This window comes from Stegostoma tigrinum, chromosome 3, assembly GCF_030684315.1.
Source record: "Stegostoma tigrinum isolate sSteTig4 chromosome 3, sSteTig4.hap1, whole genome shotgun sequence".
Classification (NCBI taxonomy): Eukaryota; Metazoa; Chordata; class Chondrichthyes; order Orectolobiformes; family Stegostomatidae; genus Stegostoma; species Stegostoma tigrinum.
Window position 1 is genome coordinate 108,699,382 of NC_081356.1, and position 144,179 is coordinate 108,843,560.

General features: G+C 40.2%; 1 protein-coding gene across 3 annotated transcripts; it reads right to left on the bottom strand.

Annotated features, from left to right (window-relative positions):
• Window positions 1-1,006: 1,006 nt before the first annotated feature.
• Window positions 1,007-90,022, bottom strand: LOC125451215 (homer protein homolog 1-like). Of its 3 annotated transcripts, none has more exons than XM_048528085.2 (9): window positions 89,498-90,021; window positions 52,553-52,709; window positions 43,456-43,587; window positions 41,801-41,893; window positions 39,945-40,087; window positions 35,371-35,527; window positions 28,143-28,253; window positions 25,570-25,650; window positions 1,009-5,036 (listed from the first exon to the last, which is right to left on the bottom strand). In XM_048528085.2, the coding sequence occupies exons 1-9, from the start codon at window positions 89,500-89,502 to the stop codon at window positions 4,848-4,850; spliced, it is 1,068 nt and encodes a 355-aa protein (XP_048384042.1). In that variant the 5' UTR covers window positions 89,503-90,021; the 3' UTR covers window positions 1,009-4,847. The 3 variants fall into 3 exon arrangements, with proteins under 3 accessions (XP_059500807.1, XP_048384042.1, XP_048384043.1); XM_048528086.2 differs by lacking the exon at window positions 1,009-5,036 and adding an exon at window positions 21,864-22,710 and having other exon boundaries at window positions 89,498-90,022; XM_059644824.1 differs by lacking the exon at window positions 52,553-52,709 and having other exon boundaries at window positions 1,007-5,036.
• Between the last annotated feature and the right edge of the window lie 54,157 nt (window positions 90,023-144,179).

Here is a 144,179-nt window from a genome sequence, read left to right on the forward strand (position 1 = left end):
GCATGTAAACAAGCTGTGGTAGGCCATGCTTAGCATTAGTTAGAAGGGCATTTTATTAGGAATTTGTAATGAAGAAATGTAATATAAAACCAAACAATTTGCATGGAAATTTGGGTTTGACCAAGGTTAGCTCAAAAAATGTAAACCCAAGAGAAATCGTTTACTCAATTACATTTGGATTTTGGAAGCACTTTGCTTCGTTGGAAGCACTGAGTCCGCAAAATGTTATTTAGGAGTTTACCATAATTGATCTCAAGTTACAGCAGAAGCCAGATAGTTAGTGCCTTCCCCAAACCAAAAAAAAAACAGACAATTGCAGTGTGTAGTGATCTAGCTCAGTATCGTGAGCAAACTATCTGTTGTATTGCATACATTACCAATCTCATAACCAATACCGTTTCATCACACAGAACTGCCTATGCAAACTTGTCAAAAGACAATTAAAGGAAGAATGAAAGCATAACTGGTTTACTTTGACAAAGCCTATTATGAATGCGGAGATAAGGATGTCAACTGAAAGCACATGAAAATTTCTAATTAATAATAATATTTTTTGCAAAGGTTGTGCTGTCAAATTGGTTATTGGAGATGAAACTCGAGAGTTTCCTTCTCGGTGGAGTAACAACTCACTGGATCAGCATAATAAATTTTGAGGGCTGCTCTCGAAATTCAATTTCTCAGGTTGGTAAGTGATTATTAAAGAAAAACATTCAATAGAAATGGAAGGCCATTTTTGTATTATTAAATGTTACTAAATGTAGATTGGAGACCATAGTGGCAGTTCAAAAAAGCAGCTCACCAGAACAATTGGGTATAGGCAATAAATGCTGGTTTAGCTGGCAGTGCCCACATCCCATGAATGATTCTTTAAAAAATGTGAATTCTATCAAAATTTTATAAGATTTAATTAATTGCAACTCCTTCAAAATTAATACGAAGTCACTTGAAATTTAAGTATCTTCAGAAATGCTTAACCATACTGAGACCATTGTGCTTCATCCTTCATTTTAAACTGAAAAAAATTGTGAATTAATATAAATTAACCAACGGCATTTGGAGTCTGCAATCTTGCAGTTTTTAATACAGTACAAACAGGTTCTTTTGGCACAAGGGCTTACATGGATTCTAAAATCATAAAATCCACCTTAAGACACACCATAAGAATATTACAGTATTGCAATAAATCAATGACTCCATATTTGGAAAGACATTCACATATAAAAAGAATCACTAACAGTTTTTGTAAAAAGGACACTGGGTTTGTCAATTTTGGCACAGCTGTTGACCAGCCACATATTGAGAAATAATACAGTTACACCCAATAGTGGCATAACAACAGAATAGCCTTGAGCATTGACCCACCATACTGTACATGCTCAGATTAGGACAGCTCTGTATTGCACACTATTAGATTTGCACCTATTTATCAACTATAACATTCAAACACAACTGCTCTGTGTCATAATGGGGGGCCTGAAGCTGATGATAAATCAATAGCCAAGTACTTCAAATCCCTATCCACTTACTCTGGTTCAAAGTCAACACCATACAGAATTGTCTAAGCATAACACCATTTAATTCAGAACTTCAACATGCAACTGCTGTTACATTTTGGTAACATAATTAAAAGGATGCTACCAACCTAAGACACAAAATCAAATCAAAGATTATTCATGTGTCTTAAAATACTTTAACTTCACTGCCTTTCAAAAAATACACCCACGCTGCATCTCCAGGAAGTTGCCTTGGTAAGTACAAATTGACTTTTGTGGATCTATAGAAGCGCAGGCATGTCTGTAGTTTAAATCCACTGTTTGATGAGAGTTCACAAAACACTTCTGTATAAAAGAGAAAGGAAATACATGTGCAATGTAATTTAGATTAGACAGGTCAGCAAAGACAGGCATAGCCTTTAATTAGATCTCAGTTTGAACCGCCACTGAACACTTTTCTTCAGGAATCAACTTATTAGAAAAGAAACTCGACTTTGCAGTGTTAACAATATTTCATTGTTTACATCTCAAAATGCTAGGAAAACTCCAGTGGCATTATCTTCTGAAAACCAATTGAAATGGTTCACTTATGTTCAACTATGCTAATTAATGCAGTACTGTTCTTGTTCGCTTATCAGGCAATAGAATGCCCTAACAAATGATAGAACATAAAATTGCAGCTCCTCTTCCCATTTATCAAACCTCTTTCAACTTGTTATACAAAAAGTCTTGCTACACTAGTAAATAGACTGTAATTATTGTAACTGTAAACACAGAATGGCCTCTGTTTTATTAGCATGCAGTATTGGGTCAAGGCTCTGTTATATTTCCTGATCCCAGTGTAACAATAAAGTTTAAAAACATGAAAAACAGATCTGACCCCCAAATTGAGTGAATGAGAGATGACATAGATATCCAAAAAGTCACTAGGGGGCAGATGAATATTTCATTATCCCATTTAAGAACAAGCTTACTATATGAATAATTGTATATAAAGCAATAACATTTTTGTTAATTACGGTTCATATTAGTATAATGACAACAAACTGGAATTGCTCCAACTCTTGTTTTGAAATGAGTGGGTGGTCCAGAAGTGAGAACTTCCATGGATCTGTTATGTGGGCTTTTTATATTCAAAACATTTTGACGTTTATCTCCCACATTCTTTACTCTTAGGAGATTCAACAGCAGTGGAGTTATTTTTCACCTGAAGTGAATGATCATTCAGCAATAATCAACTCCAGGAAGTGCCAAATGTTCATTTCTGTTCTGAACAAAGCTCCTTCTTTGTTGAGCTATATTAAATCACTTAATGGGACTAAGAAAAAAAACAATTTCCAAAAATTACATTTTACATTGTTTTACTGCAATGTTAGGAAATCTATCCTTCAAACTTCTCTTAAATAAACATTCATAATTAAATCTTTGTATATATATTATCTCATTAGCAGGCTCAATCAAGTTCTATTCTAGACTACAATTTTAGCAGAAATTCACATTTTGAAAGTTATATTTTTGCTTCTGTTCACCAGCTTAGTTCTGTGGCTTCTCAACATCAAAGGCCCATCGCACCCTGATAATGATCTCCCACAACCTCTTCCATCAGGCAGAAGATGCAGAAACCTGAACACATGCATAAACAGGTTCAGGAACAGCTTCTTCCTAGCCATTATTAGGCTGATGAGTGGACTCTCTAGCCTCAAATAATGCTGATTTTGTTAACATTGATCTCACCTAGCATACACGCCATGCAATGTAACCTGTATGCCTCTGAGTCTTTTTGATCTGTACATCCTTGCTCAGTATGATCTGCCTGTACTGCTCATAAACAAAGCTTTTCACTGTACTTAGGTACATGTAACAATAAATCAATCAATCATTATTTATCATCATCCTGGTTCTCTTTCTGTTATGGATCATTTGCAATAGAGGCCTCTTCTCTCAATGGTCTATGCCAGCGTAGTCTTAACTAATCTGTCAATTATTGCACATTACTGAATACTGGAAGTTTATAGGTTGTGGTAGAAGGTTAGGTATATATTCTCAGCGAGCTTGATAAACATCCAAAAGTGTAATTCTCCAAGACTACCATATTATTTTAGATCCATTAGTACATTTTTAGTTACTGTTCACATCTCTTACAGCATGTGCAGTAAATAGATTTCTCACTTATAACCTGTTCTTGCTTTTTAAAGTCAACTATTTGTTGGAGCCTTAAGAGAATGACAATTCACAGACCTAATAGCATTGACGCTGAAACAAGAGTTTCATTTTAAAAATGCAAGTTATTCTCCAAGATACAAGAAGCTTCATAAACCTTAACCAAAATGTACTGTTCAAATATACCGTGAAAAATAACCAATTAATCATTGCTTAGGTTTGCTTACAGACCTATAAATTACTTAAGAACACAATAAAATAATACTCTGAATAAAACACATTTCAATAAATTATACATATTTAAAATTATAGTGGCATTCTATTATTGCTGTATAGTACACACTTTAAAAACTGATGTCTGCCCAATATTTCATTTTTGGATTTTCATAAATTTACTTTGAGATGTGTGTATGGTGAGTGCAACAGCACTATTTTGGAAATCACAATACATATGTTTCGTAAATAACAAGGTAGCAGTTATATTAAACTGACATTTTTATTAAATTTAAAGAGACATCATCCCTTTTATCAATCTGCCACACAGTATATCTCAGAATCAAACTGTACACCACACAAACATTTCTAATCCTTGTTAAAGAACTATTTAGTGTTCTTAATAAATTGAAAAATCATTCTTATAAAGAATTTCTTTGGAGCCCATAAATAAATACATCTTTCAGTGCATCACTTTTCACTGTTCTAATAATTTTACAGCAAAAATGAATAAAACTTGGTTGAGATGCAAACAATGTGTGGATGTTACTATTAACAGCCTTTACATAACTTTATAAAGGGATACTGTCTCTTTGATTCAGTAAAATCCATTTGTTTGCAATTAAAAGGCTTTAGTTGTCATATCATAAATCTTTCCATGTTGCCTAGAGCATATTTTGTTGCAGATTCATGAAATAATGGCAGTTTCAAAAACTAAATTTACAAAATTGTTTACCATAGCAATCAACGAGAAGAATGTATATGGGGAAAATGTTCATTTGCAGTTAGCCTTTAGACGTTTGCTCCTCCTTAAGTAATGGGTATAAAACTCTAAATAAAGAGCGCAAAGCAAATCTTTTGTCGATATTGAATGCTACAGGGAGCCAACAATATTCCTTCCACTGTGAAGAAAGATAGATTTCAATCTGGCCTTTATATGTATTGTATTTGGATGACAAAGCTGATGCAGAGGTTCTCATTTTAGCTACCTTCTATTAACTTTGCCAAGTTATCTCGTAATTCTGTTAGTTCAAAAATTTTCCCATCTAGAATTTCTAGAAGTGTTTTTAAGTTATTGCGGAAGACCCCTTGCTCATTCTGATTCTTCTCCAGACGTTGCTCAAAGTCTGCCAATTGCTCCACCAAGTCTCGATTGCGGGTTTCTACTTCCTGTAGAAAGATAAGGATAAAGAAGAATTAATTAGTTCATTCCATGGCGTGTTTACATTCTGAATATTAATAATTGAATGTAAACAGACAACCAGAACTCAAGAAGTTTAAGAATGGGAATAGTGTGACAACCATCATATTTTCGTTATTCTTTCAGTGGTTTCATCAGTCCAGCATTTGTTGCCCATCCCTAACTGCCCTAGAACTGAATGGCTTGGTTGACCATTTCAGAGGGCAGTTAAGAGTCAACCACACTGTGCAGTCACATGTAGTCCAGACTGTGGAAGAGCAGCAGACTTCCTTTCCTAAAGGACATCAGTGAACAACACAGGTTTTTCAACAATCAATGTTGTGGAACATTACTGAGACTTGTCTTTTTTTAAACTCTGGCTTTATAACTCATTTTTTAAAATTCTACATGCTGCCAAGCTGGGATTCAAATCTATTTCACCAAAGCATTATCCAGGGGCCCTGGATTACTAGTCCAGTGATATTAACACCATCTTCTCACAGATCATATTTCTTTGGATGGTCAATCCAAATTAAATCGACATTCCAGACATTCTTTTTCCTAAAGCAAGTGGAATGAACGAAAATTGCCAGGTATCCAACTTAGGTGGGCAAGATGTAAAGTTACATACAATTCATTCATAAATGAGCTACATATATTTAAATGTGTTTTTTTCCCCCGCATATTCTGATTAGAATATATTGGCACCACCAGCTTCATACTGATAATTTTCACAGCTAGGTTATACTGGCTGACTGGAATGTTAAGCCTTACGTAGTAGAAAGTTTGTGAAGATCTGGGGCACTGGAGTTGGGGGTGGGGCTCATAAATGCAACAGATCTACTTCAGAGCCCCCTTTCCCCTCCCCCATTTCTGAAGAAGGGCCCCAACCCAAAACATCAGCTTTCCTGCTCCTCTGATGCTGCCTGGCCTGCTGTGTTCCTTCAGCTCCCCACTGTGTGACCTTTGACTCCAGCACTGACAGTCCTTACTATCCCTGAGATCTACTTCAATGGATGTGAACCCAGACTGTGCAGCCACGGCTGTCTGCAGCAGGGCATGGCTGCATCGACAGACTCAAAAGGGGGAAGGTATACAGTCATAGCACAATTAACACAATTAATTGAGCTAATTGTGACATAAAAGGATTTTTCACATCAACATTCAAATATTCTTACAATTAATAAGGCCAGTACAGATAGTAACTTTTGTAGAGGTATGTAGATAGTTATGAGGAAAGGTCAGTCAGGCTAGGCTTGTACCTGCTGGAGGTTAGAAGAGTAAGGGGTGACTTTACTGTAACATATCAGGCAGCATAGTGACTCAGTGGATAGTGCTGCTGCCTCACAGGGCTCGGGGTGTGGGTTCAATTCTAGCCTTGGTTGACTGTGTGAAGTTTGCACATTCTCCCCGTGTCTGCATGGTGCTCCGGTTTTCTCCCACAGTCCAAAACATGCATGTAAGGTGGATTGGCCACACTAAATTGCCTTGCAGTGCCCAGGAATGTATAAGTTAGATGGGCAAGGTAAATGTGGTGTTGTGAGGATAGGGTGGGATGTTCTTCGGAGGGTCAGTGCAGACTCAATGGGCCAAATGACATCTTTTCACACTATAGGGATTCTCTAAGATTCTGAGCAATCTTGACATGTTGCATATAGAAAGAATGTGGCAGTTGCATGTGCCACAGTAACTTGGGCTCCTTGGAATCAGGAGGGTCAGATGGTTGGATAGCAAATATGGATCAGATTTGTGCTAATACCATGGGGTCTGATTCCCATTCCAGCTGGAGTGGTCTTGTGACTTGCCTTCAGGCAGAGAACTCAAGAAGAATTGTTCTATATTCCCATTGCTCAAAAAGCATTTTACCCCCTTCCAATAAAAATGAACCAAAAGGTTAGTGGTCTACCTATATTTTTAATCGTTATTAAAGATTCATGAAATGTTATGTATCTGCTGCTCCTTGCAAACAAATCAAAAACAAATTGCAAATCACCAAATCTCCCATTCCCAATTATTTGGATCAAAGTATACTTCAAAGTACTCAGGAAATGCATGGCAATCAACAATGGAAATCAATATGTTAGTTTTCACATCTTATAGCATCCTCTGTTTACTTGCAAATATTCCAAAGAATATGAATGGTTTTGGCAGGCATATAGTAGCAATGAGATCTTGGTGCCAGAAGCCAATGAAAATGCCAGCCAATTTTTTGCAATTCTTTTTTAAGTAATCTTTCAATAACTACAAGCCAAATAGCTTTGCACTACAATTTTGCTTGAACCTAATGATAGTCCTCTGCCAAGTTGTGTAGGCATTTGACTACTTCAAAAGAAAAGACACATGACAGAAGCACATAATTGCATTTTAATTTTTGTACTATATTTTGCCTGCTTTGTTTAAAGTTTCTGCTTGTGTGTCATGTATAATTTTATGATTCCATACAGTGCTTAAAGTTTCGTGCTTTGCTTTGTAACTATGCCCCCTGTAGAAATCTAGCAGAAAGTCTGCACAATGTTGGCCTTCCAACACCATTCTGGCTTTTTCCTTTACAATTATTAACAACTATCATCTTTCCTGACTGCTGTAGCAAACTTCTGTATTGACATTTAGTCATAATGCTAAGCACGTGCTCAATGCCCCTTTCAACGTTGTATCATGGATTGCAAACCGTAATCTTTTACTCCCCTCTATATTTTTAGAATGATGCTTCCATTGCTTCAATTTTCATTTCATTTTTATTCATTTGGGGATATGGGTGTCACTGGCTAGGTCAGCATTTATTGCCCTTCAGAAGGTGGTGGTTAAACATCTGGTATTTATTTCAAACAATTTTTCTTAAACTTAGGCTCAGCTACTCTGATGGCCAGAGAGCTGTGGGCAACACATTGGGACCATACAGAATCCCCCAACCACTCAACTCCTTTAATTTATCAGGCCTGACACCCATGACCCCCTACCAGATGCGCACCCGAAAGTCATCCCACACCTCTGTACCTGACAATCCCACACTTAAACCAATGCTTCATCCCACCTTCACTGGCCTAATACCCTCTTCCCCCACCCACTGTCAATATGATCCCTCCACTGCAGACACTCCAATCCCCCTCACACTACCACCTCCCACTGCTGCTCGACATTGACCTGACCACTTCTCTACTCCACACCCACCCCCCAACAAATCCCACAATCTACCTTAAATATTTATTCATTAAGGAGTCACCCTGCCACCCTATCCTACCCTCCTAACCCCTTCACCCATTTGGCACCCTAACCCTTCAATGACTTATTGTCTTGGCTGTCACAGCAGCTATCAAATGTCTGGCTGTATTGCAGGACATTTAAAATCACAGTACGTGGCATAGTGACTTCTGTAAAAATGGGTGTGGTTTCTAGAAAGGTTTTCCTCAGTGCTGGATTTGCTGATGCCTGGAAAGGTCTGCAACAGGAAACCTGTATCCAGGAATCTCCAACTCCAAAGATAAATGGGTAATTTTCAATCTGATCCAGGTCAAATATAGGGTTTTTCACCCCAACCAGAATACCTAGGCTTCAGTGGACAGTAGCCACTTATTCAATTTCATGATGTTTTTCGTGGATTTTGTTGTAGTCGTTTAGGCAGGGTTGACTCAGCTTGAAAAGTAGTTATTGCTTTGCCTTCTGACAGTGAGGTCAATTTTAAAATTCAATGCCTAGTCTAATAACAGATGGAAGTTGGAGACAAAAAAAAAACCACAGATGCTGGAATCCAAGGTAGACAAACAGGAGGCTGGAAGAACACAGCAGGCCAGGCAGCATCTGGAGGAATGGAGCAGTCAATGTTTTGGGTATTACCCTTCTTCAGGACAGACGGAAGGCTGTTCTGAGGTTAGGCCCTGGACCAAGCCAAATGCAAGCTCTACCTAAGGAAAATCTAAGGGGTCAAGCACTGAAGGAAGGGGTAATGACAAAGCAGAACGCAAACTAGTAATATGGGAAGTGAAGGTCAGAGAATGGCAATAAGGTTCAGAGAGAATAAACTTTAGAATACACCAACAGTCAAGACTAGATATTAGAAAAGTAATAAAAAGGGTAAAGCTAAAGGCTCTGTACTCACATACACACACTATTCATAACAAGGTAAACAAACTGAATGTACATCTTGAAGTGAGTAAATTGATTTGGTACTCATGCTTGCATGATGGCAAGAATTGGGGCTTGAAAAAGGGGGATAAATGACATTCAAAAAGAAAAATAAGATAAGTAAAAGGGGGAGAAGTACCACTGTTAATCAAGGATAGCATTGGTGCAATTTAGACTTGGCTGACACAGGAGATCAGGATGTAGAATCAGTTTGGGTGGAGTTAAGGAATAGTAGTAGAAAGAACTAATGGGGCTGGTGTAGAGACTGTCAAACAGTAACCACATTTGAATGATGTATACTGAATATAGGATGCAGTGGTGGTCTTCTTCCAAATTTCTATACACTCTGGAGTAGTTCATATAGATTTGAGGTTGACAAATATAACTCTCTTATTTCAAAAGGGAGAGAAGAAAAACCAGAGCATTACAGACCAGTTAGCTTAACACCAATAGTGAGAAGCTGTTATAAAATATTTTATCCAGAGCATTTGGAAAACATCAATGGGGTTGTACAAAGCCAACATGTGTTTATGAAAAGAAAATCCTGCTTAACAATTCTGAGAATGTGGCGAGTAGAATAGATAAGGGAGAACCAGTGGATGCGGTGCATTTGGATTTGGAGAAAGTTTTTAATAAGGTCCCTCATAATGAGTTAATGATGAAAGTTAAAGCAATTTGGATAGGGGTTACTATATTAGCATTGTCATAGAGATCGACAGCATAGAAAAAGGCTCTTCAGCCCATCACATCCATACCATATCAAAACTACCTAACTATTTTTATCCCAATTTTCTAACATTTGGCCTTAAACGTTGAGGGTTTCAGCCCCTACCACACTAACATTATTTCCTGTCAACAAATTTTCAAAGAGGAAATAAATGTGTTTTATTCCAAGTGGCAGGTAGTGACTCATAAGGTACTACAATCATTAAGGGTTAAGCCCCAGCTGTTCAACACACACTCTCAAAAAATGATCTGGATAATGGAACAATTCCAAGTTTGCTGGTGACACAAAACCAGGCTGATATAGGAGGGGGAGGTCAAGGAGGCTTCAAAGTGATTTCGACAAGTTGAGATAGTAGGCAAACACAGATACACTACTACATAGCTAAATGTGAAGTTATACTTTCTACTTTTCACACTGAAGTTCAAGTGTATTATTTGAATGGGTGATAAAATGGGAAGTGTGGATGTACAAATGGATCTGGGTGTCCTTGTACACCAATGAAAATAGACAGAAAGGTGCAGCAAGCAATCAGGAAAGTGATTGGTATCACAAACGGCCTCCAAAGCAAGCAGATACAAGTTCAAAAGTAAGGATGTCTTACTGCAGTTCTATAGGGCCTGGGGATGTTCTGTGCAGTTTTAATCCCCCTACTTAAAACAAGAGAGGTACAGTGAAGGTTCACTACAGATGATAAAACTGTTATATGAAGGTAGATTGGATTGGCTACAGCTGTAGTCACCAGTGTTTACCAATGAAGAGGGAGGAATCTGTCTGAAATGTGCAACATTGTAACAGGCTGGAAATTTTCCTGATTATGAAGTTTGGAAACAGAGTTCACAGGGTAGACCATTTGGGATTGAAGTGAAGAAAAAAAGTTTTATTCAAAGGAGAGTGAACCGAAAGAACTAACTACCAGTGAAGACTCTGGAAGCCAAGTCACTGAATTATGTTCAAGAAAGAGATCTTTCAGATTTTAAAGACAAAAGGGTGAGGGAAAGCAGGACTATGGCATTGAGACGAATGATCAACCATGAGCATGTTGAATGGCAGAGCAGGCTCGAAGGGCTATATGCTGGAGGAGGTTAATGTTATTAGATTGCTACCTGGAATAGATAGGGTGTCTATGAGGAAAGGTTGGACACACTGGGCTTTTTCCACTTCCACCGTGAGGAGTGACTTGACCGAAGCATACAAGATCCTGAAGAATCTTGATAAAGTGCATGTGGGAAGTGTTTCCTCTAAGTGAGTCCAGAAATGGAAGGACTGTTTAAAAAATAACGGTTACCATTTTAAGGAAGATATGAGAACATTTTTCCCTTCCCAGTTTGAAGTACTTTGGAAATAGGCTGTCTGAAAGCAGTGGAGGTGGGGAGGGGTCATTAAGTTAAGTCCATGCCTAACAAAAATTTAAGTTTATTGAGGATGGATAGAAATGTGAAATTCAGAACAAACAGAACAGTAGGTGAAAAGTTATCGGGGTCAGCAGCAATGTGGTTTTGATGTTACAATCAGCAATTGTTTTGTATTCATTTGTGGGATGTGGGGATCACTGGCTGGCCAGTATTTATTGTCCATCCCTAATTGCCCTTGAGAAGATGGGGGTAAGCTGCCTTCTTGAATCTATTGAAAGGCAGAGCAGGCTTGCGGGTCCGGATTTCACCTCAATTTCACTACCCGTCTCAACAGTTCGAAGGAAGGGTCACGGGACCCGAAACTTTAACTCTGTTTTCTCCTCCACAGATGCTACCAGACTTACTGAGCTTTTCCAGCAACTTTGGTTTTTGGACTGGATTTCTAACTTCTGCTCCTAACTCGTATGGGGTTATACAGTCCTATAATCTCTCTCTTTACAGTCTGTTCAGCTATAGATAAGTAAAATTGGTAGTGGTGTGATGAGAGCAGTAGATAGAGTCTGTGCACTACGTTAGTACTTATCATGGAAACACTAAGAGCTAGGCCTGACTACCCTAGCAGGGGCTGAGATAGTGTAGTTCAAAGCAAGGCCTGAGCATTCAGAAAACATCAGAAAAATCCTAAGGCACTCCTCCACCGATGCAAAATAAAGGAGTGTCAGAATGAGAAAACTTCATTTGAAGAGGAGCATGAAATGAGAAACAAATTTATTGCCATGTTCAATATTAAACTAAATACTTAGTATATTTGGCATTTTGGTCTACATTGTGATTTCAAATAGCTGATTCAATTTCATTTTTGGTATAGCATAAATAAAGAAATGATACGCATAATTTTAATATCCTTTAATGTGTCAGCCATGGCTCAGTTAGTAACACTCCTGCCTCTGACACACACACGTTTCTAGGTTCCAGTCCCAGTCCAGTGCTTTTCAACAAAACCAAATAGTGACACTGAAACGTTCAATGAAATACTGCACTATTAAAGATGCAATTCTCCAGATGACATTAAACTGAAACCTCAGCTGCCCTCTCAAACCATGCTCTGGAAGTGTTACCCCTAAAATCCCCTTTAAATCTTTCCCCTCTCACCTCAAAAATTGCATTTTCACCAAACTCCCTCAAAATATTCAGAATACAGCCTAGATCCTAACATTTTCTTACTTTAAAAGGTAAAGGAGAGTGTTGCATTCCAGATGCGACAAATGGTTAAACTACCGGATTTAAAGCGAAATATACTTTCTTTCGCACTTTAGTGGATGAACAAAGCAGGAATTGGAATAACAACTCTACTGGAAAACTTAATGGAATAATAGATACAGTAACTATTACTAACTAACTGTTCCAATATAATAACATTCCACAAATGCATGCTTGGCAAAAGGCAAATTCAGAAAACATTGCCTGCTGTGGGAGTTGAATGGGAGACAAAGAACTTCAGCTTTTGATTGTAACTGAGACAGGGAAAAAATAGCTTCGCTTCTTCAAGACCCCAACAGCAACTCCTGAAAGCTAAAACTAAAAATCCTGGTTCCGTGGGATTTTGAACACATCCATTCAGACTGCTTCTCCTGTTCCAATTTGTGAGGAAATAAAACCAAAAGCCCCTCAAGCTGTTTACTCTAGTGGTTATGGTAGATTAATCATCACCTTTGCCTTAAAACTTCTCTTCGAAAGAAAAATTGCTAAGAATAACCTAAGTTACAGCATTGACACAATATGCCTCTTGGTTTTGGACTTCCCTACCCTGGGGAAAAGACCTTGGCTATTCACCCTATCTACGCCTCTCATGACTTTATAAACCCCTATAAAAGGTCACCTTCAACCTCCAACGCTAATAATATCCTTCCCTATAGTAGGGTGTCCAGGACTGTATGCCCTACTCCAAATGTGGCCTCTCTAATGTCTTGTATAGCTGCAAGATGAGAACCCTACTCCCATATTCAATGCTCTGGCACAAGTGTGCCAGATACCTTCTTTCAGCATCGTGTCTACCTGTGACGCCACTGTTAAGGAGCGATGTACCTGAATCCCTAGGTCCCTCTGTTTGACAGCATGTCCCAGAGCCCTACCATTAACTGTGTGTCCTGCCCTTTTATGTCTTGACAAAAATGCAACACCTCATTTCTGTAAATTAAAGTCTATCTTCTGTTCCTTGGGCAATTAGCTCACTGGCTTTTTAAAGCTTTGAAATAGACAGAACAAAACTACAATGAGACCCCGTTTCTGGGGCATCTTGTAGAAAACCCTGACAGCTGTTAAGTTCCCCGATTAACTGCATCAAAAGCCCTATAATATGTTGAGTGGACTGGCAGCTGCAATTATATTTGTTGCTACTTTGGGATTAAGCAAGTGTGGAAGGATTTAGTGTGGATGGGTTATGCTTCATCTCTCAATGATTATTCTGCATGGCTCAAGGCTTATCCAACAGCATTTTCCAAACTTACCACTTTTACCACCTAGAAAGACAAGGTCAATAGACGCATGAGCACACTACCATTCATACATTACCCTCCAAGGTGCACAAACTGACTGAGAGCTACACGTTTCTGTCACAGTTTTTGGGTCAAAATCCTGAAATTTCTTTCACCCACACCCCAAAGGCCATTTAGGTTTAAGAAGGAAGATTGTCACCACCTTCTCCAAGACAATTAAGAATGGACAATAAGTGCTAGACTAGCCCATGACCGAATAATAATAAGTGTGGCATGGAGTGAAACCAAAATTTTTTTGGATAAATGCTGAATTGGCATTACTCAATATGTCAGGCTGTCTTGCACAAACTTGAGGATCCTGTCTGTGATCAGCCAGTTACCACAGTACTTTTGAGTCTCGATCTTCAGTCAGTGCTACTCTGATGTTCTAACTACAGTTAGAGTCTCCCAGGCTGACTATTATCACTAACTCTGACATTCACAGCTAGAATATGAGTGCAATCAGGATCATATGATAATGAAATAAGATACTGGTGATATTCTTGCCATGAACTACAAAGTAAAAGATGAGGATGATTGCCTCTGCTCTTTCCCTCTATTACGGAGGCCAAGAAATTAACAGCTTTGATGGCTTTGAGAGCTAATGTTAAACTGCAGTCTAGCTGGTGAAGCACAAGCACTGGAGATAATACTCTACAAAAAGAGATAAGAAAGTAATTTTTAATCTTTATACACTGCATTCTTAGCAATAAAACCCTAATCTGCAGATTAACTCTCCACTGTCAGAATCCGTGCTTTGCAAATCCAAATGACTTAATTTTAATAGCAAGTTTATTATTATGCAGAACTCTAATGATTTACTAGAAATCCTGCAACACTCAAACTTCGTTCAGCACTCTTCCCTTCCCATCCCATCCTATCCTCTTTCCAAAAGAAAACTTGGTCAGGATTTCTGAGATGAAGAGAAATTTCTTCAGTGAGAGTAGTGTAATTTTCTATCACAAAAGAGAAGGAGGCCAAATCGCTATGCTTTCAAGGATTTGGATCTACTTTTTAAGAACAGAGTGAGCAAATGGATATTGGGAGAAACAGGGAACTGATCACATTGAATGGCAAAAGTGGCTCAAAAGACTCCTACCCCAATTTCTTACGTAAAGGGTGAAACGATAAGCTTTTACAACTATTGATGATAACGTGAAATGGCAACCATGAAAACTTTAACTGAATTCAAAGTGCACCAGCCATCTTTGTGGCCCATGAACCACTAATCCAGGAGTATTAGCGTGAGCCTCTTGATAAGCAGGCCATTGTCATTACCATTAAACCATCATCTACTCCCTACTTTGAAATGATACTGGCTCATAAACCAGTGCTACCTCATCTTGCCCAACTTTGTATTTTAAAAATACAGCACTAACTGGCAACTTATCCTCTATTTGAGTAAGCATGGTGCCATTCTGCAATTTAACCCAGGACTTCCTTGACCTGATCAACAGTGATAACAGCGACTTACATAATTTAACTTTTTGAAGTAGGTTTTATCTTCAGGAACAGGCAATAATCTGGCAGAGTAATTTATATGATTGCCCATTACAGAATCTGATTTTCATTCAACTGAAATTGATGGAATGGAATTTTGTAATGAATGGGTGCTTTGGTGTCAGAATAACCTCCAAAATCAAGACAAAAAAAAATACTTGCACCCAAACCTGACAAAATGAGATCAAAATCTTGCAAAATATGTCAGAATTGTGCCTGAAAAGGCACTCACTTGAACATCTCATTGAAATATCTTGAACAAAAGGTGAGATACGTATTGATGCTGAGACAGAAGCCCCAGAATCCAGCACGTGTTTTTTTTTTAAATTTAAAAACTTCTACTTTGTCTTTTAATTCAGTCATGGGACACAGGCATCACTGACTAGGCCAGCATTTATTTCCATTGCCTCTTGCCTTAGAGAAGGCAGTGACAAGCTATTTTCAGACTACCAGATGCATGTGCTATAGGCACAGTTCCAGAGTGTTATGCAGTAACAATAAACGAATGACAACACAAGTTAGAATTAAGTTCGGTTTGGAGGGAAGTGTGTTTGTGTTTCAATGCAGCTATGGTCCTTATCCTTATTGCTATTACAGGTTAGAAGACGCTGTCAAGGGAGCTTTGAACACAGTTGTTGCAGGGTGTCTTGTAGATAGTACAGGTTGCTGTCATTGTGCATCAGCGATGTTAGGAGCGAAACATTAAAGGGGTTACATAGGTTGCTGATAAAACAAGCTGCTTTGTCCAGGGAGGTGACAAACTTCCTGAATAGCAATGTAATGTTGAGAACATGATTTGAATTCCACCAAGGCGGATGGTGAAACTTGAATTTAAAAAAATTCGATCAGAAACAAAGCCTGATGACCGTGTAAATATTGTCAATTATTGTCAAAAACCTATTCATTTCACTAATGTCCTTCATGGAGAAGATCTGACATTGCTCACCTGGTCCAGCCAACAATTCATCTCCAGCCACAGAACTGTGGTGGACTCAGCACTCCTCTGGGCAAGTAGGGACTGGCAATAAATGCTGGCTTAGCCACTGATGCCTATATCCCACAAACAAAAAGAACCACTCTCTTGTGTGTTATTAATGGTGGCCAGGCTTTCAAAAGAGAGATGATGAGTTACACCCTGTAAACACACTGACTACAAACAACAAGTCAGAGGCTGAGTATGTATATGGCTGGTTTCCTGTTCAGTAGCAATCCAAAGCATGTTGACAGTAGGGATTCAGTATTAGTAACAAGAGCAACTGTCAAAAGGGTGAAAGTTAGATTACTCTTGGAGATGATAATTACTTAGCACTGAGGGTAAAAGGTGGCAAGTAACTATTCATGCTATAAGTTGGAATACTGTCCAGGCCTTTCTGCACTTGGACATGGGTTTCAGAAAGAGGAACGGTGAATGGTGCTGAACATAGGCCATTCAATTAACATCCTTGCTTCTGACCTTGTGATATAGGTAAGCTTGTGGATGAAGCAGTTGGAAATTATTTAGTCTCTAACAACAGGTTGAGGAACGCCTGCAGTGACATCCTGGAGCTCAGGTGATTGAGCTTTAACCACAACCACTGTTTGGGTTAGGCATAACTCCAAGAGGAGCTTTTTCTCTTGATTCCCAGTGACAAAGGTTGCTAGGACTCGTTGATGTCTGAGGCAGTCAATTGTACTTTTCCACGAGCTCAGTCCTTTTGTCCATGTTTGGACCAAAAGCGTGATATTGACCTGGCAGAACAAACTGAGCATCAGTTAACTGGTTACTGGCACTTGATAGCAGAGTCAGTCAACAACCATCACTTTGTGAATGAGTGAATAAAAAAAAAATTGAAGGAGTCAGTATCGTAACTCACTGGAACAGCTTGGCTATGATATAGCTAACTCTAGGGCACAAGTCTTTAGTACCATCACTAGAATATGGTCAGGGCCCAATAGCCTTACTCTTCAATATCTTCACCTGTTCCTCCATCACATGGAATGAACTGAATTTGCTGAAGGCTGTGATATTGGGAACCTCTGCCAGAGGGCCCTCAAATTCCTCCAGTTAAAAACATCTACAAATGCTTCAGTCTTGTCTTTAGCATCAATATGCTAGCCTCCCCAATCATTGAGTGGGGATATTTGTGAGGGCTCCTCCTCTAGGGAGTTGCATAATTATGCAGTTGGGAATGGTGGTGGATAGGGTAGGCTTGCAAAGCATAAATTTTACCACTAGTTATGGGATTGTTGCTTACTGCTGGGCATACAAATAGCTTTGTGAAGCTACTACAGAAACTGACATCTCATTTTTAGGAATGCCTGCTGGTTTGCCTGCATTCTGCATTGAATTACGATTACCACTATTGTCAAGCCAAGTGATTAGAGTGGTAAATATGCCAGGCTTCAAGGTTACGAGTGTGTTAGAATTGTATTCTATTACTGCTGATGGCCATCAGCAGAGTTGCTAGATCAAAAGAAGGCACGTTTAAAGCAAAGGTGCGATTTTGCCTCAAGAAAAATGCAGTGGTCTTTCCTATAATTAAGATATTGAATTCAAAATATCCAATATCAAAGCCTTCACAGGGATTCACATTGACATAGCAAAAATATACATTTAGCATCCTTAAGAGTAACCAGTTTAATTATCAATTTGCAACATGTGATTTGGACCAATTACATTCTGCTGTACCCTCCTCCTCCTTTTTCTGCTTTAAGCTGCCTCAATTTAAATAAAAGCAAATTTCTATATCAGTTAGATCAAGATAGCTGTAAATAAATTATTAGCTAACATAAATGAAGATTCTCCCAAAACAGATACATTGGAAGTTAATTCTCCTCTAAAGGACTAGAGGACATTCAGTTCAACAGTCCATGAACATCAATTGAAGCCAATCTTTTGATAAATTGATCTTAAAACAGAAGATCTAAAACAATATCATTCAAGCATGAAGCCACAAATGCACTGAACAAAATCTGGCATTTGTTTAGATGATAAACTTATTTTCTACAATAAGTGAGGAAATGAGACAGAACTTATCAACTTTGGTGCAGATTGATGACAGATGAAGAAACACAAAAATAGTTGTAGCTGTCACTTCTTACCAGAGCTCAGTTCCCCATTTTGATATTTTCTACTCTGATCAACTGCAAGTTATCTATTTAAATCATGAGAAATTATTTAACCTCATTGGAGCCAGAATTTCAAAGGAGTGGCAGTGGCAATCTCAGACTGCCACGCCATTTTGTTTTTTAAAAATGAAGAAAAAGTGCACTCTACATTTTTGACAGCTGTTTCTGACCAGATCGCCCTCAGAAATGCAGAGCCACATTTCATTTGTGACAGCTCTCACAGCACTGAAGTTACAGCCAAAGGCAAATCATGTCCCCTTTACACAGCGGTCAGCTGTTGTATGCTGATACGTAAAGAGATCTAGAATTACAGACAGCCACTTTGACAGCTGCAGCCCAATGGTAACGAATGGGAGTTAACAGGTATGGTTGTGAAATAGGGTACCAGGCAAGAGGGAGGCAAGGTACAGTGCTAAGGATTGGGAAGCCAGTTAGAATGACAGGGTGGGTGGGGGTGGTACTGCAGTGTTGAGGATAGGGGAGGAGATCATTGGGCTGACAGCAATGGTGAGGTGCAAAAATCACTCACATTAAGTTTCCACTCAGTCTCAAAATAATCACGATACTACTGAAGCACCCTGTGGTTTCTTTTTTGAGCATGTCCCAACAGACAGAGATGACAAGGTGTGGAGCTGGATGAATACAGCAGGCCAAGCTGCATCAGAGGACCAGGAAGGCTGACGTTTCGGGCCTAGATCCTCCTTCAGAATTTTCCGAAGGGTCTAGGCCTGAAACGTTAGCTTTCCTGCTCATCTGATGTTGCTTGGCCTGCTGTGTTCATCCAGCTCTACACCTTGTTATCGCAGATTCTCCAGCATCTGCAGTTCCTACTACCCTCAACAAAACACTGATTTTTTGAACACAGTGTACATGGAGATAAAGTTTAAAACCTGTCCAAGGTATAAGCCTTGGTTTGGTTCACAACTGCAAGATTTACAGAACAAAATCAGTAACCAATCAAGTCTAAATATTTTTGTGGCTTCAAGCATGCTTTTATTCTGAATACCATTAAAATAAATACCATATTTTAAAAATACCACTATTTATTACCATGAAAAGTGCAGCGTTCAGATGAGGTACCGAGAGAAACCCTATGTACTACAATGTAGTGATAAGCATTCTTAGAACAAACATCAATTTAAAAACAACTCCATACTAAACGATGTATGAGGTGGAAACCCTTCCTTTTGCTCAATTGAATCAACTTGAATTAGCATCAGCTAAACCCTCCTCAACTAAGTTTATCGCAGTTGCACAACTTTAAATTTTCTTTCAAATTAAGTCTCCAATTTCATGAGCTTACAAATGCATTCTGTGGAATGCCTTCTAAAATTATAGATAATAATGAAGATATTATATAGATTATCATTCTAGTCCACCAATTTAACTTATCCAGTCAATAGAAAAGTCATTAGTACTGTGAAATGCAATCTAGTGTTTGGAGGTCCATGCAGAATACTCCTGGCCTCTCCATTCTTTATGCAAATTAACATTCTTCAAAATGTTCCGATAACCCTTCCTTTCCACTAAGGAAACCAGGCTAATCAGTTTATAATGACTGGATTCAATGTTATCAAATTAAGAAAAATGAAATTAAATTTAGAAGATAAAACTTGGAATCGGCTTAATGATTATGGTCTCCAATTATTTGTATAATTATAAAATAACTTCAGACTAACTGCTCCCTGTCCTCTTACATCCCTCCTAAAACTTCCCAAGTGCTGTCAGTTTAACTTTACTCCATGCTGGAGTGATCCATTAGAAAATGTGAAAATTCTGCTAAGTTTTAATCATAGGAATGTAACTCCGAACCTTCAAATGAAAGGTGGCACCAAGTATAATGAAAAACAAACTGAGTCATAACACATTTAAAGTCTCACTGAAGGTGATTTTTGACAAGGTCCAGGTGTAGGACAAAAAAAACCCCTAAATTTTGTCTTCCACAGCACTAGTGTTAAATCTGCAATGGATGTGACTTTTTCTAAAATAGTAAACACTTGGTCATCATTACTATTCTTTTAAATAGAAGTCCAATATTGAATGATGCACAAATTAATATAGAGCAGTCATTGTTAGAGATATTTTGCTATTGAGCTAACCAATCCCAAGTTATCTAGTGAAGTAATGCAAAAGTTATAGTGATGCCAGTATTGTCAGCACTGTTATAATTACAGTACAGGGACAATTTTTTAGCCTGAAGACTGGGAGGAGCCTCTAAATATTTGAAAATAGAGGACATTAGCATTTGCCTTCAGCATCAATTTTGGAAGTGTCCAAGCACTGACCTTCTACGGTCTAACCCATGATCCTTGGAGACAGGTGAAAGCCCAGCTAAGAATTGAACCCAGAGTTGAGCCATCTTTGCATGATTAGTAGTAATCTTCAATTTTGTCATCACAGGCCACCACAGGTTTTTCAGTGCCCAATATTTCAGAACTGAACATTCAGCTCAATTTCAGACAGGCCACTAGTTTTGCTTTTATCCTCGTGTCAGTTCTTTTCTCTCCCTTCCTCCCCCTCCCTGACTTCCAAAACCGTAGAGACGAATCACATTCGTCTGCTTTGTGCACACTGGCAGTTTGCCAACTTCGTTAAAGGCCTAACCACAGAAATGATTTGCTTTTTTGTTGGAGCCGTTGGACAACAGCACATCCTACGACCCAACTGTCAAACAGGTGCTTCATTTTAACACTGACAAGTGCCTCCCAGAGCTAGTCACATCTCTTTTTTGCCTTTGAAAATAAATTGAGAGGTCCAGTACCACGACAAGTAAATTTTAAAAAAAGTGCTTAGCAGAGTAGTTAAACCTCCTGCACATATTATAAACAGAGGCAGTACAAACATTTCTGATTGCTCACTGATGTAGTTCAAGTATTTTGACAAACCCAAATTCAGCTTCAAGTATGGGAATAAACTTGTGCCAATTGAAGTGGATTTAAAGTCAATTATACAGCCTCTTAAATTGTCAGTGCATAGTGTGTATGGGGATAAATAAGTTACAGCCTAAAAAGCAATTAGAGGGGTCATGATTGATCAACAAGGTGGGAATTAAGAAATACATAACAGAGCATGACAGGTTTAAGAGCACTGAAGTGGGTGATCAAAAAAGTAACAGTGAGAGCATGGTGTCATGAATGCAGGTGTTCACAGACTTTGTCCAGAAGCAGCACAAATTCTACTGGCTACAAATAGCAGCAAGAAACTTGACTGTCTAGAGGGGATTTTTTTTCCCCATTTGCACATAAATCTTCATTACCATAGTTAGGGTATATTTTCTTGTTCCTTTGATTGGGTGTTGGAATCACAGTGTAATGCTTAGGACAGCTAACATCTTTTTCCAGAAGCAAATTACTTGTCCAGAATAAACTCACTAATAAAATTATGTCCATGCCCCAATGCAAAACAAGAGGAAAAACTTCAGGCCACACTGCAGGTTTGTAAATTTTTATTGAAACAGTGCAGAAAGACAGACAATCTCTTCAGAAATTACAGTGAACATCTCATCTGTTGTTTTTCAAGACTTAACTGATTGAAGATCAAGTCTCACATTCTAAAGCTCCTATCACTGAAGGAGGCTTTTTTCTTCTGTACAAAATAGATCCAAATCCAAAGATCATATTAGTTCCCTGTTATGGCCTAAGAAAATAGCTTCAAAGCTTTCTTTCAGAAATCACTAATGTCTTTGTTCTTTGTCAAAATAAAGTATTTTAGCTTTTCTTCTTGGGCCAGAAGCCGCAGAAGCGAATGCTCAGCTGAAAAGGTCACACCAGCTATAAGCCTTGCAGAAAACTAAATTACTCACTCAAATAGACTTATTAAAATCCTCTCATTTCCTAAACGAACATTTTAGAAACCAAATTTAATTAAACATGTTATTCAACAAAATGAACATTTTAACTGTTCTTATTGTGGACTAGATTACATTATTTTCAACATACAATAAGTATTTAACATCATAACTTGCAAAAGTACTTGATGACTTCAATTTTACACTTCTATATCAAAGGCATCTTAAACACATCGCGTGAAGTTCAATCTATCTTGGTTCCAAAATCAATTATTTTTGTTTTAATATCTTGACTGCCCAGTGCTTCATTTTATTGGTAACGGCAAAGGGAAACATCATTGTCCATGAGCAAGTACTTCGGAAAACATCCATTGCAGTTTAAGCGAACCGGAACCCAGCAGAACAGTAGAATCATTTTGCTTGTATTCAGTAGTCAGTTGTGCAATTGACTAAATGAATTTTTTTCCTTGTTTCATATGAAGAATCGACTTTGAACCCGTTCTGCCAGAGGAACACAAGGCTACCTTGTGTAATGTGCTAAATGAAACAAACGTGGTCATATTCCATGTAGAAGTGAAGTGTGCTTTTGTTGTATCAGTCACGGTGCTTTCTTTCCGCATCCATGAGAGTCTTCACTCAGAAAAAGTATGGTCTACGTTGTGACACTGGCTTGGTGTTTTATATCCAGCAATATTCACATCATATTAGAAATTCTGTTCTTGTAACTAGTTTTGGACTGCAGTTGTAAGCAAACCCATTTGGGTCTGACTGTTGTAGTACTTACAATGCAGCAAAGGCTTTGTACGCCTCATATGTTGTGTTTTAAAACAACAAATATTTTAGTGAAGTTTATTAAAGAAGTTCAGAAAAGGGTGCAATTTCTTTCACACAATACAGTTGTTATTGCTGCATACAATCAGAATTCAGATAATTTGTTATCCACTTCTGTTAACAACTTTGAACTCTTCAGTGTTGAAGTCTATCACCAGTTTCCACACTCAATTTTGAGCATTTCTAATCTCAACCTTCAAGCAACTCAAGGTTGGATAAATTACCAAGAACTCCAATGCAAGTAAATACAAACCCGCTCTAGGTGAAGTGGCCGTTTACTGCAAGCAAAATATCTTGTCCAACACAGAATGGGGAGAAACTAAATCCAGCTACAACAGAAGCTTCAAACAACAGGACACTCAGAATATGGAGCTACAAATTATTGAAAATTACTTTGGTTTTAAATGTTAACAGTCCTGCACAAATTTAACATAATTTCACATAAATTTGCCAGACTGAATTATCAAACTTCAAGTCTGTTTTAAACATTTTCGGATAAATATTCTGCCCTTTCAAAAATATGCTAGCTAACTTTTTGTGCAAGTATAGAAGCTACCATATAGCTTTCAGCAGACATGCTGAATAGCTTTGGATCAACATCTCTTGAAGTTTGAGTTATTCGAGTATTAACAGCTTTAATAAGTTACACAATACAAATTAGATTTCAAGATTCTAAACCAAGATCATTAAAATTTTCCTTTTTATGAAACCATCGACAGTTGCCATGTTGCTCTTTGTTTTATACATGATCATTGGAAAATGTACTTTACATTTGCTAGTTTAGTCTACTTTGGTCCAGGATACAGGGCAGGAAATGGAATGTACACAATTTCAGACAACATAAAGCAGAATCTACCTATAGGGTTATTTATTGAAAGAAATACTTCATATTAGCACCATCTGCGTTGGCAATATGTGGTGTGGTGAGGGATGTTTGACAATCAGATTGGTGACCCTTCAAATTGCTTTTCCATTGAAGGTTCTTAAATCTTTAATAGAAAAAAATCCCATTTATTTTGATTATACTTTTATAATGCTTCCAGTAGTAGATTCGAGACTAGATGTTGTCCAAAGTAACATAACAGGCTTGGGTTGACAGCCTCTCGGGCTGTACAGATGGGGTAATGAACAAGGTTCACTTGCTTTTAAGTGAAAAATGCTTTCTTTACAACTCAATGCAGAGCATATATGAGCAAATGGAAGAACATCGATCAGGGAAATTTTTATTTTTAGTTGCAATAAGGATTCGTTCCATTTTGGAAACAAAAGCACCCTTAAAAGAAAGTACAAGTGAAAGTTGCTATAACGAAACAAGCCACAAGAGGACTGAGACACACCTTTATGGAGTTGCATTTCAAGTAATCTATTGCTAGTTGGCACTGAGCAAAAGGATAGAGAAAAATGGTTCAATTGCAATAAGCATCACAACCCAAAATTACAGAAACTAATATTACTCAAAGAGAATGAAAAGCGTAAGGTCTCACAGTAAGTCAGATTCAAAAGAAGGTTAAAAGTTCTTCTGAATTTAACATAGAATTCTGGAACCTGAGGATGGGCCCCGAGTGCTCCTGAATGTTTTTGTGCTATGAATTGCCTGTATTAGTGTTTAACCATCTTCAACTTATAGGCTGCTCTGATTTAACAATAGTTCCATTGGTGTCCAGTGTGCAAAAGACTTGAGAATTTTGGAATATTTACTGGAAACTGAAATTTCAAACTGTCAACCTTATTCAAAAATTCCAAGCCATTAGTACATGCTCTGCCACAAAAGAAATGCCTCATTTCACAGTCACTCACCAGAGCACCTACTACCCTACAGAAAACACAATTGCCTACTCCCAAGTCTGACAAGCATTAGCACCTACTCATGAACAAGGATAAAATGGAGTATCCTAAAACAGCTCCTTGAATGTTGCAAGAACTCAGGAGGCCTAACATTTCAAAATGAATATTCTTGGTCTGCTGGATCCAAAGCATCGGATACAAAAAAAAAGAGAGACAGGTCAAAAATCTACAATTGTGGATTATAAAACAGATGAATGTGCCAAGTTGTGATTCTGCCCACTGCTGCTCCTTCTGCTTCAGTTTGCAAATTCAGACTAACTTACATCACCCTGACAAAATTGCAGCAACTGAAAGGGCAAGAGCTGCCCCTTAGCAAATTATTAAACTTTCTAAGCAATGGATATGTTATTCAATTACCAAAGTAAGTTCACTTTTGCAAAAAGTGCTTCACCCAACTCAATAGATGGCTGTTTATTGAAGAATGGTGTTTGTCATTTAAATCAGGATAAACTTTCTACTCAAGTGTTGCCAATCGACATGCCACCAGAGTTCTTTTGATCCTGAAAACACCATCTTCATAGAATATCACTTCATCATTAACAGAAGGCACTATTTATGGTCTAGAAATTTATATTGAGCAATAAAAAAACCTACAGTCCGGATTGTGCACTCTGACTGTAAAGTTCAAATACAGTAGATGGTAGAAGTCAGGATCTACAGGGATGTAACACATGAATGACCAAGAAATCTGAATGGTGGGGGATCAACTGAAACACTAACCTGTAGTTGCTGTGACAGGGTGTCCCTCTGTGTTTCCAGTTCCTTAGCCCCTACAATATCCTTCTTCAGTCGCTCAATTTCCTAAAAAAAAAGTCAACACTAGTGACCATACCGAACACAGTTAAACCAAGTCAAGATGCTACTAGAGATAATGGGAATTGCAGACGCTGGAGAATCCAAGATAATACAGTGTGAAGCTGGATGAACACAGCAGGCCAAGCAGCATCTCAGGAGCACAAAAGCTGACGTTTCCGGCCTAGACCCTTCATCAAGATGCTACTACTTGCACCACAATTCATTTTTCTTCCACAATGCTTGCAAGAGTAAAAATACTCAAATTTGATCGCCAATGGTAGAAATTAAACAGAATCAAAATTGCAGCAAACAAAAAACCTTGGCAAATCATGCTACTCTTTTGGAGCACAGATTCAGACATTGCATGCAAATGGTATTGAACTCATTATTTTGTTGATACATGCATGCTTTGAACTTCAATGCTGTCCCAATTCCACTTCCTGATTTGGGTGCAATTTTGGGCTGCACAATGGCATTGTAAATAGGAAGAGCTGCAATGCCTTCCTTCAGAATAAGCAGTCTATATTTTGCTTCGGTGGGTCAGATGGATATTGAATGTCATATGGTCTTCTTCAGGGAAGAAAGAATTCCTCCAATGTCATGGTAAACATTTTTTCTGTAATGAGTTTTGGAATTAGAATCAACAAGGCCCAGCTGTTTGCAAAATGGCTGCGTTCATTTCTAGTACAGTGAGCATATTTCAAGTAAATGCTGAAATACATAGTACAGTAGGATTGGAGATGCTTAATTTGTTATAGAAATTTAGCCATCTATTGTTCCATGGAGTATATGCTTTGTAGCAGAACTGTAATTTTACACTTGTAGATTTAAACAGCTTTTGCAAATGTTATTAGAACTGGTTTCACACCTGCTCAGTCAAATAAGCAAATTTGTCTTTTCCCTCATCTTTATTTTTTTAAAAATTGGACCGTGGAACTAAATTGGATTAGGCCATCAACCTCTATTGAAATACACCACATTCATGGAGAAATGACTGCAGTGGTTTGGCACTGTCTTCTGCAGTATGGCTGACCAAGAGACCCTCACTCTAATATGCCTCATGGCAAGTGATTAAGACTTACAGGTTGATAATTAATCTGTTTGGCCAAAATATGCCAACAAGTCCAGCACGAGACTAAGAACCCTGAGCTTCTAGCACAGAGGTAAGGGCACTACCACTTTGATAAAATCTCTGGGACATGAAAGTAATGAATAAATTGTTTACATTTATTCTTAATGTAATTTTATTTTTCTCAAATGAGCAGTGAGGGGGGGAATCCAATTCGCAAGCCATCATTGAGAAATGCAATGTAGAATAAGGTTCTAAATATCTGAACATTCCATTTATGGTTCTTTGAAGAATTTATAGTTATATCAGAAAATTAGGGATCGCTTGGCATAAGACAACAGAATGTAGGAAGAAAATTTCAAAAGCATCAAAAACAGTGTTAATAATATTACCAGAATGTTTTTTTAAGAAGGCAAGGCAAGACGTGTCTCTTTGGACAGGATAATCTTGGGTCAGACACTTCCATCAACAGTTACAGCAATGCTATGAACCGCTCCTCCCCAGTCAAAAAAAATCAATAGAGACCACAAATTTACTAAATTAATACTGTTTTGATCAGCACTGCTGCCTTGACTTCCACAGAATAGTGCTGGTGGATTGCAGGATTATACTAATGTAGTCAGAGTCCATGTTTTAAAATCATTCAGCAATTTGCCACTATCAAGTATAAACAGTCATCATATTGGCATCTTGATATCAAATTTTCGCAAGTAAAGTCATCAGTTTTCTCACTAAACTTTATATATCTTTAGTAAATAATGCCAACTTGACTGTAGAATTCCAAAAACAAAACATACAGGGCAGCATTTTATACATATAAAAATCCAGATCCCTGTGCATACGTTGCAGGAAAGATATTGAGACTATCAGAAATAACACTGATGGATAAGTGTGATTAGGGCTAGCTGCTTGTGGTGCATACACACCAAAATGGACTTGGTGGAACAGAAATTACAAACGGAAATGGAATGAATTCCTTCTAATGGGTTACTGAATCAAAACAAAAAAACAGCAAATTTCCCACACCACACATTACTGATACACGTTAAGTGAAAACTGAATGCCAAATTTAATGTTAGGTGTAAACAGTATTTAAATGCTTTGAACTGTGTTGACAATAACTTGCACTTTAAAGTTACGCAACATGTATATTTACAAGCATATTTGCTTTCTATTTGTTCAACAGTTTTTAAATCATAAGCTTCATGCACACTTTTTGAATTTGTTGTGCTTGTAAAATACTCCAAATAGTCATGACAAGTCATTGGTTCAACATGACAGAACACCATATGACCATACATTTAACTGATCAAGAACCCCTAGCTTTTTGTTTTAAATTTGGATTGAAATTATAATCTTGGACACGTTCCTGATGTTGCAATCAGTGTCAATACAGGATGGGTAGAACATGATGAATTAAGACTCTCACCTCCTCTTTGTCCTTCATTTGTGCCTCTAGTTCTTCTATTTTCCTATTCAGCTCAGTTTTGTGTGTCTTAAGCACATTTGCCTGCCCACTCAGGCATTCAAGTTCAGAAACCTGAACGTAGAAAAAAACATCAAAATCAGAAAGCATAGTTTTGCCTGATAATAAAATGTGAGGCTGGATGAACACAGCAGGCCAAGCAGCATCTCAGGAGCACAAAAGCTGACGTTTTGGGCCTAGACCCTTCATCAGAGAGGGGGATGGGGAGAGGGAACTGGAATAAGTAGGGAGAGAGGGGGAGGCGGACCAAAGGTGGAGAGTAAAGACGATAGGTGGAGAGAGTATAGGTGGGGAGGTAGGGAGGGGATAGGTCAGTCCAGGGAAGACGGACAGGTCAAGGAGGTGGGATGAGGTTAGTAGGTAGCTGGGGGTGCGGCTTGGGGTGGGAGGAAGGGATGGGTGAGAGGAAGAACCGGTTAGGGAGGCAGAGACAGGTTGGACTGGTTTTGGGATGCAGTGGGTTGGGGGGGGGGGGGGGGGGGGGGAGAGCTGGGCTGGTTGTGTGGCGCAGTGGGGGGAGGGGACGAACTGGGCTGGTTTAGGGATGCAGTAGGGGAAGGGGAGATTTTGAAACTGGTGAAGTCCACATTGATACCATTAGGCTGCAGGGTTCCCAGGCGGAATATGAGTTGCTGTTCCTGCAACCTTCGGGTGGCATCATTGTGGCAGTGCAGGAGGCCCATGATGGACATGTCATCTAGAGAATGGGAGGGGGAGTGGAAATGGTTTGCGACTGGGAGGTGCAGTTGTTTGTTGTGAACTGAGCGGAGGTGTTCTGCAAAGCGGTCCCCAAGCCTCCGCTTGGTTTCCCCAATGTAGAGGAAGCCGCACCGGGTACAGTGGATGCAGTATACCACATTAAGCAGAGGTTCACCTGCACATCTGCCAATGTGGAATGTCATCTTGGGGCCTGGGATGGGGGTGAGGGAGGAGGTGTGGGGACAAGTGTAGCATTTCCTGCGGTTGCAGGGGAAGGTGCCGGGTGTGGTGGGGTTGGAGGGCAGTGTGGAGCGAACAAGGGAGTCACGGAGAGAGTGGTCTCTCCGGAAAGCAGACAGGGGAGGGGATGGAAAAATGTCTTGGGTGGTGGGGTCGGATTGTAAATGGCGGAAGTGTCGGAGGATAATTAGTTTTGCCTGATGGAAATTAGTTATTCCAAACAGGTCTTCAATTTTAAGATATGAAATTCCAATAGCTTGAAAAAAATCACTATTCCCATTCTTTAATTTTGTATGATAAATTGGTAAAATGGGCAGTGATGTTGTGAAGAGATGTTAAATCAAGTTATTACTAAATAGTGAAAATAACTTGAGACAAAGATTTACAAATGCTTGAGTTCAACTTCATTTTCTTTAATATTACGCCTTGTGCAAGAACACTATTTCATCTAACTACTTTGTTTTTCTATTTAAATGCTATTCTAGTTAACTAGGACTGTGCAACTATAAGAACAGAAAGTGGTTAAGTGAGTTCTCATTCATTACTTTAGAAAAACCTTTAAAACACAAGGGGGCAGACCAAAACCAAATTGAAAACCAGACCAATTCAAGCTTCATTTCTTGTTCCTTTCATCTTTCTTAGCCCAGAAACTAGTCATTAGGAAGAGTTTGATCCAAAGTGACATTAATCATATAATTTAAATACTTGTGCTATCTACACACTATGAGATTAGCTGGTGCAAATTCAAAGCTTTGCTAATGGAAACATGAGCAGGAATTAATAGCAAAGCTAAGCTTGTTTCAGAGATGGTAGAAACTGCGGATGCTGGAGAATCTTGAGGAAACCAGGTGCAGAACTGGATGAACACAGACCAAGCAGCATCAGAGGAGCAGAAAAGCTGACGTTTTAGGCCTAAACACTACTTCAGAAAATCTGAAGGGGTTCTAGGTCTGAAACGTCAGCTTTCCTGCTCCTCTGATGCTGCTTGGCCTGCTGTGTACATCCAGCTCTGCACCTTGATATCTCTTAGCAAAACTAAGCTCTTCAGCTTATGGCATGAAGTGATCATTACACTTTAAAACACTAGAGGAATATCACTTATTTATAGTATGATGTGTTCAATACAGTTGACAAATCAATCCCCCTGATACAGGCTTGCTACCTCAGATGTTACAATGGTCAAAAGTGTATTAAGTTCCTCATTCTTTCAGAACTTCTGACTCCGATCTGGCCATAAAAGTTTGTGTAATTCTTATGCCCAGTACTATTAAATTTTTATGATCATCTTTGCGATAAGTAATTGAAGTTCTGTTAATATTTGTTTAAAATATTTAAACATAGATATAGGCATTGTTGGCCAGACATGTTTTCAATTTAGTTAGTCTGCCCATCCATAATTACTCAGGACAGTTTAGTCTGGTGGGTCTGAAGTTGAAAGTCAGCAAACAAGACTGCAAGGAGGGCAGTTTCCTGCCCCAGAAAAGATAGCGAACTAGATGGGCTTTTCATCGAAAACAGTTCCAGTCACTTGTAGCCCCTTAGCTCCAGATTTTTACTGAAATCAAGTTAGATAATCTGCAAACGGCAGAATTAGAACCCGAGTCCCCACATTTGGGTCTCTGAACCAATGACCCACACTTCTGCATGGCTGTGTCTTAACATTCCAGTCTAAACGCAAGATCAATAATGATTCTATTTCTACATAACTTATGCTAGCTTTTAAAGTTATGCTTACAGCTTACTTTTGGTTCAGCAACAAAAAAATCCACACAAGTACAAAACATTTTGTCCCCAGCTGCCAGCTACAGGGGCCAAATGTGCATTTGAATAAGGGGCTAGCCAAATATTCCAGTAATTTTAGTGAGCAAAGTTATAATGAACGTGAGTGCATACTTCACATTTGAGATGGTGGATTGATGGCTACCTTTGAAATACAAAATACAAAACACAGCCAAATCAACATTTTTATAATAACATTACACATATTAATATAACACTATAGCTTCACAACAGCAATAAAAAGACATCTTCAAACAATAGACCAGAGCTCAGGAAAGTTCTTTCCCCCCTAACTGAAAACTTGACAAATAGGACATTACCTATGGAACAACGCTGCTGTGGAATAGTTACCTTTTTCTATCTTGCACATCCATTCAAGTCAACCTTTTCAAAAATATGTGCACTAATGTTAAATTTTCACTTTCAGCAAGTGTTTGGACATAATCTCCCACTTTCCTAGCTTAGGAAAGCAAGTTATAATTATGTATTGTATTTTCCAGTAGACGGCTCTGTACTCTTCCAAGGACCAGCTTATCATTAGAGATAGTGTGTTGACAGCAGTACAAGATATCTAATTTGCTACCTAACCTTATAGAATTTCTTTTTTTAAAAACGAGAAACATTACTGGAACAAGTCTGGATCTCAACTTTCCTTCTTTGTACGACTGCATGTCAAATCCTTATAATAGCATTGTTGCCCGGTAGCTTGGCATTACTGGAAGAAAAGCTATTTTTTTGGCCCAAATGTACAATATGTAGCTGCTGCTTGAATTTTTTTTAAATCAAGCACACTAGCTTTTCTATATGCTTCAATATCAACTGGAAGATTTATGTACGGGAGACATGATTTGCATGGTCCTTCCATCTAATTGCAATAAGTGATCAATTCTCCATTAATTATTTTAAAAATTGATTCTTAAAGCCTCAAGTGATATGAAATTGCACAATGGTGTCATCCTAATCTGAAACCTATTGAGTCATCATGTTGATGCCATGGTTTTCTCTAAAAGTAGACAGGGTCAGTGAGGATCTGCATTTGTTCTTTACAGTCTACAAATGTTAAGACAACAGTCAACAGCTGAAATGTGATTACAGAGACACAGAAACCCGAGCTGAGGAAGCATAAAGGCAAACAAATTCACTCTATGCTAGTAAGAGACATTGGGGCGACAGTGTGGCCTAGGAAGACAGAAAACAAATTGAGATCAATTGTCATGGCTGAAAATGCAAAAACTACAGACTACAGAGATGACACAATGTAGCACAGTTGAAATTGGTCAGGGTAGAAATGCTACAAGTAGTATGATAAAAGCACACATGCAGAATTGTGAACATTGTTCGGAATCAAATCACAACTTGACTATTGAGCTCGCACACAGGTTACAACTCCCATTCCTATCTCCTACAGGATAACTTGGCCATAAACTGTTGTCCAACTAATGACCCAGCAACAATGATCAACTGACTAGTCAATAGTCTACCAGGTGGAGGATCTGTTCAAATTACATATGGTGACAAAAAAAATTATGCAAGGTTCAATAGAAAGCAAAGTACACCAGTGATATTTATCTTAATTCAACAGGATCAGAAGAGTGACCACGAATGTGATACCACCCACCAGCATTGTGCTGAAAGACGGCCAAAGTTGGCAAAAGAATGCATTATTTTAAGCACTGACAGAATTTCACAGTCAGAGGGCTTGCATTACAAGAGACTAGAAATTCCAACCTCCTTTAGGGAAGATGGTTTAGAAAGGATACATTAGGAACTTTCGGACATTGATAATTGTACAGCCAAAACTCAGGCAATGGTGTGCTGGCCAGAGATGTCAAAAGAGATGAAAGATCTCATTTCACAGCGAAATCTGCAATCAAACAGATTGTCAAGTCTAGAAAATACACCTACCACCAAAAGCAGATCAGCATCTAAAACTCAAACATTTTAAAAAAAAGGAATACTGAAAACGCTGAACAGTAGAGCCAATTTGAATCCAATCAAGAATATTTCACTCAATCTTTAGACAACTAAAGGCAATGCCAGTGGCAGTAATTTTGTTGAGAAGCAACAATTTTTTCAGTGACACTGTCTGTAAAAGTTTACTTCACCGGTCAAACAACCATAATGGATATCTGAAGGCAGCCTAATTAACGATTCAAGGGAGATGAGCTGCATATAAATCATGGGAGCCAGACCAAGATCCACAGATTTTAAGATGTTCAAAAAGGAATTACTCAGTTTAGAACCCCAGCTGTGTTCCATGATTTACAATCTCAATATTAAGAGCTCCCTCAAATGTTATTGGACAACTACCCCAAGTTAGCAGATGAGCTCTTCTGGTAAGGAATTCCCCTGTTATGAGGATTATGGGTCCTCCAGATAAGATGATGAACCAACACTAACATCTTCAAAGAATTACAACCTATGCAAAAAGTTATCCAAGACAAAAGATTCTCCAGCAGACAATGATCCATAGATCTGAACAAGAGTCAACAATTCAAGGAGGAGACCTATTATTCTTCCAAATGCAAAAGAATACCTTCCGAGCAAAATGTGAATTATCCAGAACACCTACTTGTGGGAAGTCAGAGGCTTTGGGGACTTGGAGTGGTAAGCATAGTATTACCGCAATATAGATTACGTGTCATGGATCAACTACAGTGGGGGCACAAACTGACAAGAGATGCTATACAAGAATTGTTTTGAAGGGATTAGCGATCATGTTACATCAGCCCCACTCATTCTCGTGATGTCAGGAGTCTGTCAGTGGTCTACTCTCTAGCCTTTGAAGACATCTGTACCAGCTCATTAAGATTTAGTAATTATGCCTGATCAAATGTAGCTATCACGCAATAAATCTTCTAGTAAGAACAGTGCCACTTCAGTCCAGACTTTACAACAGTACAGTATCCTTTACAATTAATCACGTTAGACCTAAGACAAAGGAGGATTTGGTGGCAGTGAACCACCATAAACAATCCTTACCTAGTACCATGTACTGAAAAAAAAAGTGGAAAACCCACAAGTTGTCATCTGACAAAAGACCACACCTGCTCAAGCTTTTAGCTCCTGTCTTTGGCAGAAGTTGTAGCTATCAATTTTAGACAGCCCTCTGAAGAAATCTGGTCCAGGGAATGTTCCAAAAGAGCAGCAGCAAAGCACACATTGAGACGCTGAAGATAGCAACTGCTATTGAATCTTACTTTCAGACTGCAAATTGCAGTCTTATTCATTAAACCTTACAGTATGGGGCGGGGGTGGAGGTGGGTAAATCTTATATCAGTTTGAGAAGTATTACGAGTTGAAGTCGCAGACACGTTCGCCGAGCCGGTGGGTTTGATTGCAAATATTTCACCACCCTGCTAGGTAACACCGTCAGTGTGCCTCCAGCGAAGAGTCCGAGTCGTCTCGCTTGTTATTTACATGCCTCGGTTTGCTGGGGTGGTTAGTATTACTTCTGGTTCTAACAAGTGGGACAGAGCACCAATGCTTCACCAGAGGTGCACTGAGTATGTTACCTAGCAGGGTGGTGAAACATTTGCAACCAAAACCACTGGCTTGGCAAGCAAGTCTACAACCTCATCCACAACCCCTGCTACAAAGCTTCTTGAAAACTAAACATTTATTAGTCTTGCCTGTTTACAGATTAGCTGTATGTTTAGGGCACACAATCTTTAATCAAACCCCAAATCTATACATACAGCCTCAATGTAATAATAGAATGTCACAAGAGTAGAGGTAATAAGAACAGGAGTACACCATATCTGAAATTCAATGATCGCAGCTGATCTTGACTTTTAATGTCACTTTCCTGTTAGCTCTCTATATTCCTTAAGACACCAAAATGCTGTCTATCCCAGCCTTAAAATGGGTTCAAGCAGAGAAACACTACATCCTCTGGGGAAGAGTTTTTTCCAAAGACCGAAAATATTTGGAGCAAATTCATTGTTCCTTTTCTTGGTCTTAAATAACCAACCCCTACTCCAGAGACTGTGCCTTGCATTTTTCATTCCCTGATCAGCAGAAACAATCTTTCACTTTCAGTGTCTACTCCGTCAAGGACCTACAATATCTCAAGACATGAGATCACTTTTCATCCTTAAATTCCAGCTAATACAGATTCAATTTGCTCAAACTCTCACTACATTCCATTCTTCTCAGGAACTTTGTTTTTGTATTGAGATAGTATAGCAAAATTCAAGAATAAGTTCTTAAATGTGGAGACCTAAACAGCATGCAAAATTGTTCTCAAATGCCTGTACAACTACACCAAACTTACTGTACTCCAATCTTGCAATTAAATTCAAATTCAATGAAATAATCTAGTTACATTGCTAGGTAATAATGAAATTAAGAGGAACATAGTACATTTAAAATAACAGACACATCATGGCTATTAACGTAATCATACATAGATCTAGTGGACAGAAATCTTATGTAGTGTATCAATACATACTCGTTTGTGTAGTCGTTCTGCCTCATCCTGGTAAGCAGTAAGCTGCTGTTTCCACTGTTTCACATTGGCTGTAGATTCCAGTAGTGCTGCAGTAAGTTTAGCATTGTTGGTTTTTAAAGTTGCCAACTCAGACTCCCAATGCTTTCCAATTGTAGTACTAAATAAAAGCACAACTTATCATTAAGCTTTATGTAGGTAGTCATAAAAAAATGCCAATTTACATTAAAAGGCAGAGTCAAAGTCATGCAGCATGGAAACAGACTGTTCAGTCCAACCCGCTCCTGGCCCATATCTGTCCCATCTTAGGGACGAGAGGACTACCATCAACTCTTATCTGTACCTCTATTTTATAAACTTATATCAGGTCATCCCAACCTCCTAAGCTCTAGTGAGAACAGTCCCAAGCCTATCCATTATAACACAAGCCTTCCATACCCAGCAACATCCTGTTAAATTTCTTCTGAAACTACTTCAGCTTGATAACATCCTTCCTATAACTGGGTGACCAGAATGGACACCGCATCCCTGAAGAGGCCTCACCGATGCCCTGTACAACCTCAGCATAACATCTCAAATCCTATACAAAAAGGACTGAGCAATGAAGGCAAACATGCCAAATGCCCTTTTAAACCACCCTGTCTATGCGTGCTGCAAACTTTCAAAGAATTACGGACATGCACCCCGAGGTCCCTCTGTTCTATGACACTGCCTAAGGCTCTATCATTAATTTTGTAAGCCCTAACCTCATTTGTTGAGCCAAAATGAATACTTCACCTTTATCCAGATTGAACTCCATCTGCCATTTTTTAGCCCATTGATCTATCTGATCAAGATCCCTTTGTAATTTTAGAAAACCTTCTTCATTGTCTACAACGCAACCAATTTTGGTGTCATTGCAAGCTCTGTTGTAATGTGTAAAAAAAAGCAAAAAATACAGCAAATCTAATGTTAGAACATGTTCGATTTTCTCCCGTCCAATTGCCCATCAATCCCCAACCTTTCCTGAAGCAACTATCTAATGCCAATTAACCAACATGCCTTTCTGGTTGCAATGTTACGAAAGGTAAATTTTTTTCTTCAGTTCTTCCCTTCAAAGCCTCCTACCATGAAAACTTTCCACACTTCACAGCCTTTGAAATGTACTTCTGTCTGCACCTTCATATACCTTTTAAACATACTTGAATATGTTGGCTTGTGGCTACAGTCATTGTATACAAACTGTTCCACCATTGTATGTTCCTTCCCTCCACCTGACACATCACTGGTAGCTGTGCTTCAGCTGTTAACCTAATTTTCTGGAAATGCCTCCCTATGTCTTTCACATCTGAGGATAAAGTAGTGATGGGTTTTAAGGATTAACTTTGCATCATTTTGCCTTTACACATTAGGAATCAGCTGCATTGAAAAACCATGTGAAAATAACCCATTACAGTTGTTCTGAAATGAAAAGCATTTAAGAATCTTTTGCAGCTTCCTATACGATTAATCAGCTTCACAGCTTATAAAAGGACATGCATAAATTGTGTGTCAGAATAGCGATTAGCTTGCAAATACACCGTGGTCATTAGCATTTCAATTAGGTCAGGTCAGAAAAAGTGACTCCTGCCATCTGTGCCTGAATTCAATGTTGGTTTAAACTAAAATGATGCAAAACTAAAGTAGGTCAGTTTTAAAAAAGTCTACATGATTACTGATTAATGAGTGCAGATTATATGACTGGGAGCTGCATAAATAATCTCAAACACATTAAAGTTATTTCCAAATACAAAAACGTAACACATGTAAAAATATTTTCAATTGTTTTATCTTCAACTGCTGGAAGTTAACCACACCCTATAACCCTTTTATGCTTTGATCCCAAATGATTGTAATGGATATTGTTACAGCCACTCATCACTTGGGACAGTTAAATGTAGGGGACAAAAGAATGGAGGGGTGTTCATATTTTTGGAACCTCTCAGGCATGCAGGTAAATTCTTACTCTTTCAGAATGTCAGAAGCAGCAGTGGGACTGCAGGGTCAGGTCTCAAACTTAGCACTCCAAAATGTCCACGATGGAGGAAGATCTATTATATTCCTGAACTTTGATGTGCAAATAGTCAGCCTACACTGGGATGCCTTCATTGTAAACTAAAATACCTCCTTAAATATGGTGCAAAATATAGTCTAAAAATTAGAAGTGAAAGACGGTGAAACATGGATGCCAAAATTCTGATGTTGACAGAAAATAAAATTAAAAGTCTACATCTGAGGAAGAATGCACTTTGGCAGCAGAATAATGAGAACAGACTGATAAAGGACTGCAAACAGGAAATCAAACTGGTATTGGCTGGCAGCCTGCATTGAAGGCTGTGGTCCAGATTTCACACAACACACACGATGCATTGGCACACACTCCATTGCTGCTTTGTGAAGCAAAATCATTCCAACAAGTTCCATGCAGGTGCTGTAAACTAGGAAAGTTCTTAGCCCCACATAAGGAATTTTAAGATTACGAAGCAGCATATTCAAATGGTAGTTTTTGTGCTTTCCTTCTCCCCTTCTTTATATTTACTACCATTTATTTGTATAACAACTTTTGAATGGAAGCAAAGCAGTTGCAAGAGTGCAAGGAAATATGGGCTCATCCTAGTGTTCAAAATCTGCAAGGACACTGATACAGCAAATGAGGACAAACAACTTCCAAGGTAATAAGCAAAAGTAACAAAAGCAACAGGAGGGATTTTCTTTTCAAAGAAAACATATCATGACTTGGAATGCTGCCCTGGAAAAGGCATGTGGAATCAGCAACAAATACAGTTTACAATGGAGAATTGTATAAGTAATGAAAAGAAGGGTGCCTAGCTCAGGGAAAAGAGCTATGTAGTGGGCCTAATTAGATAGCTATTCTGAAGACTAAGTGCCAAAAAGCCCCCTATGTTATACCATTATGCTTCTAAAATATTTCCAGGCATGTTTGTTTGATTTTTAGTAGCAACTTGTTCTTGATTGACCTGCTTTTCCTGAATCGAACGAACGAATCATTTGATTAAATCCACATTCTTGGCTGAAGACATACTGGTTATTGAAACCAAACATATTTTCTGTGTGGTAGACATAGTATTCACACCCACAGTGCAACAAATTCAATAGAACATGTTCAGAGAGAACATTGAAACTAATTTCCTCCTGGATATTCAAAACACATTAGTCTAATAAGATACTTTATTTTCTCAAATGGTGTGGAGTACCAGTTTTGCTACATGTGACTATACCATCTACTCTAACAAGCTTTTGCAGAAAATTAATCCAAGTTAACCTGCGGCAGTAAGGAACAATTTGAGATGAGCTACTGTATCAGCCATAAAGCTAAATTTTAATACATGCTTGTTAAACTTCCAGGATTCATTAATTCAGGAAATTTGTAATGCTATTATTACGTAGTTTGACAAGATTGAAAGCAATAATATATTGAGACAGCTCTATTTCAAAAAGGCACGTAGTTCAGCTAATGTTAGCTCCTCTAACCAAATAAAAAGGAGTTCAAAGATTTTGGTCAATACAAGACTTAATACTGCTCCCATTTTTAGAAGCCTCCAAATATCTTTCTTACTCCAGAACAAGGCAAATGTAAATTTCAGCACATGGACAGCACAGTGGCTCAGTGGTTAACAATGCTGCCTCAGTGCGAGAGTCTTGGGTTCAATTTTACTCTTGGCAACTGCATTTAGTTTGCACATTTTCTGAACGCATTTCCTCTCTCAGACCAAAGACATGCAGGTTAGGTGGATTGTCCACGCAGGATTACAGATATAGGGTAGTTGGAGGGGGCTCTGGGTGGGATGCTGGAGGTGTGGACCCGATGAGTTGAATGGCCTGGGATTGGGATTGGAATTCACTGAAAAAGGAAGCTCAACTATAACTGGTGATCAGAGATAATGGGGATTGCAGATGCTAGAGAATCCAAGATAACAAAAAAAGTGTGAAGCTGGATGAACACAGCAGGCCAAGCAGCATCTCAGGAGCACAGAAGCTGACGTTTCAGACCTAGACCCTTCATCAGAGGGGAGCACAAAAGCTGAAGTTTCAGGCCTGGACCCTTCAGAGACCCTCTGAAACGTCAGCTTGTGCGCTCTTGAGATGCTGCTTGGCCTGCTTTGTTCATCCAGCTTCACACTTTGTTACCTCAACTATAACTGTATACTTTAAGTAGTTCCAATTCTTCTGAGCTTTCCTCCTACTCATCCCATGTCGAAATATATTACCTTACCAGTCATCAAGACTTCTACACCACACTAACTATGACACTTCACATTCTTTAATCCCCTTTTCCCTATAAGCATTAGATTTTGAAAACACAAGCCAGACAAAATTTTGATTTCTATTGTTTTAAAACAAAAGCACAATTTAAACCTAGGTTTAAAGGCCTTGATTGTGGATCCTGGCTCTGTGTCATGGAATCCCAACAGAAAATTTAAATTGCAGCAGAAAACAATTTTAGTAAGCAACGAGATTTTATTCATCACCTACTCCAATATAAGAGCAAAGCAAAACAGCAATCATGGGACTAACATTTTCACATTTCACGTACTTACCTGTGAGTGAAAGGCAAGGAAGACTGGTTAATTTCAGCTCGCGCATCAGAATCTTGGGTGATATCTTGAATAGACCTTTCATCATCTGTCCCATTGATGCTCTCAGGTGTCAGAGGTGACTGCAAGTCACCTCCTGCAGATTCCTGTAAAGCAAAAATTTGAAATCATTCTTAAAAAAAGAGAGACACTGTTTGGCTATAAACAGAAAACCACAATGCAAAGGTTTCAAAATTAGCCCCAGTCAGTAACCGAAATTGTTGCTCCCATGTTGGGTCAATCTTTCACCTTTAGAATGGTCTTTTGATTATATCCTTGACCAGCCCTTCTCCCAGCACCTCAAAAAATTAAAAGTTTTGCTCCAAGGACTATTGGAATAGGTAGATGAAACATCTGGACTCAAAGACAAAACAACCATTTTCCCATATGGCATAAATAGTTTTCACCTTGCCAACGGCTTATTGGATTCATTAGTCCTCATATTTACAGTAATATGCTTAGTAACTTTAGACATTTCAGTTCTGACTTAAGAATATGGCTTTCATCCCACTTGATTTAACATCAAGCATTGCACACTTTTGCACAGCCTTGCACCAGAAAAAAGAACTTAATCTCTCTAGATGCATCTAGGATGAGAAACCAGCCTTATCCTTCTCATTTGCCAAACGAAAATCTATTTCATTTGGCTTTTTCTTTTGCCATTTTGGTGACCACTTATTCAATTTCTTCCATATGAAATGATACTGAATTAAGCTGCTCAACTATGCCTAATTTTCCAGATACTTGTAGTTTTAACCAAAACAAATCTGCATTATCTGCTGCAGGATACCAACTCCACATTTCTGCACTGTGTTACATATTCATTTGTGGAATATTAAAACTATAGACTATTCTAAATGTTGCATTATTCGTATAATCACCACTTTCTGGTGCATTCAATTTCTCAGCATGGAACAAAATCTCACCTACTTGTATTTTTAATAAACAATTTATATACGCATCAATTGCCTACCATTTAAAGATTAACAAATTTACACTTTTCTATCCCTTTGCTCCTTCTTTGCCTGGACTTATTTACCCAAATATCAATGTGTCTCATTTCCCCATGTTTTACTATTTCTTTTTCTATTTCATTTCTTTCTTTCTCATTTATTTGAGGCCCCATTCTTCCCAGATTGGCCATCAGCAGCCAATTATAACATGAACCCAGATTAGACAGGACTGCTGTATTCATCCAGCTCTACACCTTGTTATCTCAGATTCTCCAGCATCTGCAGTTCCTACTATCTCTTAGACAGGACAATTCTCTTGCCACAACCATCGTTATTGATATTTTCACTCTCCCTTTTGCCATGGGTCTCAACAATCTCAATTTCTGCCACAGCACTTCACAAAATGGTTTCTGCATTTTGTTTGGCATATCAAGTGCCAAATGTTGACAAAAAAAAATCAAGAATATTATTTCCCTGAAATAAGCTTGCAGATCTGGTTGTTTCATCTTCCATTCTTGATGGAATAATATTCATTACGGCAGAATTGAGAGTTTTAAGCTTTATGCTACAAGGAATTTGAAGAAATATGATGTGCATGTTTAAACACCTATATACGTTAGGTAGATTAATGCATAATAGGCCCATGCTAGTTTTCAATAAACACTTCACTGCAGCCTACAAACACCACTGTGCTCAGAGACTGTGACTGTGGATTTCAATGGCTTAAAGTTTTGAGAACAATATTAAAAAGTACACTACCATTGAATTGTTCAAGCTTTTTCTTTTGAATATTATTTACTCTAACAGCACAAACCAGTTTCCAATTTTTGGATCATTTACTCTATCACAATGCATAGTCATGCCCACCTGTGATGGCGTACTGGTTAATTCCATTTTTTCCTGCATTTTCTCTTTTGCTATCCGCGCTGCGTCTTTAAATTCTTGGAACTTTTCTGCAAACTAAATTGGGAAGAAGTTTTTTTTTAAAAATGTAGCTTGTAAGATAAGAAAGAATACTTCAATACTTCAAATGTACAACCGATTGCCTTCTTGAACATTTCTTACTTTCATTGTTCCAATTGTTAGTTAGTCCTTCTAGTCATATTCTTGTGCTCTTTCTGGGCATTTATTCAAAGCCTCTTGAAATTTGGATTGGATCTGTCACCAACATACTCTCAAGGTAGTGCATTCCAGATTTTAATGACTTGCTGCATAATCACTCATGATAACTTTGGTTCATTGCTCTTTATCTTAAATTAGTGTCCTCTCATTCACTAGGTTAGTGCATTATTATACTATCACTATCACTTTGACAACAACGCTACATTGTGATAGCTAAAAAGTCAATTAGTGTGTCAAATTGTGCAGCAATCAAATTGGCAAGATACAATCTCCTACATCAACCTAGAAGTCAGACTTACTAGCCTCCAAGATTGCAGTTAAGCCAATTTGTCAGTATTAAGAACTCAGAGATATAGCAGGCTGAATATTCCCTTAACAGACATGAACTTACTTAGTCATGCATATTTAGTCACCCAATTTGTTAAGTAACTCTAAAGTTAGTTATTACAATTTAACCATTTTTAATAAGAATCAGTATTCATGCTTAGTGCAGTGGATGTGCATTAACCTCATTTTGTACCATTTGTATTATGGGGGTATATATCCTGATAATCACCATCTTAGAGTAAGCTCTCCCACTTGTAGCTTACCTCTACATCCCTAAACTTTTAAGGTGTACTCACTCCCTGGATGGGAAGTTGAGGCAGAAAACCTTAGCCTTTGCAAAGGTTCTTGAATGTCATGAAAAACTTCAAGTGCTCAAAGTCTAATGGACCTAGAGAGGGAAAGTCAAATTAATGTATGTATTTTGCTGGTACAGACTTGGTCGAAGTGACCTCTTCTGTACTGTACGATTCTACTAAGCTTCCTGCCACTTGTTCATCTCCTGAGCCCTTACTAATTGTGAATGTTCAGGGGACAGACATGGCTAGCTGAAGGGATGGGAGCATGACATGTGGTGAACTGTGGAGTCAGGAAGCAGGAACTGTAGTGAGGGCGGGGTGGGGGTTGGGAGATTGAAAGAAATTAGCATTTTGTAAACTTAATACTTTAAAATTTATTTTGTTCACAATTATAATAATTCAGGAACAACCACTATTTAACTTTATAGGGTGTAATGTTTCTGATAGTAACAGTCCTGCAGAACCAAACTAAAGCCTTTACATTAACAGTAATGGGAAGGTCTAATTAACTTAACATTTTGACTTAGTTGTACTTTTTAAAAAAGGAATGCAAATACAATATAAACTGCAAGTCATGATGGTGGATCTCAAGTTGTATTACTGGCCATCTAACACTTCAGTCATGCACTAGAAATTAGGCTTAATTTGATTAAAAAAACTTAAATTGAATGAAGTGAAAGTACAGATGTGTTTGAGTATTCATTCTGCCAAGATCTCTCGCAGTACAATTTTAAAAATTTAACCATAAAAATGACTATTCTATGTGGTTATACTCACTTTAGTTAGATGATGCTCTGAGGAAAAGCCAAGACCATAGACAGTGTTTGCACGACTGTCTGGCCACTGACCAAACTTTTGAGATGTTTTTGTGAATGTCATGTTTGGAGTGATTGTGCTGTTGATAATTGCCTGAAAGAAAGAAAACGCTTTATTGTATAATGAAACCGGATTTTACAAGTAGAAACCTTCAAACAATGTCAATGGTCCCTGCATTCCCGAATGATTTTAGACGTGCCATTTAATTCGAACCAATACTTCAAAACAGGCATTGAAAGATGCTTAGGTTAATTATTTCTTCACCATCCCATCTGGAAGATATTTACAGCAGGCTCTCAAATTTTCTCTCCGTTAGCTATTTGTTTCCCTACATTAAAATGGAAAAATCCTAAAATCTGTTCACTGAAGAACAATCCTGTTAATACAAGTATTATGCAATCAACATGATTTAGAAACATTTCCTAAAACAAAGAATGGAGTTTACAAAAAGAAATTTAAAAGTTTTGCACTTCAATCTAAAGGAATATGAAACAATATGAATCTCATGCACTTCCATCTATAATCCAGTTGTCGAATGAAGAATGTTGATCGTGTTATACATTATTTTGGTAAACTCAGACTAGTGCTCTTGGGATACAGATTCAAATGTCTCCAAGGCAACTGGCAGAACTGAAATTAATTTAATAAATCTGAAATAGAAAGATAGTCTCAGTCATGGTGACTTTGTAAACACGATAACCACTGTTACAAAAATCCATCTGTCATTAATTCCCTTGGGGTAGGAAATCTACTATTCCTACCTGGACCGGTCACCATGTGATGTCAGAACCATAGCAGTGCGATCAACACTCAAATGCCTTCTAATGGCCTAGCAAGTCACTCAATTTAAGGATATTTTACAAAAAACCACAGGGATGTGGACTTCACAGCAATAAATGCTGGCCAGAACGTCCTGGATGTGATGAAGAGCTGCCTTGAACCTCTGTGGACCATTTGGTATAGATACATTTACACTGCTGTCAGGGAGGAAGTTCCAAGATTTTGAACCAATCACACTGGAAGAATAGTATATTCCAAGTCAGGATGGTGTGTTGCTTGATGAACTTGAAAGCAGTGCTGTTTCCAAGTATCTGCTGCCCTTGTCCTTCTAGATTGTAGAGATCATGCAACTGACAAGTGCTGTCTAAGGAACCTCTGTGAATTTCTACAGTGCATCTTTTAGATAGGACACACCACTGCTATTGAGCAGTGGAGGGTGTGAATATTTGCAAATGTGTGCCAAAAAGGGTTGCTTTGTTCAGAACGGTGTCAAGCTTTTTGAATGCTTTTTGAGCTGCACCCATCCAGGCAAATGGAAAGTATCCCATTATGCTCCTAACCTATCTCTTCTAGATGGAGGTGGTTTGGGGGAATCAGGTGGTGAGTTACTTACTGCAGGATTCAGAGTCTCTTCCTGCTCTTGTAGGCAGCATTTATTAGATTAGTCAAGTACAGTTTCTAGTCAACAATAACCTCCTGGATCTTGAGAGCAGGAGATTCTGTAATAGTAATACCAATGAATATCAAGGAGTGACTGTGAAATTCTCTCTTGGTTATGGCCATTGTCTGACATTTATGGTGTGCACATGTTATTTTCCACTTGTCAGCACAAGCCTGTAAATTGTCCAGGTCTTGCTGCAACATTTCCTAATTAATAGCTATTAATAGACACTGTTTAACTGCTTCACAAGCATTACATAATGTGACTATTTTATTTGCAGTCATGATCACATTTTCTTAATACTATCTTTACTCTGAAATTTCAAGGCACTATGACTTATCTTCATCTTAATTTGTATCCTTTTCAATGTTGTTAGTTAATTAACTGGAACTTTTCCCCTTAATTTCGCCAGCCAAGTACCAAAGATTTGAAAGAGACAAATCTTTGATACAGTTGTGTGTCAGGAAAAGAGGCTGTCAATGTAAAAAGAAAATTCTCATTTATGCGGTACGTTTCAAGAAACCCCAATGCATTTTGCAGGCAAGCGAAGGGCTTTTTAAACTTGAGTTATTATGTAGGAAACAAGATCAAATTGTAGAGTTCCTGTGTTCTCTCAAATAGCAATGTAATAATGATCAGGTATTGTTTAATATTTTGGTTGAGGTACAAATATTGGATAAGAGAGACTGAAATAATTCTTTTGCTTCTCTTTGAAATAATGCCATGGAATTTTGTATTCCAACAGAGCAGATGAGGTCTCTGTTTAATATTTTATCCAAGAGAAGCCCCTCTGTCGGCTTGATTTTTGTACTCCATTATCTTGAGCTCAAATCTTCTGTGGCTCATTTTATAATACTCAGAGCCAGTTGACATTAACTTTACACAGTCTGCAAAGCACGCAACGTAGTCCCAGAATGTGACAAACGATACTACCACTCAACATCTAGGCAATTACCATCTACAACAAGTCAGCCTCACCACCTTCATTGGACATTCATCAGCATTACCATCAACATCATCCATGGGGCCAAATGGACCAGACAATTAAGTACTGTGGCAGGTCAGGAGTTTGGTATTTTGTGGCTAGTAAGTCATATGCAACTCCCAAAGTTTTGTGACATGCACAGGCTGAAGTATTATGGAATATAGTCCACTTTCCAGGATGAGTGCAGCAAAAAGCTTAACACTACTGAGAACAATGCAGCCTCTTAATCAGCACTTCAACTCCTTAAAACACTCAACACCAGTCCAGTGGTTAGGATCAATGCCATCTACAAGACAGAATCTAGCAACTCAAAAGACTAATCACCAGCAGCTCATAAACTCACCTTTTAGCACCAAGTAGGGTAATTGCCATTGTAAATTTGTCCTTGCCATCCCAAGTATCTACCAGATTGGTTCAGATTTAGCACAAACAGCTGCAGAAAAACCAAAATTCCATCTGCATTCTTGTAGGTATGACGTAATAACCCAGATTTTCAAACAGCATCCTGACTTGGAAAGACAATGTTTCTAACAGTGGTGCATAAAAATCTTCAAATTTACTAACTAACTGCACAACGGGCACACTTACATTACATGGACTGCAAAAGGCAACGCAACCCAGCTTCAAGATCATTTAGGGATGGGCAATAATGGTTAGCTATGCAAGTGATATTCATTCACATCAAGAAATTAAAGAAAAAAACTGATGGAAATACTTGTGACAATTTACTTGTTCCATGTATAGATTTTTTTATTAAATGAATATGAGATCAAATTTGTGTAAATTAAACAGTAGATTGTACTGCTTGTGAATTCCAAGATGGTCATTTCTAAAGTGAAAGTCTAAACATTTATAGACATATCCCAGTGCAAACGTTGGGGGACAAGCCCACCGCTACCTAGCTGGCTCGCCCTGCTTAAATTTTGTTTCTAACAGCCCCGGAATTTCCGAGGCACGACGTACATGCATTTCCAGAAGAATATTCTGTTTGATAAAGCTGATCAATCGGAGACCTGCAGCTGCGTACAATGGGAGGAGACTGAGGAAGTGACATTCAGTGATGAACCTAGACAGGGAAATATATCCAGGATCTCACTGGGACCAGGCTGACAGCTTCCTTTGCAATGCGTGGAGACAAGTGCACTTAGGGAGACAAAAACCAATGAATGGTGCGCATTTTAGTAACAGGAAGCCCCCCAAACCTCAAGTGGCCAGCAGCCTGCAAGACTGCACTTTCAATGTTGGCCTTTCCTGTCACCCATTAAGGTAGAGTCCAAAACCCATTATAAAACTCCATTTAAGGCCTTCAAGTAGCTCATGTGTGGGAGACCCACTTAACATCAACCACCTGTAAAAACATGTTGCAAGCAGAGGCAAATCACATTAGTTTTACAGATCCAACCACCCATGTAGCATTTAGTCCTACATGCGATCAGGAAAAAAAAACAGAAAATACTAGCAAACAAGTCCCTTAATATCCATCTCACAACCAAAATAAAGATATTTTAAACATCCGATCAATGCAGTTTTACAACTGAAACAGGACCAAAAATGATTGGTGCATGGAGTTCATTTCACAACCCAGAAGGATTTATGAATAAGCAATGAAGAGACAGTTACACAGGCTCTATCAGAGCTTCTTTATAATAAAAGCACATGATCTAATTAATTGTATTCTTGATGTCTCTGTAATGAGCTTCCAGGAAGGGAAATGAAGAAGCAATCTGCAGAATCAATTCAGGTGAGATAAAATGTTGGGAGTACAAAAATTCACACGATGGATTCCTGGAATGCAGAGATTATCCTGTAAGGAGAGAGTGAGAAAATTCTATTCCTCAGAGTTTAGGTGTAGTAGCAATCTCAGTGGAATGTATACAGTTCTTGAGACTTGATTGGGCACATGCTAAGATGTTCTTCCTAGTTTGGGAGTTGATGAGTAGGGGCTCACAGTCTCAAGTGATGGGAATCAGCTATTCAGCACTATGATGAGATGGCATTTCTTCACTTAAGGTGTGGATATTTGGAATTTTCTTCCATAACAAGCTGAAGATACTCAGAGCATTCAGCATAGTGAAGGCAGGGATTGGAAAGATTTTTTTGATCATGAGGGATCGAAAGTATCTAGGCATAGAAGGGATTTAGAAAGCTGAGGATGATGATCTATCTTACTTATGGCAGAGAAGGCTGAAGGGAATGGATGACCTGCTCCCATTTCATGGTCCCCAAGGGTCTGTAATATTTTTCCAAGTGGTCAGGGAAATAATTTGAAATGCAAACCAAGTAATGACAGATAGCTGTATGGCACAGATTGGGTTGGCCATCTCAACTAGTAGCAGACTCTAAGGGCAGACACATCATACTGTAGGAAGCAGACTCACTGTGTATATGTACCAGCTGCTTAACAGCATTAAAAACTGTTCATGCAGCATGTTCCTATTATGAAAATTATATAGCTTTATAATTTGGATTGATGCCCTATAATCGCTAATCAACTAGAGAGGGGTACTTTGAACAAAGCAGTTCGAGAAACACCAAATCAACTGCAACTGTTCAAAACACCCCTCACAATAAGCATGTTTAACAGCTCCTTGCAAGAGCCCTGTACAAAGTTCCAGTTTGGGGAATAAAACATAACACAGGAGTCATAGTTTAAACTGGCCAGTGACGTCAGTCAAAACTGTAACACCAAGGGTTGGACATTCCAGCTACACTGAAAGTGGGATGAAATATGCAGAATAGTTGTGATTATTTTTGTCCCAAAGGAAATCTCTGCCACAGGAAATTTCAATAATTCCTGCATTTCTGGAGAAATAAAAACTTCTTTAATGTTAACACTCCAGTGTCTCTCAGATACCACTCAACTGCTGAACTGCCAATAGTATACAAATAGCTGCTTTGTATTCGTTGTGTGCATTTGGTGTTAATTTTGATATCCAGCAATAGCATTTAACCAATCTGTTCAAGACAATGAACGCCTAAAGGGAGATTGTCTTTGATCCAAAAAAAATACATGGTCCAGATAGCTGATTCAAAAAAACTGTATGATTTAATAACACTTTGTTGCACAGGCAAGAACCAAAAGGAAGTAGCTTTAATTACAGAAGGAGGTACAGTATCAATCTTTCTTAAAGGGAGATTTTCAGAACTATGCACTCTGATCACCAAAGTATTCTGAAGTCAATTGTTATGCAGGAAACATAGCCAACTTGCATGCAGTAAGCTTCAATCAACTGCAACATAATGGTCATTGGGTAATTTGTTTTAGACATATTGTTTGAAGGATAAACGTCTGCAAGGATGCTGGGTGCAACTCCCTTGATCACTTCAAACTAGTGCTGTGGGATGTTTTCCATCCGCCTGGAGAGAAGTAAACAGGATCTTCGTTTAATGTTGCATTCAATAAAGGGCATCTCAATGCACACAGAAATCTTGAACCAGTTTTTGTGCTCACATTAAAATCACATCGTGCAAAAGATCTGATTTTTCATTTAGGGAAACAAAGATGCTCAGATGGATTAAGGACAAGCTTTGAAACAGACAGAGCATGGTGTAAATGCAAAATTGAATGGAGGGGAAAGTCTAGGGGAATTTGGCATTAAACTGTTTGAGAATTATTATTGCTGTTCACAAATAATGGTGGTGCAGTGGGTTTGCCCTAATATCAAATCTGTTTTTGGTACAAAGCAGGTAAGGAGTAGAAAAGAAAAATCACTTTTCAGATGTACTTGATGAGTTGAACAGGCAAGTGGATATCCAACTATGTAGATTAATTTTAATATGGATAAGTATAGACCAACACTTAAAAGGCAAAAAAAAAATGTGCAGACGTAACATGGAAGACTTTTACTCTAGTAGGCCAATGGGCATTAGAATGGTGTAATAATTGTTTATGTGCACAATACCATTATTTCAGTAAAGTGATGATAATAAACAAGAAAATCTTCACAGAATTATACTAGAGGATACATGAATTTTTTTTTAAACAAAAAGTGTATACATACACAAAATGCATCTCAGCAAATTAGGACACTACAGGTGTGTTGGTCCTCAACAGATACTTCAGGTGTTAGGCAAGGATATAATAACATGAACTTGATTGAGTTTTTTGACAAAGTGACAAAGAAGATTGAAGAAGGCAAAGCAGGGGATATTGTCTATATAGACTTCAGCAAGGCATTTGACAAGGTTATTGTAGACTGGTTATCAAGGTTAGATCACATGGAATATTAGGAGGACTAACATCTGGATACAAAATTGGCTTAAAGGCAGGAGACAGAGGGTAGAGGTGGAGGGTTGCTTTTCAAACTGGAAGCCTGTGTCCAGTAGTATGCTGCATCCACTGTTTTTTTATCATTTATATCATTATTTGGATGCAAATAATGTGGTATGGTTAATGCATTTGCCATATGGTTAATACTGGTATCACCAGTATTGGTAGTGTAGGGGCATCAAAGAGGGTTACCTTAGAGTACAACAGGATCTCTATTAGATGGATAATTGACCATGGAACTGCAGATGGAGTTTCAATTAGATAAGCGTGAGGTGCTGTGGGTAGGTCAGAACTTGTATACTTAATGGTAAGGTCCAGGAGTGTGTGTTGCTGAACAAAGAGACCTCAGAGTGCAGGTTCATAGTTCCTTGAAAGCGGAGTCGCAGGTAACCTTGGTATTGAAGGCAGCATTTGGCATGCTTGCCTTTGTTGGTCAGTTGAAGGAATGTAGGAGTTGGGATCCACATTGAGGCTGCATAGAACATTAGTTAGGCCACTTCTGAAATACTGCATGCAATTCTGGTCTCCTTGCTATAGCACAGGTGTTGTGAAACTGGAAAAAGGTTCAGAAAAGGTTTGAGAGTGTTAACATGGGCTGGAGGGCTTAAGCTATAGGGAGAGGCTGAATAGGCTGGGGCTATTTTCCCTGGAGCATCAGACGCCAAGGGGCAGCTTTTTAGGAATTTGTAAAGTCACAAGGGACCTGTACAGGGTAAATGGTCAAGGTCTTTTCCCAAGGGTAGGGGAGCCCAAACTAGAAGGCATAGGCTCAAGGGGAGAGGGGAAAGATTAAAAAAAAAAGAGACTTAAAAGAGGGTGGTGCACGTATGGAATGCCCTACCAGAGGAAGTGCAGGAGGCTGGTACAATTAAAAAGGCATCTAAATGGGTATATGAATAGCAAGGGTTGAGGGGGGGGAAAGAGGGCCAAATTCTGGCAAATGGGACAAGATTAATTTAGGATGTCTGGTTGGCATGGACGAGTTAGACAGAGGGGGCCGTTTCCCAATCGTACATCTCTAGGACTTAGCTGAAGCTAATCGGGAAAGACTCTGCACTGTCTGCGGATGGAAGACTTGACTAAAGCCAGAATTTTAATGAATTCAAGCTTGTTAACATTTGGACAAATAAATTAAACAAATGGAAATGTAATGTTAACCCCTCCAATAAGTGGGCAGTAAATTGCAATTCTGAACAAGGTCAATGAGACAATTACATATTTGTATTGTCTCTGGACTAGTAATCCAAAAATATAGGCTATTCAGAGTTCTGAGGAAGTGTCACCAGACCTGAAACGTTCACTGTTTTTTCCTTCACAGCTGCTGCCAGACCTGCTGTGCGTTTCCAGCAATTTTGTTTTTGTTCCAAGAAAACAAAAACAAAAAATATAGGCTATTGCTCTTATGACATTGGCATGAATCCCATGATGGCAGATGGTGAAATCTGAAAATCAGTTAACAAATCTGGAACTGTAAGTAATACTAGTCCAATGGCAACCATGTAACCATTGTCGAAGAGTCACAGTTGGCCAATTTTAGCCAAACACCCTGGTTTTCCACACAAAAACTATGCCAAAAAGATGTTTTTTGTTGAATACTTCCTGTCTCAGGCTTACAGATAGACATACAGACAGTGAACAAGGCAACAGCAAGGACTTTTTTTGCATTAGCTACCACATGGAATGCAGATGGTAGCTGGTCCTTTTGTCAAGGAGAGGAATTGAAAGAAAGATTCATTCTGGCACAACTCTTCTGGGAGTGGAGCTGGGTGGGGAGCAGGAGAAGAGAATGGTGAGGGGAAGGATCCTCATAAAGCTGCATTGCTAGAGGATAGTGCGGAACTGCCTGGAAGATAGGAAACTTGATGGACGCTGGACTTTCCAATTCAGTTAATAAAAGCGGAGGAAGTGAACCTGTTAGAATCTGGCATTGACTTTGGGTAGCTGTCTGAATATACTGTAACTTGCTCTCAACATAATTGAGAAATAAATATGGAATTATCAGTCATGTCAAAGCATTGATAACGAGTGGCCTTTCTCTAGTCAGAATTAGCTGGTTACTAAATAATGTTCAGTTAATAAAATTAACAAAGTGCTGGAGAAACTCAGCAGATCTGGCAGCCCTTTGAGAGAAACAAAGTCCAGATTTCAAGTCACCTATGGCTTATCTTCACTAGAATTCATAGTATTTTGCTTTGTTTTTACTATTTACAGTAAAAAGAAAATTCAATACCATGGCTAATTCCTCAAGTTGAGCCTGGGAATTCACACTAAGGTTGTCACTCTTTGTGGGAAGTGTCAGTGACAGCGACAAAACATGTTAGTAAACCAGCCCCTATGCACTGTATTTTCATGTAATTCTCACCTTTGACCCATCAAGGCTGATTATCCTGTACACATTACGTGTATTATCATAGAAGTAGGACACAGTTACCGCATGTTTGCTGGTGGGAACCCAGTTCTTCTTTGTGGTAGGATCAATCTGGAAGACATGGGCTCGTGTGCTGAAGATGGGCTGCTCCCTGGGGGGGGTAGAAAGTAGAAATTATGAACTTGCTCAAAACAAACTGCTTGCAGAATCATTCTAAAGATGGAGAAGTCAAATAGTATCAATCACGTCAACTTCCAATGAAACCAACAAATTGAAAGAAGCAAGATTTTTCAAATTAGGAAACGTTGATAGTCAAACAAACATTCAGATTGCACTACTACACATTTCCATTCCACCATCTCTTTTCTTTCCATGCATTTGTACAACGTTGCTCAAAATTAGTTAAAAGTATCTCTACAAAACTGACATTCCAGATTTTTTTTGAAAAAAAGAAACTGAGTGGCAATTCAATCTTAGTTGTTTTTTAAAAATTCGTTTGTGGGATTTGGGCAAGAAATGCTGGCCAGCCAGCAATACCCATCCCTAGTTGGGTTTGAGAAAGTGGTGGTGAGTTACTGTCTTGCTGCAGTCGACTAGCTGTAGGCTGACCCCCCATGCCATCAGGGAGGGAATTCCAGGATTTTGACTCAACAGTGAAGGAATGGGGATACATTTCCAAGTCAGGATGGTGAGTGGCTTGGAGGGGAACTTGGTGGTGGCATTCCTATGTCTGCTGCCCTGGTTCTTCTAGACGGAAGTGGTCGTGGGTTTGAAGGTGCTATCTGAGGATCTTTGGTGAATTGCTGCAGTGCTCTTGTAGATAGTACACACTGCTGCTGAGCATCGGTGGAGAATGGAGTGGATGTAGTGGCAATCCAAAAGGCTGCTTTGTCCCAGATGGTGTCAAGCTTCAGTTTTGTTGGGGCTACATTGATCCAGGTAAGAGGGTAGTATGCCATCACACATGACTTGTGGACGAAGCGCAGGCTTTGGGGAGTCAGGTGGTGAGTTACTCGTCACAGTATTCCTAGTTTCTGACCTGTTCTTGTAGCCAGTGTTTATGTGGTGAGTCCAGTCAAGTTTCTGATCAATAAAAACACCCAGGATGTTGATAGTGGGGGATTCAGTGATGGTAACATCATTGAATGGCAAGGGACAGTGGTTAGATTGTCTCTGATTGGTGATGGTCATAGCCTGGTATTTGTGTGGCACGAATGTCAGTTGCTACTTGTCAGCCCAAACCTGGATAATGTCCAGATCTTGTTGGATTTGAACAATGGCCGCTTGGAGTATCTGAGGAATGAATGGTGCTGAACATTATGCAATCAATCAGCAAACATCCCACTTCTGACCTTGGAGGGAAGAGCGTTGATGAAGCAGCTGAGTATGGTTGGGCCAAGGACACTACCCTGAGGAATTCCTGCAGAGATGACTGATCTCAAACAACCTCGACCATCTTCCTATGGGTCAGGAGATGATTGTAGCTAGATGAAAGTTCTCATTATAACATTTTCAGGATTAACTGGCCAAAATGTCTGATCTATTCAATACCTAAATCTGTTCAATGTCCAAGGGATATTTATAATTAAAATACTGTAACTATGTGGCTTTTAACCACTTAGAAATTAGTCACAAATTGCACAAACATGGTAAAGCCATCATTACTACAGCCTGAAAATAAAAATAGACAAAAGTCAGTCAGCATGTAATAAATCTTGATTTATTAAGTTAAGATAAGCTTCAAAGGACAGGTTAGGAGAGAGGCTGTGGTGTTGTCGCTGGCTTACTACAGATCCAAGGTAATGCCCTGGAGACAAAAACAAAGTGGCTGGAAAAGCTCAGCAGGTCTGGCATGTTTTGGCACCAGGGACCCTTCCTCAAGGAGATATGGGACATGCTCTGGGGCCAAGGGTTTGAAACCCACCACAGATGGTGAAATCTGAATTCAATTAATAAAATGGGAATTGAAAGCTAGTCAGTAAATCACACTTGGATCACGGATGTCCTTGACAGAAGGAGAATTTGCCATTCATACCTGGTCTGGCCTACATGTGACTCCAGATTCTCAATCTAGTCAGCTCTTAAAATGATTTCTGAAATGGCCTCTGAAATAGTTCACAAACGCTGCTAAAGAAATGAAAACATACGGATGATCCAGCAAAGATATGGGAAACAACAATTGCACACAAAAATGCACAAAGATTTGGGCAACCTTCTGGCTTGGTCTGTAATATGATCACAACTGATCTGACTACTGGCTAAGTCAGGTTCCAGATCGAAATCTGGCATGGGTTTATATAGTTTTGATTAAATGCAGTGGTCTTTTATTGAAACACAAGCACACTGCTTCAGAATTTTTAAATAATAAGCAAATTTTATCATAAAAGATATGGTAAAATATACTGAGGTGATTTATAGCAAACAATTTGAAACCGTTTTCAGTAGACATTAAGACAAATCTATTCCAAACACCAAATATCAGTCACCTTTTGTATCACAGGCAAGTTTGACTGAACAGTTTCTCTGTACCCCAATCTTGAGGAATCGATGGCCTTTTTCATGAACAGTCAGACACAGATTAAAAATTAGCTTCAAATAGCTTTTTCCAGTTTTTAACCAAACATTTCTGCTCTGGAAATATCAAACTAGAACCTTTACATCCAGCAGTAGCATTAACACCTGGGTCATTTTTAGTGGCCATGGTACTTGTTACTGTTGTTGTTCCATTTCGTTGGAAGTGAACCTGTTTGATGGTTGGCGTATGATCTAAAAGATGGTATATTCACTTCAGATACAATAGCAACATTTAAAAAACATTTGGATCTGTACATAAATGGGAAAAGTTGAGAGGAACATGGACCCAATGCAGGCAGTTGGAACTGAGTGGGCACCACGGTCAGCATGGACCAGAAGGTCCTGTTTTCATGCTGTATTACACTTCTTGACCAATTGCCTGGAGTAGATGAACAGCTTCTCCAGTTGGAGATAAGTGCTTACAATTGCAACACTATTTATTATTTACTTCCAACATGTGCAATTAAATCATGACAAGACAAGTGTTCTCCTCAGGTCCCACCTTCCCACTTGGGTTGATCCTTCACCGGAGTGTTGCAAGTTTCGTACCATGACTGGCTCACCAATACTCAAATCTAGACACAGTTTACTAAACTGTGTCAAAACAACAGATTTTCTGCTGTTTCATTTTAATTTTGTCTTGTTACTCCTTTTGGCTTCAGTTGCTTTTTGCCAAAGTGTGGTTTGGATATAGCATGAAATTAGTTTTGTCATGGGAACTCAAGTGTATCAGTGAATGCATTTCTCTACTCAAGGAGAGCCTTGAATCAGTCTATGCAAAGTTTGCTCTATGTCCTCATTAGTTCCTTTGGCGATCTTGACTACTACCTCAGCTTTGCCACTTGACTCATTGTCAACATGATCAGTGGTGTAGAAACAGTGAAGCAACTGAATTCCTAACAGAGGGCCACCGTCATACCTATGGTCAGAAGTACCATATAGCTGATGTGGGCTTTCAGCTATTTAACAATCTCATCGAGCTATTGAAGTCAGCTGGTCCATCTACCTGTAGTCAAACATTATTCCAAGGTGACAAGGTAATCAGTTCCTGCAAGCATAAAACTATTTATTTCCAGCTTCATTGATGGTCTAACTGGGATGTGTTGCTGCATTGGTGCCTCTAACTTGATTAGTTTGGCATGCTACAAGCACGAGTGGTTCTGGTGGTCTTTGATTTTGCTGGTGTACTTTCCTGGTTAAAAAAATTAGCTGTCTTGTTTTCCTCAAACTTGAATCAGCTCCTTTAGTGACTTGTGTTGACATATTTCTGTCAAGGAGATCAGAAGAGATAATGTTTGAATTTCCTTTTGGCAACATGCCATCTTCGGCTGATAATTCATCTCATCCCTTTTAAATCAACTACTTGCAACGCTTGAACATATGCATCTTGTGACATAGTTGCTTGATTTGAATATAACAGAAGGAGTTTGCTGAATGTCTCTGCTGGGCTAAGGACTTCCAGAGCAGAGTGAGCCGATACTTCACATCAAAAGCTCAAATGATTTCACACACTAGTCATCTGTCCTTTATGGAGAAGTTTTCAAAGGAAAAAAAAAAGTAGACCTTTGACCACAAATCCATCATTAAGTGATCAGCATGTAGTGTCACTGTAGGAAAAAGGAGGGCAAATCCCATCGGGTTGTTCTGACAGGCTGCCAAAGTCGTTTTACAGAATGCCACATCAGAACTTTCTAACATGCACAAAAGACATCACTTGGGTGGTGAGAATGGCACTGCCCATCAGTTCCTTTATGTACACTTGGACTCTGTGCCACTGCACATTGCCCTCAAAGCAGCTGCAGGGGAAAGGTTAGAGAATGTCTCACATCTCCTGGAATACGCCTTTGCAAAGTCTGGCAAGAGATGCAGTTTTCGTTGAGGTTTGTCTCATGCAGTGCCATGACGCAGGACTCTGTACTCTATGGCCTGTTCCCCAGGATGCACACCAAGACAAAGACTGTGCCTGGAGGACCATCAACTTGATGAAAGATTTAGTTTGCCCGAAATATGGTCATCCAGGGCAAGGAATTGAACTTGACCGTTACAGACAGGCACACTACAAAAAAGGTCCAGGACCATGTGCTGAGGGATGCACTAAGTATTGGGGGAGCTAATGCTAATGCACAGCGGGGAAAGTCCATCTAATGTCTTTCTGTCAAAGTATAATGAGAGTTTGTTCAGTAATCAAGCATGCCTGGTGCCTCAGGATGTAAATAGCATCTACATAAAAGAAAAGAAATGCCTTGGGTTTTTGTGCTCCATATGCAAAACTGCACAGAACTGGACAGCTTTAGATTATGTTTATTCATAAAAACAAAATACATTTGATATAAAAAAACACATTGCGGCATCCTTCACTCCCTAGCAGCAGCACTTGCAATGAAGAATGCCTGCAATTGCATTTGCTTCCCTTGTGCGTACATCATATCCAGATGATACGTCTAACTGGGGTAACATTCTTTGCAGATGCTTTGGAGCAGGTAGTAGCAGCTTAAGAAAAATGCTTTGCACTGGTTGTACATGGACATTGAGAAACTATACCTGGTCACAAGACTAACAATCTAGATGCAGCATATGCATGCGTGTGTCTGTCTGTTAGTACCCTGCACGTAAACAATTGGCTATCCTTACTGGATGAGTGTTTCTCCAAGTCTGCAATGGCATTGCAGTCATTAGTGACTTATTTTGATGAAATCAGCTTCTTATTCCATTTCTCAATATATCACTGCGTGCTCATCTGGAAGCTGGCATTATGTTCACATTCTATCAACAAATTGGACAAGAATTTGGCCTACGAACTTAATTTAAAATGGTCGTTTTTTTCTCCCCCATCCTTAGTTTCAGGCACACCTAGCAAGCTGTTGAATAGTTACCATTTTGATTTTGCTCACCAACAGCAGCTTCCATTGTATGTCCATATTCATACATTAGGAGATCATCCACTTCAGTTTCTACCCCAGGATAAATTATTTGCGTGGATATACTTCTAGAGCAGTGGAAATACCAAGCCACATATAACAATCTATAGCTCCCCAAAAGTGTGCCCAGAATGTAGTTAGAAAGCTACTGTCATCCAACTTCACTTGTCAGAAAAATCAAATCTTCATATCTAGAGTCATGAAAACCTTTGCAAGTTGTGACAAAATTCATTTGGTGGTTAGCATGGAGTAACGAGGCCTCTTTACGGTTATGATTAGATCCTTTGGATCAACGTATACCCTCAGTATTTTTTTTAAATTCGATAGTGGATGTGGGTATCACTGGCTGGGCATTTATTGCCCTTTCTAGTTACCCTTAAGGTGATGATGAGCTGCCTTTTTGAATTGCTGCAGTCCATCAGGTACATGGAAAGGAACAGGGATGTATTTTCAAGACAGGATGATGAGTTGCTTGGAGGGCAACTTTGAGGTGGTAGTATTCTTATTTATCCTTGTCCTTTTAGATGAAAGTGGTCATGGGTTTGGTAGGCGCTATCTAAAGATCTTTGCAGTGCATTCATAGGTAGTTCACACTGCTGCTAAGTGGAATTAGGATGCCAATGCTTGAGCATGTGGTGCCAAAAAAGTGGCTGCTTTGCTCTGGATGATGTCAAGCTTCTTCAATGTCATTGGAGCTGCATTCATCCACGTAACAGAGTATTCCAGCACATTTCACTGTGCTTCAGATGGTGGACAGGCGTGAGGGGGTTAGGTGGTGAGTTACAGACAAGTTCAGTTGAGTTACTGGTCAATGGTCACCCAGGATATTGGTGAGATTCTGATGGCAGCACCACCAACTATCAAAGCGAGTATGTTTAGATTGCCTTTTATTGTAGGTGGTCACTGCCTTACATCTGCACAGCACAAATGTCACTTGCAATTTCTCAGCCCAAGCCTAGATATTATTCAGGTCTTGTGGCATTTGGGCATGGACTACTTCAGTGTCTGAAGAGTAATGAATGGTGGTTAACAGTGGGAATGGTCACTGATGACTGCACATTTATGATTGGGGTTTTGAAGGGGGGAGGGGAGCGGTGAAGGAATGTGGTCATTGATGAAACAGTGAAGATAGTGGGGCAGAAACCACTGCCCTCGAACTCCTGCAGAGATGTCCTGGAGCTAACTGCCAACAATTACTATCATCTTCCAATGTGCTTGGTGTGACTCAAACCACCAGAGTGTTGAGCTGCAGGAACATAATAGGTGAGGCAGCAGAGGAACAGGAAATCTGACATTTCAGTCATAAAAAGGAGGGTCCTAACCTGAAACAGTTTTCCTGCTCATGGTGCTGCTGTGTTCCACGCTATCTGATTCCAGCTTCAGCAGTTCTTACTATCACCGGAGAATCTATCCTTGATTACCAATTGATTCCAGTTTTGCTCAGGCTCCTTGATATCAATGGCTGGCATTCTGATCTCACTTCTGGAATTCAGCTTTTTGTCTATGTTTGTAACAAGGCTGTAGTAAGGTCAGCAGCTGAGTGGCCCTGGAAAAATCCAAACTGGGTGGCAGTGAACAGATTATTGCTGAGCAAGTGCTGCATGATAGAATTATTGATGACACTTTCCACCACTTTACTAAGGGCCACAGTTGACTGATTGGACAGCAGTTGGCCATATTAGAATTGTCTGACAGACAAAAACAGGACAGCTATGCATGGGCAATTTTCCATGTTGATAAGAGTAGTAGCTGAAACAAAAAATTCTGGAAAAACTCAGCACGTCTAGCAGCATCTGCAGGGAGAAAGTAGAGTTAATGTTTTGAGTCCAATGATCTTCAGAAAGTACCGAATACTGAGACAGCTTGGCTAGGGGTTTGGAAAGTTCAGTACTATTGCTGCAATGTTGTTAGGGCTGACAGCCTTTGCCGTATCTAAGCGTCCAACCACACAGACTGAGCTGAATTTGAAGACAACTAGCAGTTGCGAAGCAGAGACCATCTGGAGGCAGCTGAGTGGATCAAGTTGGCAATTACTGAAGATTGTTACCACCGTTGAACATAGAACATTACAGCACAGTACAGGTCCTTTGGCCCTTGATGTTGTGCCGACCTGTCATACCGATCTGAAACCCATCTAACCTACACTATTCCATGTACGTCCAAATGCTCATCCAATGATGACTTAAATGTACCTAAATTGTGAGGCTTTTTGCACTTATATATTGGGCTTTTCCATCACTGTGGACAAGGATATTTGTGGACAATCCTCCTTCAGTGAGTTGTTTAGTTGTTTACTGTCATGCATAGCTGCATGTGGCAGGACTGCAGTGCTTCAATCCAATTTTTTTTCCAATTCATCAACAGGATGAGGACATCACTGGCTAGCCAACATTTATTGTCCACCCCTAATTGCCTAGAGAACAGCTGAATCAACCACAACGACATTGCTGTGGTTCTGGAATTACATGTAGGCCAGACCAGGTTAGGATGGCAGCTTCCCTCAAGAAAAAAAGCAAGGGATGTTAGTGAACTAGATGGGTTTTTCTGACAAATTGACAATGGATTAATGGTCATCATTTGATTCTTAATTTCAGATATTTGTCGATTTCAAATTTCACCAGTCATGGTAGGATTCAAACCCAGGTCCCCAAAACATTATCTAGGGCTCTGGATTAACTGTCCAGCAATAATACCACTAGACCATTGCTACTGGTTGTGGGATTACTGAACTCTATCATTTAGAACTAACCATTGTTCTTTGTCAACTTCACTGGGTTGGCCCCTCATTTTTAAGTACCCCTGGTGCTGCTCCTGGCATGCCCTCTTGTATTCTTCATTGAAACAGGGTAGATCCCTGACTTGATAGTAATGGAAAAATGCTGGGTCACAGGATTGAGTCAGACATTCAATATTTAAGAATCACTTGTTGCCAAAGTTTTCAAGGATATAAGTTTGAAGTCAGAACGTTGGATTGGAGTAGTCAGTTCTTAGCTAAGTGGCACAGACATAGACCAAACGACTACCTGCTGTGCTATAAAATACTATTAAAATTCAACTGTGTAAATGTATGGATTTCTATCTTGAGTTAGATGTTAGGAACTGATTTATGGATTTTTCTTCCACATTGATATGCAAAGTTCACTTGGAGTTCAAAGCATACCTTCTAAACTTTCTACCTTTTCTTGCTCCTCAGAAGAGAGAGGGTGGGCTTGCCTTTTATTTAATTTGTTCATACAATTTGGGTATCACTGGCTCAGCCAGCATTTATTTCCCACCTCTCACTGCCCATATCACTGTGCTTCTGGAGTTGCAGCAGCCTGATCAGGTAAGGACGATAGATTTCCCTTCCTTAAAAAACGGACATTTATGAACCAAATACATTTTCATAACAGTTGACTGTTGTAATCAGAGTAGGATTTTAAATTCCAGATTTCCATTGAATTTCAGTTCCACCATCTACCACTGTGGACTTCAAACTCATTTAGTCTAGTGACACTACCACTATTCCACTGCCTTCTCAACAGTGAGCTGTACCAACTTGTCACTGTTCTGGCTTGCTCAACAAATCTGTTGCTACTCCACAATGTGACCACTGTGCTAAGAAGAAGTTTTATTTTATTTCATATCATCTTGTTCTTTAAGCAGCAGCTAAATGTGAAACTGTAGCCATTTTCTCAAAATGGCTTTTTTGCTTTAAGTAGCTGTTCACCGCTCTGCTGCTGTCTGTCTGTCACCACACTCAGAGCTCTGCATTCATCTGTGTTACTTCTAACCCATTGCTGTGTACACTCAATGGAGTCAACACAACATTTTTATTGAAGTGAACATAAGCTATTTGCCTCATGATAGAGGTCACATGACCACAGGATATCAGTACAGACATTTAGTCATGATTGCATTTCAATCTAGAATATTTTTATTTTGCTATGTTGAGTATAATTGTAGGGTACAATGTATCATTCAACATTAAGTCTTTATTCTTCAATAGAGCTCAAATGGAACAGTTTTACACTCGAGTTTCCAAAATCCATTTAACTACTAAAAAATTAAGGATATTTAACAACTGTAAAGCCTGAAGCCTTTCTAACTTGATCACAGCCTATTCCAAAAGAATCTCCACAACCTTCCTTTATTCATTTGTTTCAATGTGAAAATTACAGTCGACAAAAATAAAATTTGGAGCAAGAATATGAAAATGTCAAGGCTTAGCTTATTCTGTGCATAAAAATCACTTGGTCAAAAATATTAGCTCTCAAAATCTAACACTACAAAATACAGGAGCCAGCATATGCCACTGAATAGAAACTCAAAACATACACATCACTTCACTCAATTTACTGATAAAACACCCAAAAGCACTCAGACAAATCCAATTCATTGCATCCAACTTGTTTAAAAAATTTTACTGAGAAGAGTTTTAAGTTCAACCTGGCACTTTAAAATTTGATTTATTTTTGTCACAGGTACCTCGGTACAGTGAAAAGTTGTTTTGCATGCGTGCAAACAGACCAGACCATACTGTACAAAGCACATTTGGATAAGAAAACATAAGGTTGAAATGCTATGGCTGCAGACAAAGTGCACGATCACTGAAAATTAAAGTCCAAAGGTCCATAAAGAAGCTTAAACAGTGTGCGGGGGGGAAAGAAAAGATTCCTGACGATTTCCTGCAGTGTGGAAACAGGCCCTTCAGCCCAACGAGCCCATACTGCCGCTTGGAGCATCCCACCCAGACCCATCCCTGAACACTACGGGCAATTTAGCATGGCCAATCCACCTAACCTGCACATCTTTGGACTGTGGGAGGAAGCCAGAGCACCCGGAAGAAATCCACACAGACATGGGGAGAATGTGCAAACTCCACACAGACAGACAGTCGCCCGAGGCTGGAATTGAACCCGGGTCCCTGGCACTGCAGTGCTAACCACTGAGCCGTGTTGCCCCATGTTGGTATGTGTTTAAGCTTTTCTATTTTCTGCCTGACAGAAGAGGCTGGAAGGGATTATAACTGGGATGGGAGGGGTCTTTGATGTTGTTGACTGCCTTCCCAAGGCAGTCAGAAGTACAGATGGAGTCATTGGATGGACTGAGCTATGTTAACAACTCTAGTTTCTTACAGCTCCAGGCGGAGTAGTTACCATACGAAGCTGTGATGCACCCAAAAAGAGAATGCTTTCTATGCTGCATCTATAAAAAAAATTGATAAAAAGTCTTGACAGACACATTGCCTTTACTCCCTCAGGGCTAAGGAAATTCATTGCTGTGCTTTTTGACCATAGCATCAATATGGGTGGATAACAATCCTATTTTATAAGTATCTTCCAAATTAGAAGATGTGACTCTAGTTTCAACTTCATCAGCTACAAGTTTTTCTTTTCTGCATATTACAACTCTACTTCGACAAACAGGAGTTCTAAAGATTTATAGTCACATGACAGCTGAATTCACTTGATAGTTAACATCTCCAACTTAGATTGTATTGAACACATTTCAATTTGGAAGAGCAATAACAAAAGTGATGTTGAAGCTCTACAAGCACAATACTAAACTTAAAAGCTAGATAGATAGTTTCTCCTGACTACCAAGCAAAAAAAAAGGAAAGATGATGTAGTAGATAGTGGAATAACAGAGGGGAGGCAAAAATGGGACAAAAATCCAAAGAAGGGATACACAAAATTTTAAAATGCAGGATCATGAGTTTAAGATCAGAATGCTCTTACAAATGTACCGTAGTTGATGCCATAGCCACACGCTCAATGGAATTTAAAAAGGGGAAATGGTTACACCCATCCTTCACTGCTCAAGACCAGATTCAGACCCAGAGATCCAATAAACACTCCATTGCAGGACAGAGCACAGGTTAAGTTTCTAGTGTCCTGTACTTCAAGAAGCTATACAAACTAATAAAAAGGATTCTGGCAATTTCATAGTTGACATTTTAATGTTGTTCATAACACCCTTATTTGTCAAAAGCAAAGAATAACACTTGACAACAATTCATGCAAACGTAAATAAACATTTAACTAGATTGCCTTTTCTATTTTGGGTACAAAATACAAGTCACAACTTGGCTGAATTTTCTAGTGCAATGTATTAAACAGCAACAGTTACATTACCTGCTAAATAATCTTATTTCAAAAACATTTAATACTTAAGTCTGACATGAAAATATTTTGGCTTTAGAATGAACTTCTGAAAATAAGACAGCTCAATCAAATGAGCAAAGCAGTGGCCAAGTATCCAAATGCTTATGCTATGAAAGGACAAGTTAGAACCAAGGATTAATCAAATTGACAACTTTTGTTGATAAACACGGGTGAGTAGGGAGTTTGGGTGATCCTAAGTTCTATTGTTCTTCATGTAATATTGCAAGTTACGTACAATTTGCATATGACTGTGCTAAATGCATGGCCAAAAAGGTAATAAAATTAAAATTAGCACATTAGAAATCTTAGTGAAAGTTGCAAGATAACTGTCATTATTGGTAGTTAATTGAAACAAGGTGGGACAGTCTTACAGGTACAGGTAGTTCTCCCATAACACAACATTTGCATTCTTGTGCAACCTTACATTATAGAAAGTAGTGTTATAGCAAGAAAACAAGCTATAGAAAGACACTATCCTTGTACAGCAGTAAGTTCATGTTCTCCAAACAGCTTGCATTATTCAAATGCGTTACAGCCAATTTATGTTAAAACATGCACTATAGCAGAAATACCTGTAATGTTTTTCTTCTCCTATCTAGTGATAAACTGCAACACAGGGAACACTGAACTACAAGCCTTTCAGCTTAAATTTATTGTCTTCACTTTACTGATGAAGTCAAGTTGCACACTATTACCACAAAAAGGCTCAAAATCCCGAAATGCCACTTAGTTTTGAAGTCTGCTGCTTCCTCAGAACATGAAAAACCCATCTTAATTCAGATTTTCCCACACTAAGCACAGAAATATAGACAAATGAAGAAAAGCTACTTACTAGTCAATTATTGATGAAAGAATCAATAGCAGTCCTAGCTAATTTCATCCTATCATTGTAGTCCTTTAAGATTTGAAGGCCAAAATGTTCGTTCTGCACTTTTGTCCCTAATAGTCAATAGTTTAGTCAGTAAAAAAATCTAATCCTCAAAGACAGCACTGGATTTCCTTCATTTCTTTTCTGCAGTAAAAGATACATTAAAATTACTCCAACAATGACATTCTCCCAGATAGAATTAGGACAAAAACACCTAATGAGATATAGGAAAAACAAAGAAAATGTTAAAGATTACAAATTAATAGATTAAATCTTGCTGGACCAGGGCATATCATAGCATGCATTCTGCTGCACATTTTAGGTTTAATATAATTTTACACCAAAACTTGGTGCAGTTATGAGCTGAAAAAGCCATGAGATTAGAAGCAGTGACATATAGTAAAAGTGGGAGAATTATGACGACCTACAGCAAATCAAGTACAGGTGTAGAAGTGGAGAGGGGAAGACAGATTAAGAAACAAGAGAAGTGGCCCATTCAGCTCATTGAATTTGCTCCAATAAAAGTGACTGATCTGATAATCCACAACTCCACTTTCCTGCCTTTTTTCTATAACTCTTGATTCGCTTGCTAATTAAAAACCTCTTTCAACTTTGATGTTTAATGATGCCACCTCAACAGTCCACCATGGCAAAGAATTCCACAAATTCACAAGACCCTCAGAAGTTCCTTTGCACCTATTTTAATAGGTGATCCCTTGTTTGGAGATTGCCTTCTGGTCCTACATCCTCCCAAAGGGTTCACAACCTCTCAGCATCCACCTGTCAAATCCCCCAAGAATGTTATGTGTCAATAACATCGCCTCATTCTTCTAGATTTTCATGAGTACAGGCCCAACTTAACCAGCCTAGTGAACCTACTCTGGATTGTCTCTAATGCCACTTGACCTTACTTTGGACATGGAACAAATCTGTTCTTAAAATTCAAGCCGTAATCCAAATAGTGCCTTGTATATATTTATCAACATTTCCCTACTTTTATAGTCCAACTCCTTTGAAACATTCCATTTGCCTTCCCTATTACCTAAGGAACAGGAATGAAAACTGTGACACAGATGAGGACACAGATTTCTGTTTTGTAGTCTTTCGCTATTTAAATAATATTCTGCTCCTCTATTGTTTCAGCCCAAGTCCGTTATCTCAATTTCACACTTATTGTACATCTGCCAAGTTTTTGGCCATTCACCTAACTTGTCTATACCCCTCTGCAAAGTGTCATCCTCACCACTTGCCTTCCCAACTATGTTTATGCTACTCACAAACTTGGCCACAGTACATTTGCTTTCCACATCCAATCATTAAAAAAAAAATCATAGCTGCGGCCATTGCACTGATGCCTGTGGCACACTTGTCAGCATGGGCTCCTGTCTTAAGCAGCGTGCAAGTTTCCTGTTGGAAATCCAAATGTTACACGCACTGTTTCCCCTTCATCTATCCTGACTCCTACCTACTAAGAACTAAAATCTTTCAGGCATAACTTCCCTTTATGAGGCCATACTGACATTGCTTGATCATATGCATTTATAAATGCTCTTTTACATCATGCATAACAGATTAACATTTCCCCCTCAACAACTTCCCTTTCAATTCCTCCCACTTACTGCAGACAAAGGGGGTGGCCATGGGCACCCACATGGGCCCCAGGTTATGCCTGCCTCTTTGTAGGTTATGTGGAACAATCCCTCTTCCGTACCTACACAGGCCCTAAACTCCATCTCTTCTTCTGTTACATTGATGACTGTATCAGTGTCGCCTCGTGCTTCCACTTCAACACCTTCCATCCCAACCTTAAGTTCACCTGGATATCTCTAACACCGCCCTCGCCTTCCTGGACCTCTGTCTCCATCTCGGGCAACCACCTAGAAACTGATATCCATTTCATGCCCACCAACTCCCATAGCTACCTAGAATACACCACCTCCCACCCACCTTCCTGCAAAAATGCCATCCCTATTCGCAATTCCTTTGCCTCTGCCCCCAGGAGGCATTCCACTCTCATACATCTCAGATGCCCTCGTTTTCCAAGGACTGCAACTTCTCCCCACAGTGGTCAAGAATGCCCTCAACCGTGTCTCCCGTGACTCACCTCTCTCACCCCCCATCCCCCGCAATGACAACCAAAACAGAATCCCCTCGTCCTCACACCATCCAACCCCCAACCTCCAGATCTAACGCATCATCCTCCAACACTTCCACCATCTACAATCCAACCCCACCAAGGACATTTTTCCCTCCCCACCCCTGTTTGCTTTTTGGAAGGACCACTCTCAGTGACTCCTTGGTTTGCTCCACACACCCCTCCAGCACCTTCTCCCCCACCTTCCGACACCACCCCCCACCCAGCACTTCCTGCAGTTGCAGGGAAAAGTGCCACACCTGTCCCCCATACCTCCTTGCTCACCCCCATCCCAGGCCCCAAGATGACTTTCCACATTAAGGAGAGGCTCACTTGCACATCTGCTAATGTGGTATACTGCGTCTGCTGTACCTGTTGTGGCCTCCTCTACATCAGGGAAGCCAAGGGGAGGCTTGGAGACCGCTTTGCAGAACACCAGCGCTCAGTTTGCAATAAACAATTGCACCTCCCAGTCGTGAACTATTTCAACTCCCCCTCCCATTCCACAGATGATACGTCTATCCTGAGCCTCCTGCAGTGCCACAATGATGCCACCCGAAGGTTGCAGGAACAGCAATTCATTCCGCTTGGGAACCTTGCAGCCTAATGGTATCAATGTGGACTTCACTAGTTTCAAAATCTCCCTCCCCTCCCCACATCCCAAAACCAGCACAGTTTGTCTCCGCCTCCCGAACATGTTCTTCCTCTTACCCATCCCCTGCTCCCACCTCAAGCTGGACTCCATTTCCTACCTACTAATCTCATCCCACCCCCTTGAACTATCTGTCCTCCCCGGACTGACCTGTCCCCTCCCTACCTACACTCACCTCTACTGGTTCCATCCCCACCCCTTTAACTTGTTTGTCTCTTCTGCACCTATCTTCTCTATCCATTTTCGATCCACCTCCCCATCTCTCCCTATTTATTTCAGAAGCCCCTTCCCCTCCCCCATTTCTGAAGGGTGGTCTAGGCCCGAAACGTCAGCTTTCCTGCTCCTAAGGAGCTGCTTGGCCTGCTGTGTTCATCCAGCTGCACACCTTGTTATCTAACATTTCCCCAAGAATGGCTTCAAGCTAGGTTTCCTCTAGGTACGCTTTTTTTGTCTTCTTTGCTTTTTAAAGATGGTGCTACATTGGCAGTTTTCCAATCCTCTGGAATTTTTGAACTAATCTAAGGATTCTCCTAATTTGGCTACTGCATCTGTCGCTGCAGCTATGTCCCTTAATATTCTACAGGGCATCCCATCAGGGTGCAAGAGACTTGTGGGTTTTTAGACCCCTTAGTCTCCCGCGCACTTGTTCTCTAGTGACAGATTGTATTTATTTCCACTCCTTTTGCCCACTGATTTATTCACTCATTTTGGATAGATAGTGTGTTCTACAGGGAAGAATTATTCAAAGTATTTAATCAACACTACCATTTTCCTAACAACCACCTTTAATAGGGGGCTACATTCACTTTAGTTTCTCTTCCTTTTTGTACATTTAGAGAAGCTCCTGCTTTACATCTTGATATTACTTTGAAGTTCATTAAAGGGTAAAATACACTAAGTCATCTTTCATTAGTTTTTAAAACTCTCAAAACTTCAGACTTACCATTAACCTTTACCACTGTTTCAATTCGATGTTATCCTTTACTTCCTCAGTTAATTATGGTTTGCTCATTCCTTTCATAGAATCCTTCTTTCTCAGTGGAATATATCACTGTTGTGAGCCATCAACTTTTTTCCCTCCCTGCCAAAGTCTGCAATTGTTCTTCAACCAGTTTGCTGTTAAACTGCTTTTCTAGTCCACTCTCCAGAGTTGTCCTCATTACTTTATAATTATCTTTTTTAAAGTTTGCAGAGTAGTTTCCAATTCAAGTTCCTCCCTCTCAAACATCTTGCTAAATCCTACCATGCTATGGTCACTGTTTTATGGGGTGGGGTGGGGGGGGGGGTCTTTTACCCCAACATCATTTATTAAACCTACCCTATTTTTTAAAACAAAAATCACTAGATCAAAACAGTCTTAGTGCTCAGATAGACAGCACATTGATCTAGGATAATGAAATGTGAGGCAGGATGAACACAGCAGGCCCAGGAGCACAAAAGCTGACGTTTCGGGCCTAGACCCTTCCTCTGATGAAGGGTCTAGGCCCGAAACGTCAGCTTTTGTGCTCCTGAGCCTGCTGTGTTCATCCAGCCTCACATTTCATTATCTTGGATTCTCCAGCATCTGCAGTTCCCATTAACATTGATCTAGGAAACTGGCCAGAATACACTGAATTCATGATTTCTTCTACCAATCTGACTATCCCAGTTTACTTTTTAAAACTTGAAATTTAAAATCACATACAACTATCCTAAGCCTAAATCAATTTTTCAATGCCCTCATGATCTCCCAATCTATTCTGTCCCATTGTATAGAGAATGCTATGGGGCCTATAGCATACTTCCACCAGTGTCTTCATTCTCCTTTTGTTTCTTATCTCCACAATATTGACTCTGCCTTTTGTGATCAAGATCATTTGCCATATTTATTCCATCCCCACACCAAAAACACTACCCCAGCACACTTTCCTTCCTGTATGTTTGTCAGTTCTTTTGAAAACTCACGTAGCCCTCGAATATTTAGTTCTCAGCAATCACCTTGTAACCACGTCTTTGTAGTTGTACAACGTATACATCTGTTGTTAACTGCACAAATATAGGTTAACTCATTTTGTTCTGACGTGCATTCAAGCAAGACTGCAAGAAAAAGGCAAAAGATAAAACAGTTAAAGCATCCTTTCCTTAGTTTAAAAGAACCTTAAAATGGGAGAACCACTTATAAAGAATGAAATGCCAGTTTAAACAGGTTCCCTCTTTGGACACGAGATAATTGTTGCTGCTCTGCCAGCCTAACAGCTATCAAAAAAAGTTATAAGCCTCCACTTTATGATCAATTAATGCACAAATCCAGCAAGTTCTTTTAAAAATTTTGTAGTTACAGGAGTGATTTGTGCAAGTTAAATAGAGAGAGAGTGACAAATTACCTAGCAAGTTCCAGAAATTTACATTACTTCCCTTCATCTGAGAGATGCTGCAAATTTGCTCATTAATAATGGCACTTATCCTTCCCCTACCCTCAACTGGATAATTTCACAAAACGAGAGTACCCTGTCAAGGATCACAACAGTAAGATGAAAAGGTTTGAAATGAAATGAATTAGAAATTTTTTACAACACAGAAGGATGTTATTTGGCCCATTGTTACCAGCTAATATAGGTGCAGTCTCCTGCCTTTGCCTCTGCCTCATATCCATGCACACCATTTGAATACAAATAGTCATCTAATTCCCTCTTTAATACCTCCATTTAAACCTGACTTCACATTTCCCTTAGTGCATTCCATATCCTAACTACACGCTGCATGGAAAGATTTTCTTGCATCACCTTTGCTTTATTTGCACATCAATAAATCCGCACTCAGTAAAAAAGGAAAATTTGTTTGACAACCTATTCACGGAACTGAACATTTAAGCTGTAACTCAGTACAAGTTTAAAGATATTTTAAGCAGTCCACTTTTCATTTTACAAAAAAATTTAGACTTCTGAAGAGTTTGTTTGCTTTAAAATTAGATGCACTCCATAAAATGTAAATTTAGGGGTGACACTCATTGTTTGAACAGTCTTTGAAACTTACAAGGAAATTACAGTTGAGATTTTACTAGTGACAACCGCCAGATTACTGGATCCACTAGGGAAATTAAGGCCAAATTCCCAGCATCTTGTAGATAAGACCAAACAGCATGTCACTTCAATTGTTCATACCAAATACCATGTTCACTGTACTCAACAAACCTTTGTAAACAACGCATACTTTTTAAGACAAAATTCTCTTCAGGTTGGTATCACTAGCTGGGTCAGCATTTACTGTTAAGCCACATTCTGAAACTAGTGCAGCCCATCTTGTGTAAGTACACCCAAAGTTGCTGTTGGCAAGTCCCAGGATTTTACACCTAGCAACACTGAAGGGCAATACACTTCCAAGTCAAGGCATTGGCCTGAAGGGGAATTTGAGGTTGGTGGTGTGCGCACACACATCTGCTAGCTTTTATGTGGCAAAGGTCACAGGTTGGGAAGATTCAAGGTAAAAAGCCGTTGAAAGTAAGTTAAAAGTACTTTGGCTGTAAAGGGTTTTATCATGTTATGACATCACAAAAACAGTCAAGTAAAGGTGTCTGTACGATAAACTGCATAACCACAATACCTGATCAACTAGCACATTCCTGATCCTGTAGATACTGGTTAATAAGAGGTTTGCTTTACTTCAGTTTTGCTGATAAGACCCAACCCCTCTCTTTGGGAAGCCAGATGCACTGCCCAACAGGAGGTGATTGCCTCGTGGTATTATTGCTGGATTGTTAATCCATTGACCCAGATAACATTCTGGGGACCTGGCTTCAAATCCTGCTATAGATGTTGGACTTACAATTCAATAAAATATCTACAATTAAGAATCTAATCTTGACTGAATCTGTTGCAGATTGTCAGGAAAAACCCATCTGGTTCACTAATGTCCTTTAGGGAAAGAAAGTGCCATCCCTACCTAGTCTGGCCTACATGTGGCTTCAGACCTACAGACTGAACTGCTTCTGGGCAATTAGGGATGGGCAAAAAAATAATGTTGGCTAGCTAGCAATGCTCTCATCCCATTACTGATTAGCGAAACTATAGAAAATTGATAACTGAACAAAGTCAACCGATTACCTAAAAGAGACTAGCATTTGCACTGCAGAAGTTTCAAAATTCAGTATCTTAATAGAATGAGGAAGATAGATGATATATACATTCAGAAATCAGACTTCAAGAATCACCACAGAAAATCCATTTGTCAGACAAGTTTAACAGGATAGGGAAAAAAGTCTGCGCAAACCCCAAGTCTCATGGGTAAACTAGGACTGCACCCAGAGCTTAAAAAGAAATTACTACAAGTAAAAAGGAGTCAGATTTTCTAATCCGTCAGAGTAAATAAAATTAATTTTGTAACACTAATGATTTACAAGTTATTAAAATGTAAACGTTTGCCGAGGACCTATTCCATAATCAGGTTAAATAGGACTGGAGATTGTCAACTTGCACAGTTAACCTCAACTCAAAAGCATCCAGAGAAAATAAATGACAAATTTTACTCAGCAGACAAGGGGGGGGGGCACAACAAAGACGCACTGAAACTCCCAAAGAGGCGATGGACTGAGGATGGAAGTAAAATTACCTTTTAAAAAAGCACATGCTCATTATATAAAACTTCCCACTGTAGGAATAAAACTCAATGTCACTCGGGATATGCAAGCTACAACATGCACATATTTGACATTGCTGAAAAAAAATTAAAGTGAAGATCTTACCACATCTCAAAAATGTGCAAAAGCAAGGCAGCAGTGCTCAAGGCTATATTTGACTAGAATCCAATCATCCTGCAAGCTGAAGTTTTAAATTACTTCAGCCTTGTCTTACAGTCTTAAAGAAATCACCAAACAAGTTTGGGTGTTTCCTGCATATATTCCCAAGCCTTTCTTGATTAAGGGAATTTGAAGCTGAAAATGACGGTGCTCTGTGGCACTAATGAGCCAAACTAAAACCTATTGGGGAGGGTACGTGAGCATTGAGACAAGTTAGTCCTCTCCACCTTTCTCTGGTCACTTGAGGCTGCAGCTGGCTTGCAGTCAGCAATCAAACAGCAAAGCAGAAATGCAATTGAATAAGTTTGGGGAAGTGAAACAGCAAAATAATTCAACATATTTGCAAGCTATTCTTTAAACTTTCATTGCCAGAGGATGTTTACTCCAGGTACACAATCACAGACTTGCAAAAATCTGCATGCTTCATGAACCAAGGGTAACTAAATGTTATTGCATGAGAATAAGGACAGTTGGATCATGAAGTTTGTGTTTCCACATTTTTTCCAAAAGCCATCCAGATATCCTGTCCTACTGACTTTTCCATACGCTTTAATATACTTCCTCAACGGGTATTAATGAACTATGTAGTCATACAAGACAGACAACCAAACCAAACTCCAGCACATCCCTCACCTTCCTGGACCTCTCAGTCTCCATCTCAGGCAACCAGCTTGTAACTGATGTCCATTACAAGCCCACCGACTCCCACAGCTACCTAGAATACACCTCCTCCCACCCACCCTCCTGCAAAAATTCCATCCCCTATTCCCAATTCCTCCGCCTCCGCCGCATCTGCTCCCACGATAAGACATTCCACTCCCGCACATCCCAGATGTCCAAGTTCTTTAAGGACCGCAACTTCCCCCCCACGGTGATTGAGAACGCCCTTGACCGCGTCTCCCGCATTTCCCGCGACACATCCCTCACACCCCGCCCCCGCCACAACCGCCCCAAGAGGATCCCCCTCGTTCTCACACACCACCCTACCAACCTCCGGATACAACGCATTATCCTCCGACACTTCCGCCATTTACAATCCGACCCCACCACCCAAGACATTTTTCCATCCCCACCCCTGTCTGCTTTCCGGAGAGACCACTCTCTCCGTGACTCCCTTGTTCGCTCCACACTGCCCTCCAACCCCACCACACCCGGCACCTTCCCCTGCAACCGCAGGAAATGCTACACTTGTCCCCACACCTCCTCCCTCACCCCCATCCCAGGCCCCAAGATGACATTCCACATTAAGCAGAGGTTCACCTGCACATCTGCCAATGTGGTATACTGCATCCACTGTACCCGGTGCGGCTTTCTCTACATTGGGGAAACCAAGCGGAGGCTTGGGGACCGCTTTGCAGAACACCTCCGCTCAGTTCGCAACAAACAACTGCACCTCCCAGTCGCAAACCATTTCCACTCCCCCTCCCATTCTCTTGATGACATGTCCATCATGGGCCTCCTGCACTGCCACAATGATGCCACCCGAAGGTTGCAGGAACAGCAACTCATATTCCGCCTGGGAACCCTGCAGCCATATGGTATCAATGTGGACTTCACCAGTTTCAAAATCTCCCCTTCCCCCACTGCATCCCTCAACCAGCCCAGTTCATCCCCTCCCCCCACTGCACCACACAACCAGCCCAGCTCTTCCCCCCCACCCACTGCATCCCAAAACCAGTCCAACCTGTCTCTGCCTCCCTAACCGGTTCTTCCTCTCACCCATCCCTTCCTCCCACCCCAAGCCGCACCCCCAGCTACCTACTAACCTCATCCCACCTCCTTGACCTGTCCGTCTTCCCTGGACTGACCTATCCCCTCCCTACCTCCCCACCTACACCCTCTCCACCTATCTTCTTTACTCTCCATCTTCGGTCCGCCTCCCCCTCTCTCCCTATTTATTCCAGTTCCCTCCCCCCATCCCCCTCTCTGATGAAGGGTCTAGGCCCGAAACGTCAGCTTTTGTGCTCCTGAGATGCTGCTTGGCCTGCTGTGTTCATCCAGCCTCACATTTTATTATCTATCAACCAAACACAATTTGATTTTCACTCAACATTCACAAACAATACTTTCCAGCTGGGATTACTGGGTGTCTGTCCCTCTGCTTTCCTAATTCAGGAAAGGAAGCTTATCATAGCATTTCCCTTCACTGCACTCAGGAGATCAGAACAACTTTGAATCAAACAAGTCAGAAAATATATGTGTAACATCCATATGCAAAAAATCACTTCCAAGGAAAGCTAATTCCAGAAAGTATACGAATTAAGATGGAATCATAGAATGGTAAAAATCTGTTATTTTGTTATTTCTTTTTAATCTTCAATTAAGGGTCACTGAACAAAAATGCCACAGTGACATAGTTGAGAGCTGGCAACACAAAAAAGATCAAGCATCAGTTTCTCAATTTAAACTCAAGATATGGTACTTTGATTTCAGGATTTGGGCATAGCAGCTTGACTGTGTGTAATGGTAGAGTTTGGGGGCAGGGGGCCCTGTACGATGCCAATATACCCATTCAACCAACACCAAACCAGGTCCAGGATCTCATTATCTAAAGGTATCTTGGTCTATGAAAATTAACAATTGTATATACAAACTCAGCACTCAGTGTGGCAACGGCTGAATGGCTTTTATCCAATTTTTAATGTCCAAACTAAGTTTTTTTTCCTAATGCAGTGTTAATATAATCCACAAAAGTGTTATTTGACTACAAGGTTCAGATTGAATCCAGTATTCTGTAGGATAAACAAACAAACAAACAAACAAACAAATCAATAGCCTGGCCAAAAGCAGTGTCAGAATAGATTTTGATTGACACCTTAAGAGCTACATCTACACAAAGGACGTGATTACAATGAAAATAGTCTTGTCACAAACTTATTACCTGTTAGACAAATTTTTAACCAACAGCATTTATTTTAACCAAAACATGGATCATGAAAATATATTCTTTATTCAAGAAAGCACCAAACATGATAACATATTCATATTGAAGAAATAATTTCATGGACCATACAACAGTGCATAGTACAGAAACAAAAGCTAGGCATCATGAATGGTCAACCTTTAACTTTTTTTACATCCATCTCAATGAGTTTGTTTTACTTAAGTAGCAGCAACCTCAGTAGATCTGTTGTGCCAGCAGAAATGCTGTATTTGCAATTAGAAATTTCTACGAGCCAGACTTTTATTAAAAAAGTCCCAAGTTGAGAAAATATGTAACTTCAATTATCTGACATGGGTCTTCTTTAGTCACATTTTGACCCCAAAACACACTGATCTGCTACTAATCTCCTCAAACAGGGGCTCAGACAGACAGACAGAGACAGACAGACGGACAGGGCATTTCTCAAGCAACTGGTGAACAGCACAACTCATCGCCTTCAAAGTATTAGAAAGTCAATTCCAGCATTTGTGGGAAAGCAATATTATACGCTTAACTATCATAACGAGCATGAGCACCTTCATTTTGACAGTTACTATTTTTAACTACAGGTACCCAGGTTTACCAGGCTTTGGTAAAACTCAGCTGTTTACAAAGCAAGACAGGCTGAATCTACAGGTAAATGCCTTTGCAGAATTGATCAGCCAGCAGGAACAAGGACATTTTCCCAAATCAGTGTAACAAGTAAACCATGTATCCACTGCAAACTCGGATCACCACATGGTCCTTTGAGGTGGCTGGGATCCTCCTCACTATTATTTCTGACTCTCCCATTATAATCACCTTGAAGACTTCAGCCTTGTGATGCAGGCTTATTGGCCAACCCAACCTTAACAGCAAACACTGTCACTGATGAAATGTACTATTAAAATCTAGATCTAACATTTGAGTCATGTAGTCAACAGGGTATTAATTTTGGATATTATGTTATGTATTGAATTGGAAGGTTGCATTTATTAGGTGAAATTTCACAACTATTCGTCAAAAATTTGCCAATGTTACTTACAAATACTAAAGTTCAGCAGCAAATATAGTTGATGTAAAATAAATTGATAAGCTTACTAGAGAGCTGAATAATTTGAATTATATGAAATGTTTCAGGTAAACTAAAGTTTCTTATAGAACTTATAGTACTACTGGTCAAAGAACTATAAACTATGATATTCCTTTGAAACTACATCACAAGGTGAAGCATTAAAATAAAACACCATTGCCAATTGTTCATGCTATTTTAGATCAGTTTCATATGCTGCTCTGTTTTAGACTCAACAGTTTAGAAAGTTCAAAATATAAAATCACTAAGAGAACAATGCACATATCAGATGCATCATTTAATACCTGACAAAATAAATGGTTCCTGTTAGAAATATGAAGATATCACTCACCAACAAATTTGAAATACAGTGCTTTAGCTTTAAGGCTAGGCATGCAGTAATGCAATAAGATAATGCACTAGCAACAATGAACTTTCCTTTTGTAAAAAAAGGAAAAGGATAATTCTACATTTAAAAACACTGGTATGTAATGTATTTCAAAATCTCAAAGCTGAAGGACATCAATAGAGTTTTTCTTCGATTCTCAAATGGTTTATCAAAATGGGTGTTCATTTGGAACAGTGGGAGGCATTCACTTCTGAATCAGATGCATTAGGGTTTGCAAATCTACAACTATTAGGGATGACTTCAGCTGATAAACCAAAGCAATAATGGTATAATGGGACAGAAGTATTTAAATTCAAGCCTTTTTGCTTGGTGTGGTAGCTCCTATGGTTTATTAATAATCAAAATGGTGCCAACTCAAGACTTTTGGTGCATGGCTGATATTACTTCCTCAGCTACCACAAAAATACATGAATGGAAAAGAAGAATGTGCACTTACGTAGCAATTTTCATGACCACCAGATATTTCAAAACAATAGCCAATAAGGTATGAGTGTAACCGCTGTCATCCAAGAAAATTACAACTATTGTTTGTGAATTCTTATTGTGCCCAAAATAGCTACATTCTTGACTACATAATAGTAGTCAAGGTATTCAAAGAAAATTTATTGTATATTTTGGAAATTCCTTAGCAAAATTGCAAGGTGTCACATAATTGCAAGCCTTTAACTTCTTTCAAATTGAGCACAAACATTTGAATACTGAAGTACCCATTTCATTGATCTACAACAAAAAAGCAATTTGCAAAATCTTTTTGGGTTTCAGTATTGCTTTTAACATTTAGAAAATCATTTTTGTAATTTGAACTTTTCCTGCATCAAATATTAAAAGCTAAAATCAGATTCCACGAAATAATCTTGAATACATTCTCTTGAAATTTCCTGTGCTTCCAAATCACCTCCACGAGCGAGCTAGTAAATGGGATTATCAAGTCAGGGGTCTTCCACGTGTCAGTGCAGACTTGGTCAGCCAAAAGGCTGCTTCTGCACTGCATATTTCTTTCAAAGAATCCTTGAATTATCTTTACATTACATATCTGTCATTTCCAAGCCAACAACCTAGTAACATCCAAGTTACAATCTTGTTGCAAATTATTGTCCATTGTATGCCAGAGTCTTGCATCTACAAGGAATTAAATTAAAAAAGGTCTCAGTTTAGAATTTATTGTGAACAGATTTTAAACTCCATATTGACATCAAAAGTATTTCCAAAGCTGCATTTTTTTTTTTGATAGGCACATTAGACGAAAACACTGTTCCAAATATTTCATTATGTCACTGCAAGGTTATCCAATCGTGTTAAATTACGTTATATTTTAAAACGTATAAACACCATTATGCTCTGCCACTTGAAAAGCAGGAGGTAAGAGATAGCCCAATGCGTCGTATATTACAAAAAAGTTAACTATCAATTATTCAAAAGTCGAGAAACCTTTCACATTCCAATGTTTAATGCCTCCAAAGATTTCACAAATTGGAACTCAATGATTTGAGTTGAAGCAATTTAGAATAAACTGTGGTTCAAGCTTCAACATGTTGCTTAATATTAAAGACAGTACTAAACATTTTGACACTTTACAGAAGGGCTGCAAATCCAAAACTGAACCTTATTCTAGTTATATTTCAAACAGCTGAACACAAATTACTCAGCCTAAACAAAACTGCATAATACCTCGTTTGTGGTAGAAAGCTTCTGGCTTCAAAAGGGTTTGTACTTAGCTATTATAGACCAGATAAATGAACTACAATGTTAAGTTTAGAATCAATATATAGCTTGAAAGACAGAAATTAGAGACATTGGGCTGCTCTCAGAGCAACAAAGGTCCAGGGAGAATGAAATTAGAGAGACATCTTCCAAAGTAGGAGTTTGGATATAGTAAATCAGGGAGTGTTGGAAGCACCAAATTTCAACACCTACCAAGGTCCATTAATCTTTATTTTTACCTTGTGCACTGAAATGGCTCAAAGTGATTAAACTTGATTACCCCTTATACTGAACAACATAACCATGATCAGGAGTAAATTAAAAAGTGTGCCAATGTCTGAACAGCAGTTCAAAGCATACCAATATTAGAGTGAAAGTATAATTTCCACACAACTATTCTGATCATGCCTTAGATAATATGTTGCTGCCTCTTACAGAGAAGTGTAATTCTGCTCCTATATCTTATGACAAAAAATAGCAGGACTACATGACAGAAAAGTCAGGAAGTGGGATGAATGGTGCTGGCTCTTTCAAAGAATAACCACATGCATATTGGGCACAATGGATTATTTCATAAAATATGATGAACAACTTATTCAGTGAGGTTTTGATAGACTAAACATTTGGAAGACAAAGGTCCTCTACTGGACTGCTCTCCCCACCACCAAGATCCATGAGGGGTCACTGATCAACGTGAATTATTTCCAATCCCTTGGGGACCTCATCCTATCAAGGACAGACATACATGTTTTAAATGCAAAACATGAAGAACTGAGGATACAGGAGATCTGAAACAAAAGTGCTGGAGGACATCAACAGGTCTAGCAGCATCCGAAGACAAAACCATAATAATTTCAAGTCCCGTATAGTCTTTTGTTATTTCTTACTATTTATTATGTTATAATTCAACATTGTGGACTGAAGACCATTTTCATCCATCTCATGAAGTGTGTGTTTGATCACAATAATAACAGACACAGCACCAAGGCCTTCAGGGTAGTAGTGTTAATAGTCCTCCTGCAGGTGTTGGAAGCATAGTCCATGGACAGTACAAGCCTCAACTTCTTTATGAAATAACACTAACGATGCCTCTGCAAAATCCTGCAAATCTCCCTTCAGGCCAGTAACCCCAAGGCACTGGTTACATTCAATCAGCTGCGTTGAGTGGGACACAGGCACAAGCCTGACGGGATTTCCAAACAAAGCAAAAGCAGCTCTCAACTCAACATTGATAAAGTGTGGAGCTGGATGAACACAGCAGGCCAAGCAGTATCTTAGGACCATAAACGCTGATGTTTCAGGCATAGGCCGGTCATCAGAAAAGTGATGAAGGGCCTTTTCTGATGAAGGGCCTAGGCCCAAAACGTCAGCTTTTGTGCTCCTAAGATGCTGCTGGGCCTGCTGTGTTCATCCAGCTCCACACTGATTCTCTAGCATCTAGAGTTTCCATTATCTCTCAACTCAACGTTGAGAGGCAGATAGCAGAATGGCAGACAAAACACTCCGAAGGACATCCTTAACTCTATAGCAAAAGCTGCAAAAACTGAAGATGAAGCATCCACAAAGTGTCAACATTTCTGAGTTTCTCCAAAAGGGCCAGATGGTATTAAGCATAAACAGAAGGAAGGTGTGAAAACTTGAGCATCCCACTCACCATCTCTTCAAACACTGGCAGCAGGGTGAACCCTACCAGCACTGGGTTTTTAGTCTGCTCAGGATCCATAACAAGAGAATAGAAGAGTCGCCACAACTCCAAGATGAGTGTCTATAATCTGTTTCTGGTGAAAACCATCAATTTAGATTTTAGACTAGGCAAATTACAAACATTTGTTTACTGTCTTTGGATCTAAAAACCAAAGAAACAGGAATAAGTGCAAAATGCTGAACCAACTCAGCAGGTTAGGCAGTGTTTGGACTAAGTTAATATTTGAGGTTGATGACCTTTCACAAAAACCAGTCTGATGATAGGCCAACCTGGAATGTGACCTTTCTCCCTGCAGATGTTGCCTGACCTGTTGAATTAGTTCAGCGCTTTTATTTCAGATTTCCACCATCTGTGATTTTTGCTTCTGAATTACACAAATACAGTAAGTCACCTTGTTCTGCAGTATAAATCAAGGGTGCTATGCAGGCAATAGACAGCCAAGAAACCCCCCATAACCAAAAATTAATCTATATTGATTATTGTAGCATTGCACTGGAAGTGGCTCTTGTAACAATGTTTGCCCTCCATAACTACTCAAAACAATTTTCTTTCTGGCTTTCCTGTTTAATGCCACCCCCAGCAATAGCTCAACTTGTACTCAACAATGTAGAGATACACAAATAACCATTAAGTTGAAGAACTGACTTAATCAGCCAGATAGGTCAGTTACTGAAATTAAATTTTCACTTCAACCTTCCCACTTCCACATTGGGAACGCACCTCAAAAGTAAGCACTCATTATCAACATGTAAAGTGCTTTCACATGGATTAGATGGTTTTTAACAAATTTCAGAAGTCACACTGACCAGGTTTTAATATATATTTAATTCATGAAAATTTATTCTACATGTTACCATACTTTGAGAATTTCAATTCCAGCACATGCACACAATTTTCAAAGCAGCAAACTGTTCTGACCGAGTGCCAGAACCGAGCCAAGAATATTTAAAGTTCAGATTGCACTTGTGCCACGATCAATCCAGGCTGATGCTAACAGTGTCATACTAAGTGAATGTTTTGCTGTAGTGGTGTAACCTATTCAATGAGATATCAAACTAAGATATGGTCACGCATGTCAGGTGAAAGACACCACTCTGCACAATTTGAAGAGGTGGGGCGTTCTCCCTGGGTTCTGACTAATAGTTACTTATATCTTTGTTTCTTGTTACAAATGTATCATATTTGTTTCCTTGCATTGCAACAATGACAGCATTTCAAAAAAGGTGCTTCAAAGGCTAATTGAGAATGATCAGACATTGTGAAAATGACTGCAGAAATTAAAGTTATTCCAATCCGATCAGGTGGTAATTAACTGTTAAGATCTGCTAAGTGCCATACATTGGTACTGCAAAATAGTTAACATGCTTCTAAAATTAAAATTTGATTAAGTTCCATTACATTCCACACTCAAGATACTCTTCCTGCAATTGGACAGACATCACTAAGCAGTGGGGATCATTTACATGTAAGAAATCAAAACAATTTCATTAAGACTCTCTATAATGAACTTGCCCTAGTGAGTTATGCTGAACATGAAAGATGACACTTGGCACTTGGCATCTTTTAAAGAAAATGCAACGTTAAGCCTCAAGATTTTCTTGCATTCACTAGCAACAATCCTGATGCAGGAGCTAGAAAGCAATATACGCATGAGCACTGTTGTCAACAACATGCAGACAAATTATTAATTACTTTTGTAGAGGCTATAAAGGCTGTCAATCTACAGTACAGAAAACAACATTTACCAGTTAATATGCAGATGTATTTTTACAATGCAATTACTCTTGGTACTCAAATGAAGTATACAAAAACTTAAAATGTGATCTTCACTCCTAATTCCATGCATTGCTAAACCTATCACATTAGCTACTGAATTTACTAATACATATCAACAGGATTGGAAGAGGTGAGAGAGATAAAACGCCAAGACAACAGCAATAAAACATTTAGAACTGTGGCATTCCCAAACTGAGTAAATTTGAGGGGCAAATATGGGATGTTTAATGGACAGGACCTAGCACAAATTAGGATTCAGGCTACTGTCTCAGATGAGCTCCAGTTGATGCAGGAAGCAAGGTGCGAAGTGATCAAAATATTAAAATAGTCAGGTCTGAAGATAACAAAGGTCTAAATGAGGATATCAACATATGAGCTTTAACAGGTAACGTTAGAGAGGTGGAAGTAGTCAAAGAACAGGAAATGACATCACCAACCCAAGGAAACCTAACCAGATAAATAGAAAGCGGGACATACCAGTGCTTCGGAGGCTCACTGATGATGTTACCTAGAATGGTGACGAAATGTCTGAAAACTAACCTTCCAGCTCAGCAAGCAAACTCACATCCAGTGGAAGTAGTCAATCTTGGCAAGGGTGCCAAGATTGCAAACAATCTTCAAATCGCAGGAAATGGCCATGGAGCAGATGAGAGTAACTAAAAATCTTAGCTTGTAGAGCTAGAAATCAAAGACAATGATATCAATCCTCAATGTTTAAACGGAGCAATTCTTTACTCATCCAAACTGAATGTCAGATGGCAGTCTGATGAAACAGTAGATAGATGAGAGAGAGGTTGTAGTCAGATTTTGGTAGCAGTGTACATGTGAAATACATCATTAGGCTGTCAAGATGTGCTATGGTGCAGTTTTCAGTTGGTCAGAAACAAACAAACATTCAGTTGCATGAGTTAGTTAAATAGGACAGACGAGTCATTGATTCATTGGGATAATTATGAACTGCATTTACATGGCTAAATATTCCAAATAAGAATACAAGGACAGAATTTCCTCATTAAATCCTGAAAACTTTCCCAGTAATGTGTATCTCAATGCATATTTTACATTCATCTTGATATGGCTATTCACTCAAGTGCTGAGTAATTGCTAGTAAAAGTGTCTCAAAGCAGTTCACAAACACCATATGGTAAAGAAACTATATGCTAGTTGTCTTTACAGTCAAAAATCTGTTGCACAATGAACCACAAACCAAAGTGAAATAGAACAAAAGTACATGGAATGAAGTGAAGTGATCATCCATAGGGAGGGAGGGAGGTGGAGGATAAAAAGAAACAAAGAATGTTGAGGGTAAAGGAATGAGTTAGGCAATTTTGCATTTCAGCATTCCAAAGCACTTCACTTATTTCATTGACTGTACTGAATGAGTGCAAGTTTATCTACACTTAAAGTGATACTATGTTGGTAAGTTTTCAAATTTAAGCATCTTCTCATTTTCCTACAGATGACTCAAAAATAGTGACACAGCATACTTTACATCATTATATGACAAAACAATTTGGATACACAGCAAATAATCCTAGATAAAGGATATGTTAACAAGGTCAGGTGTGGCAAATGATGAAAAAGTGATGCTTTTATAGCAGAGATAAAAAATAAAGTATTGAGATTATAATGAGATGCATGTCCAGTTAGAAATGTTCAATACAACACTGCACAAGTGTCAAAAGTATTTGATTTATTTTTTGACAATTATTTGCTACAGATTGCGTAAAGGAAGTGACCCAACAATTATATTTTGCACTGCACAGAGCTGACTGTCAATTACAATGAGGAAAGTCATTAGAGGGCAGCTACTCAGTCTTTAATATGTTTGACAACTGAGCATCCATGTCCTTCCATGGTAGTGTCAAAGTCAGAGATATACAGCACAGAAACACAGCCTTCTGTCCAACTTGCCTAAGCTGACCAAAATCCTAGATAAAACTAGTCCTTTTTCCAGCATTTGACCAAGATCCCTCTAAACCCTTCCTATTCATGTAGCTATCCAGATTCCTTTTAAATATTATTTCGGCTTCCACCACTTCCTCTGGTAGTTCATTCCATACATGCATCACCCTCTGAAAAAGTTGGCCTTTTAAATTTCTTCTAAATCTTGCCTCTCTCACCTTAAACCTATGCCCTCTAGTTTTGGAGACCCCACGCAAGGAAATGACCTTGGCTATTCATCCTATCCATGTCTCTCATGATTTTATAAACCTTTAGGGTCACACCTCAGCCTCTGACACGCCAGGGGAAATAACCACAGCCTATTCAGCTTTTGCCTCGAGCTCAAACTCTCCAACCTTGGTATCCTCCTCAAATCTTTTCTGAACGCTTCCAAGTTTCACAACATCCTTCCGAAAGCAGGGGGACCAGAACTACACACAGGATTCAAAAGTGGCCTAATCAATGCCCCGTACAGCCACAAACTCCTATAGCCAATGCGCTGATCAATAACGACAAGCATACCAAACACCACCTTCATTGTCCTATCTCCCTGTGACGCCATTTTCAAGGAATTATGAACTTGTACTCCAAAGGTCTGTCTCTTCAGCAACACTCTCCAGGACCTTCCCAATAAGCGTGCAAGAGCTCCCCTGATTTGCCTTTCTAGAGGACAGCACCTCATTTTAGATTAATTAAATTCTAACTCCCATTCCTTGATCCATCTGATTAAGACCCCACTGAACTGAGGTAACCTTCTTCACCATCCACCACACCAACAATTTTGTCATCAACTGCAAACTCACTAACCCCACCTATGCTCACATCAAAATCATTAATACAAGTGACGATAACAGTGGATCCAGCACTAATCCTTCGATAACCAGTGGTGTCACATCTGTAAAGTCAGCCTCCCTCTGTTGTGTATCGGCCTGCACTCTAACCAGTCTACCACGAGGAACTTTGTCGAACACGTTGCTGAAGTCCACATAGATCACGTCTACCGCTGTCCTCAATCTCTTGTTCCACAAAGTTCTAATTCTAGGGTTTTCCAGAAGGGAGTAATTAATTTCTCCTTCTCAGTCCTACGTAGCCAAGCCCTAATTCTGAGACTTTGACCTCGAGCTCCAGATTTCCCAGTCAAGGAAGAGAGAGATACTTTAAAAAAAAACGACAAACAATCAACCTGTTTAATGACACTTCAGGACTTGAACGTGTGCCCAGTGGCTCAGAGGTAAGGACACAACCCACTGCCACAAATGCCCTTCCAGTGAAGAGAACTATCCTCAACATCTACACCATCGAGTCTTATATTTCAAGAAAACATCGTCCATCTGAATTCCAAAAAGTGTTGTCAAATGCTGTAAGTCAATTCTATTAAGTCTCTTCAAAGCACAATCTTCTCATCCAAAGACACACAGTCTAGTACTGTAAAAACATTTTTTGCACTCATTTCACAGCAATACCATTCCTTATGCAAGACTGCAAGTATATGCCATACTCCACATATGCTCTAATGGCCTGCCTACACAGAGCTGCTGTTGAGAATTTTTCAAACATCTTGCCACAAAGAAACCTGATCACACATACCATTTGCTTTCCTAAGTACTGCCATATCTCCATGTTAACTTTGAGATTCACCTACAAGAGTACCTAGGCATCTTTGAATACCAACATTTCCCAACTTCCCACTACTCAAAAAAAAAATTCAACTTGCCTATTTTCTTCCTTCCAAACTGGAAAGCATCTCACATCCACATTATATTCCATTTGCAATTTTCGTGCCCACTCACTCAACTTGCCTTTGACACATTTTTGCAAACTCTTCACTGTTTACTTTTCCATCTAACTTTACATTAGCAAACTTGGATACATTGCACTCAGCTCCCTCAACCAAATAAAATCAAAATGCTGGAAATATGCAGCAGGACGAGAAGCATCTTTAGAAAGAGGAAAGAGTTTTGTTTCAAGTCAATAAACTTTTATTGGACAAGAGAAAAATCTACAAATGATGTTGGTGTCAAACTATTCAAAGGAAGAAGAGGTGGTGATTGGGGTGGTTTGTGGGTACGGAGAAAAACATGAGAACAACTATGGTATGCTGGAAGAGTCATTTACATTAAAGCTTCTGCTGCACAGCCAAAGAGCAAACAAGAGGGACAGCAAAACATGCAAAGACAAAGGAAACAAAATGGGGGTGAACATTCAATCTGTCAGTTTGCAAAGCATCTCCTTCAATCATTACTTTCCAACTTAAATGGAGGTTCACCACACCAAGGTAGACAATTAAAACAGGTTTTCTTGTACTGCCATGTACCACCCAAGGACTAAACAGAGGTTTTCTGCAAAGCAATCCACGCGTCAATCTTTCAGATATGCTGAAAGGACACAGCCTTTTGTTTTTATTTCAAACTTCCAGCCATGGCAAAACTTTGCTTTTGTCCTGCTTTGCTCTTCAGCAAGTCTTGGATATGGATTGTAAATAGCTGAGGCCCCAAAAACTAACCTTGTGGTACCATGCTCGTTACAAAGTAGAACATTTACATTTTGACCAACTATGTTTTTTGCCCACTATACAAAAGTTAATCCATATTAATTGATCCCCCAATCTGACAAGCCTGAATTTTGTATAATCTCTTGGTACAGTACATTATAGAATGCTTCTTGTAAATCCAAATACACCACAGATTCCTCTTTACCTAGCCTGCCACTTAAAATCCTAATATAACTAAGGAATAAGTGATTTTAACAATCAGTCCAAGTAATAACTCTGAAGAACTTAGTTTCAAACAAATTTGTACAACTTATCTGAGAGAATTGGGCAGCACGGTGGCTCAGTGGTTAGCACTACAGCCTCACAGCGCCAGGGACCTGGGTTCGATTCCAGCCTCGGGCGACCGTGTGTGGAGTTTGCACATTCTCCGTGTCTGCGTGGGTTTCCTCCCACAGCCCAAAGACGTGCTAGGTGGATTGGCCATGCTAAATTGCCCATAGTCTTCAGGGGTGTGGGGGTTATAGGGGACAGGTTGGGGTGGGATGCTTCAAGCGGCGGTGTGGACTTGTTGGGCCAAAGGGCCTGTTTCCACACTGTAGGCAATCTAATCAAAATACATATCTTACCTCATGTAGTAAAGATCTGATGCATCTAACTTCCTAGTAAGCTGAAAGACCTGCCATATATTTCCAAAATTTGTTTACATTTCAGTCTCATTTGCAATTTTTTCCACATACTTCAAGGACAGTCCAGCTGTTCAATGAATTTCCTCAGCAGATGAGATGAATTTTGACAAAGTGACACCTTGATAGATACCAGTGTCCAAGAGGACAACAGATCACAAACAGAATGCACATCAACTTGTATGATCAGTAGATCTGATACAGCTGTGGAGTGCACTGTAGACAATGGAGAGAAGAGCAACTAACTAGTTTCCCTGCTTGAAAACAGTAGAACAGCACTTATCGCAAAGAAGTGACTATTAAACTGAAGTGACTATAAACATGGAATGACTGCCTCTTTTCTTCTATCACCTTGTTGCATCTCTAGAGTAAAGCCATTATGTACAATAAGTTCGTAAGTGCACAAAATGTGCTGGTTAAGATTTGGGAAGAGAAAACCCATCTAGTCTGTAGGGACAAGTCTTAGCATAACATGCGTAAGAGGAATTCAAAATCAAAGTAGAGATAAAAGTAGACAATTTATACTACAAAATGCATTCCTTCACTGTATAAGTTATATTACTGCAGCTCCACTGAAAACATGAGAAAGGTTTCCATTCCTATAAAATAAAGAAAAATAAATTGATGTACAAAAAGTTCTGCATAAACTTCAAACCAATTTTGAACAATTGATCATTTTGATGAGGAACTCAGTTTCCTGATAAGGGTTAATGTGGAGCAACAATTCTCTTGAAAATAAAAAAAGTCATCAGAACTTTTAAAACAAGTTAGTATAAAAAGATAGGACAAATAGTTTGGACAGGTCACTTAACAGCAAAAGACAATATTTCATAAATCACAATTTAATTCACATTTACTACAGTAAGTACACTAATCACTGGCATAGGGGTTAAGCAAAAACAATTTAACACTTGTCACCATGTATTGTTAACGTAAATAACTTGTGTTACAAAACCAGCGTGTTTCGTTAGGATAAATAGCAGTATTAACTGGACAAGTGACACCACTGAAAGACCACATGAATACTTCATCCACAATACAAATTGACAGTTGATTTCACAATTCATGCAGCTTGTCTTGAAGGTTTCCTCTATTGTAGCTTTCACGTTTTAGAATTTAGCCATAAAACCCATTCCAGAGCTACCAACATACAATGGATGTAGATAGAATTAGAGTTTTAACCAGGCAAGCAAGCTTTACTTTTTAAAAACAAGAAACCATTCAACTAATCTGAAGGTAGTAAACAGATGCTTGGTGACTTCTTTTAAGATTTACTAATTTAGTGAGTTACACTAAATCCAAACAGCATTTCTGCCATGACAAAAAATTGGAAGTCAAAAGTTCAAGCGGGATGTTTCCTTATGAAAGAAGGAAAGTACATCAAAGTAAAGAGCGAATAGTTCCCATCCATAATTCTGCTAAAAAAAGTTGCTGCATAATGAAGATAAGTCTGATTGATTTTTATCTTTTAGAGGACTAAGAGTTCCAGAAAATCCTCAAATTAAGAGGATTTAGAGAATTTACTTACCCAAAATATTTTGATATTTCGGTTTTGTTTAAACAATGATCTAACTTGAATCCCTTACCATACATTAATTATATAACCGTTATTTCACATTAACTGAGCACTCCTATTATGCTGAAACTAGTCTTGATCCAGAGCGGCGAACATTTCGAACACAAGTTTTAAAGAGCTCCGTGCCACCACATCAAGCAGAGATTGCTGGATAGTCCCAATTCGAGACACTAAAGCGCTATCAAATTAGTGGTATGGTGCTTTTCTAGTTTCTCAAGTCAAACCCAAGCCCATGTTCAAACTTCAAGTTACAGCAACGTTACACTCCAAAATGTGCATTGAGACTTCGCAGGATGGACGCGAGTAAAACACACCTCGGTAGCTCCCGACTTTTTAACAAGGCTCCGAGAGCACACATGGCTAGAACTGTACTAACATAAACCATGGGGACGTAACTATCAGTTCGAGAGGGTGCTGTAACTGATCCTCGTCCGTAAACACTCACTAATGTCAAGCGCCCAAAGCACCAGCGTCAGCGACCTGACATTAACTTGAAAGCAGCTGCAGCGGCGAGATCCCAGTCTGACTCAACCCACCACGGGGGCAAAAGTGTCCATTTTATTCCGCCCCCCCCCCTTTAAATATACCAAACAGCAGTAAGAAACGGAATGTCTCACCCCATTTTTACCCCTCTCTCCTCCTGCTGAAGACAAGCCGATTCTCCGCCTGCGGGGGGACGCTTCTCGCTTTTTACGGCGTTAATGATGGGAGATGGTACCGAGACTCAGGCTCTCTCAGCCCGGCTCAGAGAGACGCTGGAGCAGATCATTTCACCCCCGAGCACACAGGGGCACAGAGGCGGGGAGATGAGTGCAGCGACAGCGGAAACTCGAGGGTAAACCCTGAGAGTGCTCCAAGGGACTCTTCCTCCCCACCTCTACCCGCCTTTTCGGTCCAGATGCCTTGGAGGTGAAGCAGGGGGAGACGGTGGGGGGGGGGGGTGGTGAAGAGAGTCGCCAGCCGCGGCCCCAAATGGCTGCAAAATCGAGGCGGCGCGAGCCGGCTGCAGCTGCCGGGTCAAGATTCCAATTACGCGGCGCTCCAACCGCCACCTTCCATTCCCTTTGTCAGCGGCAGCGCTCCTCCACTCACTCCCGCAGACTCCACCACTTCTGCCCGGCCATAGCCAAACCCCCGCACACCCCACGCTCCGTCCCCACCCACCCTCCTTCGCGTGCGCCCGACCTTTAAATGAACGTCAGCGCGTCACGGCGTAGCGCAGTCACCCACTCTGACTCGCCCGCCTCGTTCCGACTCGGCCCTGACGTCAGAGCACAGCAATTACCCGATGACGTCAGCCCAGCTCCCCACACTTTCTGCTAATTATACACACAGCATCCTGTCATTTCACATGCCCTAGTTTGGTTGGAGAGCCACCCACCATCTGCATCCTCAGTGGTTCAGACCGCACAACAGGAAGTTTAGGATGTTGCCAAGGATAACGGAGCTTCAAATGCAAGCCAAAGTGGTGTTTTATCTCGCATCTGTTCACGAACTTTTTGCAATTTATGAACCTGGAATGCGAGGTGATGGTTGGATTATGCTTTTTCCCCACATGGCATGAACATCTTTAATTCCCTAAAACAGTCGGAACGTATCGTCTCTCCAGTTACACAAGTTAAAATCTTAAAGCCCTGTTCGTCTGCAATTGTCGTAAAAGTTACTAAACTAATAAAAAAAGCTCTGGTCATATATTGTGGTTTAATGTTCTTTCATTCTGAGCGTCTTCTCTTCGCTCTTTTCTCCATATATATATAGACCAGGCAAATAAACAGTATAAAACCCGAAAGAACTGCGGATGCTGTAAATCAGGAACAAAAACAGATGCTGCTGGAAAAGGTCGGCGGGTCTGGCAGCGTCTAAGAAAAAAAATCAGAGTTAACGTTTCAGGTCCGGTTCCGAGGAAGTGTCACCGGACCCGAAACGTTAATTCTGATGTCTCTTCACAAATGCCGCCAGACCTTCTGAGTTTTTCCAGCAATTTCTGTTTTTTGTCATGAATAAACATTATACCTATCCATTTAATCACACCACCTAGCTCATTCTTCTCTGATTGACATCTGATTTATTAATACCACCTTTTCCAGGTGAGAACATGCCCGACAATTTGTGACTTCCAAATAACTGAATACAGAATATTATTTAAAAAAACTTGGCGTGCAGCCAGTTGAAAAGGTAAACCGACAAGGCATCACCCTTTAGGCAGCTTATCAGTAAAGTCTTTGGAAGATGCCCGGTGCCAGAACATTGCTTTTAAACAGCACTTGGTCATCAATGATGTACTCACCGATGCTCAGTTTGGGTTCACCAGACCTCATTAGCTTCAGACCTCATATTTAAATTAGTGATGAGAAGGGACATAGTCACTCAAAGGGTTATTAGTCTTTGAAAGTGTCTTCCATTGAGAGCTGTTGAAATTTGGAGCCCCCTTAAAAACTAAAATTCTTTTGAGTCTTTCATATTTATTACTTCCTATGTAGCCTGAGTATTACGGCAGTAACCAGCATTCTACAAATATAAACTGACCTCCAGTATATGAATACAGAGAACAGATTAAATCCAATGCTGAGTTCATGACTCAAGTCAAAAAATGATCATATGCCACATTACCCTATTATTAATGCAATGTTTCAAAAAAAGGAGTTTTTGTTCTTAGAAGGAATTAAAACTAAACTTAAAATGGAGGCAGGAAAGGGGAATTGGTCATCCTGGCATCATGAGTAGCTGCCAATGGTCATTGGACAAAAAAGTTCAGACAATTGGTTGATAAAGCATAGGTGGCCATCTGCCAAAATAATGAGCTAAATGGGAAAAGAGGAGTATGAGAGGAATCAAGGGGATGAACCACCATCTCCTTCTGGGAAGATGTTCCTCTACATCAGCCCAAGGGAAGACAAAAGGATGTTGCTACCAGAGACCATGAAGGACTATCACAAAAGACTGCAAGATATCTGGAACATGGAAGTGTGCTGCTTCTGCTCCACCATTTTACAGAAAAGCCTAATCAACTAATGTACCATACCTAAACTGCTGCTTCTCAACAAATTATCAGAAAATCATTACAAATCCACTGCCTGTGTTAGATAACTGTGATCACGAACCCCTCCCACAAAATCACAAAAACAGTGGGGGCCATATCTTTGAATATATTCCAGGATGAGCTGGATAGATTATTGACCTACATGGGGGTCATTTGTTAAGGGAGTCAGACAAAAAAGTGGAGTTAGTTGGATCAGCCAATATCTCATTGCCTTCTGGAATTAGTTCAATGAGCTGGATGACCTACCCCTGCACCTATTTCTCATGATCTTGGGGTCAGATGTGCCACTTGGAAATGGCCTTGGAAGGACTCCAGAGAATGCCCTGAATTGAGAAGCCAAGAGTCTAGCACAAGGTAAATCTGGAATCCTGCTGAGTCCAGGTTACCAAGCCCCAATGAGGGATCATGGTAGAGAGGCAGCAGGGAATGGAGAAGACAAACACAAAGGGAACACTTTGGGAGATCATTTAAGGGCCTCAAATGACCCAGTGCAGCAGACTGGCCAATGCATCCCTCACCCAGTAGAATAGGAGGCAATTGGACAACAGTCTTGCTCAATTTTAGACCTCACCTCTCATCCTACAGCTGAAAACTTTAGTACTTCATTTTGGAATGTAATAAGCTTTCATTATAATTCTACCTATGACAGAAACTTCCTGAAAACCAATTTAAATCACTGTAAATTAAGGAATTAGATTCCCTAAATATCATGAAGTAGGATTTTCAAATTGCAATTATATTTTGAGGTCAGACATCAGTTCTAACAATTTTCTGGAAGAAAAACAATGTTGCTGAAAAAGCTCAGCTGGTCTGGCAGCATCTGTGGAGGAAAAATCAGAGTTAACGTTTTGGGTCCGGTAACCCTTCCTCAGGATAGTTTTCTGGTTTTGGTTACCATTGACTTCAACTAAAATGAATACCAGTCAGCTACTCCGGAATATGATTGATACTTGATAACAGCTTGAAAATTTGTCTTGATTCTGCAAGAAATTTGTAACTTTCAAAGTCTTCCTTCCAGAAGGTGTGGAGATGCAATGTATTTTTAGTATGGAATTTCTAAGATCTGTTGAAAAGTATACGTCTCATTTTTCTGCCAGGTTTGTCAGCTTTAGTGACAAACGTATATGTCTCCACTTTAAATGTGTTACTTTCATTAACATTTTCAACCCAAAGCACACAAGGTTCTTGTATTGCAAATTACTTACATCAGATTTTCTTTTTCTAAAGGTCAGAAAGTTAGAGGTTTTCATTTTCCTTCAGAGTGTCTTATTAGTTATTGTAGTTCTGGCCTGTGTTGTATAATTGAAAGCCGACATTTCTGGATTCCAGACTGGGCTCATAGGTCTGCTATAGTTTCAGTCCTGAAAAAGTGAATCCAGGGTGTCACTGGGGCCAGGTTATCAGATCCTCATGATGGTTTGAGGGATCATGGTGGACAGAACAGCAGCGGATCGTGAGGAAAAAGATTCGGGGGATTTTTTGGAGGGGGGGGATGGGCACTTGGGAACTCAATTGGCATACTGCTGATGCCTTTCTCACTCCAAGGTGGGAGTGGGTAAATGATGGGCACAGTGCCAATAGCATGTCATTCAATATAATGCTTACCTCCCCTGCTATCACATCTCCTGAGCTGTAAAATTCAGCCCATTATTTTGAAATGTAATAAATTTGAAGGCTAATTCCACCTGTGATCGGTTTCTATGGAAGAGTTTGACAAACCTTGCCCAATGATGAAATAAATAAAAATCAAGTAATTATCACAGTCATTCAGCATCTGGGAAAATGTTCAACTATTAATTGAATTGTATTAGATCTGTAAATCAATTGCATTTAACCCTGACTTAGTCTTAGCATTCTTCACAAAAGAAGACACAAATAACATCCCGAAAATACTGGGTGTATGGGGTTAGTGAGAGAGATGAATGGAAGGAAATCAGTATTAGTAGGGAAGTGGAGGGTGAGGAAATTGATGGGATTGAAGGCCAACAAATTCCCAGGACCCGACAGTCTACTTCCCAGAGTCCTAAAAGAAATGACCCTCGAAACAATGGATGTCATCTTTCAAGAATCTATCAACTCTGAAACAGTTCTATAGTTTGGAGGGTAATCCCACTATTTAAAAAGGAGGTAGATAGAAAACGGAATTTTAGAATGGTTAGCCTGATATTGGAAGTATGAAAAATATCAGAATCCATTATAAAAGATCCAATAACAGAACACTTAGAAAACAGCATAGATTTTTTAAAACAGAAATCTGCTTGACAAACCTAATGGAATTTTTGGAGGATATAAACAGTCGTGTGACAAGGAGAGCCAGCCTATGTAGTTAACTTGGATTTTTAGAAGGTTTTTGATAAGGACCCATGTAAGAGATTATTATGTAAAATTAAAGGACTAGAAATAGTGCACTGACACGGATAGAGAATTAGTTGGCAGACAGAAAACAAAGAGAAGGAACAATCAAGCCTTTGACCAAACGGCAGCCAGTGAGGTACTGCAAGGGTCAGTGCAGGGAGCCTAGTTATCCACAGTACATATTAATAATTTAGACCAGGGAACTAAACATAATATCTCCAAATTTGCAGATGACACAAAGCAGGTTGGGAGGGTGAACTGTGAGGCAGATGCAGAGATGTTTTAGTGTGATTTGGATGAGTTGGGTAGATGAGAAAAGCATGGCAGAATAAGTATAAAGTGGACAAATGTGAGTCTCTTCTCTCTGGTTGCAATATCAGGGAGTTTAGTTATGACCTGAATGCTGAAGGATTGGTGTGGAGATGCCAGTGTTGGACTGGGGTGGACAGTCAGAAATCACATGACACCAGGTTACAGCCTATTAGATTCATTTAAAATCACAAGCTTTCGGAGTGCTGCTCCTTTGTCAGGGGAAGTGTCACTTCAGCTGATGAAGGAGCAGTGCTTTGTAAGCTTGTGATTTTAAATAAACCGGTTGGATGATAACTTGGTGTTATGTGATAGATTGGGAAAGGGGAAGGTGCAACGAGACCTGAGTGTCCTTGTTCAGTAGTTACTGAAAGCAAGTGTGCAGCTTCAGAAAGCAGTTAAGAAAACAATTTGTATGTTGGCCTTCATAGCATGAGGATTTGAATACAAGGATTTGCTGCAATCGTTCGGGGCCTTGATGAAACAACAATACATGAGTAATGTGTGTAATTTTGGTCTCGTTATCTGTGGAAGAATCAAAAGATATGACTCAGGATAAATGCAGCAATGACTTCTCCGGTGACTGGAAGTCCAGACCAGGGATCACAATCTCAGAATACAGAATAGGCCATTTTGGACTGAGATGAGGAGACATTTCTCATGGTGATTCTGTGGAATTAGAAAGATAGAACATTACAGCACAGTACAGGTCCTTCAGCCCTCGATGTTGTGCTGACCTGTCATACCGATCTGAAGCCCATCTAACCTACACAATTCCATGTACATCCACATGCTTGTCCAATGATGACTTAAATGTACTTAAAGTTGACGAATCTACTACCATTGTAAGCAAAGCATTCCATTCCCTTACTACTCTCTGAGTAAAGAAACTACCTCTGACATCTGTCCCATATTTTTCACCCCTCAGTTTAAAGCTATGCCCCCTCATGCTCGCCGTCACCATCCTAGGAAAAAGGCTCTCCCTATCCACCCTATCTAACCCTCTGATTATTTTATATGTCGTAAGTAAGTCATCTCTCAACCTTCTTCTCTCTAACGAAAACAGCCTCAAGTCCCTCAGCCTTTCCTCATAAGACCTTCCCTCCATAACAGGCAACATCCTAGTAAATCTCCTCTGCACCCTTTCCAAAGCTTCCACATCCTTCTTATAATGCTGTGACCAGAACTGTACGCAATGCTCCAAGTGTGGCCGCACCAGAGTTTTGTACAGCTGCAGCATAACCTCTTGGTTCCGGAACTCGATCCCTCTATTAATAAAAGCTAAAACACTGTATGCCTTCTTAACAGCCCTGTCAACCTGGGTGGCAGCTTTCAAGGATCTGTGTAGATGGACACCGAGATCTCTCTGCTCATCTACACTACCAAGAATCTTACCATTAGTCAAGTACTTTGCCTTCCGGTTACTCTACCACAAAAAGCATTTGAGGCCAAAACTTTGAATGTTTTCAAGAAGAAATTTTGGTATAGTTCTTGGGGCTAGAGGGATCAAAGCTTATGGGGAGAAAGCAAGGATAAGGTATTCAGTTAGACGTTCATATTGAATATTGGTACAGGCGCTGAATGGTCTACTCCTGCTCTTGTTGTCTGTGTTTCTATGGTTTGGTGTTTCTTTCTCTTGAGCCAGAAGATTATGTTCAATGATTGCTGCTGCAGCGAAACATTAAATACAAGCTGATGCTTTAGAGCAGTTGACGGGATCCATCATTGATAAAGGTGCTCTTATTTGGATGAGATTTTAAACTGAGGACCTTTCACAGGTAAAGACTGGTGGTGGTTTAATCTGAAGGCCACCTCACATAGGAGAAGTGGTTCAGAAGGTGGTCTCTTCATGTAGACTCAGCTGGTACAAGAATTGATCCTGTGCTGTTAGTGCCACTGTGTATCACAAACCAGCCATCCAGCCAAATGAACTAAACAACTTCCATGGTCAGTCTGGACCACTAGATTGGATGAGTTGCTTCCTATGTCTTCCTTTCAATTCTTTTTAGTTCTTGAACGTTGACACCAAGTTGTCACGGACCATGTTCTCTTTCATTTGCTGGTCTTCAAACGTGTTTTATTCCCCTTCAACAAGGGATTTACAGAGAATGGTGAGTGGAATATAGCTATCTGTTGCGGAGACTTTCTAATACATCTGCACAGGTGAATTGAATTGAATTAGCTTTATTGTCACATGTACTCAAATGAATACACTGAAAAGTTTATAAGATCCCACTTACAGCACCATCTTAGGTACAAAGGTACCGGGGTACAGCTTCTTCGGTTACAGATAAGTTACAGTTTAACAATGTCACTAACACATGGCACCATCTTAGGTACAGAGTACTAGGTACAATCCTTAGTTACAGTACAGAGTAATGAAGAAAAAAAATTACATTTCAGATATACACAGTACAACCAGCATGTGCTCCTAAGATACTGCTTGGCCTGCTGTGTTCATCCAGCCCTACACTTTGTTATCTCGGATTCTCCAGCATCTGCAGTCCCCATTATCTCTGATACACCGTACAACCATAGATCATAAAAACAAGAAGTAAAGTTAAAAAGCAAACATCACAGTGTCTCTCCAAAAGCTCTCCACAGCAGACCAGGCAGGGGTCCTCCACGTGATCTGAATGCTGGTCGCTGCCATACTCTGCACGGCGCCACTGATCACTGATGTCCCCCGCTTCAGGCTGTTGCATGCTGGCATCACGGTTCTGGGCCACTATTGGCCGGTGTCCCTAGTCTGGTCACTGGTCACTAGCATCCCCGCTTTGGGTCACTGGTCACTCATGCCCCTGCTTTGGGCCAATGGTCATTGGCATCTCTGCTTTAGGCCACTGGTCACTGGCATCCCTGTTTTGGGCTAATGGTCACCGACATTGTTGCTTTGGGCCAATGGTCACTGGCATCCTCGCTTTGGGCCAATGGTCACTGGCATACCTGTTTTGGGCCAGTGGTCACTGGCATCCCCACTTTGGGCCAATGGTCACCAGCAATTTCACTTATTTCGCTTTGGGCCAATGGTCACTAGCAATTTTGCTTTGGGCCAATGGCCACTAGTGTCCCCGCTTTGGGACAATGGTCACTAGCAATTTTGCTTGGGGCCAATGGCCACTAGTGTCCCCGCTTTGGGACAATGGTCACTAGCATCCTCACTTTGGGCCAACGGTCACTGGCATACCCGCTATGGGCCAATGGTCACTGTCATCCTCGCTTTGGGCCAATAGTCACTGGCATACCCGCTTTGGACCAATGGTCAGTAGTGTCCCTGCTTCAGGCCAATGGTCACTAGTGTCCTCGCTTTGGGCCAGTGGTCACTGGCATCCTCGCTTTGGGCCAATGGTCACTAGTGTCCTCACTTTGGACCAATGGTCACTAGTGTCCCTGCTTTGGGCCAATGGTCACTAGCATCCTCGCTTTGGGCCAATGGTCACTGACATACCTGTTTTGGGCCAGTGGTCACTGGCATCCCCACTTTTGGCCAATGGTCACCAGCAATTTCACTTATTTCACTTTGGGCCAATGGTCACTAGCAATTTTGCTTTGGGTCAATGGTCACTGGCATCCCCACTTTGGGCCAATGGCCACTAGTGTCCCCACTTTGGTCCAACGGTCACTGTCATCCTCGCTTTGGGCCAATAGTCACTGACATACCCGCTTTGGACCAATGGTCACTAGTGTCCCTGCTTTGGGCCAATGGTCACTAGCGTCCTCGCTTTGGGCCAGTAGTCACTGGCATCCTCACTTTGGGCCAATAGTCACTGGCATACCCGCTTTGGACCAATGGTCACTAGTGTCCCTGCTTTGGGCCAATGGTCACTAGCATCCTCGCTTTGGGCCAATAGTCACTGGCATACCCGCTTTGGGCCAATGGTCACTAGTGTCCTCACTTTGGGCCAATCGTCACTAGCATCCTTGCTTTGGGCCAGTGGTCACTGGCATCCTCGCTTTGGGCCAATGGTCACTAGTGTCCTCACTTTGGGCCAATGGTCACTAGTGTCCCTGCTTTGGGCCAATGGTCACTAGCGTCCTCGCTTTGGGCCAGTGGTCACTGGCATACCCGCTTTGGGCCAATGGTCACTGTCATCCTCGCTTTGGGCCAATAGTCACTGGCATACCTGCTTTGGACCAATGGTCAGTAGTGTCCCTGCTTCGAGCCAATGGTCACTAGCGTCCTCGCTTTGGGCCAGTGGTCACTGGCATCCCCACTTTGGGCTAATGGTCACCAGCAATTTCACTTATTTCACTTTGGGCCAATGGTCACTAGCAATTTTGCTTTGGGTCAATGGTCACTGGCATCCCCACTTTGGGCCAATGGTCACTAGCAATTTTGCTTTGGGCCAATGGTCACTGGCATCCCCACTTTGGGCCAATGGTCACCAGCAATTTCACTTATTTCACTTTGGGCCAATGGTCACTAGCATTTTGCTTTGGGTCAATGGTCACTGGGTCCCCACTTTGGGCCAATGGTCACTAGCAATTTTGCTTTGGGCCAGTGACCACTAGTGTCCCCACTTTGGGCCAACGGTCACTGTCATTCTCACTTTGGGCCAATAGTCACTGGCATACCCGCTTTGGACCAATGGTCACTAGTGTCCCTGCTTTGGACCAATGGTCACTAGTGTCCCTGCTTTGGGCCAATCGTCACTAGCATCCTTGCTTTGGGCCAGTGGTCACTGGCATCCTCGCTTTGGGCCAATGGTCACTAGTGTCCTCACTTTGGGCCAATGGTCACTAGTGTCCTGGCTTTGGGCCAATGGTCACTAGCGTCCTTGCTTTGGGCCAGTGGTCACGGGCATCCCCGCTTTGGGCCAATGGTCACCGGTATACCCACTTTTGGCCACTGGTTGCCGGGGTCCCCGCTTTGTGCCACTGGTCGCTGGTGTCCCTGCTTTGATCCGCTGACCCTACTTTGGAGATTTGAGGTTAGAGGCCAGGGATGGGTGTCTGAGGCAAAGAGAAAAGAGGAAAAAAGGGAGTAAATAAAGAAAAAAGAATGGGCAGAGCGGAAGAGCTCCAGTGGAGCATCCTACTCCTCCGCAATCTTACCGGAAGAGAGAGAGACTGACAGAGAGAGACACACACAGGAAATTTTTTTGATGTTTTCCCTTTGAAAGCTACGTAGTTCCCCAGAGCCCTGCTTCCGCATAAGCTTTGGTGACATGGTCAGAAACAATCAGAATGTTGTTGTCAACCTGTTTTCTTCCTTTGGTTAGGATCCATTGGTTCTGGGGTGTCTACAGATAGAACTCACAATGTCCTCCAGTAGACATGATTTTTAAAACTGCTGCCATTTCTTTTCATAGTCACCTTGATTTAAAGCAGAATCTTCTATTTTCAGTTCTCAGTCCAAAGCTAAAGGAAATAAATAGATGTGGTAATTACACGATTCTTCTGTTCTTTTCTCCCTTATGCACTTATGTTGTTTCCTTTCAAATAAATCAGCGTCATTTGCAGCTATTCTATGTAATAGAAAATTCCATATTCTCACTGTTTATGAATGAAATAGCTTGGAAACATAGGAACAGGAGTAGGCCATTCAGTTGGATTCACCACTCCATGGGATCATGGCTGATCTGTGGCCTAACTCTATGTGCCAGCCTTTAGCTCGTATCCCTTAGTGCTTTTGCTAAACAAAAATTTATCTATCTCAGATTTAAAACTAACAACTGGTCTAGTATCAACTGTCATTTATGGAAAAGAACTCCAAACCTCTACCACACTTTGTATGTAGAAAGGCTTCCTACATTAAATTAAATTAAAATGCAAGACTATGAGAAAAGTGCTGGAAAATGGGACTGGTATAGTTTTAGAATTTTTGTTGTTGGTACAGACTTGATGGGCTGAAGGGCCTCTTTTGTATTTAATGATTCTACAATTCTATGAAACAGATTAGCAGTGATCATATTGAATGGCAGAGCAGGCCCAGGGCCTAATGATCTTCTTTTGCTCCTATTTTAATAGTTCATATGCCCATCATTTCCCATTCATTACAAATTTTGCATTGAATAGGGACTTATATGTTTCTATGAATGTAGACTCTTAGAATTATTATATATTTTGTTCGTGTGATTTTTAAAAATTCTGGTCCAGTTTAACTTGAAGGTCAGAAACATCAACGCTCTTGCTCTTAAACATAACTAAGACAATTATTCCAACTAATTTTTGTACTCAGCTGCATGCTTTTGCTTAAAGAATTGGCAACGGGTGTCCAGAACAATATTTTTTAAAAATATAGTTTTTGTAGGGCAACATTCCAGAATGTTTCTACATGTATTGATGACATAATAATTATAGCAGCTATACTATTGAATTCAAAATCATATTGTATAACTTCATTTCGATGAGGCTATAATTCCACAGAGTCCCTTCACTGTTATGAAATATATGGGAATAATATATCTTCTTCATCCATGCCACCTCATGGTAAGGTCACTACCTCGGTTCCTAATTGGATTTATCATAACGGAAGCTGATTTATTATTTATGTCTGCATTGTTTGCTGCCTCCAAGCCGGCACAATCTATTGACTTCTTAAAATTAGTTCATGGGATGTGTGCTTTGCTGGCAAGGCCAGCATTTCTTGTCTGACCCCAATTACTCCTGACAATGTCATAGTGAGCCACCTTTTTGAACTTCTGCTGCAGTCTGTGAGCTGAAGGAACATTCAGTGATAATGAGGGAGCTTCAGGATTTCAACTTAGTAACAGGGGCGTGTTTTTAACTCATGATGGGGTGAGATTCAAAGAGTGATAGTTCCTTTACCTGCTGCCCCTGTTCTTCGAGGTGGTAGAGGTGCCAGTTTTGGAAGGTTTGTAACACTACTGAGCTAAATGATTGCATTCACCGCGGACTGACCTTCAAAAATCTGGTCTGGATAATAAATGCTTTCACTATACCTTCAGTGTATTTGAGCAACCATCTTCATTTCAGAATTGTTGGATTGTTGGCATCTAACTTGCTGGTTATGTCTTCTAGTGGTAACCTTCAAAATGACTCTTTTGAGATTTCCAGCAGACAGTTTATACTCTACCAACAGCTTCATCTGTATCAACGTTTCCTTCAAACCACATACATAAACGTCTTATTGCATGAACGAGTAATCCAAAGTCACCTGATTTTGAGAGTTTCTTCATTTCTGCCATGAATTGAGAAACACATTCATACTTCCTTTCTCTCTCATGGTTAACTTGAAACTGCTCTGCAGTGATGCTTTCAGTTCAGATGTTTGTTGACCTGCCTTTTGATTTTTCTGACCTCACACTTTCCCACATCAAACTCCATCTGCCATTTGCCCATGCCTTTCAACTATCCCTAGATATATAAGGCGATTCCTTATGTCCTCATCACAACATGTTTTTGCACCTATTTTTACATAATCAGCAAATCTGGACACATTGCATTCTGCTCCCCCTCCAAGTCATTAATTCTGCTCCATCCTCAAAATCAATAATACAGATATAAAATAATAGAGATTCTGGGAATGATCATGGTGATAATCCACTCATCATGTTATTTCAACCTGAAAAAGACCCATTTCTCCAGACTGTCTTCTGTGTTAAGCAATTCTTCATCCATCCTAATATGCTACTCCTAACACTGTGAGTGCTATCTTGAGAAATATCCTTTCATGTGGCACCTTATCAAATGCTTTCTGGAAATCTAGTACACTACATCTACAGGTTTCCTCTTTATGAAGTCTAATTATTATATTTACAAAGAATACAAGCAAAATTTGTCAAACGTGATTTCCTTTTCACAAAACCACCTTGACTATTAGATTGCATGAAGCTTTTCTGCATGTTCTGTCAAATCTTCCTCAGCAACGGGTCCTGGCATTTCTCCAATGACAGATATTAGGCTAACTGAACCTTGTAACAGTACTATGGCTATAAGAGATATATTTTGTCCTGTTTTTTGTCATGAAGAGAGATCGAGACAGAGGTCTGTTCCAAGCAAGGGAAGTAAACAGCTTGTGAGACCTTGGGGTTTTTCCCCATTGGGACAATAGAAGCAGCATGAATGGGCAGGATCAAGCTCCCAGAGAACCAGGATTTTAGATTTAGTTTTCAGCAGTTGCTGGGGTCTTGAAGCTGATGTGGAAGCTGTAATTCCTCTCTCTCTTATAGCAAAAAGCTTGGGTTCTCTTCCTCCTCCTAGACTTGTGCATGAGACAATCTATTTTACTGAGATTGCCTTTGCCAAGAGCATGCTTATGGGATATTGCTATATTGGAACAGTTGCTGTTTAGTAGTTAAATAATCTATAATTCTGTTTAGTTTTCCATCAGAGTTGTTATTCCATTTTTTTTCATTTGTTTGCTTTTTAAGTATAGTGTGAAAAACAACCGTGTTTTACTTTAAGCCTGGTGGTTTGACCAATCGAACTGCATGTGGAACACAACATCTTACATCTGCCTTTAAAAATAAGAAAAGTTGGGGTTTACAGTATCTTCTTAATATATTTTGAGGGGATTTAGTCTCGTCTGTAACACCTATAATTTCCTCATTTAAATCCCTCCTTGAACAGGGGTATCACTACCATTGAAATCTGATGAGTTCCAACATATTTTGAATAACATCTTCATTTTCTCTGTAGTTACTTGTTTTAAAAGCCTTTGATTCAGGCCATCACATCCTGCTGACTTGAATGCCTTCAGTCTCATTAGTTGGTCAAATTCTTTGTCCCTTGTGATAAACACTGCTACATATCCTTTCATCCCATTAGTCCATTGCTAAACTGATATCTTTGGGATGATTAAAGTGTCCATGAAGATCAATACAAAATATTGGTTGAAAATACCTAATATTTTCTTGTTCCACTTTATCAATTCCCCAGTTCCATCCTGTAGGGGCTCCGTACTCAGTTAGCCACTCTCTTTTTATATATTCGTAAAAGCTCTTGCTGTTCATTTCTACTTTTCTTGTCATACTGTATTTTCCCCTTTTTATTAGCTTTTTAGTGATCCACTGCTGGTTCCTAAAATATTCCCAGTTTTCTGATCTATCACTCGTTTTTGCTGCTTTGTATGCCAAGTTTTGGACTGGATACTCTATTAGACTGTTTTTGTTAACCATGGGTGGCTCGCCTTTCTCATTGAGTTCTTCTTTTTGACGAGAATAAATTTCTGCTGAGCATTATGAAATATTTGCTCAATGCTCTGCCACTGCTTATCTACTGAGCTTCCCCTTAATCTGTTTCCTGGCCTTCTTTAGACAACTTTCTTCATGCCTTTGTAAATGCTCTTATTTGAAGACTCTGGTTTGTGACCCAAGTTGCTCACCTCCAAATTAAGTTTGAAATTCTACCATGTTGTGACTGTTAGCCCCTAGAGCTCCTTAACCAGGACAGCTTTACTAACTGTTCTTCATTACACATTACTGGATCTAAAATAGTAGGTTCTTGAATAGAAACCAAGAGAACTGCGGATGCTGTAAATCAAGAACTGAGGAGGGGTCACCGGACCCGAAACATTAACTCTGTTTCTTTCTTCACAGATGCTGCTGGACCTGCTGAGCTTTTCCAGCAACTTTGTTTTCGTTCCAACATTCTTGAATAGGTTCTGTAATATACTGCTTCAAGTGATACACTCCGCAAACTCATCCTGCAAGTTCCCCTTGCCCATCTAATTTGTCCAGTCCAGGCAGTTTAAATTTACCCAGGACAATTGTCATACCCTTCATACACGCCTCCATTATTCCCTGATTTATTCTTTGTCCCAAAGTGAAGCAAATCTTCAGGGGCCAATAGATGACTCCCACCCATGATATTTTTCCCTTGTTGCCACCCAAATTGATTCCACATCACAATCTATTGCACTTACATCACTACTCCCCCACCCACACCTTCATTTCTTAATAAAGCTATGTCCTTTTCCTTTTAGTCTAATTTTTATAGCATTAACTTTCAACCAGTCATAGCCACCCTGTAACCTCATTTTTATAATAGTTACCAAGGCGTGTTCATTTATTTCTATTTGTGCCGTCTTCATATCTTGTTATATGTTGAGTGCATTCCGGGCCTTAAGTTTAACCTTTTAGCCATTATATCTTCCTGTGAAAGATGGTGGCGGAGTAACAGGGCCACGTGTGGTCTTTTGCAAGGTGCATATCCGCTCCCATCTGCTTTCTTTCTTTGTTTTACTTTTGCTTCTGCTCTTTCCTTTCACTTTATTTCCTTTTCTTTTGGTGATTTTTTTTCTTTATTTTCTGTGGCATGTTGGTCTGCAGCACTGGCACAGCAGTGACAGGGGGCCTCACACAGATTGGCAGATGTGGCTTCTTCCAGCAATTTGGAAGCAGCGGCAGCTAAGACATTCTCCTGGTAGTAGGGGGTTGGCGAAGATGAGTGCATTGTCCTGCCATTTCAGAGCCTGCAGCTGCAGCAGTGAGGTGGTTCTCCCATTGTTCAGGGCCAGAGGGAGCAGGGTCTTCAAAATGGCAGTGCCAGAAAGGCACCATGTGACCTGGTGGCAGTCTGGCCTGGCAGTGGAGCCAGGGACTCTTAGTTCCGCGGAGAGTGTGGGTTCAGCGGCATCAGCAAAGTGGGCCCAGTGGCGAAGAGATGACACCTGAAGTGGGGTACCTCCTATATCAGTGTGTCCAGTGCAGGTGGTAGTGAGGCAGTGGAGGTCACCCCTGAGATTTGGTGCTGGCATGGACTGATTCAGAAAGATTGATATTCTGAACTTTTAACTTTATTTTTCTAATTTATTCCTATGACCTATTATGCAGTGCTATTTATTTCTTTAATTTTCTAATTTTTCTCTGCTTCCTAAGAATTTGATCTCAAGTATCTGATTCCAGGTACCTTTGTACCTAAGGTGGTGCTATAATGCGGCGACTGTAAATTTTCCACTGTATTTATTTGAGTACATGTGATAATGAAGCCAATTCAATTCAATACAATTCATTTCATTACTACTCATTCTGGTTGTAATTTCTATTGCATTATTATGAGAGTATGAAAGTAAACTAGCACAGAATATAAAAAACAAGGTAAACATTGGTCCTTTAGAGGATAAGAAGGCCAATTTAATATCTGGGAATGAGGAAATAGCCAAGACATTAAACAGTTATTTTGTGTCAGTCTTCGCAGTGGAAGACACAAAGAACATGCCAAAAACTAACGGCAAGAAGGTTATAGCAGGTGAGGACCTAGAAATTATCTTCATCACTAAGGAGGCAGTGCTGGGCAAGCTGATGGGGCTAAAGGTAGACAAGTCTCCTGGCCCTGATGAAATGCATCCCAGGGTACGAAAAGATGGAGAAAATAGCAAATGCACTAGTAATGATTTACCAAAGTACACTGGGCTCTGGGGTGGTTCCTGCAGGTTGGAAAACAGCCAATGTGACGCCACTGTTTAAAAAAGGAAGTAGGCAAAAAGCAGGTAACTATAGGCCAGTTAGCTTAACTTTGGTGGTGGGGAAAATGCTTGAATCTATCATTAAGGAAGAAATAGCAAGACTTCTGGATATAAATTGTCCCATTGGGAACACCCAGCATGGGTTCATGAAGGCTAGGTCATGTATAACTAATTTGGTGGAATTCTTTGAGGACATTACCTGCATGGTGGACAATGGGGAACCTGTGAATGTCGTGTACCTGGATTAGCCCATGGCATTGGGAGTAATCCTGCAATCCTGCTTTAGAGGTCCAGCCCTTCAATTTCCTACCTAGCTCCATGAAATCTGCCTTCAGGGCTTCATCCCTCTTCTTGCCTAAATCATTGGCTCCAATGTGGGCTGCAACCTCTGGCTGATCATCCTCCCCAGAAGAATGTCCCACAGCTGCTTCACAATATCCTTTATCCTACATCAACACATCATTCTGAAGTCAGTTCAATTGCAAAATACCCACCTGATTCCCTGACTATGGAATCGTCTATCACTTTTGCTCTTCCATTGTTATTCTTCCCACCAAACCCCCAACCGAATCCACCACCAATATAGCCAAGCCACCTGCAGTGCCTCCAGTTTGGCACTCTGCTCAGAAGCCATCGCCCACTCCAGTTTCCAAAATGGAATACTGATTAACAAACATGATAGCTTCAGATGACTCTTGCACTGCTGGCCTGGTTCTCTTGGATTGCTGGTGGTCACCCATTCCCTTGATGCCCGTCAATTTCTAATCTGCAGTGTAACCACCTCCCTAAACGTACTTTCTACATAGTCCTCTGCTTCATAGATGCGCAACAGTTACTCCAGCCATCCCAAATTCTGAAACCCAGAGTTTAAACCAGTGATACTTCCTGAAGAAGTAATTAACTGTGATACATTGTGTGTCTATGACTCCACACATATTGTAGGACATAGATTCCACTTGGCCCAATTGACCTCCTATCCAGTAAGTTTGAACACTATTCATTGCAATTAACACAGTAGAAAAACTTAGCAGAACTCAGAAACCAGTTTAACGTCGCGTACCAAAAAGACAGGCAAACACAGGAGGCTGAAAACTGTAGAAAAGGAAGAAAAGCTGCTCTGACTTGGTGAATTCCCTCATACTCAGTAAATTTTCCATTCTAGCAACCGAAGTAACATTGAGGGGACCTCTATTTATACTCTCTGTAAACAACTGACACAAGCTTCAAAAACATGATTTATTGAGGATGAAATTTGACAGAAAGAAGACATAAAAGCATTATTCAGAGAATGGTCTGTTTCATTGAACAAAAGATATTGCTCCATTTTAAAAATTTTTTTGTGGTAATACTTACTAGATAGAATTCACTGTTAGTGGGCTGAATATAACACTTGTGGGACTTTCTAGCCACAATTTCTTCATGATTAGGCGAATTAGTTCTCTCCATCAATGTTACTCTGTTGTGAATTTGGGGAATAATTTGACTTTTATATCTACTGTTACCAATAACCGATCAATAAATGAGAGTTAGGCTAATGTAGCTAAAGAACAGAATATCAGGCTCGGATAACCTTTTCACTATAAAATAAAGAATTGACACTTAAATATTTAAATAGCAACCTTATTTGTGTGATGTAAGAGATCACAAAATGAGAGTAAACTGAGCAGAATGCTAGAGTGTGGGTGTCATGCAAAGCCTAAAAGCATATATAGGTCCTGGAATGTTGAGTGAATGGTTATCTTAAAAAGAACTTAGATTCAAGCAACCTTCCTCAAGCAATGTTGAGAATCTAATTTCTTTCAAGACCACTACCACATAACAGATGGTGACAGTGGGTGAGCAATACAACAGCAGGACTCAGCAGTGAAAGGAGATTTAAAGTGTATCCCACAGGAGGACTGAGCAGCAGGAAAATCACCAAATGCACAGCCCACTGATTAAGATGCAGCCAGCTGGCGGTGAAAACAAAATAGCATGGGAAACAGGATTCAACAAGGGAAAGCTATAGGACATATCCATTGCTACCCAACTCTTTTGAGCCTGTAGCAGGCCCACAAAGAGCTGAAAAGTGGCAGAAAGAGTGCAGTCAATTCATTCAATACAGGAATGCCTCAAGGTTAGCATAATCTGCAGCACTGTGGACCTTGTATTTTAGCAAAAGTAATAGTTGTGGAGCTGGTAAATGAAGGCCCTTCACTTATAATGAGATAAACAGTAAAATAAAATGAAGAACTGTTGATGCTGAAGATCTGAAACAAGAACAGAAGTTGCTAGAGAAATTCAGCAGGTCTGGTATCACCTGCAGAGAGAAAGTAGAGTTAACGTTTTGAGTCCAGTGGCTTTCTTCAGAACTCACTTTTGCTAAAAGATGGGTCACTGTGCTCAAAATGTTAACTTTGCTTTCTCACCACAGATACTGCCAGACCTGCTGAGTTTATCTAACAATTTCTGTGTTTGTACTTATAATGAGGCTATTGGCACTTTGATACATATTTCAAGATTCTGTGAACTACAAATGAAGATTGGCCAAAATTTTAAGAAAGAGCATAGATTCTTTAGCAATGACCTGTATTGCACGGCAAATAACATTGAATATGGGACATTTAAAGATGACTGATTAGAGATCAGGTTGTTGTTGGAGCTTTGAAAGATGTGCAATAGACTTCTTACAGTCCTGGGAAAACCTGATGTAGGAAAAAGTTAGTGAGACTGCAAGGTTTTATTACAGGTGATGGAGAGGTATTAAGGAAGAAGGAAATGTTCTAGACAGTACAAAATGCCAGGCGCATCAGTAAAAACACATAAAAGCTGAAGTGAGGTGAGTGTGAAGAAAGGATAGCAGATACATTACAGCTTACTCATTGTGGCAGGAAGAGTCTGCATTGGTGCAAGGATTGTCCTGCTGAAAATGGAGAAACTGGCAAAGTCACTGAGGGCACTGGCCAGACTGCTCCAAATACTGCCTTACAGGGGTTAGATGTTAATCATAAACCAACTGATTGCTGCTGTGCTGTGGCATTAGTTGGTCACTTTGATTCCTGCCCTAGAGTTATTCACAACTACACAGAAAATGGTCACCAGGTGTTTTCGGTGACAAAAGGCTTACAGCTCAGGTACTGATATTCAGCTGAGCCTACTTAGTTATGGAGGACAGTCAAGTATTGGTGCAATTTTACACCCAGATGGTGACCTCCCACCTTCAGGAACTTTACGTCGAGACTCCTCCTAGACAGTATGCCCAATGACATGTTTCTTCTGCCAGATATATTGTCCCGGTTATGACATGCAACTCCTGTTTTTGGGTATCTCTGGTCTTCTTAACATTTTACAGGAATTATCTACTTTTTATGAAGACTTATTTTGTGCTTGGGACCTTATATTGGAGTTCTCTCCTATCAGGAATTGTGGCTGTTGTTAGGAAACTGTTGTTCAGGAATCTGCACCTGCAACAATATTTTATTCAATGGCTGGAAAAGAGGGCTCGGTGTACTGGGATGACCAGGCCCAGGGGCAAGCTAAACAGTGGGGGGCAAGGCTGGATGATGCAGAAGAACTTGCCAAGCCTGAGTCAGTTAGTATATAGTTTGTGGTCAAAAGCCATACAGAACGTGAAAAGATTGGTACTTGTTCCTGAGGGCACTTGTGTTTCTGAGGCCGCTCAAACATGTGACATTTTATCAGAGCTGATGTCCATTCAGATGGAATTTCACTGTGAATGTGGGCCCTAGTGCTCCCTCAGGAGCTTGCAGAGGATATCCTCATGGGGTCTGCTCTGAGGCTTTAGCCAAAGTGGCCATGAAGAGGTCAGGCAGCATGTTGAGGAGGAAGTCATTGCACTGCGAGCCTCTCTCTAACATGTTTCTATCCATGCAAAGTGTCCTTAGACGGGGAGCATGTGGTGACCACTGTTATGCTTCAAGTCTTCTGTTACCAGTGAACACTGCGGGATCTGGGACACCTTATCACCGGACAAAACTATATTTTGATTTAAATTTATCAGTTTCCTATGCGATCTAAGTTTTGCTACGGTGACCTTGGGGGCTGCCACTTCTAATTTTGGATCGATTCTCTATTTAATTTAAAAATATTAGGAAGTTGTGGTAACAGGTTACCTCATCCACAAGTTGCAGAAGCTAAACACTCCAACATCCAGCAAACGCCAGAGAGGCGAGAGTCTCTGTCTTTGACATCAAGGCAACACACAGCCAAGAATGGCACTAAGAATATGAAAGAGGAAATACATCTTGTAAAGAGAAAAGATTTAATTTGAGGTCAACAACTTTTTTTTTGTAAAAAATGACTCATCGCATGAGTAGGTTCCGAATTGTGGGAAAGAATGGAAGATAAAATCTCTAGTCAGGTTCAAGAAAATCATGAAATTACTGTTCTGTCGGATTTGAATTATCCACTGAGCCATAGGGTGAGGAAAAGTAATGTAAGCCATGAAATGTTTACAGGGTTGCTTCCTGAAGCAGTGTTAATAGGCCTATAAGGATGGAGGCATTGCTAAATCTCAGAATGAGTAATGAAATAGATCAAGTAGATAAGCTAGTTGTGGGTGAGTTTCTTGGGAGTAGTAAGATTTAAGACCATGCAAAAAGAAAATGGCTATATGAAACTGAAGCATCAGTGCAGATTTTAGAATAAGGAGCAAGCATCTGAGCAGAGAAGGGAGGAGAAACAGGCACACAGGATTGTGCAGATAAAATATTTAAAAATAAATTGCAAATGTACAATATCAGAATATTTCATTGGAAACGAAGGCACCTACCACTAGTTTTAAGATATCATGAGTCTTTGATGGGAACGATCTCAAAGCCGAGCACTGAGACCATGGTCTACAGGGCAGGACTTACACAGTTAATGGTAGGGCCCTGGATAGTTCAAGTATGTTGTTCTTTGAAAGTTGTATCCCAAGTAGACAATGTGGTTAAGAAGGCAGTTATCTTCTCTTTATTGCTCAGACTGCTGAGTATCGGAATTGGGATGTCATGTTGAGACTGTACAGGACTGTAGTGAGGCCACTTTTGTAGTATTGTATACAGGTCTGGTCACCCTGACCAAGGAAGGAATTATTACATTGGAGAGGGTTCAGAAAAGATTCATCACTATATTGTCAGGACCGGAGTGTTTGAGTTATAAGGAGAGGCTGAATTGTCTGGGACATTTTTCACTCGAGCTTAGAAGGTTGTGGGGTGACCTGATAGAGATTTATAGAAATCACGAGTGCCACAGATAAGGTGAATAGCAATGGGCTTTTCCCTAGGGTGAGGAGTTTAAAACGAGGAGGCATATTTTTAAGATGAGAGGAGAAAGATTTAAAAGGCACCTGAGGGGCAATTTATCACACAGAGGATGGTCCGTATGTGAAATGAACTGCCAGAGGAAGTGGTGGATGCAGGTACAGTTACAACATTTAAAAGACATTTGGACAGTTACATGAATAGGAAAGGTGCAGAGGGATATGGGCCATAGCAGACAAGTGAAACTAGTTTATTTTGGGAAACTTAGCTGTCATGGATGAACTGGACCAAAGGATCTGTTTCCGTGCTGAATGAATCTATGATTCTATCACTCCATGGCTCTATGGCAGAAGTGTTACTTGCTGTTCTGTATGCACTGGAGACATGGGTAACATTAAATGGGCATCTCAAATCCCTTAGAAAATGTCACCAGAGATGCCTGTGCAAAATCCTCCAAATCCAGTTGGGAGAATAGTCAATCAGGTATGAGTGCCTTCTCTCAAGCCTATATCCCCAGCCTCAAGCACTGTTTACTGACAATCAGCTGTGCTGTCTCACAACTCCAAGTTCGGGCAGGCAGGGCACTAGTAGGAGGTCCAAGGAAACACTTCTAGGATGTCCTCAATGCAACCTTGAAAAAAAGAAACATTTGAATTTCTTGCCCTGGCAGCTCCAAACTGGAGAAGAAGCATCCATTAATGCAACAAACTGTGAAAGGAGAAAGTGAGAAACACCAAGCATCGTATTCAACTACATCTTCAAATGCAACCTGATCCACCTGTAGCAGGATGAGTAGCTCAAGCATTGGACTGTTTACTTACCGTAAGACCCAAAATTCCGGAAGAAAGTCATCCTTAGTTTGCTTTGTGCCTAAGAAGAGAGTCTTCAATGAATGAAAATTGAAAGGAGAAGGGTGAATAGATGCAGAATAATGAAAAAACACTAAATTTTTTAAAAGAAGATGATGGAAGAAATTGAAAAAAACAAAACAAAAAATATTATGATCTCTACTGATAGTTAGGCTGGACAAATCAGATGCCAGAATGAAACCTAGCTCGATAAGCCAGTTGTTTAATATTGGTTTTAGTTTACCATGGTGGCCAGTTCCTGAACATGCTCACAAAAGGCTGCCAATTTATTTTTAACGAAAGAAGATCAAAGTTTATCTCATAGAAGTAAAAACACAAACACCATACAAGAACAATCGAAAAGAGCTCATGACAAATTATCCCTTTACAGGGGAGGCGATAACATAGTGATATTGTTCCAGAAGCCCAGGTAATGCTCCAGAAAACTTGTCTTGAATCCAATTGTGGCAGAGCGTGAGATTTGAATTCAATAAAAATTTGGAATTGAAAATCTGATGTCAACTGTCATAAGAAAGTCATGTGGTTCACTGATGTCTTTTAGGGAAGAAAAAAATTGCAGTAATTACTTGATCTGGTCTATATGTGACCCCAAGCCCACAGCAATGGACCTCTGAAATGGCTAAGGAAGTCAATCAGTTGTATGTACCACTAGTCTCAAAAAAGTAATGAAACTGGACAGATCATCTAGCATTGACTAAGACACCAGCAAAGATAACAGCAAAAACAACCACATTGGCCCTGCAAAGTCAACTTTACCAATATCTGGGGGTGTGGCAAATTTGGGAGAGCTGTCTCAGAGACTAGTACACAACATCCTGACATGGTCACACTCATGAAATTGTACCTTAATATATTCCCGACAATACTGTTGCCATCCCCGGGTACATCCAGTCCCAGTTCCAGGTCTGGCTCAGAGGTGGTGGCACAGTGGCATATAGTTGGGAAGGAATTACCCCGGGTATCTTCAACATTGATTCCAGATGCAATGAAGTCTCATAGCATTAGATCAAATATGGGCAAGCAAATACCCTGCTGAATAGGGCAGCACAATGGCACAGTGGTTAGCATTGCCGCATAACACTAGGGGCCCATATTTGATTCCACCCTCAAGCTACTATTTGTGGATGTTTGCACATTGTCCCTCTGTCAGCATGGGTTTCCTCCCATAATCAAGATGTGTGGGCTAGGTGGATTGTCCATATTAAATTGCCCATAGTGTCCAGGGATATGCAAGCTAGGTAGATTAGCCATGGGAAAAACAAGGATAGAGTGGGTCTGGTTGGGATAGGTCAAATGGCCTGATTCCACACTCATGATTCTATGAAGCATCTGAATATACAAATTAGGAGTATAAATAGGCCACTCGACCCTGTTTCACCATTCAGAAAAATCATGGCAATCTGAGCGCTATAAGTTCCTCATTCTCATTTATTACTCATAACCATTGATTTCCTAGCCAAACAAGAATCTATCTATCTTCTTGAAAGTATTCAATATCCCCCACTTCCACAGCCTTCTGATACAATCCTTAGTAAAATTTTCCCTCATTTCTGTCCTAAAACCCATGTCAATAGGGCAACCTCTAATTTTAAAGTGGAGTGCCTTAGTTCTAAACTACCATTATCATCGGCTTTATAGGCTGTCATCCTCTGGCACCTCCAGAGTTTTCTCCTCCTGGAGCCTTCTTCTGACCGACTTCTAAGCAACTCAGAACTTCTATTCAGCCCTGACGGCTTGGAGTTCGCTCATAAGAGCATTGTACGAATCTATGTCTGGTCCCCTCTCCCTCTCTGGGTCTGTTAGACTCATTGCTAAGCTGTTTGCTGACGCATTTCCATATATGGCTTGGTGGTCATTTACTTAAAATCACATGATGTCTTGTAAATACAGTCTTTAAATCATCATTCAAAATTACTTTCTGACCTTTCTAAAAATCAATCAGACCTTCACAACACTGAAAGCTAAAATCAATTTTCGTCCACTTTCAAATCCAAGTTTGCAAAAACAAATCAGACATTATGAACTTTCATCATAACATGAGAAAAAAATGACGAGGCTTTAAAAGACATAATAGGCAATTCAGTAGAGGTGTTTATATTGTAGAATAAATTGATTAGGGACAGTCAGCCTTTGGTAGGAGTAACCGGAAGGCAAAGTACAGGGCTAATGGTAAGATTCTTGGTAGTGTAGATGAGCAGAGAGATCTCGGTGCCCACGTACACAGATCCTTGAAAGTTGCCACCCAGGTTGACAGGGCTGTTAAGAAGGCATACAGTGTTTTAGCTTTTATTAATAGAGGGATCGAGTTCCAAAACCAAGAGGTTATGGTGAAGCTGTACAAAACTCTGGTGCGGCCGCACTTGGAGTATTGTGTACAGTTCTGGTAACCGCATTATAAGAAGGATGTGGAAGCTTTGGAAAGGGTGCAGAGGAGATTTACTAGGATGTTGCCTGGTATGGAGGGAAGGTCTTATGAGGAAAGGCTGAGGGACTTGAGGCTGTTTACATTAGAGAGAAGAAGGTTGAGAGGTGACTTAATTGAAACATATAAAATAATCAGAGGGTTAGATAGGGTGGATAGGGAGAGCCTTTTTCCTAGGATGGTGATGGCGAGCACGAGGGGGCATAGCTTTAAATTGAGGGGTGAAAGATATAGGACAGATGTCAGAGGTAGTTTCTTTACTCAGAGAGTAGTAAGGGAATGGAACGCTTTGCCTGCAACGGTAGTAGATTCGCCAACTTTAGGTACATTTAAGTCGTCATTGGACAAGCATATGGATGTACGTGGAATAGTGTAGGTTAGATGGGCTTGAGATCGGTATGACAGGTCGGCACAACATCGAGGGCCGAAGGACCTGTACTGTGCTGTAATGTTCTATGTTCTCTGTTCTATGATAGAATATACAGCAGAGATGGGTCCTTTGGCCGAATAAGCCTATGCTGGTGTTTATATCAAAAATAAAACTCTTCTTATTCAATCTACTCCATACCAAGCTTTCAAAACATCCTTTTGTTCCCTTTTCTATCTACATTTCATGTGATATCAAGAAATGGCTGAGGGTAGCAAATATAGGAAAAATGGGCCTTAATTCTAATGCTGAAGGTTTGTGCTTCAAAACTGAGCCTCCAGCAAACTGCTCCAAAACGGCTACAATGATGACACCCACTGAACAAAATGAAAATGTATCCAGGCATGTTGTGCACACAATAATGAAACAAGCCAAATCAAATCTAGATGATTGCCACCTCAAGTATCGGTTTGAGTTGTTTTTCAATAATTTTGACTTGATCAAGCGAGTGAGGAACTCCAAAATCTTTCATACTTTTCTATTTCCGATGCAAGTAATAGAAAAGTCATTGATAATGATTTCAACCACACCTACACAACAATGATCTTTTCACTCATACTCAGTTTGGGTTTTTATCAGGACAATTTAAGTACAGATCTCACTACAACATTGGGCCAAACATAAGCAAGAGCTGAATTCCAGAGGGGAATTGAGAACGATACCCTTGATATCAAGGTATTTGATCAAATATTGCATCACGGAGGTCGGGTAAAATTTCATCCAGTCAGAGCCTGAATGAAAATTTTCCACTTGCAAAAGCCCATACTGAGCACAAACAGAATGATTGTGAATATTGGAGACAGTCATCTCAACAGCTGGATATCACTACTAAAATTTCTTGGGGTAGTGTCTTCAGCCCAAATATCTTCACCTGCTTCATTATCAACCTTTCCCATCATAAGATCAGAAGTGGTAATTATCATTGACACTTATGCAGTGTTTCATTCAATACATAACCCATACTTATACATAGCAAGACCTGATCAATCTTTAGGCTTGTGTTGATAAGTGGCAAGTAACTTTGATCCCACGGTAATGCCAGGCAATGACCAGCTTCACAAGGGACAGTCTAACCACCCCTCGTTGACATTCAAAGGTATTACCATCACTGAATTTGTTAACATCAGTGTCTGAAGGGGGGGGAGGGGGGGGGTCACCACCGACCATAAACATAACTGTCACTGCCATATAAACTCTGTGGTTGAGACAGTAGTTTTTGATTCCCCAAATTCTAAGTAAAATCTACAAGGCACAAATCAGAAGTGTGACGGAGTATTCCTCACCTGCCTGCATGTGCAGAGTTCTAGCAGCATTAAAGAAGCTTGATGCCATGCATCACATTAAATATTCACTTCCTCTAACACCAATGCACCGATTGCAGTGTGTTCCTGGGACTGGGAGTAATAGGATAGATTGCCAGTAATGCACTGGTGTGGACTAAGAATTGATTAATAGATGGGAATCAAAGAGTAGGAATAAATTGGTCATTTTTGGCGTGGAAAGCGATGGCATATGAAGTATCACAGAAATCAATCTTGGGAATTGTAGACCCCAGCTATTCATTATGTTTGGATGTAAGAATCAAAAGTATTGTTTTTAAGTTTATTGACGACAGAAAACTCGGGGCTTTGCAAATTTTGAGGAGGATGTAAAGTGGCTTCAGGATAATTTGTGCAAATTTAGTGAGTAGACAAATGCATGTAGAATGTGTATAAGAGTGAAGTTAAAAGCTAAGTACTGCAGATGCTGGAGATCTGTAAGGAAAACAGAAAGTGCTGGAGAAACTCAGCAGGTTTGACAATGTACTTAGAGAGAGAGAGACAATTAATGTTTTAAATTCAACACAATTATTTGTTGGAAGGAAGTGTGAAATTGGTTATTTTGATATGAAAACGGAATAGCAGAGCATTATTTAAATAGTGATGGATTGGGGAAATGTTGTATAAAAGGATTTGGATGTCTTGTGCACGAGCATGCAAGTACCTCAAGTAGTTAGGAAGGCTGCAGTGATTGTAACAAGGTCAGCCAGGTGGACCTCACAGAATATGAGTTCCCTGATTGGGGCTGTTAATCTGGTCCAATCAGGGAGCCCTGGCTAACCGATATAAACAGGAGTGCAGATGTTCTGTTCATTCTGAGAGCTGGCTCTGAGGAAACCAGACCAGGGCCAAGTACTATGCCCGTGTAAATAAAGGATGGTGTGGAAATGGGATATCGGCCTCTGTGGAGTTATTTCAGTGGTGATGAAAGAAAAAAAAGTATGTTCCTGAAGAAATTAGCTTACAACAGTGATCTTTGAATTAGGGTAAGCATTTCAGGCATTATGCTGTTAATTGGGAAACTTGACTCGTTTGATCCTGCTGCTGAAGACTGGGCCCAGTATGTTGAAAGAATATGATTTTTTTTGTGAGCAAATGATATTGGGGCAGATAAAAAACATTGAGTAATTCTCTTGACAAATTGTGGGCCTGCAACTTTTTTGGCTATTTTCTTAAGACACTATATAATAAAACATTTCAAGATTTGAGGGATTTGGTTCAGTAACATTACAACCCCAAGCAAGGAAGTCTCACTGCGGCTGTACAGGGAACCTGAAGTATTATTGGCAGTTCTGGTCTCCTTACCCAGAAAAAGATATCCCTGCCAAAGAGGGAATATAGTGAACGTTCTCCAGATAGATCACTGGGATGACTGATTTGTTGTCTGAGGACAGGGTCTAGAGTGGATTTATATTCGCTGGAGTTCAGAAGAATGAGAGGGATCTCATTAAAGGATGTAAGATTCTGACAAGGCTGTTTAGGCTGGATGCAGGAATGATATTTCCAAGGCTGGAGAGTTCTGAACAAGGTGTCCATAGTTTCAGTATATGTGGTTTATATTTTGGGCTGGGTTGTAGAGAAATTTCTTCACCCAGATGGTGGTGAACCTGTGGAATTCTTTACAGTGGAAGACTGTGGAGATCAAGGTATTGGATATCCTTAAGAACAGCAGAGATTGCAAGAGATGAAAGATATCAAGGGCACGGGGAGAGAGCTGTTGATATTGAGATAGAGGATCAGCCATACTCATAAGACCATAAGACTAGAAGACATAAGAGTGGAAGTAAGGCCATTCGGCCCATCAAGTCCACTCCGCCATTTAAATCATGGCTGATGGGCATTTCAACTCCACTTCCCTGCACTCTCCCCATAGCCCTTGATTCCTTCTGAGATCAAGAATTTGTCGATCTCTGCCTTGAAGTCATCCAACGTCCCGGCCTCCACTGCACTCCGTGGCAATGAATTCCACAAGCCCACCACTCTCTGGCTAAAGAAATGTTGTCTCATTTCAGTTTTAAATTTACCCACTCTAATTTTAAGGCTGTGCCCACGGGTCCAAGTCTCCCCGCCTAACGGAAACAACTTCCTAGCGTCCACACCTTCTAAACCATACATTATCTTGCAAGTTTCTATTAGATCTCCTCTCAACCTTCTAAACTCTAATGAGTACAATCCCAGGATCCTTAGCTGTTCATCATACGTTAAACCTACCATTCCAGGGATCATCCATGTGAATCACCGCTGGACACGTTCCAGGGCTAGTATGTCCTTCCTGAGGTGTGGGGCCCAAAATTGGACACAGTATTCTAAATGGGGCTTAACTAGAGCTTTATAAAGCCTCAGAAGCACATCGCTGCTTTTATATTCCAACCCTCTTGAGATAAACGACAACATTACATTTGCTTTCTTAATTATGGACTCTACCTGCAAGTTAACCTTTAGAGAATCCTGGACCAACACTCCCAGATCCCTTTGTACTTCTGCTTTGCGAATTTTCTTACCATTTAGAAAATAGTCCATGCCTGTATTCTTTTTTCCAAAGTGCAAAACCTCACATTTACTCACATTGAATTTCATTAGCCATTTCCTGGACCACTCTCCTAAACTGTCTAAATCTTTCTGCAGCTTCCCCACCTCCTCAGTTATACCTGCCTGTCCACCTATCTTTGTATCATCAGCAAACTTCACCAGAATGCCCCCAGTCCCTTCATCCAGATCATTAATATATAAGGTGAACAGCTGCGGCCCCAACACTGAACCCTGCGGGACACCACTCGTCACCGGTTGCCATTCCGAAAAAGAGCCTTTTATCCCAACTCTCTGCCTTCTGTCGGACAGCCAATCCTCAATCCAAGCCAGTAGCTCACCTCGAACACCATGGGCCCTCACCTTGCTTAGCAGCCTCCCGTGAGGCACCGTATCAAAGGCCTTTTGGAAGTCTAGATAGATAACATCTACTGGGTTTCCCTGGTCTAACATACTTGTTACCTCTTCAAAGAATTCTAACAGGTTTGTCAGGCACGACCTCCCCTAACTAAAACCATGCCGACTTGTTCTAATCCGACCCTGCACTTGCAAGAATTTAGAAATCTCATCCTTGACAATGGATTCCAGAATTTTACCAACTACCGAGGTTAGGCTAATTGGCCTATAATTTTCCATCTTTTGTCTTGACCCTTTCTTAAACAAGGGGGTTACAACAGCAATTTTCCAATCATCTGGGACTTTCCCTGACTCCAGTGACTTTTGAAAGATCACGAACAAAACCTCCGCTATTTCCTCAGCCACCTCCCTCAGAACTCTAGGATGTAGCCCATCAGGGCCAGGAGATTTATCAAATTTTAGACCTTTTAGCTTTTCTAGCACTTTCTCTTTTGTAATGCCTACCACACTCAACTCTGCCCCCGGCTCTCCTTAATTGTTGGCATACTACTCATGTCTTCCACTGTGAAGACTGACGCAAAGTACTTATTAAGTTCTTCAGCTATTTCCTTATCTCCCATCACTAGCCTTCCAGCATCAATTTGGAGCGGCCCAATATCTACTTTGGCCTCTCATTTGTTTCTTATGTATTGAAAGAAGGTTTTACTATCATTTCTAATATTACTAGCCAGCCTACCTTCATATTTTATCCTCTCCTTCCTTATTGCTCTCTTTGTTATCCTCTGTTTGTTTTTGTAGCCTTCCTAATCTTCTGATTTCCCAGTGCTCTTGGCCACTTTATAGGCTGTCTCTTTTTCTTTGATACATTTCCTGACTTCCTTTGTCAGCCATGGCTGTCTAATCCCACCCCGGATAATCTTTCTTTTCTTTGGGATGAACCTCTGTACTGTGTCCTCAATTACACCCAGAAACTCCTGCCATTATTGGTCTACTGTCTTCCCCGCTAGGCTCTGCTTCCAGTCGATTTTTGTCAATTCCTCTCTCATGCCCCTGTAATTACCTTTGTTTAATTGTAATGCCATTACATCCGATTTTGCCTTCTCTCTTTCAAACTGCCGACTGAACTCTACCATATTATAATCGCTGCCTCCTAAGTGTTCCCTTACTTTAAGGTCTTTCATAAAGTCTGGCTCATTACATAGCACTAAGTCCAGAATAGCCTGCTCCCTTGTGGGCTCCATCACAAGCTGTTCCAAAAAGTCATCCTGCAAACATTCCATGAATTCTCTTTCTTTGGATCCACCGGCAACATTATTCACCCAATCCACCTGCATATTGAAGTCCCCCATGATCACCGTGACCTTGCCTTTCTGACATGCCCTATCTATTTCTCGGTGCATCTTGTGCCCCTGGTCCTGATCACTGTTAGGAGGCCTGTACATAACTCCCATTATGGTTTTTTTTGCCTTTGTGGTTCCTCAATTCTACCCACACAGACTCCACATCTTCTGACACTATGTCATTCAGTGCCGTAGATTTAATTTCATTCTTAACTAACAAGGCAACCCCACCACCTCTGCCCACCTCCCTGTCTTTTCGACATGTTGTAAATCCTTGCATGTTTAACTGCCAGTCCTGAACTCCCTGCAACCACGTCTCTGTGATGCCTACTACATCATAATCATTCAAGAGGATTTGTGCTGTTAATTCATCTACTTTGTTGCGAATACTACAAGCATTTAGATAAAGTGCCTTAATGCTAACTTTCTTATCATTATTAGAGAGGTTGGAAATCCCAAGGTGTCTTCAGCTATCCTTCCTTTTTGCTGCATTCCTAGTCTGCCTCGAGCTTAAACCCACCTGTACACATGCTATCCTGTTGCTTATCTTTCCATTTAACTCCATACTCCCTGTCTCTTTCACTTTCCCTTCCCCCCGACTCAGAAGTTTAAGTCCTACTGACCACCCTATTTATCCTTTTCGCTAGAACACTGGTTCCAGATCGGTTCAGGTGGAGACCGTCCCAACGGTACAGATCCCCTCAGTTCCAAAACTGAAGCCAATGCCCCATGAAATGGAATCCCTCTTTCCCACACCAATCCCTTAGCCACGTGTTTACTTCCCTAACTTTCTTTTCCCTATGCCAATTAGCACGTGGCTCAGGCAGTAATCTGATAACCCTTGAGGACCTGTACTTCAATTTCTTTCTTAGTACTTCATAATCCCTGAACAGGTTCTCTACCCTAGCTTTGCCCATGTTTTTAGTCCCAACGTGGACCACAACAACTGGATCGTCCCCCTCCCGCTCCAATATCCTTTCAACCCGGTCAGAGATAGAACATAGAACATTACAGCACAGTACAGGCCCTTCGGTCCTCGATGTTGTGCCGACCTGTCATACCGATCTCAAGCCCATCTAACCTACACAATTCCATGTACGTCCATATGCTTGTCCAATGATGACTTAAATGTACTTAAAGTTGGCGAATCTACTACCTTTGCAGGCAAAGCGTTCCATTCCCTTACTACTCTCTGAGTAAAGAAACTACCTCTGACATCTGTCCTATATCTTTTATCCATCAATTTAAAGCCATGACCCCTCGTGCTCGCCGTCACCATCCTAAGAAAAAGGCTCTCCCTATCCACCCTATCTAACCCTCTGATTATTTTATATGTTTCAATTAAGTCACCTCTCAACCTTCTTCTCTCTAATGAAAACAGCCTCAAGTCCCTCAGCCTTTCCTCGTAAGACCTTCCCTTCATACTAGGCAACATCCAAGTAAATCTCCTCTGCACCCTTTCCAAAGCTTCCACATCCTTCTTATAATGTGGTGACCAGAACTGTACACAATACTTCAAGTGCGGCAGCACCAGAGTTTTGTACAGCTTCACCATAACCTCTTGGTTCCGGAACTCGATCCCTCTATTAATAAAAGCTAAAACACTGTATGCCTTCTTAACAGTCCTGTCAACCTGGGTGGCAACTTTCAAGGATCTGTGTACATGGACAATGAGATCTCTCTGCTCATCTACAATGCTAAGAATCTTACCATTAACCCTGTACTTTGCCTTCCAGTTAATCCAACTAAAGTACATTACCTCACACTTGTCTGCATTAAACTCCATTTGCCACCTCTCAGCCCAGCTCTGCAGCTTATCTATGTCTCTCTGCAACCTACAGCATCCTTCATCACTATCCACAACTCCACCAACCTTAGTGTCGTCTGCAAATTTACTAATCCATCCTTCTACGCCCGCATCCAGGTCATTTATAAAAATGACAAACAGCAGTGGACCCAACACCGACCATTGCGGTACACCACTTGTAACTGGTCTCCAGGATGAACATTTCCCATCAACCACCACCCTCTGTCTTCTTTCAGCAAGCCAATTTCTGATCCAAACTGCTATATCTCCCACAATTCCATTCCTCTGCATTTTGCACAATAGCCTATTGTGGGGAACCTTATCGAACGCCTTGCTGAAATCCATATACACCACATCAACCAGTTTACTCTCATCTACCTGTTTGGTCACCTTCTCAAAGAACTCAATAAGGTTTGTGAGGCACGACCTTCCCTTCACAAAACCATGCTGACTATCCCTAATCAAATTATTCTTTTCTAGATGATTATAAATCCTATCCCTTATAACCTTTTCCAACACTTTACCAACAACTGAGGTAAGGCTCACTGGTCTATAATTACCAGGGTTGTCTCTACTCCCCTTCTTGAACAGGGGAGCCACATTTGCTATCCTCCAGTCATCTGGCACTATTCCTGTAGACAATGACGAGTTAAAGATCAATGCCAAAGGCTCAGCAATCTCCTCCCTGGCTTCCCAGAGGACCCGAGGATAAATCCCATCCGGCCCAGGGGATTTATCTATCTTCACCTTCTGAAGGATTTCTAATACCTCTTCCTTGTGAACCTCAATCCTACCTAGTCTAGTAGCCTGTATCTCAGTATTCTCCTCGACAACATTGTCGTTTTTTAGAGTGAATACTGTTGAAAAATATTCATTTAGCGCTTCCCTTATCTCATCTGACTCCACACACAACTTACTACTACTATCCTTGACTGGGCCTAATCTTACTTTCGTCATTCTTTTATTCCTTAAAAACCAATAGAAAGCCTTAGGGTTTACCCTGATCCTATCCGCCAACAACTTCTCATGTCTCCTCCTGGTTCTTCTGAGCTCTCTCTTTAGGTCTTTCCTGGCTACCTCGTAGCTCTTAAGTGCCCTAACTGAGCCTTCACATCTCATCCTAACATAAGCCGCCTTCTTCCTCTTGACCAGAGATTCCACCTCCTTCGTAAACCATGGCTCCCGCACTCTACAGCTTCCTCCCCGCCTGACAGGTACATACTTATCTAGTACACACAGGAGCTTTTCCTTGAATAAGCTCCACATTTCTAATGTGCCATCCCCTGCAGTTTCCTTCCCCATTCTATGCTCCCTAAATCTTGCCTAATCTCATCGTAATTGCCTTTCCCCCAGCTATAACTCTTGCCCAGTGGTATACACCTATCCCTTTCCATCACTAAAGTAAACATAACAGAATTGTGATCGCTATCACCAAAGTGCTCACCTAGTTCCAAATCTAACACCTGGCCGGGCTCATTACCCAGTACCAAATCTAATGTGGCTTCGCCCCTTGTTGGCCTATCTACATACTGTGTCAGGAAGCCCTCCTGCACACACTGGACAAAAACTGACCCAACTACAGTACTCGAACAATAGAGTTCCCAGTCAATATTTGGAAAGTTGAAGTCCCCCATGACAACTACCCTGTCTCTCTCACTCCTATCAAGAATCATCTTTGCTACCCTTTCCTCTACATCTCTGGAACTATTCGGAGGCCTATAGAAAACTCCCAACAGGGTGACTTCTCCTTTCCTGTTTCTAACCTCAGCCCATACTACCTCAGTTGATGAGTCCCCAAACATCCTTTCTGCAACTGTAATACTGTCCTTGACCAACAATGCCACACCTCCGCCCCTTTTACCATCTTCTCTGTTCTTACTGAAACATCTAAATCCTGGAACCTGCAACAACCATTCCTGTCCCTGCTCTATCCATGTCTCTGAAATGGCCACAACATCGAAGTCCCAGGTACTAACCCATGCTGCAAGTTCACCCACCTTATTCCGGACGCTCCTGGCATTGAAGTAGACACACTTCAATCCAACTTCTTGCTTGCCGGTGCCATCTTGCTTCCCTGAAACTTTATTTCGGACCACCCTACTCTCAACCTTTTCTATAGTCGAACTACAATTTTGGTGCCCATCCCCCTGCTCATGTCCCGCACCCTGGCACCGGGCAGGCAACACACCATGCAGGACTCTTCATCCGTCTTGCATAGGGTACTATCTGTCCGCCTAATAATAGAATCCCCTATAACAACTACCTGTCTTTTTGCTCCCCCCTCTTGAATGACTTTCTGCACCACGGTGCCGTGGTCAGCTGGCTCATCCTGTCCACAGTCCTTTTCCTCATCTGTACAGGGAGCAAGAATCTCATCACTGTTACACAAAAGGGGAGGCCTGGGTGTGCTTTTATTTTGCTTTAGGATTCTTTCCATTTCTACCTGGAATTTTTATCACACACAACTGAGCACCTTCCCACCACCAAAATCATTCATTTGTTTTGCTTACTTTTTAAACTAGCAACTACTGTAAGTAAAAGCAGACATGTATCCAATTCAGTATTTACAAGCAAAGCTACTTATGGGCAAGGCAAACCATCAAAAATGAGGGCATAGAGGGAAGGGGCCTGGATTTGTTTTATTTTCTTTTATTTAACATATTTTTCCTAATCAGAGATGTTACTACACACCTCTAGAGCAGATAGTACTTGAACCCAGGGCTCTCAGTCCAGCAGTAGGAACATAACCACTGAGTCACAAGAGGATCCCTAACAATCGTCTGTCAACACTTTCTAATCAGCCTGTTCAGAAATGTTATTACACACCCCAAGGAGAGTTGCGACTGGAACCTGGGTCTCCTATTATAGATGTAGGGCTATTACCACTGTGCCACAAGAATGCATGACCAAAGGTCATTACTGTACCTGATGCTTTCTTCCCTGACAATCAACAATGGTTTCATGATCATCATTAGTTGTTTAATTCCCTGAATCTGGTTTATGAAGAACTTAGGTGATGTTCCAGCTGGGCAGACTATTGCCTGTTACTAAAGGAACTCATACTCAACGGGGAGTTTAATTAATGATACCCATGGGCCTTGTAGGGGTTATCACAATGGAGATGGGGATTATAAAGCACATAATCTTATTAAATGGTGCAGTGGACCTGATGCTCCAAATGGCCTACTTTTGTTCCTATGTCTTATGGTTTTATGACTGAATTTTGCATTCATTTTGAGGGAGAGAGGGGCGGGTTGAAGACTCTTATCTTTAAATATAAATACGGAGAATTACCAGGATATGTGGGAAAGCGGCTAAAGTGAAATGGCAAATTAGATTAAATGATGCCTTAACAGAGTTGGAGAGGCAAGCATCTAAGAGGATATTTCAGGATTCACAGCATAGATATATTCAGTGAGTAGGGAAAAAATACAGGGGATGGATCCACCATCTATGGTTAACTAGAAATGTTAAAGATAATATCAGACTCATAGATGACACATATAAATGTGCTAATAGAGATGGCAGATCAGGAGATTAGACAGAATATAAAAAATAGCAAAGAATAGAAAACGAAAAATATTAGAGCAAGAAAGACAGCTTGCCAGAAATATAATGCAGAGCGTAACAGCGTCAATAAATATTTAAAGAAGATTGCATGACTACTATGGCTTTAAGAGATGCATTTTGTGCTTTTTTTGTGAAGAAATGTTGAGATAAGTCAGCAGTCTGCTCCAAAGCCAAGACAGTAAACAGCTTGTGAGGCCTTGGAGTTTTTTTTAAAAGTTGGACCAATAGAAGCAGCCTAAAAGGAAGGGATCAAGCTCTCACAGAACCAGGATTTTTTCTTTCAGTTGTAGCCTTCAGTAGCAGTTACTGGGGTATTGAAGCTGGATGTAGAAGCACTTAATCCTCTCATTATCACAGCTAAAGGCCAAGATTCTCTTCCTGCCGCTACAGCTGCATGTGAGACTATCTATTTTGCTAAATGTGCCTTTGCTAAGGGTGTGTTCATGGGATGTTGCTATATTGGAACAGTTAATTAGTAGCAGTTAATGTAAGTATTATTTTGTTAAGCATTTTGATAGAGTTACAGTTAGGCCAGTTCTTTTCTTTTCCTTTTACTTTGTCTATATTTTAATCATAGTGTATAAATAAAATGTGTTTTGTTTCAAGCCTGGTAGTTTTTTTTTAGATTCCCTACAGTGTGGAAACAGGCCCTTCGGCCCAACAAGTCCACACTGCCCCTTGAAGTATCCCACCCAGACCCATCTCCCTATTACCTACGCATCCCTGAACACTATGGGCAATTCAGCATGGCTAATCCACCTAGCCTGCACATTTTTTGAATTGTGGGAGGAAACTGGAGTACCCGGAGGAAACCCACGCAGACACAGGGAGAATGTGCAAACTCCACACAGACAGTTACCCGAGGCTGGAATCGAACCCAAGTCCCTGGCGCTGTGAGGCTGCAGTGCTAACCACTGAGCCACCGTGCCGCCACCTTGACGAACCAAACTGTATCTGGAACAAACCCCTTATACTTGCTGTTAAGATTAGAAAAAGTTAGTCTAGACGATCTTCCTAATATATTTTAGGGGGTTTAGTATGGTTCATAACAAACTGAGGGCTCTCGATGGGGTCAAATCTCTAATTCTAGTTTGGGTTTAGGATTGTCGGACTCAAAGGCAGCTAGTGGTGAATGCTGGTATTTTTTCTTGGTTGTTGAATTCAGTTTGTTTAAGTAGGGTGTGCCTTGCATAGCGATGGCTCTTTCACTTGCTAAGAGTTCTCGGAGGTGGAAGAAGTCTCTCAGGGGGTTTTGCAGAAAGTGAGCAAGGCAAAGCTTTTGGAATTGGCAGACAAGCTGGAGTTAGGGTTGTCTTGTTTGTGTGAACAGAGATGGTATCTGCAGCAATAGCTTGACATTTGCGATTGCCTAGAAATGTCATCAGAATCTTTGGAAATGGCTAAAATTCAATTGTAAATGAAGCAGTTTGAATAGAAAAGGGAATTGGAACAGTTTGAATTATAATTCAATGCAGATGACAAGGAAAAAAAGGCCTAGCAGAAAAAAGGGAGAAAGAGAGTTTTTGAACCTCAGAGGTTAGAACTGAAAACTCAAAGTCAACTCAAACTGGTGGAGGTATATGTGAAAGTTAGGAGTAATGATGAAGTCAGTGATGGAGAACAATCCTATCACAGGCAAAAGCCTGGTGGGGAGTTGTTCAAATATGTCCAAGCATTGCTTAAGTTCCACAACTTTCTTGTCAAAGTCTTTCTCATTTCATTTGAGAAAGTGGCTAAACAAATGAAGTGGCCGGTGACCATTTTTTAAAAGGTAGAAAGACCAATTGGGTATTTTTCCAGAAAGTTGAGCATTCCTCAACAGAAATATTGCATAATTGGGAAAGACATTGAGTTTGGTGTTGGCCTTGCATCATTTCAACATTCATATTGCCACTAATGTGTCTGAGACAATTTTATGTACTGATCATAACCCCTTAAAGTTTTTGGAAAAATTTTAGAACAAAAATTCCTGACTGTTTGTTTATATAGAGATTATTATTGCAGCTATTCAATTTACATGTGGCAGGAAGAGACAATATAATTACTGGTACATTTTTGCGATTTTAATGAAGGAGTCATTCAGTGGCAGAAGAGAAACAGACTTTAGTGGACTATAGTAATGAATATTTGAATTCTTAGAGTTAATGTAATGGATTTGTATTATAGTGTACTAACAGTGTACGGTGAAACATTTTTAAAAATGAAGCCCATCTTTCTATATTAGAACATAGAACAGCACAGCACAGCAATGGGCCCTTCAGCCCACAATATTGTGCTGAACATGATGCCAAATTTAAATAATTCCTTCTGCCTGCCTATGGTCCGCATCCCTCCATTCCTTATCTAAAAGCTCCTTAAATGTCCTTATTGTATCTACTTCTACCACTATCCAAGGCAGCATGTTCCACACACCTACCATTCCCTATGTTTTAAAAAAAATTTCCACCTCACATCTCCTTTGAGCTTTACCGTTCTTACCTTAAATGCATGCCTGCTCCTATTACACATTCCAATTCTGGGACAAAGTTTCTGACTGTCAACGCTTTCTATGCCACTCATAATTTTATAAGTGTCTATCAGGTTTCTTCTTGGCCTCCTCTTAGCTGCTCCAGAGAAAACAAACTTAGCTGTCTAGCCTCTCCTTATAGCTCATACCTGCACCATATCCAAAGTCCCCACATTCTTCCTGAATTGAATGCATTAATCTAAGTGTGGTCTAGCCAAGCTTTTATAAAGCTGCAACATCACTTCCTGACTCTTGTACTCAATGCCCTGAACAGTAATGGCAAGCATGGCATACATCTTCTTTACTGTCCTATCTACTTGTGTGGCCACTTTCAGACAGCTATGAACCAGGATCTCAAGATCCCTCTGTACATCAATGCTGTTGAGGGTTCTGCCATGACCTGTATCCGCTTGATCTCTCAAAGCGCAAAACCCACACTTGCCTGGATTAAACTCCATTAGCCATTTCTCTGCCCATATCTGCAACTCATCCAGATCTCGATGTATCATTTGACAACCTAGAACCTAGAACTTAACAGCGCAGAACAGATCTTTGGCCCTTGATGTTGTGCCGACCTGTGAACTAATCTAAGCCCATCCCCCTACACTATCCCATCATCATTCATATGCTTATCCAAGGACTGTTTAAATGCCCCTAACGTGGCTGAGTTAACCACATTGGCAGGCAGGGCATTCCATGCCCTTACCACTCTCTGAGTAAAGAGCCTGCCTCTGACTTCTGTCCTAAATCTGTCACCCCTCAATTTGCAGCTATGCCCCCTTGTCCAAGCCAACGTCATCATCCTAGGAAATACTATACCTTCTATACTATCCAACTGCCCTGTTCTTTCTGTTTATTGATGGTCTTCAGTCTAAGGGTGGAGGTGTGATGATACCGTGGCTTTGAGATGTATTTTGTCCTGGTTTCTTTTGGGAAGAAAAGTTGAGACAGAGAGGTGGAGAGCAGACTTCTCCAAAGCCAGTAAAGTAACAGCTTGTGAGGCCTCGGTTTCTTTTTAATTGGAAACATAGAAGCAGTCTGAATAGAAGGGGTCAAACTCACAGAGAACCAGGAGTTTTAGATTTAGTTTTCTGCAATTAGTGGAGTCTTGAAGCTGGATGTGGTAGCTCTTAATCCTCTGTCTGTTATATAGCTAAACGCTGGAGTTCTCTTCCTGTTGCTAGAATTGCATATGTGACAATCTATTTTACTGAATTTGCCTTTGCCAGAGATGTGCTTATGGGATGTTACTATATTGGAACAGTTAATTAGTAGAAGTTAATATATATTATTTTGTCAATCATTTTGTATTACAGTTAAGACAATTCTTTTATTTAGTTATCATTTTGTCTGTATTTTAATTGTAGTGTATGAATAGTATTTTGTTCCAAGCCAGGTAGTTTGATCAATTGAATTGCATCGGGAACACAACATCTTACACCTACCTTCAAAATAAGAAAATGTTAGAGTCTAGGTTATCTTCTTAATGTACTTTAAGGGGGTTTAGTTTGATCCATAACAAAACAAAAGAGTTAACACATTTACAATTGGTCCTATAGAAAGTGAGACTGGAAAATTAGTCATGAAAAATCAGAAAGTAGCAGATGATTTCGACAGTGATAATGGGAACTGCAGATGCTGGAGAATCCAAGGTAATAAAATGTGAGGCTGGATGAACACAGCAGGCCCTCATAATAGAAGATAATAGTATCATCCCTGAAGCTGTGATAAATCAGAAAATGGAAGGGTGAAGGAAATCATGAAAATCACAATCACTAGAAAAGTGGTATTGAGCGAATTGTTAGACATGTGGGCTAATATAAACTTGGATACTAAAAGACTTAATCCAAGTGTCTTAACAGAAGTGGGATGGATCTGAAGGTTCAAACGGCCTACTTCTGGTCCTATGATTTATGGTTTATGATTGAATTTTGCAGTCTGTTCTAACTATAACTAATTACAAAGTCTGATCTCTGTGAAATTTTGTCTCAGATTTCTTCTCAAGCTGGTTACCATGGAGACAATAATGACGAACTTATGCAATACATTAAGGCAGCGTGCATCTTTCTAAACTCTTAAGCACAGATTCTATTTACAGAGGAGGTGACCAGATCAAATCAAGACAAAACAGATTTATAGATACCATAGCTAACATTTACACAAATGTATGTTGATGGCCATCAGTCCTGATTGTGCTCTTTAATCACATTATGCACATCATCCAATAAAACTCAGAAGTAAACATAGATCCCAAAAATGCAGCTGAGAAACATTCCTTAATAAAGGCCTATGACCAAATAATTCGATTTAATTTTGTAATTATCGGGATGCAGGAATTTTACAAGATATTTAGGGCCACATTCCATAATTCATTTTGTTTTTTTTGAGTAGCAAAACCTTTTGTGTTCGCACCCATGAGCAAAGCAATTAATACAATTATAAGGTTATGACATAAATTTGTCAAGACTAAAGCTAGAAACAATATTCATCATTTGTGAAATTGAAAATAATAAATTAAAATACATTAAATTATGTTTTTTGCAGTACCAGTTTTGCGGACTTTTGAAGTGTGAAATTAGCTCTGGTTGTTCGAACCTTTGATTTTCACATATTATATTTTCCTTTCCTTTGGTGAGCCTATTAATACATATTTATATTTTCTTATTTCCATCTTACTGACCTCCTTCCACTTGCTCCTTTCAGAATATATCTTTATCAGCTAACACAAATGACATTTGTTCAGGACAACATGTTCCTTGCAAGATGTTGAGAATTTTTTTCCATTTAACAACATTCAGTCAGAAGTATTAATTACATGGAGGCTTCCCACAGCCACACTCACCCTCCAAATCTTTCTTTATTTGTTTTGTTGTACTTATTTTTGTTTCATTTTGTTATATTTTCTTGTATTTTAAAAATGCTTGCAATTTGGAATTAAAACGAGCCTATAGTTCCTCTTTCTAAACCTTCTGAAATTTCTGCTTTGTGGCTGGTCTTCTTTCCTGTCTTCGTTTGTCTCACAGTCATCTAAAGATTGTTATTATATCTTCACCTGATCCGCAGGTGGTATTTTCCACACTATGCCATGGCAAGGATAGTGGCAGTTGGGTGAACTTAATCAGGCAAGATGCCAAGAATCAGATTCCCATCATCAAGAATAATGTCAGAAATATCAGCCATTAAATTCTTCCTTCAGCAGGGTAAATATATCATCAGCAGGTGGTGAGAAACCTATCTGCTTGCATTTACATCCTATTGCTGCCACAGCTTGCTGGAATTAACTTGGTCTTTTCAATTAATTTCTCGCCAGTTGAGAAATTCAGTGCTTCAGAAACTCAACAGCAAAATAATAGAAGATATTTTGAAGAAGGGTCCTGACCCAAAACGTCAACTTTCCTACTCCTCTCATGCTGCCTGACGTGCTGTGTTCCTCCAGCTCCATGTTATATTGTCAGCAAAATAATTAGGATGTGCCTGTTAAATTGTACTTCTGACCACCTCAGTCTAAGTACCTGCTGCCTTTTCCTTGCACTGATATGGCTTTAAATGATTATTACATCTACATGCGCCTTCACTTTTCTAGATTCACTTGATGCATCCAGATTTTAATCTGATTGCATAGATTTGGCAAAGAATAGTGTAAAGGAGAAATTCCTGGAGTGTGTTTGAGATGAGTTTCTGTATCAATATGTTGAGAAACCAACAAGAGAATTTGCCACCTTAGACTGAGTATCGTGGAATAAGAAAGGTATAATTCATAATCCAGCTGTGCAAGACCCCTTGGGGAAAAATTATGATAATATGATAGAATTCTACGTTAAGATTGAGATTGATGCAGTTGATTCTGCACCTAAGGTCCTGAATCTAAAAAAAGAAATAATTGTATGATGCTCAAGCTTTCTGTGATAAATAAGGGAATGTTACTCAAAGGGATGATGGTAGAGAGGCAGTGCGAAACATTAAAGACTAAATGGAGGAACTGCAACAATTGTTTATTCCTGACAGACAAAAAACAAAACAGGAAACAAAATGAGAAATTGATGGAAACATTCAGTAGGTCTGGCAGCACCTGTGGAGCAAAAGCAGAGTGAACATTTTGGGTCAAATGACTGTCCTTCAGAACTGATTATAGCTATGTATGTATGCTGGTAGGTGGAGACTGAGCCTAGAGGGAGTGAAGAACAGTTAGGTGGCTAAAGGTATGGTTAATAGTAAACTAGGGAGAAAGAAAATCTGCTAATGAGGACCTTAAGTCGATAAAAATAGATTGCTGTGCCGAAAGTAGCCCAAGGGCCAGGGTGTGGGGGTGGACAAAGGTCATGGGAGAAGACCGTAAAGTTACAGAACTTGATACTGAGTCCAGGAGGCTGCGGTGTCCCCAAGCAGAAAATAACAGGCTGTTTTTTGAGCTTGAGCTTTGCTTCACTGGAGACTGTAGCAAGCCTGAGACAGAAAATTTGGCTTGGAAATACAGTGGTGTGGCGAAGTCACAGGCAATTGGAAGCTCAGGGTCATTTTGGCAGGCAGAATGTAGATGTTCTGCAAAGCAGTTGCTCAGTCTGCATTTCATTTGCTTTTTATCTCCCCGTTATAGAGAAGGGCCCATTATGAGCAGTGAAAATAGTAGATCTCTGACTCCTATCTTCCTTCTTCAACATCTTTCTTCCATTTCTGGGGATAGGATGGCCACCAATATCCATTATAAACCCATCGACTCCCATAGTTATCTTGACTGTACATTCTCACCTCCTGCTTTGTGACAATATGTGCCTTTAAGAGGGAGTTGTTCTATCCTGTTTCTCTTGAAGAGGCTTGTGGTAAACCTGGTGACAAGGTAACCGCTGCGTGGACAGCAGAGTAAATAGTTTCAAGGGGGTTTGGTATGGACCATACCAGATTCCTGTAAAGACTCCATTCCATTCTCCTGGTTTCTCCATCTCCATCGCATTTGTTCCGATGATGTAACCTTCCTCAGATAGGCTCGGAAATATCCACCTGTGTCCTCAATGGGGATTCCCCAATATTGTAGTTGACAGGATCCTCAGACATGTCTGGTCTATCTCCCACGCTTCAACTCTCAGCCCCTCTCTTCTGTCCCACAATATCAACAGTGTCCCCAAGTCCTTATTTTCCACCCCTACTAGCCTCTGCAACCAAAGGATCATTAATCACCACTTCCACCACCTCCAGCAGGATGCCTCCATCAGACACATTTCTCTCCCCTCTCTTGCCAGCCTTTGCATGGTCTTAGCCCTCTGGGACACTCTAGCCCACTCCTCCTCCACTCCCAACTTGTCCCCATAAACCCATGGCACATGGCACATTCCCATGCAATCACAGAATGTAAAACACCTCCCTCCTCATTTTCCAAAGCCTAGATACACCCCCACACCTTCCAGTTGAAGCAGCAGTTTACCTGTACTTCACTCAATCTAGACGACTGTGTTCATTGCTCAAAATGAGGTCTCCTCTGCACTGGGGAAACAAAATGAAGGCTAGGCAACCACTTTGCAGAAAACCTACATTTGACCACAAAAATAACCTTGAGCTTCTGCTTGTCTGCCACTTCAACACACTCCTGTGTTCTCTGGCCAACATCGCTGTCTCAGGCTTGCTGCAGTGATCCAGTGAGGCTCAGCATAAGATGGAAGAGCAGCATCTCATTTTCCACTTGGGGACCCTGCAACTTTCAGGAATTAATATCGGATTCAACAATTTTGGGGCTTGAGCACCTTCTCCCATATCCATTACTGACCCCACGCACCTGGTCCTGTCATCATATGGGCTGCTTTCAGCACAGCCAAAACATTTTCACCTACTTACAATGCCCATTAGCACATTTTCTTCCTCTCTACCTGACCATTTATCCATCCTTTTGGGGTCCATCTCTACCAATCGATTACTACTTCACATACTCACCCTCCCACCTCTCTCTACGTATCAACTTTTTCCTCGTCTCTGAAGAATGGTGACTGGATTGAAAATGCTAATCCTGCTTTCTCTCAACACAGATGTTGTCAGGCCTGCTGAATTTCTCCAGAGTTTTCTGTTTTATTGTTTCAGATCTCCAATATTCAAGACTCTTTGTTTCATTTTAGTGAATAAAATAGGATAGGCGGCCCAACGATGACTAAGAAGGAATAGTATTAAGCCTAAGGAAGGGGCATAAAAATTGTTTGGAAAAAAAGCAACAGACCACAGGATTGGGTGCCATTTAGATTTTAGCAAAGGACAAAGGCATTAAGAGGGGGGAAAGTAGAATATGAGAGTAAACTCTCCGGAGGACGTACAAACTGATTGCAAAGCCTTCTACAGGTATGTGAAAAGAAAAAGATTAGGGAAGACAAATGTAAGTCCCTTAAAGGCAGAAACAGGGAAAGTTTTAATGGGGAATAATGAGATTGCCAAACAGTTAAGCACATACTTTGACTCTGTCTTCACAAATGAGGACGCAAACACATCCCAAAAATTTGGGGAATGCAGGATCTATTGAGTGACAGGAACTGAAGGTATGTAGTATTGGAGAAATAGTTTTGGGGAGATTGATGAGATTGAAGGCTGTTAAATCCCAGGGCAGGACAATGTACATCCCAGTGTGCTTAAGTATGTAGCCCTAGAATCAGTGAATGCATTGCTGGTCAACTGTAAGATTTTATATATTCAGGAACAGTACCTACAGATTGGAGAGCATCTAATGCAGCACGTCTATTTAAAAAAGGAGATAGGGATAAAACAGGATGTTCTCAAAAGGTGACACTGATAGTGGGAAAACGAGTCCACGATGAAAGATTTAATAGCAGAGGACTTGGAAAACAGTAACAGGATCAAACAGATGTCATGGATTTACAAAAGAGAAGTTTTTTCTGACATATCCACTGGAATCTTTTGAGGATGTAAATAGTAGGGTTGATAAAGGGGAGAGAGAGTGGACTTTCAGATGTGCCTTAATAAGGCTCCACATAAGAGATTGTCATGTAAAGTTAAGATGCATAGGATTGGGGGTAGTGTACTGACATAGATAGAGAACTGGTTGGCAGGCAGGAAACAAAGCATGAGAATAATTGATCTTTTTCCAAGTGGCAGGCAGTGGGCCACCACAGGTGTCAGTTCTTGGACTCCAGCTATTCACAATACATATTCATGATATTGATGAGGAATTAAATGTAACATCTCTAAATTTGCAGATGACACAAAGCTGGGTGGGTGAACTGTGAGGAGGATGCAGTGATGCTTCAGTGTGATTTGGACAAGTTAAGTGGGTGGGCAAATGCATGGCAGATGAAGGATAATGTGAATAATGTGATGTTACCACTTTGGTAGCAAAAAGGAAGGTACATTATTATCTGTCAGGCGATAGTTTGTAATAGGATGAGGTGTAACAAGACCTTAGTGTCCTTGTATATCAGTCACCGAAGGTAAGCATACAGGTGCAGTGGGGAGTGGAGAAAGCAAATGATATGTTGGCCTTCATTGTGAGAGGAGGTGAGTACAAGAACAGAGCTGTCTTGCTGAAACACAGTGTTGTACATATGGCTGATAACGCGTGAGTTGAACTTATGGCTTAGGTCATTCTTTTGTGTACACAGCAGACAAGATTTTTTAAATGTGCTTATGTGATGTGGGCATCACTAGCTTGGCCAATATTTCTTGCCCATTCCTAATTGGATGGGGGGGCAGTTAAGAGTTAAGCATATCATTATGGGAACAAAAACAGAAGTTGCTGGAAAAGCTCAGCAGGTCTGGCAGCATTTTTCTTCACTGATGCTGCTAGACCTGCTGAGCTTTTCCAGCAACTTCTGTTTTTTTTCCCTAATTTACAACATACTTTGGTTCTTTCAGTTTTTATCATATCGCTGTGGGTCTGGAGTTACATGTAGACCAAACCAGATGGCAGTTTCCCTCCCTAAAGGACATAATGAATCAGAGGAGCCTTCATGATATTCAAGTGTGGGTGTATGGTCATCATCAGATTAGCATATTATTCCGAATATTTTTATTGAATTCAAATTTCACCATTTGGCAGTGCCCATTCTGGGGTTTGAACTCCGGTTGCTCAGAGCTAAGCAGAGCAGGCAGTTTTGGTGATGATATCAATGGACAAGTAATCCTGAGGCCGCAGGATAAAGTTTTTGGAATATGGTTTGTAATCCCAGCATAGCGGATGGTGAAATTTGAATTCAATCGAAATCTGGAGCTACATTCTACACCAATGTCAACTGTGTAGCCACTGTCGATTGTTGTAAAACCCAGAGATAGTAGGAACTGCCGATGCTGGAGTCTGAGATAACAAGGTGTAGATCTGGATGAGCACAGCTGGCCAAGCAGCATCAGAGGAGCAGGAAGGCTGACGTTTTGGGCCGAGACCCTTCTTCAGAAATTTCTGAAGGGTCCAGCCCCGAAACGTCAGCTTTCTTGGTCCTCTGATGCTGCCTGGCCTGCTATGTTCATCCAGCTCTACACCTTGTTATCTGTTGTAAGATCCATTTGCTTTGTAATTTTCTTCAGCAAAGGAAATCCACCGTGCTTATCTGGTTTGGTCTACATGTGATTCCAGGCCCACAACTTTATGGTTGAGTCTGAACAGCCCTCTGAAATGATGTAGTAAGCAATTCATTTTGCGAACAAATGCTGGCTTTGCCAGACACAGCCATATCCCATGAAGGAATTTCTGAAAAATTCTGGCTTTCGCTCATTTTGCAAACAGGGGCTGCTACTATTCAAATGGTGTTCTTAATGAACATTGTGAAGGGCTGCATGTGGATGAATTGGTTGCAGAAGCAGAAGTGGTAAGCTGGAAATGTCATTGTCTGACTGCCATGAAACCACAAAAACAGTGAAGGGGAGGAAGGATAAGTCGAATAATGATATCAAGTTTGGGAAATGCGGTGTGGATGATGGTGGTATGCTTCAGTCAGACCAGTAGTTGAGCTCTAGTATGTCTGGGTCATGTTGGCTCATAGGTGCTGGGGGGTCTGTCCAGTGCTATGTCCATACTCAGGGGAACTCAACATCTGCGCTTGGTCTGGGGTCTAACGCAATGGAGGGAATGGTAACAGCGATGTGGGAAATGAGGGGGGCAGGACGTGTGCAGTCTCATGGGGGGACGTTCATGGGGTTTCAAGGAATGTCATTGGGAGGGGTAAGACTCAGCAGGGACAGTGTGCTCTCTTGCTAAGTTAAGGGTCTCAATGGTAGCATTAATTACCACCGTGCCAAGAAGGAGAAGATGAAGGGTCATTGGATTAACAGAGGTGCTGATCTGATGTGTATGGAATAGAAGTGGAGAGATGGTGGTTCTCAAGAAGGAGTGCTATTGGAACAGTCCAGCTAGTAAGCTGAATTTCACAATGCTGCTTGTATGAAACATACTGTGCAATACTTTATTGAAGTAGAAATGGCTGCAGCCGAAGTGCAAGAAGATTTTATTTGGAGGGTCATGGTCGAGCTATGTTTTGCATGTTTTGGCAAACTAAAGGGGGCTGCTTATTAATCAGGGGCCCAGAGAATGGGCAATCAAGTTCAACGCAGTTCTTGTTGTGGCACCAGGAACAGGGGTTGCTGCTGAGAATGCAGGAATTCCTCTGCAAAAAACTCCAGTGAAGTCTGGCCCACTAGATAAGCTGGAGCAGCTCCACCAGGGCAAATCTGGTAGTGCCCATTGGGGTAAATGCAGGGTGTCTGGGCATTTGGTGAAAGAATCACAAAAAAGTAGTATGCAGGTACAGGATGTAATTGGCAAACTAGTAAAATACTTCTGTTTACTGTGAGAGGTATTGAACACAAAAGTAGAAAGGCTATGCTTCAGTTATAAAGAGCATTGGTGAAATCTCATCTAGAATACATCTATAGTAATGCCTTTCTTATTTAAGAAACGTACAAATGCATTAGAAGCAGTTCAGAGGCTTATTTGATGAATATCAGGAATGGATGAATTGTCTTCTGATGAAAGGTTGAATCAGCTAGACTTGTACCTGTTGGACTTCAGAAGAATATGAGGTGACTTGATTGAAATGTAAGATCCTGAGGGGGTTTGACAGGATAGATATTAACAGTTATTTCATCTTGTCCTCTTTTATAGTTTAAAAATAAAGTGTCACTCATTTAAGACCAGGATTAGGCAACTATTTTCTCTCTGAGGGTCATTGATCTCAAGAACACACTTGCTCCAAAAGGTAGTGGAAGTAGAAGTTATAATATTTTTAAGGCGGGAGCTGATAGATCCTTGGTAAACACGGTGGCTCAGTGGTTCGCACTGCTGCCTCAGAGCTCCAGGGACCCGGTTTTCACTCCACCCTCCAGCGACTGTTTGCATGGTTCTCAATTGCAGCTGTTACCCAGTCTATTAAATACCAAAGCCAGAACATCAAAAAGAATATGGGCTGATTCCTCTGCATCCCATTTGAGTCTGCACATGGTTTCTGGTTTCTACCAGACATTGTAATGCCTGCCTCTACATGTCCACCAGTTCCTTTATCTGGATGGGCTTTGCCGGACTCTCCAGGCATCTTCTGAGTGACAGGGACCTTGGCCAGCTCTTACACCTCTCGTTTCAGGTCTGTCCAGTCCTGTGGCCTCTAGTGTACTCAAGATATATTTCCCACCAAGGTGAATGTTTGTGAGCTGTTAGAAGGTGAGTGGAATACCTTGGTGTATCCTCTGAAGGTCCAGTCTGTTCCTCCTCAGAGACACCTTCTGCAATGCGTGGAGACATGGGTCTGGGGTTTGGGACTCTTCATCTTCTGGCTCTGGCTTGCTGTATGTTCTGGAGGTTGCAGGGATAAATGTGAAGACTTGTTATTGTAACAATGGACTACCTTTACCTAAAGTTCCATTCAAAGGTTGTTGCTTGATCAGCAGTTGGTATTAGCTGCTTGAATGCTTTCTCACTAAATGGCTGGGCATATTAATTTCCCATTCAGCACAAACCTGTTCCCTTTACTCATCCGCCAGCTTGGCAGTCTGGTCCTAGAAACAGAACAGGGATCCTTATGACAAGCATCCCACACAATAATCTGTGCATGATCACACTGCTTGCTTACATTCTTCTCTTGCAGAAGAAGTTTCAGGAAACATTAGCATGGGTACATGAAGACTATGCCTGCACTGATAAATGCAGAGAGATGTGAATTCCCAAAACTAATCGTCTGCGTGCAATACCTGTAAAAAGAATGTGGTAATGGGGAAGTTGATAGTTAAAGGGTTCTGAATGAAAGATGATTCAGCGTGCTCAAAGAGCTAGAGTTGATCAACAGCGATTACACTTTACATGAAGTGAACGTCAGAGATTCGTGCGAGGTTTTCATCCTGAAGCCACATTTAGAGGTATTGTCATTGGCCTATGCAAGATTTTGATGAAAAGATATATGATGTGTTTGTTCTCCTAAACTGTGATGAAAGGCCAATGAGCAGGTGGTGCTTGAGCTGCTGAGCTTTGTAGTTCCTTTCCTGTTTTAAGTGTGAACTTGGCAGATGGAACAGAGGCATAGCACTGTGCTTTAAGAAGAACAGTATGGGTATGTGCCATGAAGCAACAGCCATTTATTACACGTTTGGAACATGATGGAGATGTGAACCATGCAAATTATTGTGTGATAGCCCTGTGCAGCCACTAGTTTACAATGTTAACTCACACTTTTCGAAGAATAAAGAACTGAGTACATAGTAACATTTATCCTTGTGGTGTACAAGAGATCATTTGTCTCTTGTGGGACTCTATCTAGTCTCACCTGTTCCTTTGTCAGATTTCTGGCTGTGACCTGCCCAAAGCTAAAGAAAATAAAATGGTTCCTTGCCTAATTGGACTTCCTTTTGAGACAAAACACTCACTTTACTGTGAATCCCTTTATCCATTTTGTCCCTGTATTTTTAAAAAGTGCATCTGGATGAGTACTTAAAATGCCAGGGCATGGTAGGTTGTGGACTAAATGCAAATAAACGAGATTGGAGTAGTTTGGTATATATTGATCTGCACAGATATGGTGGGCCAAAAGGCCTGTTTCTATGCTGTATGGCTCTAGGACTTATGAAGAGGACTGTTCATCGGACAACTTTCTAATCAATGATTGACTAATCAGCCTGTTTATAAAACAACTATCTCTCTCCTGCTGTCCCTGACATATAGGTTTTAGAGAAACTATCGTCTATGGTTTTGAAAATAAAGAACATTCTGACTTGAAGAAATCTCTCCTGGCCAGAAAGCTCTCTTGAGATTGAAGAGAAGTTGTTGCAATTAATGCATGCAAAATTGTTATCTTGAAAGAAATCTAAAAGTTTACACATAGAAGCAGACCTGTATCAGCACAGAATTTATCCCAGAAATTAGAATTTACTTGTGGAAATCAAAACTGGGCAAGGTCACCGGATCCGAAACTTAACTCTGGCTTTTCTTTACAGTTGCTGCCAGACCTGCTAAGCTTTTCCAGCAACTTCTGTTTTTGTTCTTGAAGCTAGAACTAGATATTGATGAAGACAGAAATTACCAAAATAAGTGAGAACTTGGAATATGAAACAGACCTCTTCCCATATTTAGCTAAAATCAAACAGTCTAGAGGTAGAACAGTTCTGTGAACAGACAGCAGCTGTTGTTGCTTTCTCAAAGACCAGGTCTGGTAAATCTGAGCTGTGGTGAAAAGTGAATAATCAGAGAATCGAGAGTGCTTCCTCTACCAATCCACCTGTCTGATGTTGTGAGACAAAGCTGCCATGCAATGTTACCCAAGACAGAGTTGGAACAGAAGCAGAAGGGGTGGGTGAGGTAAGCAAACTTTGAGAAGGGGTCACAGTGCTTGCAAAAGCCCCTTTCCCCCTTTGAAAATTGGAATGTATTAGCAAAGAGATTGCATGACTATAACAATGAATGCATTCCTGCTATTTGTGTCAAATTATAGGTAAAACAGGATGTTGTTTACAAACATCAAGTTTCCAAAATGCTTTGACAAAGAAATTCAAAAATTTGAACAAATGTTTGATAATGGTGTGTATTTCAACTTTTGGTTTTAATTCGAAAATAAGCTTTCTGTGTTGTGAAGAACTTAACTTGCTCACAAAGCATTCAGAGAAACTAAAGTTTGGCAGACATCCAATTTGAATGCAGTTTGGAATTTGTTTTAAGAATAAGATAGTAAACAAAAAGATACAAGGAATATCTTTCTCTACATGCTTACATTGTTTCTTTGAATGTGGATTAAAAAATACTAAAATAGCGTTTAAGACAATTAATGGTCAACTGCCTATACGAGCTCATAGTAAACTGCCGATATTGGGTAACTGTGATCATGAATTCCCACAATCTAGCACAAGTTTAGGGTTACATCCCATGCCAGAGTACGAATATGAAAACTAAGGCTGAAACTGTCAGCAATGCTGTTTTTTAGATAAAACATTAATCTGTTGCCTGCTACAGTGGCTGTAAAATTTGCATGTTTTGAAGAAAATAACAGGAGTGTTATCCTGGATCCAGCCTAATACTTATTCCTCAAAACAATACAATGAAAAGAGATTATCTTGAAATTATCACATTACTGTTTGTAGGAATTGACTGTGCACGTATTGGCTGCCGTGCTGCCCACAACACGATTCTGCGTGGCCTCATTTTGAAAAAATACTTAATTGGCTGTAAAGTGCTTCAAGCTGTCCAGTGGCCATGAGAAACGCCATAAATGCAACTCCTTCTTAAAAGTCCTTCAAATATTGAAACATCATTTGTGTAACAAAGAAAATGCACAGAGCATTGAGACAAAATAGAGTTGGCTAGTCTCTGAGGCTGTGAAGCAGCATGAAATGAAATAGGAGCACTGACCATCTGCACAGAATGGAGATGATTGGCAACTATGTTTCATACACTTGGTGATAGGTTAATTGTTTCAATCACTTGAGTAATTCCCATCTGCTTATCCCTCCCCAATGAACAACATGGTTTGACTGACTTTTTCTTAATATATTTCATACAGAGCTAAAAGAAAATATAAGCCAAATTCCCAGCAAGCAATTAAGATGAAACCATTTGAAGGTGGTATCCGTAACCTGTGTTTAAGCTGAGTAACTCAGTTCAAACATCATGCAGGTTTTACAAAGCAGGGAATCCATTCAGCCAAGTATTGCTCAGGTAGCAAAGCTGACCCTTGTTCTTTGACATGTCTTCGAAGAGGTTTTCTTCCTTATTCTACTTGGTAATTATAAGTTCAAAAAATGTTATTCCTGAGATACAAGTTCACTGTTTCATACACCATGGCTTTCTAAAGATGTGTTTCAAATGCAGAATGTGGGAACTTCAGGATGCTGGTTTGATCCAGGGCAAATATATCTGTGGTAGGTCATTGTGGCATAGGAGGTTTGACCAGGGAAAACACATCTGTGGTAGGTCATTATGGCATGGGAGGTTTGATCCAGGGCAAATACATCTGTAGTAAGTGTTTGTGGCATGGGAGGTTTCGCTCAGAGTTATTCAGCTGGAGTCTGAGCTTCAGGCATTGCACAATATCAGAGAGGTAGAAAATTATCTGTGATAATGGGAACTGCAGATGCTGGAGAATCCAAGATAATAAAATGTGAGGCTGGATGAACACAGCAGGCCAAGCAGCATCTCAGGAGCACAAAAGCTGACGTTTTGGGCCTAGGCCCTTCATCAGAGAGGGGGATAGGGTGAGGGTTCTGGAATAAATAGGGAGAGAGGGAGAGGCGGACCGAAGATGGAGAGAAAAGAAGATAGGTTTTTCCGACAATCGGCAAAGGATTTACAGTCATCATTAGATTCTTAATTCTAGATATTTATTGAATTCAAATTCCATCATCTGCAATGGTGGGACTCGAAGACACATTCCCAGGATGTTACCCGGGTCTCTGGATTAACAGTCCAGCGATAATACCACTAGGCCATCGCTTCCCCTTAAAGCAAGAAAGAACATAGTGATATTAGGAGACCAGATTGTCATTCCCTCGCACTATGACACGACGGCTATGTCATCTGTTTGCTGCCAGGGTTTCAGATATCTGCTCAGGGTTGGAGAAAAATTGCTGTGGGAAGTGGACGATCTATGGTCACGGTTCATGTCGACAGCGATTAAAATGGTTAGAACTAGGAAGGATGTTTGAAATTCTGCTGAGGGAGTACGAAGTTAGCTGCTAAATTAGAAATCAAAATCACAAAGGTAATAATCTCTGGATTACCATCTGAGCCAGGGTCAAAGTCACATTTGGGCAAATAAAATTGGAGAAGTGACTGCATGGCTCCAGGCTGGAATGGGAGATGTGGGTGTAGATTTGTGGAGCACTGGTGACAATACTGGAGTAAGTAGTATCTGTACCATTGTGACAGTCTACACCCTAACCATGCTAGGACTGGTTTATCATGAGCTGCAAAGAGTGGGGAATTGGAGGAAGCTTTAAAGTAAATCGGTGGTGTTCAGGGTGGTGGGGTGTGGTGGCGAAGTGGTGTTAGGGGATCAAACTTCAATGAATCAAACAAATTAAGGGATAGAGATGAGGCATGTAAGCAATACAAATATGGAAAATGTAAGTCATAATGTGACAGGAAGAGATGGAGAGTAACAAACCCAGACACTATGGTTGGCAGTTCTGAGTGATGACAGATGTATGGCATTGAAGAAGAGCAAAAAGATAAGTAAAGGCAGAGGGTTATCACTCTTCATCAAAGATGGCATTGGTGATTGAGACCAGCATGTAGAATCGTTCTGGATGGAGATGGGACACAGGAGGGGAAAGAAGACATTTTTGTCAGTGCTTTACAGACCCCTCAGAAGAATCACAAAGTACGATAGAGTATACAAGAAGAAATATTGACCTCTTCTGATAAAGGAGCAGTATTATTTAGAGATAATGG

Coding starts and splice junctions, on each gene's coding strand:
- LOC125451215 (XM_048528085.2), bottom strand. Junction 40,088..41,800: donor TAACCAGTACGCCATCACAG/GTGGGCATGACT, acceptor TTTGCTTTACAG/GAATCTGCAGGAGGTGACTT. Junction 35,528..39,944: donor TCCTTGCCTTTCACTCACAG/GTAAGTACGTGA, acceptor GCTTTTATTTAG/TACTACAATTGGAAAGCATT.